General features: G+C 43.8%; 1 protein-coding gene across 1 annotated transcript; it reads left to right on the plus strand.

Moving 5' to 3' along the window:
- The first annotated feature begins 34,914 nt into the window (after positions 1 to 34,914).
- LOC120986988 (START domain-containing protein 10-like) lies at positions 34,915 to 107,833 on the plus strand. Its single transcript, XM_040415661.1, has 6 exons — positions 34,915 to 35,061; positions 99,464 to 99,611; positions 99,804 to 99,907; positions 103,242 to 103,359; positions 105,473 to 105,525; positions 107,057 to 107,833. The coding sequence occupies exons 1-6, from the start codon at positions 34,915 to 34,917 to the stop codon at positions 107,285 to 107,287; spliced, it is 801 nt and encodes a 266-aa protein (XP_040271595.1). The 3' UTR covers positions 107,288 to 107,833.
- The last annotated feature ends 36,346 nt before the right edge of the window (positions 107,834 to 144,179 follow it).

Raw genomic sequence — 144,179 nt, forward strand, 5'->3', positions numbered from 1 at the left:
CTACACTGTTTTTTTGTTTTAAATTTTATTTTTAAAATTAGGGTACACCCCAAAACGTTGGGAAATATAACCTGTGATAAACCCCTCCAGTCATGCTAAACACACGTTCAGACAATACACTGGCTGCAGAGCAGGCCAGCACCTCCAAGGGGTAAAGGGCAAGCTCAGGCCATGTGCCCAATTTGGAGACCCAGAAGTTGCAGGGGCTGACCCCTGTCAGTCAGTTCGTGTAGGCGTGTCTACACTTACTGCCCCACCATGTCGCACGTCCCCATGATGTTCACGATCCAATTTGATATCTGCTCTATCAACTTTCGATGTTCTTTTATGCGCCTACCATGGTGATTACAGGTGGCGGGGAATCAGGGTTCCAGGCCGGAGAGGGAGCGTGACAAAAAGAGACCAAATTTAAGGGAGGATCCATTTTTTAAAATTTCAAATTAGAGTTGAAATATGGGAGACAATTTTGGTACTATACACCCAAAAATTTGTTAATTTCACCCGAAAAAGTAAATGACAAATTTTTTTTTTGTTTAACCTGTCTACTAGGTATAGCAGTGGTACTATACACCCAAAAATTCGTTAATTTCACCATATAATGTAACTGACAATTTTTTTTTTTTTTTTTTACCGGTCCACTAGGTATAGCAGTGGTACTATATACACCAAAATTGGTGAATTTCACCCAAAAATGTAAATGACAATTTTATTTATTTTTTTAACCGGCCTACTAGGTATAGCAGTGGTACTATACACCCAAAAATTGGTTAATTTAACCCGAAAAAGTAAATGACAATTTTCTTTCTTTGTTTAACCTGTCTACTAGGTATAGCAGTGGTACTATACACCCAAATATTTGTTAATTTCACCATAAAATGCAACTGACAATTTTTTTATTTTTTTTATTTATTTTTACCGGTCCACTAGGTATAGCAGTGGTACTATACACACCAAAATTGGTGAATTTCACCCTAAAATGTAAATGACAATTTATTTATTTTTTAACCGGCCTACTAGGTATAGCAGTGGTACTATACACCCAAATATTTGTGAATTTCACCCTAAAATGTAAATTGCAAAGTAGTGAAATGATATAAAATAAAAGACGTACAAATATTTTTTTTTATTTATGAGGTGGAGTTCCATATGGAGTAGGAGTTTGAGGAGGCGGTGGACGCAGCAGAGTAAGTGGAAGCGGCGGTGGAGGAGGACGAGATAGCCAACACAGATTTTTGGTTTTAATTTAATTTTGTAAAATTAAGGTACACTCCAAAAGAGTGTGAAATATCCAAAATACAAACATGAGCAATTGCGCTGCAGTATAACAATGGCTGCTTAGTGCCGGTATACATGTCTATTCTGCACAAGGTACGGACAAGTCATGAGGGATCCATGCCTGGTTCATTTTAATGAACGTGAGCTTGTCCACATTGGCTGTGGACAGGCGGCTGTGCTTGTCTGTGATGACGCCTCTGCCGTGCTAAACACACGTTCAGATAATACACTGGCTGCAGGGCAGGCCAGCACCTCCAAGCTCAGGCCATGTGCCCAATTTGGAGACCCAGAAGTTGAAGGGGGCAGACCCGTCATTCAGTACATGTAGGCGTGTGCACACATACTGCTCCACCATGTTGGTGAAATGCTGCTTCCTGCTAAGACGTTCCATATCAGTTGGTGGTGCTGGTTGTTGTGGCGTGCTGACAAAGCTTTTCCACATTTCGGACATGCTAACCCTGCCTTCTGAGGTGCTGGCGGTGCCCCAGCTGTGTTGGCGACCACTTCCTCATCCTCTGCCTTCGCCTTGTGCTTCCACTGTGCCCCCGCTGTCAGGTGGGAATGCCACCAGCAGCGCGTCTACCAGCGTGCACTTGTCCTCGCGCATCTTACGATCGCGCTCCAGTGACGGAATTAATGACGGAACGTTGTCCTTGTAACGGGGATCCAGCAGCGTGGCCACCCAGTAATCAGCACAAGTTAGAATGTGGGCAACTCGGCGGTCGTTGCAGAGACACTGCAGCATGTAATCGCTCATGTGTGTCAGGCTGCCCAGAGGCAACGAAAAGCTGTCCTCTGTGGGAGGTGTATCGTCGGTGTCCTCTGTATTGTAGTGTCCCACTGGGCAAAGGTGTGCTGCATAAATTGAGTCATGAACAGGATTTACGGAACATTCCTGCGCCATTGCGGATATAAAACTGTGTGCTAAGAAATTGCCTTAAAGTGACAAGCCCTATTGTTTTATTCAAAATTGCTGGGCCAAAGAACTGTCATAATTAGCGGTGTGAAGATAATGTTTTCTGGACTGTTTGCTGCTTATTTGAGCCACCGCTTGCTGTCAGTGAATAGACAGCGTTTTGCTAAAGATGGCCGCTGAGCTTGCTTGAACTTACTGCTGCGTCATCTTCATCCTGAATTGGCGGTAAAAGTTGGCGCCTTTTTGCTGAAAAGAGCGGGAAAGGCTCAATGTCGGCGCCACCGCCCTGTCCGGACATTTGCATGTCTGCAGAAATGGACTCCGCCTCCCCCATACTGGAGTACCTGGGGGGCGGCCTCCCAGTGCAATGGGAGGATCTGTCTGAACTTATTGGCGCCACCCTGTCGCTCTCCAGAGAAGGATCGAGCATGTTGCAGAGTGAAGTCTGCGCCTGATTTGTTAAAAATGGACGATGTTGGTGTAGAGCCAGAGGATGCTCCACCGGCCTACTCTCCGGGACCGGAGAAGCCCGCCTGCCCGCCACTGGGGACGCAACCGGAGGACTGGGAGGCAGATGAGGACTACTCTGGCTGCGAGCGCAAACCAGCGCGCTCTCCAGAACCGGCCCATCACGCATTCCAAGAGCGGGGCTCTTTCATTGGCCCTAACGTATTTTGGCAGCCAACCGTGTTGGAGAAATGGGTGAGTCCCTATCCATCCCCCGAGCTGCCTCGCCGGGAGAAAACGATCGGAGAAATGGAGAATCGGAAAGGACTCCGCGTTACCCTGGATAATATCCGGAAGGGTAAGAGACCTGATGCGCCACCGGAGCCTGCAGCGGCCGCGTCCGATGCACCATCTACTGTACCAGTGCCAGCGGCGATAGCGGAGGACAACGATCCTGAGACCGAGAGCCTCGACGACCAGATCGTCCGTCTGGAGGAGAAGTTGCGGGAGTTACGCAAGATTGCCACCGCCAGGATCCAGACGCCGCCTAAGAATGAAGAGGTAAGGGTGCCTGTCCCTACCCGCCGGCCACCTACAGCAACTACGGCTACGTTGAGGCCCCCAAGAAGGCCCTCTCATACTGTGACTTGCTGCGCAGAGCCCACCGGACCGCTTGCGGCGGCGGTACCTAGGCAAGCACAACCTGCAATTGTTATCCCTGCACCGGTGCGGTCAGCAACTGTCATCACCCCTAGGCCTATGGGGCCAATACCTATTAGGGGTCCCTTCATGCTGCAGCTGCCCCCTAATACCGTGTTGTGGGCACATCCGCCTGTGGAGGATTATTACCGGCCTCATTTGCCAGCAGAGCCAGGTGATTATGATATGCCCCTGTGAATTAGCCTGCTAGGCCCTTGATTTATTTTCTTTGCCAAGGGATTACTTCTGAAAATTTAACCCTTCCAGGACAGGAGTCCTTTGTTTTGGTCCTTTGTTGCTGCTGCCAGATACCCACGGCTCAGTGGTGGTGGTCACCCACTGAAATAAAAATGTCAGCAAAACCATCTTGTTTACAGGACCTCCTGCCTGCTTCTACGATCTCACACCAAGTTGTGCCTATTTTTGTTGCACCTTTAACCCTTTAACCCCCTTTTCAGGTTGATTAAGGGTATTACAGCACTTGTTTTTATATTATGCCATTTGAAAAGTGTGGGCTATCTTTTATGTGCTGTCATTTTATTGTGCAACTGAATTCTAAGGAAACGTGCCCAGTGATAGACTCAAAAGTACCTGAGCCTCTGAGATATTTCTCTTTTAAAGAAATGTGCCCAGAGATGGACTCCACTGTAAGCGAGCCTCTGTGATTTGCTACCTTGCCTGGCTGGTGAAAGACACTCACTCAAAATAAGAAAGGAACCTGGGTACGGACTCATATTTGTTCCTTGAGCCTCCAAGAACTTTTAAATTGTTTACATTTTTCTGCTGTTCTATTAAGGACAATTTGCACTTATGGACTATCCTGGTAATAATGCTACGCTGCACCAGGTCAGCGCCCCTGTTCCCTCACACTATCTTGAGAGAAGAGAACGACGCCCCTTTTCACCGTCACTTGTTCCTAAGCCAGTGGAACTGCCTGATTTATACATATAATGTATTTCTGCAAATGTAGATGTATTTTTCCTGCTTTGCATTATTTTCTCTTTTTTCAGGTGCAGTATCCAGCTGGGCAGGGCCCCTCCATGTTGCGCCGAGGTCGGGCAACGTTATAGCGTGGTGGTATGTAGTGTCCCACTGGGCAAAGGTGGACACTACACAAGAGTCAATTGGTGTGTGCGTTACTCCTACTCACAAGGGACAGTAATGTTATATTTAAGTGTGCATTCAATGTATTTTCTAATGTGTTTTTACATGCAATGTTCCCCTGTATGATGCGATAGCAGGCCTAGTTGGGTGTAGTTAGACATCCCATACAATAGAGGGAGATAGGCAGCCCCTAGTATAAAGGTCCAGGCCCAGACAGGGAGAGGGAGTTCAGAGTCAGGAGTCTGCAGAGACAAGTTAGAAGGCACCAGCCAGTGATATGCTGAGGGCCTCCTCCTGACATGCAGCTAGACAGCCCAGGCTTCTAGTTGTTACCAGGGGGCTAGTAGAGGGATCCTAGCCTACCTGCGGATCAAGTGAGCCTCAGTTAGCTCAGAAGATTACCCCAGTAGTAGGAATGGACCTCCTGGGAGAAACCTGCAGCTTCCCAACCAAGCAAGAATAATACAAGTCAGATAAGTAACCTGATGGGCAGAGGATCTATAAAGTAAAGAGCAAGGGTCAATACTGGAGAGAGAATTTATATACCAAGGATTAAAGCCAGTATTTAGGCATCCGGGCCTTGGGATCCAGCCAGCTAGAATAGCTGAAGGGGATAGAGCAGCATTGCACTGTAAAGCATTAACCGTTGTGTCCTCCAAGTATCTTGCATGATTACTACCTGCCACCATCTAAAGTCTACCTGCTTGTGAAGTATTGTTCAAGGGACTGCATTATCATCACTATCAACTATAACTGTATGTACAAAGTTGGACTGTGTTCACCAAGTAAAGAAACGTTTGGTTTATCCACTGAGTACTCAGTTATTCCTCCTATAAAATCGGTGTGCCACCGTTACCGGCACTGGCGTCACGAATCCAAAAGGGACCTTGCCCCAGGCACTTAAAATACCTGTAACATCCAGGGCACCTCACACAACATCAGGCCTGGTCCCCACATACCGAGGGTGCCCCAGAGGAACTGTGTCTACCTCTCTTTCACTGCTGCATGCCTGCCCAGGGTTCTCCAAATACAGTGAGCAACCCTCGATTGCCCATAACTGTGATCTCACTTCGCTATACCCTGCAGGTCTGGCGTGCTGCAGTATCCCCCCATCCACGCACCAGTGATGGCCATGAGCTGGTCTGGGTGCCACCCTGCTGTGAACATGGTTCCTCCTCCTCCATCTCCTCCTCCTCATCCTCCACCTCCTCATCCTCGAGAACTGTGCCCTGGCTGGACAATTGTGTACCTTGGGTTTGTGGGTGCAGGAACCCACCCTCGGAGCCACTTGGGAATGACTGTCCGGAAACCCTACGAAGTGATCCCTCTTCCTCCTCCTGTGCCACATCCGCTTCCATCATTGCCAGGAGCATTTTTTCAAGGAGGCATAGAAGTGTGATAGTAACGCTGAGAACGGCATTATCGGCACTGGCCATGTTGGTGGAGTACTCGAAACAGCGCAACAAGGAACACAGGTCTCGCATGGAGGCCCAGTCATTGGTGGTGAAGTGGTGCTGTTCAGCAGAGCGACTCACCCGTGCGTGCTGCAGCTGAAACTCCACTATCGCCTGCTGCTCGCACAGTCTGGCCAGCATGTGCAAGGTGGAGTTCCACCTTGTGGGCACGTCGCATATGAGGCGGTGAGCGGGAAGGCCGAAGTTACGCTGCAGCGCTGACAGGCGAGCAGCAGCAGGGTGAGAACGCCGAAAGCGCGCACAGACGGCCCGAACTTTATGCAGCAGCTCTGACATGTCGGGGTAATTTTTAAGGAATCTCTGCACCACCAAATTCAGCACATGTGCCAGGCAAGGGATGTGCGTCAAACCGGCTAGTCCCAGAGCTGCTACGAGATTTCGCCCATTATCGCACACCACCAGGCCGGGCTTGAGGCTGACTGGCACAAACCACTCATCGGTCTGTTGTTTAAGGCCCGTCCACAGCTCCTGCGCGGTGTGGGGTTTGTCCCCCAAACAGATAAGTTTTAAAACTGCCTGCTGTCGTTTACCCCTGACTGTGCTGAAGTTGGTGGTGAAGGTGTTACGCTGACCGGATGAGGAGCTGGTAGAGGATGAGGAAGCAGAGTAGGAGGAGGAAGCAACAGGAGGCAAACTGAAGCGCCCTGCAATCCTCGGTGGTGGAAGAACATGCACCAAACTGCTATCCGCCTCAGGCCCAGCCGCCACTGCATTTACCCAGTGTGCTGTTATGGAGATATAAAGGCCCTGACAGTGCTTACTGGTCCACGTATCCGTAGTCAGGTGCACCTTGCCACAGATAGTGTTGCGCAGTGCACACCTGATTTTGTCCCCTACTTGGTTGTGAAGGGAAGGGATGGCTCGCCTTGAAAAGTAGTCGCGGCTGGGCACAACGTACTGTGGGACAGCCACCGCCATAAGGCCTTTAAAACTATCCGTCTTCACCAGACGGAATGACAGCATTTCAAAGGCAAGTAATTTAGAAATGCTGGCATTCAGGGCTAGGGATCGCGGGTGGGTACGGGGGTACTTCCTCTTCCTCTCCAGTGTTTGGGATATGGAGAGCTGAACGCTTCCGTGGGACATTGTTGAGATGCTTGGTGACCCAGGTGTTGGTGTTGCTGGAAGATCCTCTGTTTGTGGGGTGCCGGGTGGCACTGTCACTCCAGAGGTGGATGAAAAGACCGCGACTTTAGCAGAAGAGGAAGCAGGAGGAGCCAGAGACCTTTCTTGGTTTTTAAGGTGTCTACTCCACTGCAGCTCGTGCTTTGCACTTAAATGCCTGGTCATGCAGGTTGTGCTCAGGTTGAGAACGTTTATGCCTCGCTTCAGGCTCTGATTGCACAGCGTGCACACCACTCGTGTCTTGTCGTCAGCACATTGTCTGAAGAACTGCCACGCCAGGGAACTCCTTGGAGCTGGCTTTGGTGTGCTCGGTCCCTTGCTGCGTTGGGCAGTAGGAGGCGTACTGTCTAGAGGACGGCCGCTCTGCTTTTGCACCCTGCTCCCTCTTCTGCTGTGCTGGTGGCTCTGTGCGACCACCGCCTCGTCCTCCGAACTACATAGGTCACTCGCATGACTTGTCGAGGACCTCATCGTCCTCCACATCATCTTCCACCCTGTCTTCACCCCTGACTTCCTTGTCGGTCTGCACACTTTCAAAAGCCCCAGCAGTTGGCACCTGTGTTTCATCATCATCCGAGACGTGCTGCGATGGTCCTCCTATGTACTTATCTTGAAAAATAAGTGGTTGGGCATCGGTGCACTCATTCTCTTCCACTTCTGGGGCAGGGCTAGGTGGATGGCTCTGGGAAACCCTGCTAACAGAGTCATCAAAAAGCAGAAGAGACTGCTGCATGACTTGGGGTTCAGACTGCTTGGCTGATTTGCAAGGGGGTGAGGTGAAAGACTGATGGACATCAGCTGCAGGTGCCAAATGTGGTCTTTCAGCAGGAGACTGGGTGGGAGACAATGTGAAGGAACTGGATCCACTGTCAGCAACCCAATCTACTATCGCCTGTACTTGTTCAGGCCTCACCATTCGTAGAGCAGCATTACGCCCCGACCAAATACCGCTGCAGGTTTTGTCGCCTACTCGCACCTGAGGAAGGGGTTTCACTTGTGCATGTAGCTGGCACAGATCGACCACATCCTCTCCATGCAACAGGAGCTCCACCAGCAGCACCACGACCTGGGCCACGTCCCTTATTTGACGCTCTCCTCATATTTTTCAAATTTAGGATCTTGCCCTAAATGGGTGTTAAATTAATAGTAGAATTGAACGACAGTATGTAAAGGGTGTATCTCACACGGTCTGAACCAGTGTAGGCCTAAATTAAATATTTCTTTGCCCAAAATGGCTGTATTTCAAATGGCTGTATTTCAAATCCCTGATTCAAACCCCTGTATGTAGAGGGTGTATCTCACAGGGCCTGAACCAGTGTAGGCCTGAATTCAATATTGGTGCACCAAATGGCGGTATCTAAAATCTCTGAATGTAACCCAAATGTATTAGGCTGGGTTCACACTTGAGCGTTTTACAACGCGTTCAAACGCGCTGTAAAACGCTCAACACATGAAAACCAATGCTTCCCTATGGCCCTGGTTCTCACTTGAGAGTTTTACAGCGCGTTTGAACGCGCTGAAAAACTCCCTATGCTCAAACAAGTTCTTGAGCTTCTTTGGGGCGTTTTGTCGCGCGTTTGTCGCGCGTTTGCGGCCATAGGATAGCATAGGAACGCGCATATATGTTATTTTGTGCGTTTGTGACCATCAAAACGCGCGTACGAACGCGCGTTTGGCACATAGCAACAGGCAATAAAAGGACACACCCCTAGTGAGAGGCAAATGTGTAGCCTGACCAAGATGGAGGAAGCAGGCTGTGATAGTGAGACACTGATCAGGCTTGTGCAGTCAAAACGCTGCCTGTATGACATCCAGGATGCAAATTTCAAAAATAGGAGAAGCAGGAAGCAGGCATGGGAGGACATTGGCCAAAACATCTGGCCACAGTGGATGAGCTTATCCAAAACAGGGAAAGAAGGGCAAGGTATTGACATGTGTGTTCTGAGTGTAAAAAGGAACTCTTTGTGTGCACTGGTGTAAAAACTATATGTAATAGTCCAGCCCAGCTCTACCTGCGGCCCTCCAGCTGTTGTCTAACTACAACTCCCAATATGCTGTGCTTTATTTTACTTGCTGTAGCCTGTCCAGCCATGCATGGAGTTGTAGTTTTGCTACAGCTGGAGGGCTGCAGCTTCACCATCCCTGTTCTAGTATATGGGCAGTCAATGTTTCCCGTCATCCACATTCTGGCACAATGTAGGGGGCCTGTATGCTCAATTTGCACTTGTTCCACTGTGTTTCGCCAGATGGCGCTGTTCCAATCAGGAAATGTTTTTTAATTTCAAATGTTGGCCTACATTTGTGGTGCGGATTGGTGTTATAAAGTTGATATGGATATTGTCTACGTTTAAACATTATTGTGCTTGTGGGCTATTGCAGCACTGGCACATTATAGGTGAGTGTATGTGTACAGTACCAGTATTGGCCACATAAATGGGACCCCTAATTCCGCCCACATTGTTTTCCCTTGTTAATGGACGAGTATTGGGCCCATAAATGGGACCCCTGATTCCGCCCACATTGTTTTCCCTTGTTAATGGACGAGTATTGGTGGGCACTATTGGTGCTTCTACAAGGGGCACTATATAGGTGAAAAAAGGGCATTGCACACATTCACTCTTCAAATCTTTTAATGCAGCCATTACACTAATCAAATAAAATGGAATATTAAAAGATAATGAAACAATCTTCGCAGCAGAAAAAGACAAAATAATAGAAATTTATATGGCTTGCATTTGCCAAGGTAACTCCCCCTGTGGTGACATGAAATATGCAGTGAAGTGGTCCCGAATAGCGGCACCATGTGTGGTCCCACGAACACCGCTGCGAATAGTACTCTCCATGGAATGGCTCAAAGAATCCTCAAAATTGAAGCCATCCCTTTGTCTGACAAAATTGTGAAGAGTACATGCTGCCTTCACAGCCGAGATGGCGGTCTCCAATTTAAGATGTATGGGTGAGTGCAGAACTCGCCATTTGTTGGATAATATGCCGAATGCACATTCCACCACCCTGCGTGCTCTTGTTAGACGATAATTAAAAACACGTCGCGCAATGGAGAGACCACGGCTGGAGTATGGCCTCATAAGATGCTGACCTAGAGCAAATGCCTCGTCCCCAACAAAAACAAATGGCATAGACGGATAAGTGGTGCCAGGCAGTGTGGTGTTCCCGGGAAGGTCAAGGGAATTATTAATGAGCATTTGACCAAAGTCAGAATGGCCAAAAACAGCAGAGTCAGAGCTGCTGCCATAGGAACCCACATCGATGTAATGGAAACAATAGTTAGCATCACATACCGCAAAAAGAACTACAGAAAAGTATTTTTTATAATTAAAGAACTGACTGCCACTCCTCATTGGCTTCAGAACGCGGATGTGTTTGCCGTCAATTGCTCCTACACAGTTTGGGAAATTGCATGTTAGCTGAAAAGTATCCGAAATTTTCAGCCACTCCTCCTTGTTTGGTTGGCCCATGACAGCAGCATGTAGGACATGCCAAATGGCGATGCAGGTTTCCTTCACGATCACACTGGCTGTGGATTTCCCGATCAGAAAGGTGTAGTGAAGACTGATCAAAGAGTGGCCAGTAGCTAGATAGCTGCAAAAAAAGAGTGAAAATCTGGATTTAAATTACTGGATGTTGTTTTTTTTTTAATATAGTCAACGTACTTAAAAGCAAGTGGAAGAGCCTGAAAGATGCATTCGTTCGTCATCGGCGCAAGGAGAGGGAACAGAGGAGCGGAGTTTCGCCAAGTGCACGGTCCAGTTATGTCCATGCCGAGCAAATGGCCTTTCTTATACCATGCACTGAAATGCGGAGGTGAGTCCAGTGCATACACATGCAGGAGAGGGTGTGGTATGACATGCATTCAGTTTTCATATCTTGCACATACTTATGTATATTTTCATGTTCACAGCACCGATAGTAGCTGGTCGCAACCTCAACAGCAGGAGGAGGAAGAGGGGGAGGTCAACAGAGACAGTGAGGCCTGTGCGTCTACGGGGCCACTAAGTCCTCCTCCACCCGATCCCACCCCTACATTCTAAACCCCCACACAGCCTGCCCCACCTGTCGTGGAAACCGCAAACCTTCGGACTCACCGACCAAAAAGGAGAAGGCCAGAACGCCATGAGGACCGGCTAATTGCATGCCTGGATGCACTTGCCCATCCAGCACCCAAACTCTCTTGTGATGGCCTTTTCCTGTTGAGTTTGGAGGAAAAAATGCAGCAAGTGCCCAGAGGTAGAATAACACAAGCGAGGGATACCTTAACAAGGGTCCTAGACAGCTTCATTCCATGTTATGACATCACACAGGCCAACAATGCACCACAACATCCACCACAACATCCACCACAACATCCACCACAACATCCATCAACCACTCACACATACACATCACAAACATACCCACAAACTAACATACCACACCCTCACGACACATGGCACACACAACCACAATCATCATACACCTATCCCTCCACCAGCATGGGCAACAACCCCTCCACCACCGCTCAAATGCAATCTGGCCATCAATCAGGCGGACTGAGAGAGGCCATGCGGGATCCCGAGCCACATTTTACCTTTCCACACTACCAAAATCTGTGAAAAATAACAGACATAATTTGGTGTGTCAGGGGTGTTCTACATTCATTGTTTTTTGCGGAAAATTTCCGAAAAATTTAACGTTATAAAGTAACATAGTTATGTTGATTTGGTAAAACACACTTTGCGCATTTTTGGAGGAACTGGAACATGTTCTGTAACTTTTCCCCAAATTAAAATCATTTGCAAAGTTTGTGTGACTCTTATTTGGAAGTGAGTGGTTCCGTATGGAAAAATGTGGGTAAACTATGTAAGTATGGTATCTATATGCCAAATTTAAAAAGCATACACATCAAATCCCCCCCCCCCCCCCGCAAAAACACTCAAACGTCACAACCACCAGTAGAAAATAACAAAGGCCACACTAATATCCAGTCACCACACAATGCAAATGCTTTATAAGGCCACAATTAGAGTCTACTTACCGCAAAGTAATAATCAGTCTTTCCGCTGGTGGTATACTGTCCCGCATGAAGGTGTCCTGACGTTCTAAACGGGTGCCCAACAACCCCAGGAGCTTATCAAAGCTGTTCCAAATGAAAATGGGGAGGGTTAACATTCCCAAAATACTTCAACTGGTACCTTCACAATTGCAACACCACTACTATAACTATTGAATATGTACAAACCTGGTGATGGACATCCGCGTGTATGAAAAAAAATTGTCTTTATGGGCCCGGAGGGCCACGTACAATGCCCAGAACTGTCCCCTTTCATTTCGATTGGCAATGACAGGATGGACCCAGAAGCGTCGCCTGCTCTCTCTCCTTCGCCGCAAACGTCTGAGATGGATTGCTGCAACAATTGCCGCAATTGGTCGCCTTCTGGAGAATTCCATGACTGCAAACAATCCACTCTCCCAAAACACATGAAATTGCCCACCTGCATTTCTCTCTCATTAGACACCTTTCATATAGACAGGGCTGTATTTTCATAGGACAACACTGCTGTCCATCACACAAACGCGCGTAATACGCGCGTTGGCTATGGATAAAAACGCGCACAAAAACGCGCATAAAACGTGCGACAAAAACGTGCGTTAAACGCGCATATCAAATACGCTCAGGTCGGAACCCAGCCTTAAGGGTGTATCTCACAATGACATCTGCATCAAAGGCTGCCAACTAAATTTTTTGTGCCCAAACGAGTGTTTAACAACTGAATTTGACAGCAGTATATAGGCCTGTAATTTCACACGTGCTGATGCTGCAAGGCCTGAAATTGTGTTTTTTGTCAAAAAAGTGTGTTTTTTAAACCCCAAAAAATGATGGGTGTATTTCTAGCTTAAATTGCACACTGACTAATCAAGATGTTGTAGATTGCCAAAATTGTGTTTTTTTGGTAACAGAAATATGAAAGCTGTATATATTAAACTTGAATTTAACACTTGCAGATCTGGAAAATACATTTTTTTTTTTTTTAAAAGTGTGTTTTTCAAACCCCAGAAAATGATGGGTGTATTTCTACCTTAAATTGCACACTGACTAATACAGATGTTGTAGATTGCCAAAAAAGTATTTTTTTGCTAACAGAATATGAAAGCTGTATATATTAAACTTGAATTTAACACTTGCAGATCTGGAAAATACAGTTTTTTGAAAAAAAAAGTGTGTTTTTCAAACCCCAGAAAACGATGGGTGTATTTCTACCTTAAATTGCACACTGACTAATCCAGATGTTGTAGTTTGCCCCAAAAAAATTGTGATTTGTAACAGCAGAGTGACGTGCAGCGCTACGTGACTCAAGCTTATATAGAGCCTGGGTCACATGCTGCTCTGACCAATCACAGCCATGCCATTAGTAGGCATGGCTGTGATGGCCTCTTGGGGCAAGTAGTATGACGCTTGTTTATTGGCTGCTGTGCAGCCTTTCAAAAAGCGCCAAGAAAGCACCGAACACCGAACCTGAACCCGAACTTTTACGGAAATGTTCGGGTTCGGGTCCGGGGTCCAAAAATCCAAAAGTTCGGTACAAACCCGAACTTTACAGTTTGGGTTCGCTCAACCCTATTCATTACTAAAGTGGTTAAAATGTTCACTGTGATACAGACTACGATCTGTGCCTGATGTAACCCACAAGGGCTATGTATAGGTAGGAAACAGTTAACTGCCAGTTTTTTTTGTATTAGTTGCTGGATTAGTTATGGGCTGGTCCCATTTCCCCTGGTCAGTAGAGAGTCTGCTGCTGAACAAGCAAGAGAGAGGATGTACAGTGGATATAAAAAGTCTACACACCCCTGTTAAAATGTCAGGTTTCTGTGATGTAAAAAAAAATTGACAAAGATGTGACCTATAAACTGTACCACTCAATTGAAAAAAAAACTGAAATATTTTAGGTAAAAAAAAAATTGACAAAGATGTGACCTATAAACTGTACCACTCAATTGAAAAAAAAACTGAAATATTTTAGGTGGAGGGAAGAAAACTAAAAAAAACTAAAATAATGTGGTTGCATAAGTGTGCACACCCTTTTATAACTGGGGATGTAGCTGTGTTCATAATTATGCAATCACATTCAAAATCATGTTAAATAGGAGTCAGCATGGGCGTAGCTATAGGGGGTGCAGAGGTAGCAGTCACTACCGGGCCCAGGAGCCTGAGGGGGCCCAAAGACCCTTGTGCCACATAAGAAGACACACAACGCACTGAGGGAAGGGGGGCCCAAGCTGAACTCTTGCACCAGGGCCCATAAGCCGTTAGCTACGCCCCTGGGAGTCAGCATACACCTGCCATCATTTTAAGTGCCTCTGATTAACCCCAAATAAAGTTCAGCTGCTCTAGTTGGTCTTTCCTGAAATTTTTTTTTCTTTCATCCCACAGCAAAAGCCATGGTCCACAGAGAGCTTCCAAAGCATCAGAGGAATCTCATTGTTAAAAGGTATCAGTCAGGAGAAGGGTACAAAAGAATTTCCACGGCATTAGATATACCATGGAACACAGTGAAGTCATCATCAAGTGGAGAAAACAGTCACAACAGTGACATTACCAAGAACTGGACGTCCCTCTAAAATTGATAAAAAGACCAGAAGAAAACTGGTCTGGGAGGCTACCAAGAGGTCTACAGCAACATTAAAGGAACTGCAGGAATATCTGGCAAGTACGGGCTGTGTGGTACATGTGACAACAATCTCCCGTATTCTTCATATGTCTGGGCTATGGGGTAGAGTGGCAAGACGAAAGCCTTTTCTTTTGAAGAAAAACATCCAAGCCAGGCTACATTTTGCAAAAACACATCTGAAGTCTCCCAAAAGCATGTGGGAAAAGGTGTTATGGTCTGATGAAGCCAAGGTTGAACTTTTTGGCCATAATTCCAAAAGAAATGTTTGGCGCAAAAACAACACTGCACATCACCAAAAGAACACCATACCCACAGTGAAGCATGGTGGTGGCAGCATTATGTTTTGGGGCTGTTTTTCGTCAGCTGGAACTGGGGCCTTAGTTAAACTAGAGGGAATTATGAACAGTTCTAAATACCAGTCATTATTGGCGCAAAACCTTCAGGCTTCTGCTAGAAAGCTGAACATGAAGAGGAACTTCATCTTTCAGCGTGACAACGACCCAAAGCTTACATCCAAATCAACAAAGGAATGGCTTCACCAGAAGAAGATTAAAGTTTTGGAATGGCCCAGCCAGAGCCCAGACCAAATTCCGATTGAAAATCTGTGGGGTGATCTGAAGAGGGCTGTGCACAGGAGATGCCCTCGCGATCTGACAGATTTGGAATGTTATTGCAAAGAAGAGTGGGCAATTGCCAAGTCAAAATGTGCCATGCTGATAGACTCATACCCAAAAAGACTGAGTGCTGTAATAAAATCAAAAGGTGCTTCAACAAAGTATCAGTTTAAGGGTGTGCAAACTTATGTACCATATTATTTAATTTTTATATTTTTTCTTCCCTCTACCTAAAAGATTTCAGTGAGGGCCTCTTTTTGAAATCACTTACCTGGACTATGCCATGTACCTTACTAAAATAATTTGTTGAACAAACCCAACTTACTCTATGCATTTTTCAACTTAAAAAGTTTGTCTGAGGTTTTGATATTGTTATCCTATCCTCAGGATAGGTCCTCAATATCAGTTAAGTGAGGGTCTAACTCCTCTTCCTAGGCCAGTGATGTCACGTTTATCAGTCATGTGGCCTAGACAATACTCAGTCCCATTGAAGTAAATAGGGCTGAGCTGCCGTTATCAAATGGATGACACTGTGCTTGGTAAGCTGTGAGGAGGCCGCGGTACACACAAGATTCTGATTTATGGGCATCCTGGTGTCGAACTCCTGTTGATCAGATATTGATGAGGATAGGTCATCAATATCTAAAATTTCGAAAATCCCTTTAAGACTGGATGTATACATGGAAATGAGATAGTACCCTCAATAAATTCACCCTCATCACATACTAATGTGTCTCATGTCATTTAATATTAGTTTGTAGCATTTTCTACATATGCAAAAAATTGACATATTCGTACACGGTCTTAATTGCAGGTTATCTATGCAGAGCTGAAACTCAGATCATGATAGGGTTAAAAATAACTTTAAAGAGTGTTAAGGTGTTCTTTATGCTTTAAAAACTTTCAAACTCATTTTCTGAATATGTACATAAAAAGTTATAATAAATTCTGAAATCTAAAGTAAGATATCTTAGTCAAACTACAGGCTCATTAAGCCCCAAATCTATGAATAGTAATGAGTGAAGACGAAGGGTCCTGTGCCAAGCCTTAATTACATTTTAATGTAATAATCCGGCCTTCCAGGTACCATCATGGAAGAGGGGTCCAAAGGAAACTGCTGGGGTTTCAGATTCCAAACTTATCTTAGATTCTACATCATCTAAGCAGGAAAAACATATTCATGCTTAATGATAAAAGGGGAGTTTTATTTTTAAAGAATAATTAAATATGACAATGTATTGGTGGACTTGACCATATAACTTTAAACACAGAATGTCCTTGTTCTATGAAGTAAAAAAAGTTCTACTGCAAACGTCCTGCACAACATAGTCAATTTCAATTACCTAAGAGCAATACCAGGCTCAGACCACATGAAACAATATCACCTGACCCAAGAGAGAGTCACAAGAACCACCCCATATATGCACATCCAACAATAAGTCAATATAAAAATATATATAAAGTTTATTAGACACACCAACAGATATACATTAAAAAGTGTATACAATTAGAACAAAGTGCGGTATGCAATATAATATATGTAACCGACACATGCAGGTCCACTGGGTTGCCACAGAATGGGCATATACATTATAAACCAGCATATAAAAATCCAATACAAAACATATAGCAAATATGAAATGAGGTGAGACCACTAGAAATGCAGACAGACCATGATGAGGTCTAAATTTGAGAGTCAAACCTACATAAACCTGCTGGTGCAGTGGACCTGGAAGAGTGAGAGAACGCCCATGGGCGAAGTTTAATTCCATCTGTTCAGCGTGGATGGGCAGAAGAGGAGGAGGAGGATGAGGAGATGGAGAGTCATCCTGATGTTGACATCAACGTCTTGCCTGTTGGTACTCTGCACAAATGGCTGACTTCATGTTAGGCTGCCTTTCCTGCGACCCTCTCATTATACGCATTTTAGATACAACGGATTACTGAGTGTTCACCCTTCTCGACCCCCGCTACAAAGAGAACTTCTCATCTCTAATTCCTGTGGTGGAGAGGACGAGTAAAATGGTGTAATACCAGAAGGTACTTGTTGAGAGATTGCTCCAAAATTTTCCATCTGACAACTCGGCCGGCAGAGTCCGTACTTCCTTAGGCAACTGAGGAAGGGAGACAAGGGGAACACACAGCAGTTGCAACAAAGGCAGGGAAACTCTCTCCAAGGCATGGGACACTTTCATGACACCCCGCCAGCACCCTCACCCTGAAGTGGTACAAGGAGGGGAAAGTTTTGGAAGATGGTGAAGGAATATATAGCAGACCGTGTCAGTGTTCTAAATGATCCCTCAGTGCCTTACTATTGGGTGTCCAAGCTGGACACGTGGCACGAACTTGCGCTCTACGCCTTGGAGGTGCTGGCCTGCCCTGCTGCCAGCGTTTTGTCTGAGGGTGTATTTAGTGCTGCTGGTGGCATTATAACAGATAAGCGTATCCGCTTGTCCACTGGCAATGCTGACAGGTTGACTCAGATAAAAATGAACAAGGCCTGGATTGCCCCTGACTTCTCAACTCCACCAGAGGAAAGCTGAGCTGATGATGAACATAAAGGCAATTTTAATCTATCACTTATAATGTACTCATTACACTGTAGTGTATTCTCATGCACCTTTTCCACCACAAAAAAAAAAGAGTATATGGTTAAATCTTGTTTTCTCCTCCTCCTCCTCATCCAGATTGTATATATTCCCTCCACTCAAATTTTTTTAATAGGGTCTGCTCAACTGCAGGCCCTCAACTACAATTTTTTTATAGGGTCAGCTGAACAGCATGCACTCGCATATAATGTTTTCGAGCGTCAGCTCACCTGCAGGCACTCACATATAATGTTTTACAGCCCCTCCTCACCAGCAGACACTTGCATATAATGTTTTACAGGGTCAGCTCACCAGCAGGCCCTCGCCCCTAATGTTTTAGAGCGTCAGCTCACTAGCAGGCACTCGCATATAATGTTTTAGAGCGTCAGCTCACCAGCAGGCCCTCGCCCCTAATGTTTTAGAGGGTCAGCTCAGCAGCAGGCCCTCGCATACAATGTTTTACAGGGTCAGCTCAACTGCAGGCCCTGCCATATAATGTTTTACAGGGTCAGCTCACCTGCAGGCCATCGCATATAATGTTTTAGAGCGTCAGCTCACCAGCAGGCCCTCGCCCCTAATGTTTTAAAGGGTCAGCTCAGCAGCAGGCCCTCGCATATAATGTTTTACAGGGTCAGCTCAACTGCAGGCCCTCGCATATAATGTTTTACAGGGTCAGCTCACCTTCTGATGATGACAGCGAAGTCTTGCCTGTTGGTACTCTGGCACACATGGCTGATTTCATGTTAAGCTGCCTTTTTCACGACCCGCGCGTTATATGCATTTTAGACAACACGGATTACTGGTTGTTCACCCTTCTCAACCCCCGCTACAAAGAGAACTTCTCATCTCTCATTCCTCTGGTGGAGAGGACAAGCAAAACGGTGCTATACCAGAAGGTCCCTGTTAAAAAATTGCTCCAAAGTTGATAGGGCAGACATCGAAATTGATCAACGCCGTCACAGGGACGTGCGATCGCCTAGAAGTTATCTAGAATCAACAAAGCGGCAGCAGGCCCTCCCCTACAAGTCCAGTCTCAGTAGCCAAGAATCTGGTCAACACAATCCTCACCATGATGGCACACTGGGTGAACGTTTTGGAGGTCGGGAGCAAGTTGGCTGCTGGCACCAGATTTGCTCTCCAATAGATCCTCGTTAACGGAAAGTGTACTTATTCCAAAAACAGGGCAGCTTAGGAGTGCTGTATTGTTATTTATCGTCACTACCTTCCCGAGTCGGAAGTGGGTAATTGCCGCGCACCTGCTGCCTTCCTTGGAATCTTGTGCTTTAATAACTTGACCCACCCTCTCTGGGTGGTTCACAATTTGGAAAAAAAAGTGGCCAGGCAACAACAGCCAATCAGATTTCAGCCATTGACCTCCCTTGGATGTGGTATCCCTTTCTCAAGCTCCCTCTCTGACATGGAACCCTGATTCCCCGTTACCCATGATCACCATGGTAGGCGCAGAAAAGAACGTCGAAAGTTGATAGGGCAGACATCCAAATGGATCGTCGCCGTCACGGGGACGTGCAATCGCCGAAAGGTTATCTAGAGTCACCAATGCGGCAGCAGACCCTCTCCCCTAAGGTTTCAGATGGTCAGATCAGCCGGCCCTTGCTCCAAATGTTTTTGAAAGTCACCAGCAGGCCATCAATCATAATTTTTTTAGGGTGTGTATGATGCCCTCCTTTATGTGTAACAAAGGGTGTTTTGGAGTGCCCATTCCTTGTAATTTTTGGCAGCCCTTTCATTTAGTGCTTAGGCTTTGTGAGTGTAGGAGTCCCACTACCTGAACAATTGTACCACAATGTGAATGAGGCCCTCGTTTATGTGATATACAGGCTGTTTCGTAGTGCCTCTTGCATGTAATTTTTTGCAGCACTTGCACTTTATATACAATTGAATATACAGGAAAGAATGTTTCCTAACAATTTTTCATGTAAAATAGATTTTTCGGGGGGGTTTTGTACGCATTTTTGTCAGTCTGTAAAAGTGGCAGCAACCTGGGAGTCCAAGATGCATCCAGACATCGTCCCCATGGTGTTCAAATCCATTTTGGTGGTGTTTCTGTCACTTTCTGACCTTTTCCAATGGTCCAGGCACCCTCCCCTCTTCAGAGCAGGGGGTGCCTGGTTGTCGTCGGCTGAGCACACGAATATAGCAATGTGTTCGGGCCGAACACCCAAATACTTTGGTGCTCGATCATCACTACTCTTCACCACTGTAGCAGCACTCAGGTCCCTTGCTCAGGTCCCCGGCTGTTAACATACGATATGACCACAGTGGTGACCTACCTCACTTGTGTCACATCAGTTGATCACATGATGCAAGGGGGGCAGGTCACCGCTGAAGCCAGTAATTGGCTGAAGCTTTGTCAAATCAGATGTTGATAGTGGGGAACCTGAGCACTGCAGGGGCAGGGAAGTGAAGGAGCCAGGGCAGTTAAGCATGCTCTCCTCCGCGGGTCCAGCCACGAGGACGGAGGGTTGCCAAAAGACCTCCAGAAGATGAACAACACCTTTAAGGAGATCAGCTATATAAACAAAGAGGGGAAAAAAATCATCCACTTTTAAGGCCTCATGCACACAACTGTATTTTTGGTCCACGTCCAATCCACATTTTTTGCAGATCGCACGCGGACCCATTTGTTTCTATGGGGCCGCCAAACTGCGGACAGCACATAAATGTCATCCTTCTGCCATCCGCAACCAAAACACACCAAAAAAGCCAAAAGGGACACATATATAATATCAAATCTTTATTGGGTAGTAAATAATTACAACAATGTTTAACTATAGATATGTTTGATCCAGGCAATGTTTAACTATAGATATGTTTGATCCAGCAGCCTGTACTTACGATCATAGCAGGCTGGAGGCAGGAGGCTGGGCGGGCGGGCACTGGGAGCGTAACTTCCTATGTCAATAGAATACAATGACTGCACTGGGCCCGCGCTGCCATTTAAAAAAATAGTGTAGATGCCAGCCCCCACCCCCTGTATTGAGGGTCATTCACAGTGGCTGACACTGTTATGGGGGGATCTGTGGATGTCAAATAGCATAAGATGCTATTTTTCTGTCATCCACAGATGCCCCCATAACAGTGTCAGCCACAGACCACCATAACAGGGTAAGCCACAGACCCCCATAACAGTGTCAGCCACAAACCCCCATAACAGTGCCATCCACAGACCCCCATAACAGTGCCATCCACAGACGCTCATAACAGTGTCAGCCACAGACCCCCATAACAGTGCCATCCACAGACCCCCATAACAGTGCCATCCACAGACCCCCATAACATTGCCATCCACAGACGCTCATAACAGTGCCATCCACAGACCCCCATAATAGTGTCATTCACAGGCTACCATTAGTTCAAAGCCCACCAAAAGCACACCTTTTGGTTCAAAATATTTTTTTTCTTATTTTCCTCCTCAAAAACCTAGCGAAAAATACGGTATATATCTGCACTCCTGGTCCTTTAGATAAAGGAGACATTATATCTTCAACAGAATAAAGGGATATATAGAGGAGTGGGGGGAAGGGACCGAGAGCTGCCAGGGAAGAGTTGATTGGTGATGATGTCATTCTACGAGTAGATTGTGATTCTTCAGTTTTTCTTTGCGCACGCAATGAAAAAACTATCCAGGATCACACACACATTGAATGCAATTGCAAACTGACTGAACGTGCATGCAAAACCATCAGTTTTTTTCTGAACAGATCCTGACACAATTAGTTTTGTTCATGTGAATGAGACCTTAAACTTGTAACGTGCATGTAACCACCTCAGGGTGGTGGATGGAGAAATAAGAAAAAGAACAAACAGCAGGTGGTGCTATACAGATTCACTTTATTGGATAGCTCACTGCCTATACTACTTTTTTATTTACATACGATTACAAAAGTATTCAAATCCAGGTGCTGGATTGAAAAATGTACAATATTTTTCATGGCACACCCCTTTAAGAAACATTTTGGAATTTTCAAAAAATTTGAAAAACAGTTATATGATAAAAATGATAAAGGATTAAAAATAATAATAATCCTTCTGCCAAATGCATTTCTCCTAAGGCATGCTAATATGTCAAAATATACGACACACAATAGCAGACACAAATATCATTTTTCAATATATACATTTTAGGGTCTATTTATGTGGTTAAATAAAAATTGTCTTGAAATGTTTAAAAAAATCTCTTTTTTATTGCAGTTTCTAATGGTCCAGCTATTAAGATTTCTTATCATAGAGGATATACATTGTGAATATTACACATCTACCACTAGAGGGAGCAATGTTCCCAAAATATAACTACTGTATATCAGCGTAAGTTGTCTACTTTCCTAATAAGGTTGTTATCATACAACTTTATTTTTTTAAGTTACTGTCAAACATATGCTTAGCACAGTTTCAAATTTGTTAGGGCTGTTAGCATGTGAAGTAAAAAAAAAAAAAAATAAAGACCCAAAGACACAATGATTAAGGCATGTTGCTGTGTTGATGTGAAATGAACTATTAAAGTTTCTGCTTGTGCCATCAAAAATGTAATGCCAATTAAAGCCACACAGATAGTGTGCATGTGTAATGGCACATAGACTACTGGTTCTCCATTCAAGAACCCTCACCCTAAACACACACGAGACCACACAAACACAAAAATGCATCACTTTCCTAAACGCTACTTTTTACTACCACCTGACCCATCACGTGACCTCAACTCTGGGGAGCCCATACACTCCAGTCTTTACTGCAGACTCATAGAGGAACATGGAGAAGATAAGTGAACTACAGTTGTGATAAAGGAGGGCCACTATTGCAGGCTGCCTTGATTATATGCTCATGTATCATTGCTTTTGATTGACTCTGTTCTGCTCATTCTGAACATTATATTTCTCAATGTGTTTACACCAGACAACTGGCGTAAATGCATTGATAAATCTCCTGCTTCTCTTCTATTACAAAGCTGGCTGCCTGCAGCCACCACTAGGTGGAGCTCAGATCATAGAAACTTATACAGTTACTATGGAATAATCTCTTTGCATTGTGCTACCCCTAGTGGCGGCTGCATGAAAATGCAATGTTTTCATGTCAGACAGAAGAAGCTCAGTGTGGGCCTCATAGCAGTTGCATGGTCTGCCTACAATGAAGGTATGCCTCTGTCTCCAAAAATACAGAGTAGGACCTTTCCCTTTCCAGTCCCAGCACTGACATGGCTAAGCCATCAGATGGACAGATTATGGCCACCTTGTTCCCCAGACTTAACCACATGTGATTTTTATCAACGGGGAAATTGAAATACGGTAACCATTCACATACCCAAGATTAACTCAAGGAAAACATCACAAATACTATCCGCAGCGTCACTTTGGAAGAGCTGCAAGCAGTATCAGCCAACATAATGCAACGTGCCCAAATATGCCCTAAAGACCGGAATGGGGACCATTTTCACCATCTTTTGTGACTTGTGGGTAAAAAACAATCCACTTACTCGTTCATCTTGTCATACTTTTTTGTGGGTGAGTGCAGGAGTAGGTCAGGTCCCCGGCTTTCAATTTATTACCGCTTCTGCCTTCTCCAGTGAGTGCTGTGCAGTAAATAGAGAAAGCTGGGTGTTTCGAGGGCACAGCGGAGCTGCAGGGTCTTAGAGGTGATACCATGTCTTTTTACTGAAATTAAGTGCTAAGTTATGCATATCTTTGTTTCTTTATGTGTTTGAAATTGATAATATCTGTTGGTGCAGATACTACAGCCATACAAAGGGTTAACAGGGTGTTGCAACAGTTAGGCCTCATGCACAGGACCGTATGGTCACCATGCCCGTATTGCAGATCAAAACCGTGGGTCTACAAAACGCACGCACTGACTGTGTACACTCCGCATCGCAGTGCGGACTCATTGAGCCAGACACAGGCAAAAGTACGGACCCAGAAGCCCAGGGAAACATACGGAAATCCTTCCATGGGCTTTTGAGTCCATACCTCCGCACCACAACAGATAGAACATGTCCTATCTTTCGCAGCATCTTGTAGATTGCAGACCCATTGAAGTCAGGTTTGCGGTCCTCAACACTGGCACGGCAACCCCATAGTGGTGTGTATGAGGCCTTATGTGGAAAGGTTCGGCCCACATTACTGCATGTGACTTGGGCTTGAGTGTTTTCAAACTAATCACGTATCGCTCTTGTCTATGCCATGAATAAATATGTCAAGAGACTGTCTTAACGTGTTTTAATTGTTTGTATCTGTTGCTTTTACTATGACCAAATAAAACTTCTAAGGATTTTAGGCCGAGATGCTGGAATTTTTTTATATTTAGGGTCTTTAGGGCCAACCGATACTGTCACCATTATCGTTCTGATTCATGTGAAACTATACATATTATACATAGATCAACCCAACCCAACAAAATACAGTAGGTAACTCACGTTAGTCATTTATTTTGGTGTCAATTTGCATATTTAAAGAATAAGCAGCAATATTTTACAAAAACTTTTAAGAGCATTATTATTATTTTTTTTCCGTTTTCCCCAATTAAAACTTAAAAAATGAAAAAAAAAATGCTAAAAGACATATTAAAAGCCTTATGTGTCACGTAAAAAAAGTTGCAAAAATTATTCTGGTAGTCAAAATATTTAAAGTTAGAACCGTAAAACCACCATATGCGTCAAATCGCAAAAAAAGTGTCTGGTCATTAAGGCCTTTTCAGGCCTGGACATTAAAGGGTTAACCAATGAGCACTTTCTCCGCTAGTAAGGGAAATTGCTTACTGGTTATTGCTGGGCACCGGTCACATAAACATAACCTATAATTGTGGGACAGGAGGCGGTAATAACCAATGACCGTCATCCTCAAAAGTGAAGAAATGCGCTCATGTATGAATAGGAGGCAGGATGCAAAGAGATGTCTCTACTTTAACCCCTAATACACTGCACGATTTTCAGGCCAATGACTGGGAACAAGTGTTCATAGAAACACTCATTCCTAACTAACTGGACCATATAATCGTGACGCCGATCAGCCAATAAACAAGCAATCATTCGTTTGTTGGTTGATTTGTATCTTTTATGAGGATAGGATCATCAGTTTACGTCTGTCTGTAATGACGATGTCAGTGACAGCAGGGGAGCCGAGGAGAAGACAGAAGCAGTTTATCAGCGCTTCTGCCTTCTCCTCAGATAGATGAGCACTGTGCAGTTTGGACCCGGCTTGGGGGCAGATGAGCGCAGAGCTGCAGGGTCAGGAGACCCTGATCAGCTCTGCCTTGTACAAAGCCCCTACAGCAGGCCGGTTTCCCCTGTAACTTGGGCTTCTTTGGATGCCCCAGTTACAGTGGAAATAGTGCAAAAAAAAAAAAAAGTCTCCCAAAGGTCTTTCAGTGACCTCTTGGGGACGAATTATGTGAAAAAATATATAAAAGTTATAAAATCTAAAATAAAAATTGAAAACAAAATAAAATATATAATAAAACACAACTAAAAGAAAAAAATCTATATGATGGAAAAAGGAAAAACTGCAAAATAAAAGAGTGTTCATTGTCCCCCAACTGTCTTTTTATGACCTCTTGGGGCACATACTGTATGTGGCAAAAATATATAAAAAAAAATAAACCAATTTAAAAACAATTATAATACAATAAAATATTAATAAAGTAAAAGAAAACAAAAAAAGAAAAAATGCAAAATTAAACTTTTTATCACCTCTTGGGGGACATATTATGTAGCAGAAATATATTTAAAAAAATGAAGTTAAAAAAAGATGACTCAGTGATAAAATCTGACACTGGGAAAGCTGGGTAATAACTCGTGATCTACACTGAGTTATTACCCAGCTTTCCCAGTGCCAGATGTTATCACTGAGTTATTAACCAGCTTTTCCAGTGTCAGACTGCTATTGTAAGGTATGCTGGCTATCTGTCTCATGGATAGCTGGATGGCTTGTACATACCTGGCTTTTGGCATACAGCCTTTGTGTGGTTGTCTATTGTATGTCATAGATAATAGGAGTCCAAGAGGCATCCAGCTATCGTCTTAATGCTTTTGCCAAACCATTTTGATGGGGTTTCCATCAATTTCTAACCTTTTTTTTATGAACCAGACACCATCTTCTCTTCCGAGCAGGGGTGCCTGGTTGTCTCACATTGATTTCCATTGTATTAAATTGTATTCGAGCACCCGAATTCTTTGGCCAAACACTCGGATCTGCCGAGCATAGCGATGCTCAAGCCAAACAGGTATTCGGCCGATCATGCTCGCTCATCACTAGAGGCAGGATGTAAGGAAATGTCGGCACTTTTGCGGTAAAAATTATTTTTATCCAAGTTCCTGCAGCACTTCTGTGAAATCAAACTGTCCACTTAGGAAGCAACACTGAGTGACAATCAATTTCACATGCTGTTGTGCAAATGGGATAGACAACAGGTGGAAATTATAGGCAATTAGCAAGACACCCCCAATAAAGGAGTGGTTCTGCAGGTGGTGATCACAGACCACTTCTCAGTTCCTATGCTTCCTGGCTGATGTTTTGGTCACTTTTGAATGCTGGCGGTGCTTTCACTCTAGTGGTAGCATGAGACGGAGTCTACAACCCACACAAATGGCTCAGGTAGTGCAGCTTATCCAGGATGGCACATCAATGCGAGCTGTGACAAGGTTTTCTGTGTCTGTCAGCGTAGTGTCCAGAGCATGGAGCCGCTACCAGGAGACAGGCCAGTACATCGGGAGACGTGGAGGAGGCCGGAGGAGGGCAACAACCCAGCAGCAGGACCGCTACCTCCGCCTTTGTACAAGGAGGAACAGGAGGAGCACTGCCAGAGCCCTGCAAAATGACCTCCAGCAGGCCACAAATGTGCATGTGTCTGCTCAAACGGTCAGAAACAGACTCCATGAGGGTGATATGAGGGCCCGACGTCCACAGGTAGGGGTTGTGCTTACAGCCCAACACCGTGCAGGACGTTTGGCATTTGCCAGAGAACACCAAGATTGGCAAATTCGCCACTGGCGCCCTGTGCTCTTCACAGATGAAAGCAGGTTCACACTGAGCACATGTGACAGACGTGACAGAGTCTTGAGACGCCGTGGAGAACGTTCTGCTGCCTGCAACATCCTCCAGCATGACCGGTTTGGCATTGGGTCAGTAATGGTGTGGTGTGGCATTTCTTTGGAGGGCCGCACAGCCCTCCATGTGCTCGCCAGAGGTAGCCTGACTGCCATTAGGTACCGAGATGAGATCCTCAGACCCCTTGTGAGACCATATGCTGGTGCTGTTGGCCCTGGGTTCCTCCTAATGCAAGACAATGCTAGACCTCATGTGGCTGGAGTGTGTCAGCAGTTCCTGCAAGACGAAGGCATTGATGCTATGGACTGGCCCACCCATTCCCCAGACCTGAATCCAATTGAGCACATCTGGGACATCATGTCTCGCTCTATCCACCAACGTCACGTTGCACCACAGACTGTCCAGGAGTTGGCAGATGCTTTAGTCCAGGTCTGGGAGGAGATCCCTCAGGAGACCGTCCGCCACCTCATCAGGAGCATGCACAGGCTTTGTAGGGAGGTGATACAGGCACGTGGAGGCCACACACACTACTGAGCCTCATTTTGACTTGTTTTAAGGACATTACATCAAAGTTGGATCAGCCTGTAGTGTGTTTTTCCACTTTACTTTTGAGGGTGACTCCAAATCCAGACCTCCATGGGTTGAAAAATTTGATTTCCATTTTTTTATTTTTGTGTGATTTTGTTGTCAGCACATTCAACTATGTAAAGAACAAAGTATTTCAGAAGAATATTTAATTAATTCAGATCTAGGATGTGTTATTTTTGTGTTCCCTTTATTTTTTTGGGCAGTGTAGAAGATTCATACTTACCTGATCACCACCGTTCTGGTTCTCCACACTGCTCCTGCTGCCTCCATCTTAGGGTACCTGGCAGTGCTTTGGCTTGGTCACATATACCACTCCAGTCAATAATTGGCTTCAGCAGTGACATGATGCTTGTGGCCGCATTACTGCAGAAGCCAGTCATTGGCAGGAGAGGTGCATGTAACTATGCTGATGCACTGCCAACAGTGACTGGAAGATGGAGGCAGCAGGGCAGCGATGGGCAGGTAAGTATAACTCTTTGGTTTCAGGAGCCATGCTGCAGGAACTTGTTAAAAAATAATTTTTACCGGGCAGTCCCTGTAAGCCCCTATTACTCTGCACGATATTCAGGTCAATTACTCGAAAGAAGTCTTCATTCCTGATAACTGGCCGGTATAATTGTGGTGCCGATCAGAACAAGGAATCACTCGTTTGTCGGCTGATTCGCATATTTTGTCAGGATGACAGATGTACAATTATCATCAGCACATCTCTCTGTGTAATCAGGAATGTGCTTCCGATAATCAATAGAACTGAATGAGGGAGGAATGACTGTGATATCGTCCATTCCTCCCCAGTCAATTTGCACTGGCTTGTGTAATAGTCCGATGCAAATAAGCGCCGATCAACAATTTTTTTTATTTGCAGCCCCTTGAATTTAAGCAATGTGACAATGCGGCCCCCAGACCAAAAAAAGGTTGTGCACCCCTGCATTAGAGCCATAATTTTATCTCCCCATTCCCTTTGCATCGGACTGTCTAATATACCGGTGCAAACGGGCACCGATTGACAGCATCTGAGCAGGATATGATAAGAGAGAGGGAAGCTGAGCTCTGTGAAATATAGGCTTAGGCCTCATGCACACGACCATATGTATTTTGCGGTCCACAAAAAAACAGATCCGCAAAAATACGGATGAGGTCCGTGTGCATTTCGTATTTTGCGGAACAGAACAGCTGATCCATAATAGAACAGTACTATCCTTGTCGGTAATGCGGACAATAATAGGACATGTTCTATTTTTTGGAGGAACGAAAATACAGACATACAAAAACAGAATGCACACAGAGTAACTTCTGTTTTTTTGGGGGGACCCATTGAAATGAATGGTTCCGTATACGGTCCGCAAAAAAAAAACGGAACGGACATGGAAAGAAAATACGTTTGTGTGCATGAGGCCTTATGCGTATGATTTGGAGCCGGATTTCTGTCTACAATGCAGAGTAAGGCCTCATGCACACAAACATATTTTCTTTCCGTGTCCGTTCCGTTTTTTTTTGTAGACCGTTTATTTCAATAGGTCCGCAAAAAAAACAAAAGTTACTCCATGTGCATTCAGTTTCTGTATGTCCGTATTTCCGTTCCGCAAAAAAATAGAACATGTCCTATTGTCCGCATTACAGACAAGGATTGAACTGTTCTATTAGAAGCCAGCTGTTCCGTTCCGCAAAATACGGAAAGCAGACAGACGTCATCTGTATTTTTTGCGGATCAGTTTTTTGCGGACCGCAAAATGCATATGGTCGTGTGCTGGAGGCCTAATTCACATGTCAGTGTCCATGCTTAAATGCGAGAAAAGGTGGTCAGTGATGCCTCCGTGAAGCAGTCCGTGAAGGATCCGTGTGTGGTCCGTGTATCCGTTTTTTGCATGTTTCACTGACACTGAACAGCTGAAAAATAATTTTCAAAGCATCTCTTCCTAATCATCCGTGAAACACGGATGGCATTCGTGTTGTAGCCATGGTTTTTACGGACCCATAGACTATAACGGCATGATGGATCCTTGAACATGTGCAACGGGCGGGTCACTCCAGGGCCCCCTATAACGCGCGTCCCAGGTGTAGGAAATGCTGAGTGGTATAATGGTGTGGCCCAAATGTCTCTTTATGTGTGTCACGGTGCTCCTACATGGATAACGCTGGAACCCAGGCTTTGGCTCCGAAGCAATAAATAGGGGGAATAATTGAGGGATAATAGAATAACTTGAATCCAGATCTTGTATGTAGTTGAACAGCAGCTGTACTTGAATAAATGTTTCTCCAAACAGTTTCAGGCTTTGTCTTGGTTCCAGCAGGCTTTAGCATTAAACTGGCAGGCTTCTTCAATAACTCTGCTTGCTTTCTCTCTCTCTCTACAGTACTGATAAGCTGAATAGGTAACTTGGTTTCCTCTGTAAGCTGCACTTTCTCTCTGTAGTCTGACTCTAAGTTATGCCAGGGAACTTTCCTCCTGGCTCCTGAGGCTTTAAGCTTTGGCCTCATGGCCAGCAGAGCTTAAGGTGCTCTGGCTGGCGTGGGCATATCCAGTAGAGATGTGCCCCGACACACCTGTCCCCTAGCAGGGTGGTAAGGTCGACTAACTAGAACTGGTCCCCACCCTTCCTGCAGGAAGTAGGACTCACCCACTTCTCTCCAGAGGGGCTTAGAATGGAATGGAAAGTTCCATTCTATCTAACTGCAGCTCTGCCATGTTTGCTGCTACCTGCTGGTGAACCAGGCACATTACATGTAATAAACAGTTGCAAACATTAGAAATGCACAGTGTGGTGAACCTGGAACAGAATGCATAGATGACATTAATGTTAGCAGACACAGATAGAAGTCGGGTGCAGGAGTAGTAACACCACTCTGGGGTGTTACACATGGACAAAACAGAGCATTCGTGCTAAGAAAAACGTACCTACGGACCGTGCTAAAACACTAATGTGAGAATACACACATTAAAGTGAATGGGGACATGTGCGGTCCGTGAAGAAGACATACAGCACACGTCCGTGGAACAGTACATGTGAATGAGGCTTTAATCCTGACAGAACTCCTAGGAGAGACAGGAGTAAAGGAAATCAAAAGTAAAGGAAAACTGGTTCAGTCACCCATAGCAACCAATCAGATCCCACCTTTCATTTTCCAAAGGAGCTCTGAAAAATAAAAGGTGGAATTTAATTGGTTGCTATGGGCAACTAAGCCAGTTCTGCTTTACACGAGTTTGATAAATCGTGTGTCTTGATAACCCCAACCACACAGGGTGATTGACAGCTCTTTCTGTATGAGGCCTCATACAAACAAACGTATTTTCTTTCCGTGTCCGTTCCGTTTTTTTTTTGTGGACTGTATACGGAAGCATTCTTTTCAATGGGTCCGCAAAAAAAACGGAAGTTACTCCATGTGCATTCCGTTTCTGTATGTCCGTATTTTCGTTCCACAAAAAATTAGAACATGTCCTATTATTGTCAGTATTACAGGCAAGGATAGTACTGTTCTATTATGGGGCCAGCTGTTCCGTTCTGCAAAATACAGAATGCACACGGACATCATCTGTATTTTTTGCGGATCCGTTTTTTGCGGACCACAAAATGCATACGATTGTGTGCATGAGGCCTTATGGAAAGTGATGGCAAAAAAACTGAAAACACACCAAGATCTCCATCCTGAAGCGAAGAGAATCCAGAAAGACAAAAAATGACACCTAATTGAGAGACCAGCCTGTTTTGTGCCTTAAAGTGTCACCTTTGTTTCGGTTTATTTTTAATATAGTGTAGGGACAGGGATGTTACCATTTTTTTTATTGTACTTTATTAGGGAAAGAGGTTTCTTTCTAGTAGAAAACAGGATATAAAGAGTCTTCTTGTCAAACCCCTAACAGCGTTGCTAATGAGAGAAGACACCTGTGTGTGACATACAGAAGCTTTCAGCCAGTCCCTGACTATGGACATGTGGCCTATCACTGCCCATGACCCTGCCTATCGGACTTGTTACAGACTCTCCTTGGTTACACTCAGTGACAGCTTTGATAGAAGACTCTTTAAACCAAAAGAAAAGTTACACTTTTTAATGACCAAACCTTTGACATGTCACTATGACATATGAGAAGTTTTTTCAAGGTACAGGGACTAGTTAAAGGGAATCTGTCACTAGAAACCTCCCGATCAAGTTTTCCATAGACACATAGCTGTGGTTTACCTGATTGAAATCCTCTTTTTCTTTTGTTGATCCGAGGCTCCGTTCCCAAGTTATGATAATTTTTCTTTATATGTAAATGATGCCTTTGGTGCAATGAGGGCGTTATCGTTGCTCTCACTGCAACCAAGCTCCACTCATTTCTGTGGCCGTAGAGTTGAGCGAAGCGAGCTTCGGATGCTTCATCCAAAGTCGCTTCTTTCAAAACTTCGGAATAATACTGTAGGGAGATTCGTTTCCGTACAGTATTAGAATGTATGGGCTCCGATGAGCCGACGTTAGTTATTCACGAAGTCAAGCGTGACTTTGTTGAATAACTTCGGTAGTTGATTTTTAAAGTGGAAAAGTTTATCACGTTTTAAAGTGGTATTCCACTTTAAAAATCAACTACAGATTTCGTGAATAACTAACTTCGGCTCATCAGAGCCCATACATTCTAATACTGTACAGAGACGAATCTCCGTACAGTATTTTTCCAAAGTTTTGAACGGAGCGACTATGGATAAAGCATCCGAAGGTTGCTTCACTCAACTCTAGTGGCCATCACCTCCCTCAGTGTTTTGCCATTGCTGGCCCTGTCAATCAAAGCAGCTAGTGAGGGGCTGGCCACAGAAATGAGCGGCGCTTGGGTGAAACAAGGGCAACTGAGACAACCGAATTGGCTCCTCTGGGCCGTGGAGCCCAAGAGAGAGCTGAGAGGAGGGGGTTCTCTCCTTCCCCATGCTCCTCACTCCAGCTCCTTCCACTCAACAATCCCCACTAACTAGGCCTGAACTGTGGTATATATAGACTATGGTGCTATCCCCATCTAGTGGTGGAATAAGTGTAATGCACCTGACAGCCTGTTAACAGGGATTTTACATAAGGTTTCAATACAGCATGATATAACATATAATATGACAAAATTTGCAGTGCCCACGTATACGAGTGGGACGCTGCAGAATCTGATAGGTTGCTATGGACAACTAAGCCAGATCTACTTTACACCAATTTAATAAATGACCCCACTAATTTCCATCCAAAGAAAAGATACCATGACTTGGAAACTGAGCCTTGGATCAACAAAAAAAACTGCATTTTAATCAGGTGAACCACAGCTTTGTGTCTATGCAAACAGTTTATTAGGGAGGTCGCTGGTGACAGATTTCATTTAAAGTTATAGCACTCCAGAAGGTCCAATGAAAAACTCATGTTCAGTCATATTACTCATACTTTGCTCTCAGAAATCACCATACAGGTTCACCTTAAGGGCTCATGCACACGAACGTGTGCCGGCCGGGCCTGTGCTGCGGACTGCAATTTGCGGTCTGCAATGCACAGGCACTGGCCGTGGGGCCGCCACATGCGGAACACGGACCTATTCACTTGAATAGAGTCAGTGATCCACATCTGTCTGTCCGCACCGCAAAAAAGTAGTGCATGCACTACTTTTTTGCGGGGCAGAGGCACGGAGAGAAAACCTACGGAAGCACTCCGTAGTGCTTCCGTGGGCTTCCGATCCGTGCCTCCGTTTCGCATCTGAATGGGTGATGCGGGGTGCACACGGCCAGTGTGCATGAGCCCTTAGAGTATATTCACATACAGCAGATTTGTTGTAGATACTTTAGGGCAGGGATGGCCAACAGTGATGGCCAGTTCGCAGAGTTTGCCGGTGACCGCATTTGTTTCAGACCGGCTCGCGGCACAGGTAAGGGCTTACCTGTGCATCGCTGGACTGGTGAGTCAAGATGGCAGCCCGCATGTGTTTGCTGGCCATCACTGATGGCCAACCTGCAGCTCTCCAGCTGTTGCAAAACTACAATTTCCACCATGACCTGCTGTAGGCAGTCTGGGAGTTGTAGTTTTGCAACAGCTTTAGGGACTAAAAATAAGCTCCTTTCATATGCCTAAATTCAGGAGACAAAGGCCAAAAGATCTGTCTGTTTTTTGTTTTATTATAAGTAGGGATAACTTTTGTTGCCATTGGTAATATGATATAAAGTACAGATGAGTATACACATAAAGTATATAGAGTACACGGGTAAAATGAACAGCTGAGCCTGTGAGGATGACTAAACCTTTGTAAAAAAAAATAAAAAAAATCCACAAAAGGGCAGAAGTGCCACCCTGAGCATGTGAAGTATGGATCTGTTCTCCAAATGCTTGGCCAGCTGAACAGGGGTGATGAAGGCTGAAGGTGCAGAGCGCTCTGAACAATGCTGGTTCCCGTTTGTTTTTTTTTTTGTTTTTTTTTGGGGGGGGGGGGGGTTGTATTTTTTTTTTTACATTTTAACTCTGGCTTATGACTGCGTGTAAAGAAACCGAAGAATGAATAGTTTCAGCTCTACTTTACTACCAGCATGTACATAACATTCTGTTCCTTGCTGGAATCATCTAGTGCTCTCAGCTATCACAGGCTCTCTGCACCACTTGTATGCAGTGCACTGCAGAACGGATGATATAGTGGCTACATGCCAGATGGATAATGCACAGCTCCTAGAGGCTAAAACTGCATTATCCTTTTTCATGGATCATGTCTTTTCCGACTCTGCCCATTCCCAAATCTCTAGCTCTGGCTCCATCCTCTGCAGTGTTAGTGCAGTAGAAGGCCACTTTGGAGATTGCTGCATTGCTCACATTTCTCATTGACTCAAGCCCTTTGTCATACCTAGACCTATTTTGCAGGCCTGTTTAATGGACTTGATGATGAAGCTGTCTGGAGATATCAGCTGAAACCGTAACTGCAGTCAAACAGATGGAGATTAGGCTCTCAGAGAGGGGAGGACGCTTGGGAATGAAGAGGAGGGAGCAATGGGCTGGGTGAGGAATCCAAGACACCTGTATGATGTTACCTGCTAAATAATATAGGACTTTAGGAGCTTAGGTATAGGAAACCAGAGACAAGTAGCAGAGCTTATTGGATTTGGAGGTGTGCAGTTCAGTTTTGGGATCACTGAGCCTTGGAAAAAACACAGAGATACTGACGTTAACCTAAGAAATCCATTGCAAGACAGATAATAGGAGCAAGCGGTGAATAAATACACATAAGCGGTACCGGAATATGGAAATACAGAGAATTATCTTCTACAAAGCTTAACACAAGACAAGTCTTCTCCACCCAACTGCAACTTCAAGGGAAGTCAATAGTTTAATGTGCAGTGAACTGAGAGGTTAACCCCCTGCTTGGAGTACAGCTGCTGGGAACAGTGAAAAGATGGTGCATATTCCGGACGATGCAGATTTTAACTCCTTCCGGGAGCAGTGCGAGAGCGCTGAAGGCTGGCAGTGCCAGTACAACAAAGGGGGAGTGACGGTTTGGAGCCAGGAGCAAGACAGCAGCAAGGCAGTAAAGAAACTCAAGGTAAAGTAACTAGGACCCTCTACTACCGTAATTTGCACTTTTGTCATATTATTCCTCCATGGTTTCTATGTGCATGATAAATGGCATCCTGAATACAAGGGGTTAAAGGGATTGTAATAGAGAAACTATAGTCACACACTTTGTAATACTCTGTTAGGCTAGTTTCACACTAGCGGCAGGGGAGTCCGGAAGGCTGTTCCGGCGGGTGAACAGCCTGTCCGATCCGTCCTGCTGCTAGTTTACACGTGCCCCCGGACTGCCGCTCCGTCCATTATAGTCAATGGGGACGGAGCGGCAGTCCGGGGGCACACGTGAACTAGCGGCAGGACGGATCCGACAGGCGGTTCACCCGCCGGAACAGCCTTCCGGACTCCCCTGCCGCTAATGTGAAAGTACCCTTAGCGAGTGCTGCTAATCTTTGGAGTCGAAAACTGCAGGGGAGGTGATTATTTACTGAAGCTTGCACGTGCATAAAGATGAGACTAGTTAGGCTACTTTCACACTGGCGTTTTGGCTTTCCATTTATGAGATCCGTTCAGGGCTCTCACAAGCGGTCCAAAACGGATCAGTTTGCATTCTGAATGGAAAAGGATCCGCTCAGAATGCATCAGTTTGCCTCCGTTCCATCTCCATTCCGCTTTGGAGACGGACACCAAAACGCTGCTTGCAGTGTTTTGGTGTCCGTCTGATGAAACTGAGCCAAATGGATCCGTTCTGACACACAATGTAAGTCAATGGGGACGGATCAGTTTTCACTGACACAATCTGGCACAATAGAAAACGGATCCGTCCTCCATTGACTTTCAATGGTGTTCAAGATGGATCCGTCTTGGCTATGTTACAGATAATACAAACAGATCCGTTATGAACGGATGCAGACGGTTGTATTATCTGAACGGATCCGTCCATGACCGATCCGCACAAAACGCGAGTCTGAAAGTATCCAGTCGGAAACTACATACCGATGGAGTAGAGCTGGACTGGTCATTTAATAGTTTCGTTTGTACCTTGTGATAAGACATTGGGGGAGACTTATCAACGTTAGTGTAAAGGAAAACTGGTTTAGTTGCACATAGCAACCAATCAGATTCCACCTTTCATTTTCCAAAGGAGCTCTGAAAAGTGAAAGGAGGAATCTGACTGGTTGCTATGGGTAACTAAGCCAGTTGTACTTTACACCAGTTTTGAAAATGTTTCCCATTGAGTGATGTTAACTCTGGGCATCTGTCATACATGGAATAAAACCCCCACACAACAAAATATTGTCGCATGACCTTTTAAAATAGTTGTGACAATGCCGTTTGCGACTATTTTTAGGCCAGATGATCTTTAATAAATGACCGCTAGTATTTTTACCTTACCCCTGTGGAAAACTGCAGAGAATGCATCATTACATTAAGAAGTTGTGGAGAAAGACAATCTGAGCTCTGCTACATCTTTACATGGCCTACCCTCATGGATAGGTACATATTAACCTATACCTGCCAGAACAAGTTGGAGAAAACAACTACCCTACAACTGCCCTTCTTGGCACCATGAACATATCGTAATACAAGTTATGTTTATGATGTGCTTGGTGCAGGTCTGTTCCCGAATATAATTCCCATCCCCATTACCTGAATTGCTCCTACTTGCATAAATTGGGGAAGTTGCTGATAATTCCATGCTAAAAAAGGGGTTGAGAAAGACCTGTAAAGGAAGGATCACCTACGCGTGCCTCCCAGCGATGGCTCCCTGCTAGTTTGCTGTAGCAGAGACTGGATCCCCTTGGATCATGTGCCATTTGTCATGATGTAAAGAGAGCTGGTCACTGCCGTGGCGATGTCAAACTGGAGGTTTACAATGAAGTAGCCCAGTGGACCATCACAGGCCTGGGGGAGAAGAAGTGGGGAGCCAATGCCGGGAAAGCTTCCCTTTACAGACCCAGTAGAGGGGGAGGGGGGGGGGGGGGGTTTGCCAAAAACCTACCATTCTTGCACAACCCCTTTTAGGCCCCTTTCACACAGGTGAGTTTTCCGCGCGGATGCGATGCGTGAGGTGAACGCATTGCACCCGCACTGAATCCGGACCCATTCATTTCTATGGGGCTGTTCACATGAGCGGTGATTTTCAGGCATCACTTGTGCGTTGCTTGAAAATCGCAGTATGCTCTATTTTGTGCATTTTTCACGCAACGCAAACCCCATAAAAGTGACTGGGACTGCATGAAAATGGCAAGCATCCGCAAGCAAGTGCAGATGCGGTGCGATTTTCACGCACTGTTGCTAGGAGACTATCTGGATGAGGACGCAATCATTAATATTTTCCCTTATAACATGGTTATAAGGGAAAAAATATAGCATTCTTAATACAGAATGCATAGTACAATAAGGCTGGAGGGGTTAAAAAAATAATAATAATAATTTAACTCTCCTTAATCCACTTGATCGCGCAGCCCGGCTTCTCTTCTGTCTTCTTCTTTGCTGTGTACAGGAAAAGGACCTTTGATGATGTCACTGCGGTCATCACATGGTCTGTCACATGAGCCATCACCATGGTAAAAGATCATGTGATGGACCATGTGATGAGTGCATTGATGTCATCAAAGGTCCTATTTCTCAAAGAAGAAGACAGAAGAGATGCCGGCTGCACGAACAAGTGAGTTAATTATTATTATTTTTTTTTATTTAACCCCTCCAGCCCTATTGTACTATGCATTCTGTATTCAGAATGCTATTATTTTCCCTTATAACCATGTTTATAAGGGGAAAAAATACAATCTACACAACCTTGAACCCAAACTGAACTTCTGTGAAGAAGTTCGGGTCTGGGTACCACATTCTGTTTTTGATCACGCGCGTGCAAAACGCATTGCACCCGATAAAAACTGAACAACGGGATGCAATCGCAGTCAAAACTGACTGCAACTGGGTACCTACTCGCGCGGTTTTGCCGCAACGCATCCGGACCTTATCCGGACACGCTCGCGTGAAAGAGGCCTTAAAGGGTTTCCAGATATTAAAGGGGGTTATCTAGAAATTTGATATTTATGTCCTATCCTCAGGATAATATCAGATCGGTGGGGTGCTGGAATCAGCTATTTGAAGAAGCTGCTGGGCTCACTGGTCTCTTCACAGTTTACGAAGTACAGGGCTGTGCACTGTATACTGGCTGTGCTTGGCATTGCAGCTCGGCCCTCTAAACTTGAATGGGACAGAACTGTGTCTAGGTCACGTGACCAATGTTGGGTGACGTCTCTGGCCTAAAAACTCATGCAGTGCCTCAGCCCCTTCAAACTTCCTGGATAACCCCTTTTCTCAGAATAGGTCATCAATATCAGATTGTGGAGGTCAAACAGCCATCACCTGCACCAATCTGCTAATACTAGAGTCCCAGATATAGCCTTCTATTTCAGTGATCCATATGGCTTAACAGAAATGATCTGTTGTCTTAGAACTTGTCCATATATAGGTATATGTGTATCTGCATAGGAGAATACTGCAAAGCAGGCGCCACTACATCTTTTGGTCCACAATGGACATAACATAGGACTTTTCTGTGGTTTTACAGCCATATCACTGCCTTAAATAGTCGAATCATAGTCAAGTTGCAGACAATGATTTGTGGCCTGACGGTGCAGCTGGCCATGTGGCCAAACCGTGGCAACCAATGGCCACACAATTTTGTAGTAAAATCATGCAGCCGTCAGGTGGGTGTGGCCAGGGGTGCACCTAGCCTTTTTGCTGCCTGAGGTGAAAATTGAAACTGCGCAATAGTCCCCCATCTCCATGCCAAATTATCACCCTAACCTCTTCCCTCCTAACATTATATACAGCACTACAAACATAGAGGGTAACACAGCCCCACATACCTCTTACATCCAGTGAGGTCTCCTCTGATGTAGACATTCTCTTTCCTCATTTTCTCCTTCAGACCAAATTGCCATGATGATTTCTTTCAGCCATGTCTCGTCTCTGCAGAGGTTAGCAAACTGATATATTTTCCTAATTTTCCATCCTCCTGCCACCCCCAATACTGTGCCTGCTGTGCTCCCCAATACTATATTGCAGAAACAGATAATCCCCCTTAAAATACGAGTACCACACATGTAGTGCCCCCTTCAAGAATTATTGGCACACATCACCGTAAAAAAATAAAACTGAGCCCAGCAAATAGTGCCCCTGACACTAATAGTGTAAACATAATGTCCCCCAAATATAATTGTGCTAAGCTGATACTGTGCCAGGGTGCCCCCCACAGCAATAGTGCCCCCCAAAGTCCCACCAATAGTAATAATTCTCTGCCAGAGTGCACTTACTAGTAATAGTGCCCCTACCAGTACTAAAGTCCCCACTGTGCTCAGAATTAATAATGCTCTTGTGGTGCCCATACTATAGTAATCCTGTTTCCCATAGGCCCCCAGTAGTAATTCTAATTTATAATGTGTGACAGTAGAAAAATGCCCCCTCTTAGTGCCCCCAGAGCTAATATCCCCATAGTGCTCCTAAAATGTGTGCTAGAATAGAATTCCCTTATATAGTGCCCCCATAATGCTCCCCCCCCCCATTTTGACCAAATAGCATGGTGTCAAAAAAAGAAAAAATCTTCTGGCCTGTGTCCCGGCTCAGGCGGCGCAATGATAATGATGTCACTCATTGTACTAAAGCCTATCAGAAGGAATGGGGCAGGGAGGCGTCGCTCCCATGCCCTGCTGCAGCATTCTGCTGTATCACTGTCCTGAATATAGTGAGATGAGCGCTTACACAGTGGAAACGCTCATCCCCTGCTGCCGCTCCCCACTGCCTTAGGTGGCACGAACCTGAAGATAACTCCCATCACCTTGCCTAATTGGTGGTGCAGCCATGAGTGTGGCCTTGCCACGTGGCCAACCGCACAGCCAGGCCCTAGTAGTGCCTGCAATGAGACCTACTGTAAATTCCCAGGGAACCTACTAATCAACAAAAATAAATTTAAAAAAGTCTTTAAAAAATCAACATTTACTACATGATGACAACATAAAGTAAAGTAATAACTGTTTTGCGAGGTATCAATATCTGCCTTAAAAGCAAAGAAATTCTAATTTTGAAAATTTACAAATTTTTCTGTAAATGTAGGATGTTTTATAAATAAGGGTGGTTTATGTTGACTCAGATTGTACTTCATGTTAGTGGTAAATCTCAGAATGGCCTAGATAAGTAAAAACATTCAAAAATGATTACCACATAAAGTGACACGTCAGATTTCCAAAAATCAGCGTGGTCACGAAGGTGCAAAATAGCCCTGTCATTAAGTGGTTAATCCTTAAATGTCCTTCTTTTTGACCTGGGGAATGAATGCATAAATGTGCATTAATAGATTTGCAAAATTGCTCCTTGACGTGCAATCCTTTGATCCCTACGTGTGTGTGATGTTCCCCTTTTATAAATTAGACAGAGTGCTGCTGTACACTATGGGGGAGGTTTATAAAGAGCTGTATTGATATCCCCTAAACTGCCGGAGAATGTGCCTACCGTATTACAAGGTGCAGGCCTCGTCATAAGGTGCAGTCCATGCGCAAAATAGAAATCTACAGTAGCTCGAAACCTCACCACAGCCCCTTTTCTTCGGAGCGTGCCGAACTTGGGTGCAGCAAGAGCAATGGAGGCCCCCACATTGTGCTAAAGTTCTAAGTTTCAAATTAAGACAACGGGAACGGAGCCTCGGAACAACAAAAGAAAAACGGCATTCAGTTGAACCACAACTATGTGTCTATGCAATTGGTTTCATAGGGAGGTAGCTAGTGACGGGTTCCCTTAAAAAAAGTAAAAAGTATCTAGGGTGCAACATCCCCTAAATCCCAGCATCCGATAATCCACGGCCAGTTGATGGCTGATTGAAGTAAAGCTACTGAATAAGGGCTCATGCACACGACTGTTGTTTTGCGGTTTGTGGTACCGTATCTGAGTTTTTATTTTATTTATTTTTTCCGATTAAGTCCTCTTCCGTACGTTATTCCACAAAGCATATCCGTATGATTTCCGTATGTTTTTTTTGTGGATCGGAAACAGTTACTTATTAATCGCCATACACATGAGCAATATGGGCTGGTCATAGCATTTCTACAGTATGGATCCGCAAAATATAGATGAAATACGGATGACCTATGGATGTGTTCTGTGTGCGTTCCGTATTTTTTGTTGACCCTTTGACTGGAATGGGGCCTTGTGCAGCACGCCAGACCTGCAGGGTATAGCGAAGCGAGGTCACGGTTATAGGCAATCGAGGGTTGCTCACTATATTGGAGAACCCTGGGCAGGCATGCGGCAGTGAAGGAGAGGTAGACACAGTTCCTCTGGGGCACACTCTGTATATAGGGACCAGGCCTGATGGTGGATGAGGTGCCCTGGATGTTACAGGTATTTTTAGTGCCTGGGGCAAGGTCCCTGTTGGATTCGTGACGCCAGTGCCTGTAACGGTGGCACACCGATTTTAGAGGAGGAATAACTGAGTACTCAGTGGGTAAACCAAACGTTGCTTTACTTGGTGAACACAGTCCAACTTTGTACATACAGTTACAGGTGATTGTGATGATAATGCAGTCCCTTGAACAATACTTCACAAGCAGGTAGACTTTAAATAGTGGCAGGTATTAATCATGCAAGATACTTGGAGGGCGCAACAGTTAATGCTTTGCAGTGCAATGCTGCTCTATTCCCTTCAGCTATTCTAGCTGGCTGAATCCCAAGGCCCGGATGCCTGAATGCTGGCTTTAATCCTTGGTATATAAATCCTTCCTCCAGTATTGGCGCTTGCTGTACTTTATAGAACCTCTGCCCATCAGGGTACTTATCTGACCTGGTATTGTCCTTACTCGGCTTGAGGGTAACTGCAGGTTTCTCCCAGGAGGTGCTGTCCTGCAACCGGGGTGTCTCTACTGAGCTAATCCTAGCCTCAGGAGCTTCAGGTGGACGAAGTAACTCCTCTAGTCCCCTGGAATGAACTAACTCTCCCCTGCCTGGGCCTTCCTATTTATATCTAGGGCTCTCTGGCTCCCTCTAACGTCTGGGAGGCTAAACTTTACCCTAACTAGGCCTGACACCAGTTAAACACAGGGAAATGCATACACATAACATTAAATGTAATAAAGACACATTAACCCCTTTTGTGCAGTGCCCACCTTAACCTAGTGGGACACTACACTTGGACCGTGATTAATAGGACATGCACTACTTTTTTGCGGAACGGAAATACGGAAACGGAATGCACACTGAGTACCTTCCATTGTTTTTGCGGCCCCATTAAAGTAAATGGTTCCATATACGGTCCGCAAAAAACCCAGAACGGAAGCGGAAAGAAAATGTTTGTGTGCATGAGCCCTAAGAGTTAAGATATATTCATGGCCCACATTGATGATACAAGCTCTTGTTTACAAGTCAGCTGAATGTCAGCAGCAAGTCCATGACGTTACTTTCATCTGCAACTCTGATACTTGAAACGCGTGGTTTTCAGGGTATTTTTGGGAGATCAAATACCCTTGTTAAGTATCGGTGTCAGTTCACTGGCGGTAAACAGTGCCGAGGAGGCTTAGTGAATACAAGTACTACAACTGTATCGGGAAGGAAATCATGACATTGCTTTTAAACGTACTTCAGGTTTGACAAATCTAGGGCACCCTGTGTCTGGGATATGCATGAGCCAATTCCCATCATTTCCACACAACAGATAAGACTCTTCAAGACGTGTGATGCATGTACGGTACTCCTCCCTAAATCTAATTGCTTCTCTATTACCATGGAGCATACAGGATCTTCCGGGGCTGTCTACATTGCTGCAGTGAGAAGTGCTGGTTTCAAATCTTACCTAGCAAATGATTCATTCTGCACTGAGGTTTGCAAGAATCTTTGGCAGTGAATGGCAGAAAATATAACAAGAGATGTTACAAGATGACTTATTTAATGTTGGGCCACCAGGGTATCTGGAACTTTTGAAGATTTCCTTAAATAAAATAAAAAAAACTGAATATAGCAAATAAAATATCATTTATTTTTTTATCTAAGTTTTGCATTAATATTAATTAAATGAAAATGTGTTATGACGGCCTTACTAGAAAACTTTCCTAAGGGAAAATCTACAGCGAGATAAGAAAATACCAGACGCAGTTCTCTGGGAATATAAACCTGGTGAAATGTCTCAGAACATCACTAGGTTAAGATCTATAGACATCTGTCTTATAGATCTATTTCAATCTATGCATCTTCATCAGCACCAAGAAGAATATTTCTCACCTTAAGGCTACATTCACACGTCAGTATTTTTCTATATAACGATTTTCGGTCCGTTTTTTGCGGATCCGCTGTTCCTGAAAATGTTTCCGTATGTCATCCGTTTTTTGCGGATCCGCAAAAAACGGAAACATGTATAAATTTCAATAAGCAAATAAAGTTGTTTGGATTTCTTTGAAAAAAAATTGAAAAAAATAAAGTGAATAAAAGTCTAGTTATGTGTTACCTCAGGTGCCATTTAATTTCCAGGAACGGTATCCGCATAAAACGGATGACATACGAATGTCTTCTGTTTTTTGCGGATCCATTGACTTTGTATTGGTCCAGGATCCAATTTTTGCGGAAAAGAATAGGACAAGTTTTATATTTTTTCGGACATGCGGAACGGAACAACTAAAACGGACAGCACACATTGTGCTGTCCGATTTTTTTTTTTCCAGGACCCATTGAAAATTAATGGGTACAGAACTGGTCCAGATCTGTTCCGCATAAAACGGAACAGATCAGGAAAGAAAAAACGGACGTGTGAATGGACCCTAAAGAGGCACCTAGGTTTTAGAGGAGGAACATGAGAAGAAACCTTTTTCCTCAGATCAGACCCCCAATATTAATTAGACATCAGATCAGACTACCAATGTTAATAAGAAACTCAATTATGCCTCTCCTATTCTGGATGCTACTGCTCCGGAGATCCAGCACTCGTCCATCGCACAGCGTGAGGTCACAGAGCGCGCCTACGCCCTCATGCTATTCGCAGGTCACAGCAAAGCTTGCAGCACTGGCGGACAAAGACCAGGAAACCGTGAGTCAGCACAGGGAGCGCTGCGTTCACTGCTCCCCGATTCTACTGTACTAATAAGTGCTTCCATAATATTCACCCTATAAGACGCAACAACATTTTTACCTGACTTTTGAGGAGGGAAATGGGGCATCATATAGGGTGAAAAATATGGTAGTTCTTTAAAATGCCTCACTTTCACTGTAATATTTTCTTTTCAAATTACACTGCCAAAGTGTCCATGCGTTTAAGGCCATAGAATACTACATTATAGTATCTAAAATTACTTGCATAGTATTTCCATAATGCCACCATACAGTGCACATTGTAAGCATCAAATAAAGCACCGCTACAGGTTTCACGTAGTATTCCATATAGTGCTATAAGTGTAACTACCATACACAACCCAAATAGCACAGTTTGCCAGTACATGATACTGGGTGTTTTTAAGATTATTATTTTTTATATTTATTTTTAAAATCTTCCAGTACAGTAACTCTTAAACCAGTATAAACTGTTCTTGGATTCATTAAATGCACATCACACTGAAATAAATAATGGCTTATGGATGCGACTGGTAAACTATTATTACTATTTTTTAAAGAGGACCTTTCACCGATTCTTACCCTATGAACTAAGTATACTGCCATGTAGAGCGGCGCCCGGGGATCTCACTGCACTTACTATTATCCCCGGGCGCCGCTCCGTTCTCCTGCTATGCCCTCCGGTATCTCCGTTCCCTAAGTTATGGTAGGCGGAGTCTGCCCTAGCGCTGGCCAATCGCATTGCAGAGCTCACAGCCTGGGAGAAAATAACCTCCCAGGCTGTGAGCTCTGCGCTGCGATTGGCCAGCTCTAGGGCAGACTCCGCCTACCATAACTTAGGGACTGGTATCTCCGCCTACTATAACTTAGTGAGCGGAGATACCGGAGGGCATAGCAGGAGAACGGAGCGGCGCCCGGGGATAATAGTAAGTGCAGTGAGATCCCCGGGCGCCGCTCTACATGTCGGTATAGTTAGTTCATAGGGTAAGAATCGGTGAAAGGTCCTCTTTAAGGAAGTATTTACCCACTATAGCACTTCCCAACACAGCCAGTTTTTTTGTTTCTTCATACCTGCCTTACAAGATATATGTTTTATGTATTTTTATAATTTAAAAAAGTGTGTGTGTATATAATATAATATAATAAAAATAATATATGTGTGTGTCAGGTCCATAAATATTGGGACATCAACACAATTCTAATGTTTTTGGCTCTATATATATAACCCCAAAATGGATTTGGAATGAAACGAACAAGATGTGCTTTAACTGCAGACTGTCAGCTTTAATTTGAGGGTATTTACATCCAAATCAGGTGAACGGTGTAGGAATTACAACAGTTTGCATATGTGCCTCCCACTTGTTAAGGGACCAAAAGTAATGGGACATAATAATAATCATAAATCAAACTTTCATTTTTTAATACTCGGTTGCAAATCCTTTGCAGTCAATTACAGCCTGAAGTCTGGAACGCATAGACATCACCAGACGCTGGGTTTCATCCCTGGCGATGCTCTGCCAGTCCTTTACTGCAACTGTCTCAGTTCCTGCTTGTTCTTGGGGCATTTTCCCTTCAGTTTTGTCTTCAGCAAGTGAAATGCATGCTCAATCGGATTCTGGTCATTGCATAACATTCCACTTTGGTTGCTTTTGCAGTATGCTTTGGGTCATTGTCCATCTGCACTGTGAAGCGCCGTCCAATGAGTTCTGAAGCATTTGGCTGAATATGAGCAGATATTGCCCAAAACACTTCAGAATTCATCCTGCTGCTTTTGTCAGCAGTCACATCATCAATAAATACAAGAGAACCAGTTCCATTGGCAGCCATACATGCCCACGCCATGACACTACCACCACCATGCTTCACTGATGAGGTGGTATGCTTGGAATCATGAGCAGTTCCTTTCCTTCTCCATACTATTCTCTTCTCATCACTCTGGTACAAGTTGATCTTAGTCTCATCTGTCCATAGGATGTTGTTCCAGAACTGTGAAGGCTTTTTTAGATGTCGCTTGGCAAACTCTAATCTGGCCTTCTTGTTTTTGAGGCTCACCAATGGTTTACATCTTGTGGTGATCCCTCTGTATTCACTCTGTTGAAGCCTTCTCTTGATTGTTGACTTTGACACACATACACCTACCTCCTGGAGAGTGTTCTTGATCTGGCCAACTGTTGTGAAGGGTGTTTTCTTCACCAGGGAAATAATTCTTCGGTCATCCATCACAGTTGTTTTCCATGGTCTTTCTGGTCTTTTGGTGTTGCTGAGCTCACCGGGGCGTTCCTTATTTTTAAGAATGTTCCAAACAGTTGTTTTGGCCACGCCTAATGTTTTTGCTATCTCTCTGATGGGGTTGTTTTTGTTTTTTCAGCCTAATGATGTATTGCTTCACTGATAGTGACGGCTCTTTGGATCTCATCTTGAGAGTTGACAGCAACAGATTCCAAATGCAAATAGCACACTTGAAATGAACTCTGGACCTTTTTATCTGCTCATTGTAATTGGGATAATGAGGGAATAACACACACCTGGCCATGGAACAGCTGAGAAGCCAATTGTCCCATTACTTTTGGTCCCTTAACAAGTGGGAGGCACATATGCAAACTGTTGTAATTCCTACGCCGTTCACCTGATTTGGATGTAAATACCCTCAAATTAAAGCCGACAGTCTGCAGTTAAAGCACATCTTGTTCGTTTCATTTCAAATCCATTGTGGTGGTGTATAGAGCCAAAAATGGTAGCATTATGTCGTCCTAATATTTATGGACCTGACTGTATATAGATATTTATTTATTTTTCTCCAGTCAATGTAGCTGGGTTATGTTTGTGAATAGCACCATTCAATGTACCATATTATGTTTTGGAAACTTAAAAAAATTATATATATTTGTGGGGCAGAGTGGGGAAGAAAAACACAACTTCTCCTTCGTTTTTGGGTTTTCTGTTTTGTGACAGTAACTGTGCGGTAGAAATTACATATTAACTTTATCTCTCGCTCACCGTCTCTCCATAAGCTCTATGCTGCACCTTGGTATGTATGTATATATGTATGTCAGTGAAGCTCCTTGAGAATTTGTCTTTTGCAGGATAAGCTGTGTTTTTACTTGTACCAACAGTGGCGTACATAGAGAAGTAAGGTCCCCATAGCAAGGGTCAAACCAGACCCCCACACACAGGACAGAAGGGTTTTCACCTAAACCCCTTTCAATGATCCTTGGGCCATTTTTCCATTGCCTCGTTTGCTAAAAGTTGTTTCTTTAGAGGGCAGAGTCCTGACTAAGTTTTCACTCCCAGTAGAATAGCAAATGATCCCAACTGGGCCCCATAGCAGTCACATGGTCTGCAGCTATGGTAGTTATGCCCCTGGATACCAATTTTTGTAACAAACAAAGGACTGGTAATATTGCAGGACTGGAGGTACCCTTAAGAGGCACTCTGTATCCCTAAATTGTGTTCTGGGAGAGGGGAAGGAGATCAGTTGACAGAGGGAGCCACTTCCACTATAGAGTTTGCACCATGCAGTCCTCTGGTAGGGGAACTGGTGTAAATGATATAACATATGTACACCAGCTCATAGCTGGTGTAGATTTGTACTACTGCAGCAGAGACTCCCTATGGAGATGCCTGCAGTTCTTCATAACTTTTGTTACTTAAGCACGTTTCTGATTATGGCCTCTTTCACCCGATCAGTATTCAGTATTTTTGCATCAGCATTTGTGAGCCAAAAAATAGAGGCACAAATATTTCTATTCTACCTTTTTTTGTTTCTGTAGGTTCCACTTTGGGTTTTAGCTTACTGACTGTGTGAAAGAGGCCTAAGAATAGTGTGTATGAAATGCCAGTCTTATACACGTCTTTGTTTTTAAACTATTGAACCTACATTTTGAAATTCCTGTGTGGTAACATAAACTGAATTGGTATACTATGATGTGTAATCGTTTCTTCTGCTTATACAGGACCTAGCTATTTTCCTACAAACAGTAATTCCTGGTCTCCGTAAAATGACCAGTTACAACAGTGCCGTGTCTGTGTTATAGGTATGGGTTCCTTTAATGATACATTGTGTGGAACTGGTTATTATTGTGTTTTGCATGTTTATTAAACATTCACTGGCTCGTGGCGGATTGTAATGGCGCATTTCTGGAGATGGCATGTGACCGTGCAGTGGGAGGCCGAGACAGACTCAAGATACTTTTTGGGAAGCATGACAGGATAGGGAGTTGAAACTTTATAGGTTGTCATCACTTGGAACAATTCCTTTTCATTTGGAAAATTGCTAATCTTATAGACGGTGTAAACATAGACAGACTGTCTCGACATGCACCAAACTATCACAGTGGCTGGGTGGTAAAGTTATTTCATAGATCCTCTGATTTGCACCACACTTCGGTGCAATTTACATTAATATCTAGGTGCACTCACGTTAGTAAGTGTGGGGCAATGTTTCCTGCAGCTGGGACCAGTTTCAGAAAAGTGTGTTTGATCTGTCTGACGACTTCATTTCCTTGCCCAAACGTGGCTTGTGTGGCCCATACTCAATATATCATAGTGACACATTATGCTGTGAATTCCTGCCCAACTCTGGGTCTACTGACCCATACTTGCAGCATCATGTAAGTACAGTACAGTAGACCTGTGGACAGGCAGGAACTCGGAGCATCATCAATCACTATGATGCAGTGAGTTCGAGTCGGATGAGCTGCAGATGGTCTAGGAAATAAGGCTATCGCATGGACCTGGTTTCACTGGCTGTCTGAAACCGGCCTCAGTTGTAATCCTTAGTGGAACCCATCAGCAATTGTTCCCTTAACACCCACACAGGAGAAATAAAGCATTATGTATTCTCACTGAAATCAATGAACTCTTCATGTAATGCATGCGCTTGTTGAATCCTCCAGAGCAAAAGATACTCTTTTTGGATTTGCTCTGCTAATAGAATCCTGAAGAAGAGCTCCATTTTTATTAGATCTCTAAATTCCCAAATATTTGACAATGGATTTTCTAACCCAGAAAATCCCTCTAAGTTTAAAACAGAATCCATAACATTTGCTTTCCGAGCAACAGTATATGCAGTAAAGTCTTGTCATTGGAGAGCTGTCCTGGACTTGCCGTAATTCTAAAGGTATATTCGTGCTGATTTGTAGCCAAAAGTTCTTCTGTGGAGTACAATGTGACCATACAGGTCTATATTAAAGGTTCAAAGCAGGGTTGCCAACCAGAATGTTCCTTTTTCTGGAGAACTTATCCCAAAATCGTGGACAGCCGACATTTCTACAGACAAATTGGAAAACCATAATAAAAAAGATTGTTATACATGTCTGTAACTCAATATACTGATAAGAATTCCTTACCAGAATTTGCAGAGTTGTAAAATGATGATATTAATTACCTCCAAAAAAATCTAGTCAAACCTCCAAAAGGATCGCGGACATATCTATATATTTAATTTTTTTACGGACACAGGAAAAAGTCTCCTATTTTTACGTACTGTCTGGAAATTTCAGGCCAGTTAGAAAACCTGTTCAAAGAGTATGCTGTCTTTATAAACGGCCCCATTCTTCCCTAGAAGCAGAGTTGGAACTACTGTTGTAGCTGCTGCTATGGAGCCCAGGCGTCCCCTGCCAGATTGTGTGTGCAAGAGCTGAAGCACCTCTGACATCACCGTTCTCTTATCCTTGCAGGAGGAGGCAGAGCGCATCGGAGAAGGGGACAAGTGGTGGTCATGTGACATGGGGGGGCAGAGTTTTGTCTGAAGCACTTTGGGGATGTAATGGATTCAGTGTGAGAGCCAGGGAAATGCTAGGAGTGGTATTTCTCTCCTCATACCTGCTCTCTTTTTAATGTCAAATAGCAAACTCTTAATATAAATGATGGTTTTTCATTTTGTGTGCTATTACCCATGGTCTTCCTTTTTTGAGTTTTATAAAAGTGGTCACCCTACTGCCAGTGTGCTCGCACACAGTAATCATTACTGTGTGTGTCCAGGCGAGACCCAGGTTGTAATGGATCTCTGTCAACTATTACAACCCAGGCCTCATTCCCCAGCAGGCATAATGCCGTGACACGATCACTCCTGCTGGACCGAGTAGAAGAGCGTACTGTCTGAGAATTGTCCCCCGGCCTGTCCTCATGTGCAGGGGAGAGTGAAAGATGCTCTGTTCGGGGGGAGTGAGGCTAGGTGAGTATGGTGCCATATTCAACAATAACCTTTAAAGGCATATACCCTTACCAACATAAGGCTGTAATAATAATTAATAAAAACACAGGAACTTCAAATGGATGAAAAAGGCCGCGGTCTTTATTAAATTATTGGGGGTTACATAACTCAACCATTTTAAACCAGTATAAAACCATATTAATAAAATTAAAGTCCATTTACTGAATTAATTTAAATCCACCCAGAATTCTGAGCGACTAACCCCCCCTTTAAAGAAACAAAGACCGCGACAATAATCAAGGGAGGGCGGGCGGGACAAGCCTCTTCTCTGTTCTTGACACGGCGACTGATCTTCACAGGTACGACACCTTCTTAAATAGGTAGAATTCCCGCCGAACCGCTCCACAAACCAATCCAGGACCTAGATAAAAATAGAACAAGGCCCAGCAACCGGACAGCAACTGATTTAACCAATAGTAAACAATGACCCTTCAGCCACACTGACCAATCCAGAAGCTGCCCGGTATCCAGCTGGCTTACTTCACCTGAGGGAAATAAACAGAAACACAAGGGAACAGACAAGGGGAGAAAAGGCAGAAAACCCAGTCCATAGCAACCTATGTTTCAATGGCACCATGAGGTGCAAAGCCTATTCAGGCCAAGCCCCTATCATGGTGCCATATTCAACAATAACCTTTAAAGGCATATACCCTTACCAACATAAGGCTGTAATAATAATTAATAAAAACACAGGAACTTCAAATGGATGAAAAAGGCTGCGGTCTTTATTAAATTATTGGGGGTTACATAACTCAACCATTTTAAACCAGTATAAAACCATATTAATAAAATTAAAGTCCATTTACTGAATTAATTTAAATCCACCCAGAATTCTGAGCGACTAACCCCAACAGGCAAGTGAGGATTCATCCGCACTTGCCCCCCCACCAATAAAACCGCAGCCCTTTCAATCATTACCTGTAATCCATTGATAAAAATATCTAAACCAATATCCGAGAGGTGAACCAAATCCTCTCGATATAACCCCCGAATTGACCCATCCAGCTCCAAATGACGATGAGACCAGCCATTTACAACTGGCATAAATTTCTCTAAACCTCTATTTATCCTCTTACGAATCTTTTCTAAAAATCTGAGTTGAGGATTATTCCATACAAAACGAGGGATAATCTCTGAAAATATCAATACCACCCCCGGGATAAGCTCACTAATATACACTAAATCTTTTTTTATTTCCGCTAATAAATCTAATGTTTTCTTTCTACCTAAATCATTCCCACCTACATGAAAAATAATTACCTGAGGAGGAAGGTGAGACTGTAATTCCCCTTTTAGGATCGGGACTACCTGCCTCCATTTCATACCTCTAAAACCAAACCAATATAAACACACAGATGGAATATTAAAAAATACTTGTTGGGAATAATTACGAACCGAAGATCTCCTTTCGGCCCAGAAAATGAACGAATGTCCCATAATCCAAACTCTAATCTCCTCAGAATCTGAAAAAGAATTATAATCATCACACTAAATTAGGTCTAACATATGATCTATAACAGTCAGACTCCCACCTACCAATTCTTTTTATCAGAGCTTTATCTAAACCCAACCTAGAAGCTTCTGTAGCTGCCCCAATACGAAAGGAATGGGAAGAATAACGCTCTGAACCTAAACCCAACCAACATAAACATTTCTTAAAGACTGCATTGAACTGAAATTTAGATAAAGAAGAACCATTCTCATGCACCAAAAAAGAACAACTGCCAACTGGGCGAACCATTAGAAATTCTTTAACTGCCTGGACGGGACAAACTTCAGCATTTCCCAACTTATTCAAAGAAATAACAAAACCCTTCCCTAACTGGTCTGTTTTTGACTTAACAACTGAGATTAAAACCGAATCAACACTTAACCTAACATCCGACAAACATAACTGAGATACAGACCTAGTATTTGCTGCAACTAACTCACTCAACCTAAAAGCACCAAAAAATGCTAACACAAACGCCACCTTAAACAACCGAAACTCAAAAAACGAAGACGCCACTTGATTTAAAACAGACACTAACCTCCCTAACAACTCAAAAGTAACTGGCCTACGTGTATCAGCTACAAACTTATCTTTCCGAATACCCTTCAACAGCTGCTTCACAATAAATGAACTATTAATTGGAGCAAGACCTGCTAACTTAAAGAAAAACGATATACCAGCCAAAGTCTTCTGAATAGCAGAAAAACCCAAACCCAGCCTAACTAAACTACAACTAAAATCTAACACTGAACCTATATCCCCTTCAAAAACCCCTATATTCCTATCATTACAAAAAACCAACCATTTATTCCAGGCTAAATCATACCCACTCCATGTATTGGGTGCCAACGAATTCCGAATAAGTTCACTCATCAATGCCAAATTATTTCCCACAAGTAGGCCGGACAAGGGATGCCTTCTTTCCTCGCGTCTGGAACCAGCGCTTGAAATTCCTTCCACTGTGCACGAGAGAGAGAATCTGCTATAACATTTTCTTTACTTGGTAAATACTTAGCCTTCAACCAGATATTTCTGGCAAGGCAACATCTAACCAAAACTTGTAACAACTTAACTACTAATTTATTATTAGAAGAAAGACAATTTACAGCAAACAACACACCCTTATTATCAGTATGTAATAAAACCCTCTTGTTAGCCAACTCACAACCCCAAATTATTAAGGACACAACCACTGGAAATAACTCCAATAAAACTAAATTTTTTGTAAGCCCAGCAGATCTCCATGACTCAGGCCACGACCCCGCTGACCACTGACCATCTAGAAAAGCCCCATAACCCCAAGAACCTGATGCGTCAGTAAACAGCCTCAAATCCGCTGCCTCCACGAAATCACCCTGCCAGATACTAGCTCCATTAAAATTAACCAAAAATTCCTCCCAAACTCTAAGGTCATCTTTAAGTTCTTTATTCAAACGAACATGAGCTCCTGGAGACTTCAGGCCACTCGTAGCCATATACAATCTCCTAGAAAAAATCCTACCAACAGGGATTACTCTAGACGCAAAAGCAAACAATCCCAATAAACTTTGCAAATCCTTTAACGTCGTCTTTTTTGCAAACAACATTTTCTTAATTAATAACAATAACCTATCAATTTTCTCCCCTGGTAACCTAAACTCCATTCTAACAGTGTCAATAGCTATGCCTAAAAACTCAATATAACAGCAGGGTAAAACAGTCTTCTCTTCTGCTAATGGAACACCAAAACACCTACAAACATCATAAAAACGACTTAACAAACCAGAACAAACTTCAGAACCTGCCGGACCAATAAACAAAAAATCGTCTAAATAATGTAACAAACCACCAACTTTAACATTATACATGCACACCCAATGAATAAATGAAGAAAATGATCAAAATAAGAACATGACAATGAAAAACCCATGGGCAAACACATATCATAGTAAAATCTCTCATCAAATTTAAAACCTAAAGAATTAAAACCCTCAGGGCATACTGGTAATAAGCGAAAAGCAGATTTAATGTCAGCCTTTGCTACTAAACAATTCTTCCCAAATGAATTTAATAATTTTATAGCATCATCAAAAGAACTGTAGGAGACTGAACACAAATTATCATCAACTTCATCATTCAATGAAAATTTTTCAGGAAAAGATAAATGATGAATGATTCTAAACTCATTACTGGCTTTCTTAGGCACTAAACCTAGAGGGGAAACACGAAAATCTTCAAAAGGGGGATCAACAAAAGGGCCTGCCACTCTGCCTGCTAACACTTCTTTCTCAATTTTCTCTCTAACAATACCCATATTTGCAGAAACTGAATTCAAATTCTCACTTAACAAACAACCTGGCCCTTTAAAACTAGGAACGAAAAAACCAACTGAAAAACCTTTAATTAGCAGCTCGGCCTTCTCCTTGTTTGGGTACATTTCTAGCCATGGCAGCATGTTTTGCAAGCTCACTGGAGTCCGCGCCTTTTGAATACTCCCGGCTATTGCTAACCTGCTGAGATCCAAAGGGCCTTTTAAAACATCTAAACATTGGATGTGGGCCCGCACAAATGGAACATTCATGTCTATACCTGCATGAACTTAACCATTTGCACGCCGACTCATTAAAAGCAAAACATAAGCCCTTCCTAAAAGAATTCTGTGAACTTACCACCTGCTGCCTATTAATTGCAACCGACCTTTGAGGTAGCATCAAACTTAACCATAACCCCACATCCTTGTTACCCCATTTTAGACTTGGATGTACCGCTAGCTTTTGCCTGAAAGTTTCATCATAAAGAAACCATGAAAGCCCACCGAAATTACGATAAGCTTCCAAAATAGTATCAATATGCTGAAACAAACCTACTCCCAGCTGCGGATATTTAGAAACTAAAATAGAAGCGTAAATTGAAAAAGCCTGTAACCAATTGTTAAAGGATTTAACAATACCTCTTCGCCTATCCTCATCTGATTTTTCATCTGTCTTTTTCTCTGCTTTAAAAACCTCTTTGGCTGACGGCAGTAAAGATAAAATATCTACATACTCCCGACGCCAAATTTTTTCTTTTACAACATTTGACAAATGAAACCCCAGAGGAGAAGCCTCACACGACAGTGCTTCTTTTAAGCAAGCTTCGTTAACCCCAATTGCATTTTCAAAAACCGGACCCCCTCCGCCAGAAGCAAAACTAGCCGCTGGCAAAGGGGGATCCGTCCAAGCCACCGATGGCGACTCCACTGGCTGCACTGCTCTAACTCTATTACCCTTAGCTAGATCTGAAAACATTGCAGCCAAATCCTGTAAAAAAGACATGTTAGGGTTAACAGCGATGACTGCCTGTCTGACATCTCACCCCTGGGAGGCTGGATCGGGTCTTCAGGCGGCAACACAGCTATCCCCTCTAAACCAGGCTGCGAGACCGCCGGCCTGGGAGGAGACTGCTGGTGCCTGCCCTGGTTGCTTGTCCTCTGCGGCGAATAGGTCCTCCTGGGTCTCTTCTTCCTGCTTGAGCTCCTTGTTGCGGTGGCCACCGGCAGCTCTCCAGCAGAAGCATCCACTTCCTGGTTGGCAACTGGTGATGACGATCTTCCGGCCGCTTCTTCGTGATGAAAACTTGGCTCCGCCTCTTCCGGCGCATGCCCAGACCCGATTCTTTCACTCCGCTGAACGCCGGCACCCTGAGACATCAGCACCTCCCCGGCCAACAACCTGCGCAGCCACTCGTCGCCGCCACAGGTAAGAGCTCTATTGCGAATGTGGCCGAGGAGAGCTTCAGTACTGCTAGGGTCCATTGTCAGCCGACGGTTCCCCTTCACAAGCCGGACTTCTTTGCTTCAGGCGCCGCTGCTAAGGCCGACAACCCCGCACGCTGCTCCGCTTCAGGCGCCGCTTCACTGCCGCTTTACTTCCAGATGCCGACCCACCGAAGCTCCTTCTTCACCGCCGACCCCGAACTCCGCTGCCGCTGGACCTCTTCAACCGACGTGGACAAGCCTCTTCTCTGTTCTTGACACGGCGACTGATCTTCACAGGTACGACACCTTCTTAAATAGGTAGAATTCCCGCCGAACCGCTCCACAAACCAATCCAGGACCTAGATAAAAATAGAACAAGGCCCAGCAACCGGACAGCAACTGATTTAACCAATAGTAAACAATGACCCTTCAGCCACACTGACCAATCCAGAAGCTGCCCGGTATCCAGCTGGCTTACTTCACCTGAGGGAAATAAACAGAAACACAAGGGAACAGACAAGGGGAGAAAAGGCAGAAAACCCAGTCCATAGCAACCTATGTTTCAATGGCACCATGAGGTGCAAAGCCTATTCAGGCCAAGCCCCTATCATTACTGTTTGTTTACACCACAGCAGGCCTTCACTTGTATAAGAATGAGCACTTTTCATCGGACTTGTATTCATTGGGCAGCATGCCATGTCAGTGCTATAAAAATACTGATTGGCTCAAAAGTGACAGACCATACGTGAGGGCAGCATAGTACTGGTGACAAGTTCCCTGAGGAATTGGAGAAAAATAAATTGCATAACTTTTCATTATCCATTAAATTTGTTAAAACTGTACTTCTCAACATTAAAGGGGCTTTCTTTGAGTTTTCTATCATAAAAGACCTACTTCACTGATCTCTCCACTAGAGTTGAGATGCTTAATCCAAAGTCGCTTCATTCAAAACTTCAGAATAATACTGTACGGAGATTCGTCTCCGTACATATTAAAATGTATGGGGTCCGATGAGCGACTATTTTTAAAGTGGAAAACCACTTTAAAACTTGAAACTGAACAGTGGCTGCTGATGAATCAATGCTGACTCCTGAATCTAAACGGTTTACAGAGGAGGAGGGCTCCCTCTATCAGCTCCCGTGATGAGACCATGGGGAGCTGATGGTTGCTATGGCAGCTGTAAACCTTACAAAGTTCTCCTGGTCTGCCAGCTACAGAATCCCATCAGGCAGGGTCTGATAGCCATAGTGTCAGTTAGAGATGGCCTTGCGGTTTGCCCGGCGGTCATTTTGTGTCAAACTTTGCTTGTTCGCGATTCGTCGAACATATGGCGATATTCGCACACACCATTTTTTTGCATAGCACCGAACTTTGACCCATGACACATCCATCAGGTGGGACACAGCCAATTGAGATTTTTCAGCACATGGACACCCCCCCCCCCCCAACCCTATAACAGAACCTGATCTGGCAGCCATTTTACATTGTGTTTTGCCAGTGTAGGGAGAGGTTGCATTTTGGAGCAGGGACATTTAGGGACACCAAACACTAGCTAATAGGGCCACAAAAGTCTTTTTTTAAGGACTGGTATAGGTGTGATATACTTACACTATATCTTAGAAAGTATATTATATTTGTATTGTGCAGCAGTTGTACCGCAGCTAGATAGAGGGAAAAACTCTATTGGAGTAACTAATTGCAACGGGTGTGATATATACCTGTTGCCCCCCCCCCCCCAAAAAAAAAAACCTAAAAACTGAGGGCTGTGATTTACCTTTTTCCACAAAATCCTGATTGAGGGGTGCTATATACCTGTTTCCGCCAAATACTAATTGAGGGGTGCTATTGCTATATACCTTCTTCTACCAAATACTGATTGAGGGCTGTTATATACTTTCTGTAACATTCCAGAGTTGTTACTAAACTCTCTTTTTTTCCCCCGCTACTATTTGTTGGTAACATGTGCCTTGTCATCTAATGTGATTTTACATAATATTCCTCACAAATGTGCATTTTCTAAGCCTGTTACATGTATTTGCTGTAATTTTCATGTACACCAGCAGTTGGCAGCAACGTGTCAGCAGGGCCTTTAGTTCAGTTTAGCATATCTAGACTGGAATAGTATATTCCAGTTTAGCTCCCCCCTCTTTGAGGAGGTGTGGAATGTTCCCACCTCCTGCCTCATGGGTGGGGAAGGAAGTTCAGTTAGTGTGCCAGTCACCCTGGCTAGGGGAAGGCTGTGCTGGGAGGAGCTCCCAGTTCTAGGGATCCCAAACCAGGATCTTGTCTCGGTTGAGACCAAAGATCTTCATTCCCAGTCTGAGCCCTTCAGCCTCAACTGGTGACAAGCAAGCAGCCATCTCCGGAACTCCAGGACGAACCATTCCCTGTGAGCATAACTGTGAGTACTATCCAGAGACCAGGAGAAGCCAAATTTCTCCTCGGCTAGTCAGTCCCATACACAGCAGAAGATAGACAGAGCAGAAGATATAGATTCCTGCCCTATTCCCCAGGCACATGATAGAAGCAGAAGAGATATTGATCCCTGCCATACATTGCCAATACCTGCTGGGACCCAAGACTATTGCTGTACCTCATATGGATTAATGCTGCCTCCAGTAAAGACAAGTTGAATTATATTCCAAGTCTGGATCTCATTCATTGCTACCAAAACCCTCAATTACTCCTACTAGCAACACACTCATTTATTGCAAGTGAGCCAGGATCCAGGAGTCCAGCCGTACCAAGGTAGGAGACACCGTTGACACTATACCTACTACTACACAGAGGCATTACCCCACTCTGGCATTCCTAACCTGGTACGTGAGTTGCAACACCTTAAAGGGCCCTGAGACTGTACCCTGCGCATGCTGCAATTGGCGTCACTAACAAAAACAGTAGACTTCTATATCCATATCCGGACCCACTGCATAATTTTGGTGTCCGCCTAACCGTACCACGGTCCTGCTCATTGCACTTCTTCCACAAATACTGCTCTTCTCTAAGGACTTAAGCAGAGGGTCATTTAGAAAATGACAGACAGAGGAAGAGGCAGACCATTCTGCAGGGATGGTAGGGGTCGGGCAGGTGCACTAGACTGGAGCTTAAGTGGGAAGTTGTAGAAGGCACGTGTGATAACTTCAAAGGGCGCACTAGAGTTGGTTGAGTGGCTGACTCAGCCTTCCGCTTCTGCACCCTCCTCACTCTCTGCTGTGTGCACCCCCAAAGACACCACCACCATAGCCCCTCCACCCGAGTCAGAGGAATTATTTTCCCATCCATTCCCAGACCTTACCGATGCGCAGCCATTCTTGGCAATCTGAAGAGGAGGGAGTAATGGCCGCCACCTGACGACAGTACCCAGATCAGCCCAAGGAGGCTGGTCCCCGCTATTGCTGCCTACTCCGAGATCTCTAATGTCAGTGGTGGTGAAGGTGATGATGATGACGTGTCGATGGACGTCACATGGGTGCCCACAAGAGAGGAAAAGGAGGGGAGTTCAAAGGGAGAGACAGAGCAGCAGATAGGGAGGCAAAGCAGGCAGAACTCGCAGTGCACAGGAGGCAAAAAGCAGACTGCAAATGTATCTGGAGTGAGCCATCCACCACGCACGGTCACATCTTGCGCACCCAGGACGCTGGCACATGGCTCCGCAGTGTGGGCTTTTTTCTTTTTACGTGTCAGCTGCTGATAATAGTGTTGCCATCTGCAGCCTGTGCTGTCAATACATAAGTCGCAGTAAGCCCAAAACTCTCCTAGGGATGACCGCCTTAAGAAGGCACCTGGCCTCCCATCACCGAGCCCAGTGGGAGCAACGCCGTGAGAAACCCACAAAGCCACACTCCTGGCGCTCCACGTCCTGCCTCTTCTCCTCTCTCCTCCCATTTGTCCTCCACTCTACTTTCCACCATGCTGTCATCGCGTTCATCTAGCACAAGGCAGGCTTCCGTAGCCCAAATGTTCGAGCGTAAAAAAATGACGCCGGATAATCCTCTTGCCCAACAGCTGACCGCTGGCTTGTCGGAACTGCTAGCACGCCAACTACTGCCATATAAATTGGTGGACTTTGAGGCCTTTAGAACATTTGGGGCCATTGGCACACCGCATTGGAAGGTCCCCGGAAGGAAATATTTCTCCCAGAAGGGCATCCCTGAACTATATGGGCATGTTCAGCAGAAAGTTAATATATCTCTGGCACAGTGTCGGTGCCAAGATACTTCGGACCACATACACGTTGTCTAGCAAACACGGACAGGGAAGGTACATAACTTTTACTGGGTGAACCTTCTGACGGCCGTCAAGCATGTAACCCGTGGCACCCGTGTGGATTTGGTGTAATCTCCATGGATTGCATGCAGACCTGCCTCTTCTCCTCCTACTCCATCCTCCGTCTCCTCCTCAGCTGACTCCTCCTTTTCCACTGCTACCGCCTCTTCCGCTCCCCCCCCCCCCCCCCCCAAAGCTCCCCAGAACCTATTCGACATGCCAGGTGAGACATTGCCATGCTGTGCTGCGGCTGTTGTGCCTGGAAGCCAAGAGCCACACTGGTCCTGCACTCCTTTCAGCTCTGTGGTCACAGGCGGATCAGTGGCTAACCCCGCTCAATTTGACAATTGGTAAAGTGGTGTGCCACCACTGTGCAAAATTACACACGTGCCATGCATGGCACTTGTCCTGGACTTCTTGCAGCAGGCCAGGAAAATCTCTGGCCATTTTAGAAGATCTTACACTGCCATGGCTCGCCTTGCTGACGTTTAGCGGCGACGCCACTTGCCCGTCAGATGTCAGATTTGTGACTGCCCGACGCGCTGGAACTCCACCTTTTGTATATGCTTGATCGGCTATTCCAGCAGAAACATGCTGTTAACGACTACCTGTAGGAACTCTGAGGCAGGACAGGTTCAGGTGAGCTTGTGTGTTTTTTTTTTTTTGTTGTTTTTGTTTGTTTTTTCACCGCTCCAGTGGCTGCTCATGCGCGACTTCTGCGGCCATTTGATGAGATCACCAAAATGGTCGCATGCCAGCACGACATCACTGACATCATACCTTGCTCTGCCATTGATCAAACAAGTAGAAAGTACTGCGGCACTCCAAATCTTCAAATGATTTCCATATTTATTTTCAACAGACGAGCCGCAACGTTTTGACTCTAAGGCTGGGTTCAGACCTGAGCGTCTTTGATATGCGCGTTTAACGCGCGTTTTTGACGAGCGTTTTTTGCAATAGTAAACGCGCGTTTGACGCGCGTTTGTGTGATTGACTGCAATGTCCTATGGCCACAAACGCGTGTCAAAACGCCCCAAAGAAGCTCAAGTACTTGTTTGAGCGTAGGGCGTTTTACAGCGCGTTTTTCAGCGCTGTAAAACGCTCAAGTGAGAACCAGGGCCATAGGGAAGCATTGGTTTTCATGTGTTGAGCGTTTTACAGCGCGTTTGAACGCGCTGTAAAACGCTCAAGTGTGAACCCAGCCTGAGGCTTTCTCATTAATCTTGAGAGACTTGCAGGGTAGAAACGTTGCTGCTTGTCTGGTAAAAATAAATATGGAAATCATTTGAAGGCTTGGAGTGCCGCGGTACCTTCTACTGGTTTGCTACTTTGGGGGTCCAACAGGCCGTGACCCAACACTGCAGGCACCGCCACAGAATGGACATACTGATTATTTTTCAGTAAGTAGTGCTGAGGACGACATTCTCCTGGGCAATGAGCAGGAGCCAGAGCGCTCCACCGCTTCCAATTTACTGCATAAAAAGCATAAAGGTCAAGGACCTGGGTGGCAACGTACTTAGACCCCTGGTACAAACATAAAATGGCGGACATGTTACCAGCATCACAGAGGGCTGTCAGAATGCAGCATTTCCAGGCCTTGCTGCGAGAGATGCTGCACTCTGCTGTTGCGGGTGCTGGCAGAGGAATTTCCACCCACATCGAAACAGGTGCGCGTACCAATCATACTGTGCCTGCAAAAAGAGGGTGGTTTGAAAATGTGTTGGGCACTTCGGATATGAGATTCTTGCAGCCAACCCATCAGCAGCTGCCCTCCAGATCCAGCCTCGGGGATTGCCTACACCGACAGGTGTCCAACTACATCGGGTTAACGGCCGATGTGGACGCTCTGAGAAGCGAGGAACCCCCTGACTACTGGATGTGCAGGCTTTACCTGTGGCCAGAGCTGACACAATTTGCCATGGAACTCCTTGGCTTGGCCGTCGTCGAGTTTATTTTTATGTCCGGTGAATGCCTAATTTTTGGGGCCTGTACTGGCCTACAGTTCCTTTTTTTTTTTTTTTTTTTTTTTTTTTTTATTTATTTATTTATTATCTCTAGCCACATAATCGCACCCCTGTCTCGCTCCTCTCCCTCTCATTATGGTGGTGTATGAACCGCATTCACCATAAGGACCTTCTAATGTCACAGGGTCATGTGACTGTGCCCCCTTATACCCTGCATTGTACCCTTTTACCACACCCTGTGCAGTGCCCCTAGTCATTCCCTGTACTGTGCCCGTTCACCATACAGTTCCATGGTAGAAAAAAAAATTACGTTAACGTATGGATTTTTTTTTATGGACTCTGCAGGATACCAAAACGTGTAGTGCTGCACATTTGTATACATCAAACCGATAGGAAACAAAACCCCTCACATTTTTGAGAGTTTCCCTTTAAGATGCATTAAAATGGCCCCTGACTTAAAATATTTTTTTGTGTGAGGTTTTTGCCAATGATCCCCCTCTGGTATATCACTGTCCATGTTGTGGGACTATTTGTGCACTAAGTTTGTATTTGGTGGCTGCAAATATGACCTGAAGGTTTTTCAAGTTCGCCTGCTATTAAAGTCAATGGGAGCGATGCGAACGCGCGGTTCGCAATCAAATGTTCGCGAACGTGTGTTCGTGAATCGTCCCGGCTGATCGTCCATCACTAGTGTCGGTGTGATGCTACCAGTGAGACTTGGATGGCACAAGCTGAGCACAGCATACCTGGCACTGAAATGCCATATCTGTGTGAGAAACTCACTCAAAACTTTCATTTTACATAGGACCCTGCTCATTAATTTCTGCAAAATACCTGTTGTCAAGATGCTCACTCTACCCATTAATAAATGACATGACGGATGTTGTTTCCAAAATCGGTTCACTTATACAGGTACCTCGGGATCTATGCAAATGTGATGTATCAACAAAAAACATCACTCCTTCCCTTTTGAGCCCTGCTGTGCACCCATACATAAGTTTATGACCACATATTGGGGAGAAAATGGGTAGAAAATTGTGAGTGATTTTTCTCCTGTTACCCCTTGTGAAAATGCTGCAAGTATTTCTAAATTCTATTATATGCTTGTGGAAGTCAAAGCGCTCAATACACCCCTCAATAAACTCTTTGAGGGGTGTGTTAACAAAATGAGGTTACACATGGAGGTTTCCACTGTAGGAATATCTCAAGAGCTCTTACAAATGAGACATAGTGCCCCTGAAAACCATACAAACACAATAAAAGCACTCCACACATAAAGGGACAAAAGTCCCATTTGTAAAGTTAGGAAGGTGAAAACTGACTGTGTCTGGAAGTGGTTAAAGGATATTGATGCTAAACAGAAAACACCCTTTAAACACATACAGTATATTTTTACAATGGCAATATTCATCCTAAAATACGATTTATCTTTTACAGTTCCTTAACTGCCTGATCAGGCATTAAATATTAATGTTTCCTGTATATTATGATCTCAAGTATTGGTGTGGAGAGCTCATGATCTAGTCAGCTTGGAGTGTTTTACAAGCAGCAGTCATGGCTCCTATGTCCAAGTGACGTCTATTTGTAATATTTAACAATGGTGCAGGAGTATCTTGTTGCTGATGAGACATCACGTATCTCATCTGTCCATAGAGCTCCTGGAGAGGCTTATCACACATGCGCATGGCCGCTCCATTAATTTCTAAGGGAGTTCCAGAGATGGCAGAGTAGAGCACGCCCTGTGTCTAAGTACCGGGACATCAGGACGTTTATTGTCAGACCATGAACTTAAAGTTCTAGGTCGAGGTTTAACTTTTGCGCCGTCATGTCATTTTGATTTGTATAAGACCATATTGGATGTGAACAGAATAGCCCGCAGTCTAACTCTGCAGCAGCATTTCCAATCAACAGACTCACAGGTGTGTAGTCCAGGAGATGCTGCAGCTTGTGCGTTCACCTCCAATGTGGATCTTGATCCAGCCATGAATACAACTTTGATTCCAGACCATACATATGATTCAGCCAGTATGTCCTTTAATGAAATGCTACATGTGTATGATCTATTGGAATTGGGAAACACTTGCCCACCGTCTAATCCTGTTTATTGTTTGCCAGATTTCAATCCTTCTAATCGTGATTTCTATCCCGTGCAATCCAGATCTCATGCACTGGATAGATTTCAGGAATTAGTTGAAAAGGACTTAGTCTCTTTGTACAATTCTGTTGTTTCACAACAAAAGGATTTAAATACCAATAATCTATCCAAAAAAGAATCCCAAGCATTGCGCAATCTTAGTAATAGAGATGATATTGTTGTGAAGCAGGGTGACAAGGGGGGAGCAGTGGTCATCCTTGATAGTGAACTCTATAGATCCCTTATCCATCAGATGTTACATAATGACAAGATCTATGATGTTTTACCTGGTGACCCGCTCCCCTCTTTTCAGAAAGAATTGAAAGACTTGTTACTACATGGATCCAATATAGGTGTTCTTAACCAAAAAGAATGTGATTATATCTTTGTTGCATTCCCAGTTATTCCGATCTTACATGCTCTACCAAAAGTGCACAAATCAATCTTTTCACCCTCCGCTGAGACCAATCGTCTCAGGCATAGGGTCGTATTCTGAACGCCTATGCCAGTGGGTCAACTCACTACTGCAACCCTTGATTCCAAATATCCCCGGTTTTTTGAGAGATACTAAATCGGTTTTGCAGGCTGTACAAAGCCTGGAATGGTCCCAAGAATATTCATGGGTGACAGCGGATGTAGTCGCACTTTACCCCAGTATCCCTCATAAATTGGTGAATATTTCCCTGGTATGGTTTTTGGAGAATTTTGGAAATTTTTCTGTGGTGCTATTGGAGTATGTGGTGGCTGTGGTGGACTTCCTACTGAGGCGGAATTATTTTATGTTTGATGGAAAGTTTTTCCTGCAGACATCGGGTGTGTCAATGGGGGCTAAGTTCTCTCCCTCCATAGCCAATATTTTTATGGCATGGTGGGAGAGGGGCTTCCTCCTCATCGACACTAACCCATTTTCGGATAGCATAAGATGGTATGGCCGTTACATCGATGAGCTGATCTTTATCTGGTCTGGTGATGTGGCGGCCATACCATCTTTTGCAGATTATCTGAACGCATGCGTGAACGGTATCCAATTTACCGTTCAACACAGCGCCAGGGACATTGAGTTCCTGGATCTCCGCCTCAGGGGAGACTCCACCACGGCCTCCATATACACCAGCACCTACAGAAAACCAACATCAGGCAATACAATATTACATGCACAGTCATGCCATCCCATGCATACCATCAGAAATATACCAAAAGGAGAACTAATTAGGGCTAGAAGAAATTGCAGTGATGAGTCGACCTATGAAACAGAGGCGCAAAACATAAGTAGATTAACACACAGAGCATATTCAGAAAAAAAGTGGAAGAAATGCAGCAGAGATATTCGACATATGAATAGGAATATACTATTGAACACACCTGTAGAAACAAAGAGACCAAAAATCAGAGAGATATCTAACCAGGAAAGAAAAAATATTTTTGTCACACAATATAGTAAGGAATACACCCAAATTTGTAACCTCGTCAGAAAGCACTTCCCAGTGCTAGCGTGTGACAAAATATGGGCATCCATGGTACACCATGGCATCAAATGCGCAGCCTGAAAGGCACCCACCATAGCCAGTTCCATGAGCCCTTCTCTCTTTAAAAATGTCCCGAACAACACAAAACACATGGTTGTCAACAACAGGAAATTATAAATGCGGTCACTCCATTTGCATTTGCTGTAGATACACGAAGATCTGTCAAAATTTTGAATCCAGTATTAATGGCCAGGTTTTCAAAATAAAATCCTTTTTAAATTGCAATACTACCTATGCGATTTATTGCATAACATGCACAAGTTGAAAGCTACAATATGTGGGATGTACCACAAATGCAATAAAAACACGCATTAGAAAACATATATCAGACATACCGCACCATGAGAACCGCAATATATCTGCGGCAAGTCTCCATTTTGCCATGCTACATGGTGGTGATGTCTCCTATATGTCAGTACAAGGCATTGAAAAGGTTAAAAAACCAATAAGAGGTGGCAACAGAGAATCATATTGGATTTTCCGACTTGAAAGTCGCCAGCCTCAAGGTTTAAATAAGAGACTGGATCTAATTTTGCAGTATTAACCAACGGTTTATTTCTTTTCTTCTCTTCCTTTTATTTTCCCATTCTCTTCAATCTATTGTTTTATGGACCATATGAATTGTCTTTTGGCATGTTTTTACCTATGTACACATTTGTGGAAGGGAGGGGTTGAATTTCAGCCTGATTACTTCAGGTGAGGGATCCTCCCCCTCCTTTCTACAAAAGTAACTCGGTGTATTTGAAACAGTTATGAGTAAGGGCTAAGATTGCATTGTGCCCGAAACATGTAGACTCTGCTTTCTGTACCTGGATTTTATACTGAATATTCAATAAAGAAGCCTTTGGATTACCACAACCACAAGCTGGACAAAACCTCTTTTTCTCTATCAGGACGTACCTGTACGCACTGTGTCCGTAAGAGGTTAAGGCCTTATTCACACAGTTTTTGGTAAGTGATTGTTAGACAAAACCAGGTGCGACACTAAACACAGAACAGCTGCAGACCTTTCCCTTATACCTTATGTCTGTGGAGGCTCCACTCCTGGTTTTGGCTCACAATCACTGATGGAAATTACTGACCTTAATAGAGTTTCAGATGATTAAGGAAATTAGCACTAATAACTGCAAGCTATTTGAAAGTGTCCGGATTCGTTCAGTGCAAACTGCGTGATTTCGCAAGCAAGTCCATTCAGTTTTGTTTGCGATTGCGTTCAGTTTTTATCGCGCGGGTGCAATGCGATTTAATGCGTTTTGCACGTGTGTGATAAAAAAACTGAATGTTTACAAACAACCTCTCTTAGCAACCATATGTGAAAAATGCATCGCATCCGCACTTTCTTGCGGTTTCAATGCGATTTTCACGCAGCCCAATTCACTTCTATGGGGCCAGCGCTGCATGAAAATCGCAGAATATTGAACATGCTGCGTTTTTCATGCAATGCACAAGTGATGCGCGAAAACCAACGCTCATGTACACAGAGCCATTGAAATGAATGGGTCCGGATTCCGTGCGGGGCAATGTGTTCGCATCACGCATTGCACCTGCGTGGAATACTCGCTAGTGGTAAAGGGGCCTTATTTGATCAATATTCGTTTTCAAATATCTCATTGACATTCTTTATACTGTGCTTCAGAATATATTTAACTCCTGAAATATGCTTAAAACACTGCATACTCCTATTTGAAATTATCCAAACGGCATAGAAGTTGTATGTTCTCTAATGTAGATCTCCAGTGTGTAGTTTTGCACTGTATAATCCCAAGTGGTTGTCTATAGGCAGCGAATAGTTAACATCTGGTGGATCTTTAGCATGATTGTATGGAGACAGGCCTGCCCTGCCCCCTCTGGCTTGTTGCAACAGATTTTTACAGATCAGTCTTTCTCGTCATGTGTGAAGCTACAGCTTGTGGGCCTAGCAGAAGCTGATAGCAAGAATAGATAATTTTTCTCCAAATAAAACACCATTCCTGTGGAGTAAAAAGCTGCCAGAGCAAAAGCATTTGTGTTAGAGCTCATGCACATGGCCGTAAGTGTTTTGTGGTCTGCAAAGCGCATATCCACAAAACATGGATTCCGGCCATATGCATGCTGCCTTTTTTTTTTTTTTTTTTTTTTTTTCTGGGGCACAATGTTCTATCTATTGTTCTGGACAAACTACGGTCATGTGCATGAGCCCTTAGGAGAACCCCCTGAGAGAGAATGAACATCTGCAGACTGTTTAGAATCACAAGAGACTGTGCATGATGGCGAAGATGACACTCATTTATGGCTATGGACTTTGCTACTTGTAGACAGGGTTGTACAGCCCACATAGTATTTCTTACAGTCAGAGCATACTGCCAGATAAATGACCTATTTGGTACTAAAATTAATGTAACTATACTGTACATATTTTTTTGCCCTATAAGACGCACTTTTCCCTCAAAAAAAAGTGTGGGCAAAATGTTGGTGTGTCTTTTTATAGGGTGAATACGAATAAGCACTTCCATTATGGAAGCTATTTTTATTACAGTCGGACCGGAGAGCGGTGAATACAATGCTCCTTGTGCTGGCAGTACTCGTCTTATGGCAGTGCCGTGCTGTGCTGAGACGTATGCATAACTTGAGGACGTAGGGATGCCCTTTGATGTCACACTGTGCAATAGCAGGTCACAGCGCGGCAGGAAGAGCACTGGATCTCGAGAGCCCTGACACTGTCTGGAACAGGAGAGGGGAGTTTTGCTTGATCTGGGGTCTAATTAACATTGGTGGTCTGAGCTGAGGTCTGATTAATGTTGGGGTTCTGATATGCAGTCTAATGAAAAAGATTTTATTTATTTTTCCTTGCCTAAAATTTAGGTGTCTTATGGGAAGGTGTATCTTATAGGTAAAAAAAAATACAGTGCATACTATCTACAGCTGAATGAAAACTTTTTGGAACCTTCATATGTGTCCAGGTCCCACATCAAGCTTGAACGCAATTTATAGCTCCCATGAGTAGAACCACGTCTGTTCTCAGAACTCCATAGAAATGAATGGAGTGTGCTGGGAGTTGTAGTTCCACCACAGCTGGAGTGTCGGAGGTTAGCCATCCCTGGTATAGGCTTTTATTTCAATAAACTTGGAGACCATAATAGTCCTAAGGTGGATGCTTTTCTAGCTACCATTCTCACTCCAGGGGCGGACACATTAGGCAACATAGGGTCCTGCAGTTATAGTTGAATGTATTTTCTAATGATTTGTTTAAAGGGCTTCTGTCACCCCACTAAACTCCTTTTTTTTTTTTTTTTTTTTTTTTTTTTTTTTGGGGTACTTATAATCCCTATACTGCGATTATATCTATACATTATGTTATTAATCCTTTTTGTTCTGTAGATAAGGCAAAAAACGTACTTTTATAAAATGCTATTACCTGTCTACCAGCAAGTAGGGCGTCTACTTGCTGGTAGCAGCCGCAAAAAACCGCCCCCTCCTCCTGTTGCTTGACAGGGCCAGCCGCGATCTCCTCCTCCGGCCGATCCTGTCTGCATTTCAAAAATCGCGCGCCTGTCTTGATTCGGCGCAGGCGCTCAGAGAAGGAGGCTCGCCTCCTCAGCACTCCCTCAGTGCGCCTGCACCGATGACGTCACCGAAAGAGATTATTATATATATTTTTTTTATTAATCATGGGATAACCCCTTTTAAAGAGAATCAGTACTTCAGAAGCTGACTGTCAGGAATCACCCTGCTATGTCTGTTTTAGTTCAGACTGTCTTGCCCTTAAGTTTTCCTTCAATAAAGATGGCGGATTGTCTTTTAGCTGGGTGCCATCTTACTTCCTGTTTCATATATAAACCTCTCAAGCCTGGTATTCATTGCTTGAGTATTGTGTTTTAGCTCATGCTTGTGCAATCCTCTCGTCTGGAACTTGCTCTCTGGTTTGTTCCTCCTCCTTGCGGTTTACCCTGATGCTCCAGGACACCTGCCGACCGCTCGCTGGGTTTCCCTCTGACCTCTCGTCTGGATCCCTGCATTCCTGCTACCTCCTGTTCAAGACTCCGGTGCCTCCTGTGTTAGGGCCTTGTCCCTGCCATTGGATTCCAACAGTATTCCACTAGTATCGTGACACTGACATTCGTGGGAGTCCAGGGAACTGTGCCTTCTCCTCTGAGAGGTCTCTCACATTTTTCTGTCTGCTCTCGAATAATTTTAAACACCCCGTGGTGCTTTTGTTTTGTATCGTATGTGTTTGTCCACACTTACTGTCTGTGCATGTTTAGAAGTTCTTTTCATATACTGTAGTAGGGAATCTTCTGATGGCTACTAGACCAGATCATGGAACGTTTGACCAGTCACTCTAGGAAAACAACCTCTTTAGCATATAAAAGGGGTTAATGTCTGATTTCTTGTTAGACCAACAGCCAGTGCATTGCAGCAGCCTGATTGTGGAGGGGGTTGGTGAGGATGGGAGTAGTGGTGTGGCAGTGGCCATGGGGGTGGTTGTAGTGCTTCTTGTAGGGGTGGAACCCTTCTTCCCCTCAGGGGGGAAAACCTTGGACTTTGGGGTCTCTTTCTTGGTGGTGGATGGGTTAGATGTGGGGAAAAATGACCAGGCCAGCTAGATTATAGTAAAATATAGTATCTTTTACTGAATAGATGATGGATGTCACAATGCAAATACAAGCAGTAGGCACAGTTCTTAAGCGTTTCACAGAGTAGACTTTTCCCAAAGGCTGTGTGTAACGGATCTCCTGGCACCCCGACCGGGTACCTCCGTCGATGGATGCTCCTAGTGCTCCCCGAGGACTCCAAGCACTCCGCTCTACACCAAAACCACCACAGGAACCAGGAACAGGAACAGCTCTTACAAGAGCTAATAGTATAGCCAGGGGAGTATAGCAATCCCCAGTGTCTATCAGTAACCCAAACACCAGCCTCAACATGATGAAGGGTAAAACAGGAACTCTTTATTGAACACACAAGCATTGACTTATACACATTTTCCAACAAGGTTACCACCCACAGGGTTTTGTAAAAACAACCAATAAACACGTACAATACAGTAAAACACTCCCACACAAAATCCTCCCCTCTGCCTGTAATACAATTACCTTACACAATGGGTTAATGTAATCACAGGCAGGAGAATACACTGTCTTCTGTCCTGGAGACAACCGAGGAGTAATTCAATTATCTCTCGGGACAAAGGGAAATCGCCAATACAAACGTGGAGACAATAGGACAGACATCACTACTCAAATATGCAATGTCCCACCCTTTACAGTACACATAGAGATTTTACATATCCCAAAATGGCACGAATTAGACCAGGGGTTTCAAAGTTTAGCATGGGCTGATGAGAGGGCCCATAATCCTGAGGCAAGAGGCTGGCAAACAGGCCCCTCCAAAGCCCAGTGGCGAGGTTGGTTTCGCCACACTGTGTATAGGGGATGGCTATTATGGTCCGCACTAAGTCTCTTTGCACAGATACAAGCAATCTTTCCAATCGACCAAAGCTGTGCAATTTCTCTAATGCCTCTCGGCAATGCCCAATTGCAGGGTGCAGTACTTGATTGAATGGCCAGTGCAGTGGCCGGGGTTGGGGTGGCCACAATGCTACGCTGGGTCCCCTGGACACTGTTGAGGTGTTGCCATATGTTGCTGCTTTATGGAAGGGATGGTAAGGCGTAGTGCACCCCAATGGGAAATAAGACCAGAGTCAGGGTCTGCAGTAAATCAGTGAGCTTCTTTCCTGGAGTAATTCAGGTGCAAAATACAGGCAAGGCATAGGGCTGGCTTCTCCATTCTCCTCCCTGGCAGAAGAAGGGTTTGATGCACAGGAAATGCCTGATATCTCTCTATCTCTCTCCCTCTCCCTCTCTAGATCTCCATCTCCCTCTCCCTCTCTAGATCTCCCTCTCCCTCTCTAGATCTCCCTCTCCCTCTCCCTCTCTAGATCTAGATCTCCATCTCCCTCTCCCTCTCTAGATCTCCATCTCCCTCTCCCTCTCTAGATCTCCATCTCCCTCTCCCTCTCTAGATCTCCATCTCCCTCTCCCTCTCTAGATCTCCATCTCCCTCTCCCTCTCTAGATCTCCATCTCCCTCTCTAGATCTCCATCTCCCTCTCCCTCTCTAGATGTCCATGTCCCTCTCCCTCTCTAGATGTCCATGTCCCTCTCCCTCTCTAGATGTCCATCTCCCTCTCCCTCTCTAGATGTCCCTCTCCCTCTCTAGATGTCCATGTCCCTCTCCCTCTCTAGATGTCCATGTCCCTCTCCCTCTCTAGATGTCCATGTCCCTCTCCCTCTCTAGATGTCCATCTCCCTCTCCCTCTCTAGATCTCCCTCTCCCTCTCTAGATCTCCCTCTCCCTCTCTAGATCCCCCTCTCCCTCTCTAGATCCCCCTCTCCCTCTCTAGATCCCCCTCTCCCTCTCTAGATCCCCCTCTGTAGATCTCCCTCTCCCTCTGTAGATCTCCCTCTCCCTCTCTAGATCTCTCTCTCCCTCTCTAGATCTCTCTAGATCTCTCTCTCCAGCTTGGTCACCGGGTTGGTGACCCATGGTCTGTGGCTCAGAGTCCTCATCTCTGCATCTTCTGGTCACTCATGCAGACTGGCAGAGTCTTCCCCCTCCAAGCACTGATCACTGACTGCTCTCCTTTTATATACAATTTCTAGCTAAACTAGAACCTTCTAGTGGAGTGGAGAAACTCTGCACAAACAGATACATTGTTACACTTTCCGTCACTCATAGACTTGCATTAGAGTTTCAATGACACAACAGTTTTTCCAGATGAAAACAGGTTTTCAGACATGCCAATAGAGCTAAACCAGACGTTCAAATGGTCAGTCTGTCTGGTTTTGGTGGTAAACAAGTCTGGCTTTTTCCCTCCAAAACATGCACTCTGGTAGCTGTGGAATATTACTATCTCATGAAAGTCTCAGTATTCATTTAAGCCCGTCATGCGCCACTGACTGGCTATGCTCTAGAGGGACGTGACTAAGCAACTAGCTGGTCTCCACTAGAGCCTCTGATGGTAAGGATAGGCTTGTGCCATTGGGGTAGTTGCCAGGTGCCACTCCAGAGCAGTCCCTGAGATACCGGTGCAAGCACCAAGGGGACATATGTGGTCAGGAAGTCCGAGGTCAGGGCAGGCAGCAATCAAGCAAGGTCCGTAAACTAAGTCCAAGGTCAGGGCAGGCGGTAAACAAACAAAATCCGATTAAATCCAAAAGCAGGGTCCGGTACACAGCAAAGCAGAATTTCAAAAACACCTTCACACAACGAACTAGACAAGCTAGTGACCATGAGTAGTGTTGATCACGAATATTCGAATTTGTTGCGAATATAGGTACTTTGAAAATTCGCAAATATTTCGAATATAGTGATATATATTCGTAATTTCGAATATTCAAATTTTTTTTTTTTTAATCGGTACACATGATCCCTCCCTGCTTCTAGCTTGTGGGCCAATGAGAAGGCTGCAGTATATTTGACTTTAGGAGTAGTGTTTGCAAATTTTTATTGCGATTTATTATTATTATTTTTTTCAACTTACAACTATTAGACAAAGAAGATTATAGCACTATATTAGCTAAATTGCTCTATATTCGTTTTTTTTTTTCGAATATTCACTATATTGTTATATATTCTTGTTTTAGAATATTATGAATATTCGAAAAAACAGTTATAGCAAATATTCGAAAAAAAAACGAATATAGAGCAATTTAGTGCTAAAATCTTCTTTGTCTAATAGTTGTAAGTTGAAAAAAATTCGCATGACGAAAATTCGCATATTACATGATCATTACCTTGCCGATTTTTCGATTAAAAAAATCGTAGAGTATAATGAATATTCGAATTTGCGAATATTCGACGAATATTCTACGAAATATTGCGAATTCGAATATGACCCCTGCCGCTCATCACTAACCATGAGTTGCTCAGGCATCTTCCTGGGGCAGGAAGCACCTTTTAAATGCTTCCTGCAATCCAGCCATAGGCTGGTAAGACAGAGGGTAGGTACATGCTGCCTCACAAGAGAGTAGAGACACACCCATGCAAGTAATAACAAACAGTACAGGTCTCCAGCAGAAAGTAAACTCTGGCATGAAGCACAGATGCAACAGTTAAGCTATCTGCTGCCTGCACTTGTTAGCACGGCGCATGGCAGCAGAAGGGGAAAGAGGGAGCCTGGCACCCATGCCCGCAGGTAGGGGCAGCAGCTCCGACACAGACTGCTGGGCTAACAAAGCCTTTTCCACAGAGCCTTGAAAATACAATGCAAATGAACAGGATATATATCGCAACATACCGTATTTTTCGCTTTATAAGATGCACTTTTTTCCCCAAAAGTGGGAGGAAAATGGCTGCATGTCTTATAAAGCGAATATTAGTGAGCGCTTCCATTAAGGAAGCGCTCACTAGTATGCCTTAGGCGCCGGGAATAGGGACTGAAGCGCTGCAAGCGCTTGTAATACTCACCCTCCCGGTCTTCCTTCCTGGATGCACACTATGACCTGACGCTGCACGCAGTCAGGTGACAGAGCAGTGCCAGCAGGGAAGACAGTGGAGCGCGACTTCTGCCGAAGGTGGGGATGAGCCGCGGCTCAGGACAGGTAAGAGATGGTTTTTATTTTAATCTGATCTGCGGTATGATGAGGGTCTCACTATGTGGGCTGATATAAGGTCTGATGGGGTTCTGACATGAAGGGCTGATCTGATGTCCTGATATTTATGGGGGTATGATCTGAGATCTGATATGAGGTCTTATTTTCCTCCTCTTAAAACTGGGGTGCGTCTCATCATTGGGTGCGTCTTATAAAGCAAAAATGCGGGCATAATAAATGCGGTTACACAGTGCAAATTAACCCTTTCAAGTGAAATAAAGTAAGATGTTTATAAATTTGCATAGGAATAATAGGCAAATGTCCAGACTTCAAAATACCCCTGCACGTGCAGTTAAGTCTACAGCCATATTTGTGCATTACCTTTACTGTCTTTCTCCAAGCACTGTCCCTTTATGGTCCCCCTGCAAAAATCAATGCTTCTTTCCCTCATTGTTATTTAGCAAAGTCTGCTTTTCCTACAGCTTTTCTCACATGACTGGTTTTTCTTTGGAGAAGATTTCTTTTCTACTGCTTTTGCTTGTCTAGTTTAGGTTACCTGCACACGTTGTGGATTATGTGCATTTTGTTTTTTCCCCCCACATGGATTCTCATGCAGAAACACTGCAGCTTTACAGCACAAGTAAAGCATATGAGATTAAACAAATCTTGTTTACACATTCCTTATTTTTTTTTCTCCATGCTGAAATTAACCTGCTGTGTGGCCTTAAAAATCTGTAGCAATTTAGGTTTGCGATTTTTGGTGCGGATTTCACAATTTTCAGTGGGTGAGATCTGCGGCAAAACCACATCAAATACTGCAAGTGGTGTTTTTGGTGAAGAAATCCACATGAAAAGTATGCGGATCATCTGCAGGTTTAATAACACCTCGGGTTGCCTTACACACCAGCAACATGCATGCCCTCACTCTAGGCTAACTTGCCAGTAGCTCTCTAGCCAGGGGAAAGTGGGGCACTATTCAACATTTACCCACCACGGACACCATACTCTTAACCCCTTCAGGACCAGACCATTTTTTGCAAATCTGACATGTGTCACTTTGTGGTGATAACTTTAAAACTCTTTTAGGCTGGTTTCACACGAGCGTTGTGGATTGGGGCCAGATGCGTTCAGAGTGCGTTCAGTGAAACTCGCACTTAGTTGTTCAGTTTTTTCCAAGCGAGTGCAATGCGTTTTGATGCGTTTTTCACGCGCGTGATAAAAAACTATGTTTACAAACCACATCTCTTAGCAACCATCAGTGAAAAACGCATCGCACCCGCACTTGCTTGCGGATGCAATGCGTTTTTCACGCAGCCCCATTCACTTCTATGGGGCCAGGGCTGCGTGAAAAACGCTGAATATAGAACATGCTGCGATTTTCACGCAACGCAGAACTGATACGTGTAAAACAACGCTCATGTACACAGACCCATTGAAATGAATGGGTCAGGATTCAGTGCGGGTGCTATGCGTTCACGTCACGCATTGCACCCGTGGGGGAAACTCGCTCGTGTGAAAGGGACCTTACTTAGGCTTCGTTCACATCACCGTTCTGGCTTTCCGTTCTCCTGCTCCGTCTAGGAGCAGGAGAACGGAAAGGACGGAAAAGGCACATAACTGACGCCAAACTAGTCAAACGGAGCCCTTTGGACCCCATACATTATAATGGGGTCCGTTATGTTTCCGCTCAGAAGATGATTTTTAAGCGGAGACAAAACTCCTGCATGCAGGACTTTTGTCTCCGCTTAAAAATCATCTTCTGAGCGGAAACATAACGGACCCCATTATAATGTATGGGGTCCAAAGGGCTCCGTTTGACTCAGTTTGGCGTCAGCTATGTGCCTTTTCCGTCCTTTCCGTTCTCCTGCTCCGAGAACGGAAAGCCAGAACGGTGATGTGAACGAAGCCTAATCCAGGCCATTCTGAGATTTTCTTGTCACATATTTTACTTCATGACCATGGTAAATTTGAGTCAAAATATTTCATTTTTATTTATAATTTTATTTTTTCAAAATTTCAATTTCTCTGCTTTTTAAAACAGATGGTGATACCTCCTAAAATAGTTATTACTTTACATTTCCCAAATCTCTACTTCATGTTTGGATCATTTAGTAAAAAAAATTGGGACATTAGAAGGCTTAGACGTTTAGAAGCAAATCTTAAAATTAAGACCATTTCCAAAACCCAGTTTTTAAGGACCAGTTCAGGTCTGTAGTCACTTTGTGGGGCTTACATAATAGAAACTGTGACAGACTGAACCGTCACTGAGGCTGCTGGAAAAGTCAGAGGGCCAGCCTCCTTCCTACGGACTATGGACCCAGAACTATGGAGACCCCCTCAGACCTCTTGGGGTTACAAGGAACTATTAACTCCACACAAATCAGGGTTATAGGCCACATCTTTTCTATTGGCCATTAAAGGTGCAGGGTGTGAATCCAGCAACACAAAAAGGGTTAACTCTGCACTGAGACTCCCAATGAATGTGTTAGTTTATTTGTCCCTTGGTTCTATTCCGTTCGTGATGGGAGATAGCTGACTCTAGGCGTAGCCGACTCCAGTGTAGAGGAGTAGATCACCCTATGATACACTGAGGAGATAATCCCATCACATATCTTCTCTCTCCCTATTCTTTCATTAAGACACTGGGGAGAGGATGTTAAACTTCTTGAACTGTATAATAAAGACCAACTCAGTATATAAAGTCAGTTCTTGATTTACTCTTTAGAATTGCCTGATGATTGAGGAGTTTAGCGTTATGCCCTCATATATCGGCTCTGTCCAATTATTAGACAGGTTTGGGCTGAGGACACTGGAATTCGGGTTTCAGCGGAGGGGAAGCTGTTTTCTGACTGAGGTACCCAGTCAAGGTACCAGGTGGTCCATCACAGAAACCACCCATACACGGCCCCATTTTAGAAACTACATTCTCAAGGTATTCAAAACTGATTTGACAAACCTTAACCCTTTAGGTGTTCCACAAGAATTAAAGGAAAATGTAGATTAAATTTCAGAATGTAATTTTATTTTTGGCAGATTTTCCATTTTAACCCCATATGTGGTCGTAAGCTGTACGGACACACGGCAGGGCGCAGAACAAATGGAGCGCCATAAGGTTTTTGAAGGGCAGATTTCACTGGGATAATTTTAAGTTGCCATGTCCCATTTGAAGCCTAGAGTAGAAACTCCAAAAAAGTGACCCCATTTTGGAAACTACAGGATAAGGTGGCAGTTTTGTTGGTACTATTTTAGGGTACATATGAGTTTTGGTTGCTCTATATTACACTTTTTGTGAGGTAAGGTAAAAAAAAAAGCTGTTTTGGCACTTTTTTTTTACAATGTTCATCTAACCTGCTAGATGTGCTATTTTTATAGAGCATGTATTTACGGATGCGAAAATGCCAAATATTACAACTTCTTTTTGGTTGTTTGTTTTACATAAAGCATTTTTGAGAAATTTATTTTTATTTTCTCCATATTCTGAAAGTGTGTGTGTGTGTGTTCTTTTTTTTTTTTTTGGGGGGGGGGGGGCAACTGGTCTTATGTAGGGGCTCGTTTTTTTCTTTATGAGAACTGTTTAATTGGTACTATTTTGGGGGGCATACACCTTTTTAATCGCTTGGTGTTAAACTTTTTATGATGTAAAGTGACCAAAAAATGGTTGCACAGCTTTAAAAAAAAATTCTACGGTGTTCAGGTGAGAGGGTGGATCATGTGATATTTTTATACAGCCGGTCGTTACGGACGCGGCAATTCTAGGGGTCTGATCCCCCCCCTCTGCAATGCATTACAATACATCCTATATTGTAATGCATTGGCTGTCAGCTTTTTATGCTGACAGCATGCCTGAGACCCAGCCTAAGGCACTGGGTTTGCCTTCTCTGCCATCAGGTCCCCGCCACTGCAGCGCAGGGACCAGTTGGAGATGCGGAGGGCACGCATACCCTCAACAAATTCTCTGCATGCCGCGATCAGCTTTGACCGTGGCATACAAGGGGTTAATACGCCAGCATCGGTATCTTCACTGACGTCGGCGTATGCAGCAGGGGCCTTGCTGTCAGTGACTGCCGGGTCTGTGCCACTGATCAGGCGGGCGCAGCTCCTGCACCCGCCCAATCGGCCCGCTGTACATATACAGCGCTGGTCCTTAAGTCGCGTCCACCGGGTCCTTAAGAGGTTAAAGGAGTGTAGGTGTCTGTCAACACATTACATCCAGCAGCTATCACTATGGACTGCCAGTTAACCATTTCCTACCCATATACAGGCTTTTGTAATACATGGTGCATAATAGTCACATTAGCCATTTGTGCTTCTGAAAAGGCATATGAAGCATCTCTATAAACATTTTATCCACTATAAAGTGAACCATAGTGCATTATAATGTTAACTCTTCTTTAGCAGTGAACCGATAACTTTAGGAGTGAACCATAGCATTTACCCTTTTAGCAAGAACCAATGCAAGAGCAACAAATGGCAGTATTTAGCTTGCTCACAGGAAAACCATAGTTAATGTTAGGCAATCTAATGTTTTTCCTAAATATTTTTATTTTATTTTATTACTTTTCATTATTTTGGTGATTTCAATAAATTAAAAGAAAACTGTAATATTTACAGAAAGTCTTTTACCAGGAAATTCACTGTTAAACCTGGCCAGGGGTGCACCTAGCCTTTCTGCTGCCTGAGGCAAAAATGACATACATCCCTACAGAACATACAGGGTAATACAGCACCACATACCTCTTACATCCAGTGATGTCTCCTTTGATGTAGATGTTCTCTTTCCTCATATTCTTCCTTCAGACCAGACCACCATTTTTCAGCCACTTCTAGTTTCTGCCGTTTGACAAAAAAAATCTTAGCTTACTACTTTTCTATCATTCTCCCATCTTCGGAACAAAACATCCTATCTCCCCCAAGATTGTGCTGTTTTGGTCCCTAATATTATACTGCAGAAACAGATAACCTTCAATATTGGCACGCAGTGTCCTAAAATAACTGCGCCCAGCAAATAGTGCCCCTGACACTAATAGTGTAAACCTAACATCCCCCAAAAATAATTGTGGTAAGCTGATACTGTGTCAAGTTGCCCCCACAGTAATAGTGCTCCCCAAAGACCCACTAATAGTAATAATTCTCTTCTAGAGCACACATGGTAGTAATAGTGCTCCTACAGTGCCTCCAACATGTCCCCACTGTGCCCCAGAAGTAATAATGTTCCCATAGTGCCCATACTAGTAATCATGTTCCCCATAGACCCCCAGTAGCAGTTAAGGCTACTTTCACACTAGCGTTCGGGGCTCCGCTTGTGAGTTCCGTTTGAAGGGGCTCACAAGCGGCCCCGAACGGATCCGTCCAGCCCTAATGCATTCTGAATGGATGCGGATCCGCTCAGAATGCATCAGTCTGGCAGCGTTCAGCCTCCGCTCCGCTCAGCAGGCGGACACCTGAACGCAGCTTGCAGCGTTCGGGTGTCCGCCTGGCCGTGCGGAGGCAAACGGATCCGTCCAGACTTACAATGTAAGTCAATGGGGATGGATCCGTTTGAAGTTGACACAGTATGGCTCAATTTTCAAACTGATCCGTCTCCCATTGACTTTCAATGTAAAGTCAAAACGGATCCGTTTGCATTATCATGAACAAAAAAAAATAATTTTTATTATTTTTTTTTGTTCATGGTAATGCAAACGGATCCGTTCTGAACGGATCTAAACGTTTGCATTATAGGAGCGGATCCGTCTGGGCACATACCAGACGGATCCGACCTAAACGCAGGTGTGAAAGTAGCCTAAGCTGACCATAATTCCCTCCCAGTAGTAGTAATTCTCCATATAATGTGCCAGTGCAAAAAATACCCCCTTTTAAAGCCCCCAGTTGACTAATGTCCCCATAGTGCTCCTCTCCCCTTCCCATAGTACCCACCATAAAGTGTCCCAGTATAAAATGCCCCTATACAGAGCCCCCATATAAAATACCCCTTTATTTGTGGCCTCAGTAGATGCCCCCATAGTACACTCCAATAATGTGCCAGCAACAAGTGCCCCCATAGCGCTCCTCTCCTGTATTGTACCATATAAAATAAAAAAAACACATACTTGCCCGTCATCGCGCCGCTTGCACCGGCCTCTGATAGGCTGCAGGCACTAAGCCTGCAGCTTATTAGAGGAACAAGGAAGGGAGACTCCTCTCCCTCCTCTGCCGCGCCGCAGCACATCCATCTGTATCGCTGTCCTGAGGACGGCTATACAGATGACTATGGAGATGAGCGCTTCCACAATGGAAGCGCTCATCTCCCTGTGCCCTGCAACTGCCGCTCCCCACTTGTCACCAGGGCCACCTCGCCTAATTGGCGGTGCGGCCCTGAACCTGGCACAATGCCCTGTATAGCTAGCTTAGCTGAATGTAATGATACCTTTCACTTACCGATCCTTTGCCTTTTTGAATCCATATGCTTCCTCTGCCAACCCCACAATTTCCATCTTGATTGACAGGGCCAAGTTTCTGTATAGTCATCTTGCCTGGTCCTGGCAATCAAGAATGAGAGGTAATGGCTGGCAGAGGAAGCAGGAGGGACAAGGGTGCACAGTGTAGCTTAGAACCACCCCCAGTGAACTTTAAAAGCTTTCTCCAGGAATACTGATTTTTCATTAAAGGGGTTATCCGAGTTAATAAAAAAAAAAAACACTTAAAATCCATCAGGATATACATATAATTTGGTTAAGCTTGATTTCATCAAGTTAAAACCCATATTTGCACCTTTTCATGGTCCTGTCATTGCTTTGTTTACATGCTGAAGTACATGCTGAGGGGGCGTGTACCAACAAAGCCTGAGCTCTGCCTCATGAATATTTCTGGGCGTGAACAACCTGACCTTCCCCTCACCCTGCTCTGCACTTTGCATAAAAATAAATACACACACAGGGCAGAAGATCTCCTTGTCACATTGCAGCTGCACAGTGTAAGGCTACTTTCACACTAGCGTTCGGAGCGGGTCCGTCTGATGTTTCATCAGACGGATCCGCTCCGATAATGCAGACGTTTGCATCCGTTCAGAACGGATCCGTCTGCATTATAATTTAGAAAATTTTCTAAGTCTGAAAGTAGCCTGAGCGGATCCGTTCAGACTTTACATTGAAAGTCAATGGGGGACGGATCCGCTTGAAGATTGAGCCATATAGTGTCATCTTCAAGCGGATCCGTCCCCATTGACTTACATTGTAAGTCTGGACGCTGCAAGCAGCGTTCAGGTGTCCGCTCACTGAGCGGAGCGGAGGCTGAGCGCTGGCAGGCGGATGCATTCTCAGTGGATCCGCCTCCACTGAGAATGCATTAGGGCCAGACGGATGCGTTCGGGGCCGCTCGTGAGCCCCTTCAAACGGAGCTCATGAGCGGACACCCGAACGCAGGTGTGAAAGTAGCCTAAGTTATGTTATTTTACATACATTTCTTTCATGTTTGGTTTTGTTTTTAGTCTAAAAATTTTCTTTCTGTTATTACAGTATATCAAGGAGGACGTATTTGCACTAATTCCAAATTCCGTCACCATAGAAAATGAATGGGTCCGCACCCTTTCCGCAAAATTGCAGAACAAATGCGGACCCATTTGTGGGTGTGTGAATGGAGCCTAAGGCTACTTTCACACTAGAGGCAGGATCGATCCAACAGGCTGTTCACCCTGTCGGATCCGCCCTGCCGCTATTTTGCCGTGCCGCTGGACTGCCGCTCTGTCCCCATTGACTATAAAGGGGACGGTGGTGGAGCTATGGCGCAGCACGGCAGTGCACAGCGAGCGGCCACTTGACTAAAAGTCCTGGATTTTTATGGTACTTTCACACTAGCGTTAGTGTGATCCGCAAGGCAGCTCCATCGTCGGAGCTGCGTGCCTGCCGGATCCGCCAATCAGTGTGACAACTGACAGCATTTGTAGACGGATCCAGGTGCGGATCCGTCTAGAAATGCATTGCAAAAACGGATCCATCTATCTGCTTGCCATGTCGATGGACGGATCCCTCTTGCAGTCTTTTTCACAGTTTTCATGTTCTGCGCATGCGCAGACCGGAAGGGCGGATCCGTCCTTCAGTTGTTTTGCAATGCCGGATCCGCAAGGCAGCTCCGTCGTCGGAGCTGCGTGCCTGCTGGATCCGCCGATCAGTGTGACAACTGACAGCATTTGTAGACGGATCCAGGTGCGGATCCGTCTAGAAATGAATTGCAATAACGGATCCGTCCAGCGGCACCGTCAAAGAGCGGCAGGGCGGATCCGACAGGGTGAACAGCCTGTCGGATATGTTCTGCCGCTAGTGTGAAAATATCATTAGCATTATCTGTATCTAAGCGATATCTATATTATTCAAATATATATTCAATATGGATATTGCTTAGATAAATCCATATATTGGTGGCAGATAAGGATTTTATATAGCTGAATAATGATGATGATGATGATAATAATGATGGCCAATAATTTATTTATATTTCCCAGGGGGTGCTGAATGTGTACTAGTGGGGGGGGGGGACCAGGGCTGTAATAATGATCCCCAGATGCAGAGGGGAACGTTTACAAACTGCCACCTCTAGCCCCAGTGAATGCAGGAGGGACAAACTTAGGCCTCTTTCACACGGCCGTTTTTTTTTCCCGTTTACTGGCCGTTTTTTGCGGTCCGTATACGGTCCGTATACGGAACCATTGATTTCAATGGGTCCGCAAAAAAAACGGAATGTGTTCCGTATGCATTCCGTTTCCGTTTTTCCGTTCCGTTTTAACATAGAACATGTCCTATATTTGGCCGCAAATCACGTTCCGTGGCTCCATTAAAGTCTATGGGTCCGCAAAAAAACGGAATGCATACGGAAGTGCATCCGTATGTCTTCCGTATCCGTTCCGTTTTTTGCGGATCCATCTATTGAAAATGTTATGCCCAGCCCAATTTTTGCTATGAAATTACTGTATACTGTATTTGCCATACGGAAAAACGGAACGGAAAAACGGAACGGAAACGGAAACAAAAAACGGAACAACGGATCCGTTTAAAACGGACCGCAAAACACTGAAAAAGCCATACGGTCGTGTGCAATAGGCCTTACCCTGTGCTGCTGGAGAAGGGATCGCATAGCAGAGCTGAGGCAGTGACATGAGCTGGAGGGGCGAGGAGGGAGGGCACCAGAGGCTCTGACGTCTCGTTTACACAACCTGGACACTCCCTCAAGCAGAGAGAAGCTTGTAAACAAGACATCAGCAGCAGAGCAGAGCCGGGCAGTGTGAGGAGAGCTGGAGGGGGGAGGGCACCAGAGGCTCTGGTCTCGTTTACACAGCCTGGACACTCCCTCAAGCAGAGAGAAGCTTGTAAACGAGACATCAGCAGCAGAGCAGAGCCGGGCAGTGTGAGGAGAGCTGGAGGGGGGAGGGCACCAGAGGCTCTGACGTTCCGTTTACACAACCTGGACACTCCCTCAAGCAGAGAGAAGCTTGTAAACGAGACGTCACCAGCAGAGCAGGGTTACTGACGTCAGGTGTAACATGACCCTGAACTGAACTGGCCAAACTGTGATAGATAGGTGATGAAAGTGATTTTAAGAATCTTTCACTGGTCTACAATAAATGCAATTTAGAATAGATTTATTTAAGTCGGATAACCCCTTTAAGTGCCCACAGCTTGTCTCTGTAAACAGAAGATTCATACTTGCCTGCTCTCTGATGCTCCGGTCCTCCACAGTTTTCTTCCAGGGCTGCATGGTTACATGCTCCACTGCAGCCAATGACTGGCTCCAGGTGATGTGCTGCTTCAGGCTGTGGACACTTGCTGAAAAATCTGTATTGCCGAGGAACCCTTTAAACTCATTTGCATATGGATTTAAAGTGACAGAAATCATTACATTCAGCTGAGCTAGCTCCCGCATTGTGCCTGGGTTAACACTGAATTTCCTGGTGACAGATTCCTGTCAATGGGCAGAAGTAATCAGCAGATCTTTTACCCGTGTTTTTTTTTTTCTGATGTCTGCCCCCATCCCTCAGATCTAGAGCCTCAAGCTCTACATCCCCGAAACCATAACAGCAGTTCTCCAACCGCTATCATTATGCCATTGGTGGTTCAGCAAACAGCGGGGTAGCACCCATGGTATTCTGTGAGTACAGTAGACCTGAGGTTAGGTGGAAATTCACAGCATCATGAATCAATATGATGCTGTGAGTTTGGTTAGAGGAGATTATTTGGTCTGGCAAAATGCAGCCATCACACAAAGCATGTTTCCTGGACAGAACACTCTTGTGTCAAACTGGCTTCAAGGTGAATTATAATTGTAACATTTTCAGTATACATTCCTCAACATTGAAATTGCAACACCAAGAATTACAAGCCATAAGGATATGCATATTGAGGAAGTAGCAGGCGTCACTAAGATCTGCAGATGATTACATTTTCAAGCACCTAGCTCCAACCTGTGGTATGTGGAAGGGGCATAGAAGCCAGATTGAAAGCAAAAATTTGTTGCCACGTGAAAACTCAAATCGGATCAAGTCATGTGGGACGATCGTGCGATACCTCATGGTAACGTTCGAGTTATCGCCACTTAGTTCAAGGATTCTGTCGTTTTGCAACGAGAGACCCTGGCTTAACATGTTGCTAATTTGCTACTTTCCTAGGCTGAGATTTCAGCATTGTTCGAAGTTGTGCTTCCCGGTGGTTGTGAGAATGATGAACTGGAATGACAGCAAAGCAAACTCCTGCATGGATGGATTGTCTGATTATTAGAATGGCATGTAGTCGTCCATTCTGTACTACAAATGAAATTGGACGTCGCATCCCAAGTCTAGAGATGTAAACCGTGTCTACACAAACCAACAGAAGGCATTTGCACAACATTGTTCCTGGAGCAAGACAACCAGTTCCAGGTGTTCCATTGCTCTCAATGGCTATCATGGTGCACAGCAAAGCTGGAATAGAGGTCTATCCTTCTCAGCGAGGCGTTCTGCTTTTGTCCCTGATGCAGTGATAGCTGGAGATTGATCTGGAGACCACATGGGCAATGCCATGAAGAGGCCTTCACAAGGGAACATAACGCTAGTCATATTCTGGAGATTATGGTGTGGGGTGGCATAAAGTATGGTAGCCAGACCCCTCTAGCCTTCATTAAAGGTACACTAATAGCTCGGAGTTAAACTTATCTGTTTGTAGAACCAGTGGTACGGTCATATCTCCAAAGTGTCACAGCAGCCATTTTTCAACTGGACAATGCTAGGCCGCATGTTGCTTGTGCTATTGTAAACAGCCAGTGTGGCCTAAGGGCTCTTTCATACGAGTGGATGCCATGCGGGTAATCTGCTGTGAAAGAGTGCCTAGCCCCACTCCGGACAGCAGAGACACAGAGCATTGACATAATTGATAATGCTCTGATCTTTTTACTACAAAGTCAATAGTGCCAAGAAATTGCAAATTCACTAATTTTGGAGAGTGATTAGCTGGTGGTGATATGCAGAAAATGCATTGTTCTAGAAGATTTTATGAAGGGTATAACCGTATTAATAACTTCTTGGATTATACAGAAGTTCTGAACTGTTTTAGCACCAAACTCCAATATTTATTCTGTACACTTCTGCATGTTTCACATAGCTTCATATTACCATTTAGCATATCCTTGAGAACAGAATGTAAATAGTCATTAGAGTCCTGAATTTAAACTATTTTTCTATGTTATTTCTTGTCCTGAGAGTAAAGAGGATTAAGCATTAGACCTGGCAGAATCTGTATCCGCCACCTAGAGCAGATTGAGAACATGTTGACAATGTCTAATACTTTTGCTTATGGGTAAGAGCTTAGAAAGCAAGAGAAAAATCCTAATTAGAAATGTTTCCTATGTTTTCATTGCGCTGGTGCTTGTGAATATGAAAATTATTATAAGCATTTGTCATAAGTCCTAGGATTATACATTTAGTAACTATGCGTACCATGATCTAATGATGCCTGCTGATATGTAGGTGTGAGACACTTTAGTATGTACACTGCTCAAAAAAATAAAGGGAACACTTAAACAACACAATGTAACTCCAAGTCAATCACACTTCTGTGAAATCAAACTGTCCACTTAGGAAGCAACACTGAGGGACAATCAATTTCACATGCTGTTGTGCAAATGGGATAGACAACAGGTGGAAATTATAGGCAATTAGCAAGACACCCCCAATAAAGGAGTGGTTCTGTAGGTGGTGACAACAGACCACTTCTCAGTTCCTATGCTTCCTGGCTGATGTTTTGGTCACTTTTGAATGCTGGCGGTGCTTTCACTCTAGTGGTAGCATGAGACTGAGTCTACAACCCACACAAGTGGCTCAGTTAGTGCAGCTTATCCAGGATGGCACACCAATGCGAGCTGTGGCAAGAAGGTTTGCTGTGTCTGTCAGCGTAGTGTCCAGAGCATGGAGGCGCTACCAGGAGACAGGCCAGTACATCAGGAGACGTGGAGGAGGCCGTAGGAGGGCAACAACCCAGTAGCAGGACCGCTACCTCCGCCTTTGTGCAAGGAGGAACAGGAGGAGTACTGCCAGAGCCCTGCAAAATGACCTCCAGCAGGCCACAAATGTGCATGTGTCTGCTCAAACGGTCAGAAACAGACTCCATGAGGGTGATATGAGGGCCCGACGTCCACAGGTGGGGGTTGTGCTTACAGCCCAACACCGTGCAGGACGTTTGGCATTTGCCAGAGAACACCAAGATTGGCAAATTCGCCACTGGTGCCCTGTGCTCTTCACAGATGAAAGCAGGTTCACACTGAGCACATGTGACAGACGTGACAGAGTCTGGAGACGCCGTGGAGAACGTTCTGCTGCTTGCAACATCCTCCAGCATGACCGGTTTGGCATTGGGTCAGTATTGGTGTGGGGTGGCATTTCTTTGGAGGGCCGCACAGCCCTCCATGTGCTCGCCAGAGGTAGCCTGACTGCCATTAGGTACCGAGATGAGATCCTCAGACCCCTTGTGAGACCATATGCTGGTGCGGTTGGCCCTAGGTTCCTCCTAATGCAAGACAATGCTAGACCTCATGTGGCTGGAGTGTGTCAGCAGTTCCTGCAAGATGAAGGCATTGATGCTATGGACTGGCCCGCCCGTGCCCCAGACCTGAATCCAATTGAGCACATCTGGGACATCATGTCTCGCTCTATCCACCAACGTCACGTTGCACCACAGACTGTCCAGGAGTTGGCAGATGCTTTTAGTCCAGGTCTGGGAGGAGATCCCTCAGGAGACCGTCCGCCACCTCATCAGGAGCATGCACAGGCGTTACATCAAAAGGACATTACATCAAAGTTGGATTAGCCTGTAGTGTGTTTTTCCACTTTAATTTTGAGTGTGACTCCAAATCCAGACCTCCATGGGTTGAAAAATTTGATTTCCATTTTTTTTATTTTTGTGTGATTTTGTTGTCAGCACATTTAACTATGTAAAGAACAAAGTATTTCAGAAGAATATTTAATTAACTCAGATCTAGGATGTGTTATTTTTGTGTTCCCTTTATTTTTTTGAGCAGTGTATATTTATACATATCTCCTTGTGTTTTCATAGATTTATTTTCCCCTATTTTTATCCACCAGGTTTTGGTGATGGCCTCAAAGTGTTCAATCACTGCTTTTTGATAATATAATTTTTTTTAATCTATTGCTGTCCTTTTGTCCCAAAATAATGCTTCTCTAGAAAAGAGACATGCAAGCTAGTCTTTCCAAAAAAAAAAAAAAACAGAGTGTCTCATACCAGGAACCCAGTTCTTTATGGGTAACTACCCTTTAACAGAGCTGAACGAAGAAGGTTTCCTTGGCTGCCTGAGAGGCCTTGGTTGGGGTACTACATCTCCCTTATGAAGGGTCCGAGTATGTATGAGGAGTCTTGTAAGCCAGTCAATGCTCCTCTGAGTTTCTGGGGAAAAACATATGACAATTGGCACATCTTTTTACATCTGCTGGCATCAGATAAATTTAGTTTCTCATTTCCAGCTTTCTTAGAAACCGAGAGGATCGTTGCCTGACCTACAATACTTCTCTCTGTCTCTGTCTCTGTCTCTCTGTGTCTCTCTCTCTGTGTCTCTCACCCTTCTTCCGCTTTGCATTTTTTTTTCCTCTCTCAAACATGTATTTAAATCTGTGTGTCTTTTACTTGACTGCTAATACCTGATAAAAGTGCCAGTTCAGGGCCATGTGGGATACAATGAAGGACTCAATACTTCACCTCCATGTGCCTGCCTGTGTGTTCCTATCCATTTATTCCAATGGAACATCATTCATATTTTTTTTTCTTGCATTATTCTTTAGGCACCGTAGGATTTTCTGCACAACAGCCAAATGACCATATAAAATCCATTTCACATAATGCAATAGAGAATGTGAGTTTTTTTTTCAATATGATGTCTATCGATTCTGGCACATGCATTTCAGGCAGCCCATTCGGTGACCACCACTTATTAAAATTTGTCTTTCTTGGTCAGAGATGCAGAATTGTAGTTGGCCAGGTATCGGGGGGGAAAAAATCATTATGATTTTTACTTAATAAAGTTCCTTTGACAAATGTTGGTAGTGATGATCTTAAGGAGTCTCGGCACTAACCCTTCTTAAAGTCACAGCAAAAGCTAAATGTGATTCTGTTGCAGCTGCCATTGTATAATAACATATATATTGCTATTTATGGTCTTTATGCCAATTTTTTTCATTATAGTCCATAAGGGTTAAATTGTTAAAAAAAAACTATTGTGCTCTATTTACGGAGTGGAATCCAGTGCTCAACTTGGTCAGTTTCAAGTAAGCGACCTAGAGTTTTGCTGAAGGTCTCTATCACCAGCCTATGCTGTTCTCAGATAGGGAGGCATAAAACTGTTCACCGATCATCAAAAATGATGCAAAGAACAAATTGTTGTCATAAAATATTACATTTCTTCAGAATTTCTACATGGAAACTGTCTAGGAGCCAACTGCTTTTCCAGCTGCAACGCTTGATCTGGGAGGTTTTAGGAGCTGGACCTAATTTCCAGGTCTAAATGTGAACCAGGTTTTTCCCCCTCCAATAATCCTCCATACCAGTGGTGGCGAAGCTATGGCACGGGTGCCAGAGGCGGCACTCTGAGTCCTCTCTGTGGGCACCCGCACCCTGGAAAAAGTCTATGGCATACTAATATGCCTTAGACTATTCCTGCCATTCATCAGCGCAGGGCGCACTATGAACAGCACAGGCAGCCCACTGAATGTAGGCAGGCTATTATAGCTAAAGGATAAAGTACATGGAAGATATACTGTATTGGACTGTAGTATTCAGGGTAAATTGCCGTGTTGGCACTTTGCGATAAATAAGTGAGTTTTGGGTTGCAGTTTGGGCAGTCAGTCTGTAAAAGGTTCGCCATCACTGCTCTATAGCTACAATACATAATTTCTGAAGCAGTTTTTTATGCCTGTAAGAACATACCCTATATAGAGCATGTCGTTATCAACAAATGTATTTTTTTTCTTTTTTTCGCTTTGGGCACTTAGAAGATTATTCCAGATTAGAAGAAAACCTTTTCCCTAAAGGCTAATTCTGTATGTGTTGAGGAGAGAGATTCCAAGGTTTGCACTTGCCAGCAAAATAACTGCAGCACTGGCAGAAAATCTTCAAACCTTCTAATTAAAAGAAGGTTTAATTTTTTTTTCTTTCTATTTTTATATAAAAAGTGGCTGCTCAGCCAAGAACATTATTGAAGTGTAAAATGAAAGGAGCAATATTGTAATATTATGCATTTGCCTTTTACTGATCCCGACTTGGTGTGTATTTTAGTGTGGAGATGCATTCACTATTCTGCAGGCTTCAGAGCTCAAGTAGATTAGTTCCCTTGCTGTCTCTACCCCCATAGTTTGTGTTGGTGATTTTTGTTTTCTGAGAACCGCAGATCTAACCCCAAGTAATTAAAATGGGGAAAGCAAAAGCGGACTATACGTAGAAGTCGGTTACAGTATGTGAAATAAACGTGGCTGGTTGGATGATCAGAACGTGTGTGCTTACTGCCCGGACCAGTGTTTCCCTGCCAGCGACTGCCTCACATCCTCCATCTGTAGCAGGGCAGCCATTGGAATGAATGGGTTTGCAGTGTCGGCATCAGGACCCCAGATTCTGTGAGTTGCACTGCGCCTCCATTCAGTTCAATGGCTGCACTGCCATATAGCAATCTTTAGATCACTGTGTAGCCCCAGCCTTAAACATGACAATCAATCATTTACAATAATTTCCCTCTTGTTCCAATGGGCATCTGTCAGCAGATTTGTACCTATGACACTGGCTGACCTGTTATGCTGAAGGCATTTGTATTGGTCATTGCTGAGAAACATTGTTTTAATATATGCAAATGAGCCTCGAGGAGCAGTGGGCTCAGCTCTCTCTGCAATGGCAATGCCCCGTTGCTCTGAGAGGCTAATTTGCATACATTGTAACTTCATTTTTCTCAGCAATGCGGGCACATATGGACATGGGACCAACACAGATGTCTTCAGCTGCCAAGTGCTCATGTAACAGGTCAGCCAGTGTCATAGCTACAAATCTGCTGACAGATGCTCTTTAATTGCATTTTTGGTGCATAGATTGTGCCCCACAGTCACCTATTCGACCAACCCTTTATCAGATTACCTGACCAGTTGTGGATAGAGACTAAGAGGTGATATGAGCCCCTCATCACTCAATATAGACATGATCCACATTTTAATAAATTGTATTTGGTGAACACTTGCATTCTTAGGCCTGCAAAAAAGGGCACTAACGGATGAAAAGGCTGTGCCCCTCTCTGGCTATGAGCCTGTCTGTGATATTGCTCAAATAATTAGTTTGCCCCTGTTTCAGCACTGGCAAACAGTACCATGGTTGTCAGTTTTTGAGCTATTTGTTTAGCAAATCACGCCAACCATTTATTATGTTGTCACATTATACTTTTGTAGGGACTGCCGTGCTTGGCCAGTAAGGGGTTAATGGTTTTCTAGTGAACACCTAGTCGCTGTATCTCTGTAAAGCTCCGGTTTGATTTCTCTTGGCTGTGAATAGCCTCTCAAGATGCTGCCAGCGGTTTCAAAGGACTCGTTTCCTGTTCCTATTAATTATAAATGAAAGATAATGAGATGACAAGACTTGGTTCCCCCATTGATGTAACAACAAAGGGGTTTCTCTCAAGGAGATGGAAAATTGTAATTAACCTGTTCATTTCTAAAACTTTACTACTATTCTAATGGTCAAAATGTATATTTAGGTTGAGATAGTATTAACATTCTCTTTTTTTATGTATTGTACCTATCATGAGGTGCAGATTAAAGCAATACCATACACTGGTATTTTATATTCTAGAATTTTGTTATCTCTTCCATGTTCAGGTCTGTGCTCTGGCAGTTGTGTGCACACAGTCCCTACTCCTATAAGCCAAGCAGTGGTAACTTCCAACCATCACAGATATAGCGGACAGTCCTGGAATGTGGGCACCACTTCAGGATGCAAACAGGCACTACTACTGTGCAGGGCACTAATGGGGTACCATTACTGTGTGTTATACAAAGGAGGGGGCACAAAGGGAACTGGCAGGATTGGGCAGATTAGAGGTATGGCCTAAAGGGCTTTTTCAGCTACACCAAAAATAAGTAACAAGTATTCAACCTTACTGCACTATGTAAGTCAGATGATGACGTTCTTCATGCATTTTGAGCCCTCCAGCTTAATTGTGATCTGTGACCCGACTCTGTGTTCACATCCTGGCGCAAGACTCACAGGGAGTGTCCGTAACATTAGGTCTCTGCTTCTCCCTCTACTCCCAGCTTGAATGTCACAGATCCAAGCCTACTTGAAACCGTGCTGGAAAAAAAACCTAAGGGCTCAATCAGACGACCATGTATTTGTGTCCGAATCTGTTCCTTTTTTGTGGACAAGAAAAGGCATTTCTATCATAGGGCTTGCCGTTCCATTGCGCAAAATGTGGAAGGCACAATGCTGGTATCCATTTTTTTGCGGATTCACAATTTGCGGACAGCAAAACGGATATGGTCGTCTAAATGAGTCCTAAAACATAACCTCAAACAATTCTGGAGTCTAAATAATTTGTTTAACTGGCCTCCCAAAAATGGAATGTAAAACGATCAAAAGGTCATATGTATCCCAAAATGGTACGAGTAAAAATGGCAACTCATTATGCAAAAAAGTCATGACATTGATCTATTGCTGCAAAGCAAAATTTATAAGGGGGTTATAATATACAGGGTGGGCCATTTATATGGATACACCTTAATAAAATGGGAATGGTTGGTGATATTAACTTCCTGTTTGTGGCACATTAGTATATGTGAGGGGGGAAACTTTTCAAGATGGGTGGTGACCATGGCGGCCATTTTGAAGTCGGCCATTTTGAATCCAACTTTTGTTTTTTCAATAGGAAGAGGGTCATGTGACACATCAAACTTATTGGGAATTTCACACGAAAAACAATGGTGTGTTTGGTTTTAACGTAACTTTATTCTTTCATGAGTTTCTGACCACTTATAAAATGTGTTCAATGTGCTGCCCATTGTTTTGGATTGTCAATGCATCCCTCTTCTCCCACTCTTCACACACTGATAGCAACACCGCAGGAGAAATACTAGCACAGGCTTCCAGTATCCGTACTGTTGGAACAAAAAAATTGATAGTATGGTGTGGTATATGGGGTACAAAGATAGTGGGGCCATTCTTCATCAATGGAAACCTCAAGGCCACTGGATATGCGAAATTGCTACATGATGATGTGTTTCCCTCTTTATGCACTGAAGCTGGCACGTTCCCTGAGTTTTTCCAGCAAGATGGTGCACCACCAGATTATGAGTGTCGGGTCCGAGCATTCCTAGATGAACAGTTTCCTGGAAAGTGGATCTGTCGTCGTGGGCCAGTTGACTGGCCCCCATGGTCTCCCGATCTGACCCCCTTAGACTTTTATCTTTTGGGGTCATCTGAAGGCAATTGTCTATGCTGTGAAGATACGAGATGTGCAGCACCTGAAACTACGGATACTGGAAGCCTGTGCTAGCATTTCTTCTGCGGTGTTGCTATCAGTGTGTGAAGAGTGGGAGAAGAGGGTTGCATTGACAATCCAACACAATGAGCAGCACATTGAACACATTTTATAAGTGGTCAAAAACTTGTAAATAACTCATGAAAGAATAAAGTTACGTTAAAACCAAGCACACCATTGTTTTTCTTGTGAAATTCCCAATAAGTTTGATGTGTCACATGACCCTCTTCCTATTGAAAAAACAAAAGTTGGATTCAAAATGTCAAGATGGTCACCACCCATCTTGAAAAGTTTCCCCCCTCACATATACTAATGTGCCACAAACAGGAAGTTAATATCACCAACCATTCCCATTTTATTAAGGTGTATCCATATAAATGGCCCACCCTGTACAATCGGATATATATGCAATTTTTTGGCGTATATCTGGCTCAGATTATATGCAACTTTTCACCGCTCTCGCCAAGTCTAAAGATTTCGGCAGATCCACCGCCAGTGCAGGGTTTATTAAGACCGGTGTCTAAAATGCCAGTCTTAATAAATGACCCCCTAAGTTTTTAGCAAATGGGCTAGTACATTTTGATCAGAACGTATGCTAACTTCACAGCAACTTGTTTTATTAGTCGCCGTATGTAAAGTGTTGTAGCAAAAAAAGCTAAACCTAAAAAAATAAAAAATAAACTTATTTGGTAAGTCTATTTGTTTTTGCATAATCCTATCAATCCATAGAATAAAGATCTGTTTTTATGTTGCACTGTGAATGGCATAACATTTACAATTTAAAAAACAGTGGCAGAATTATTATTTATAAAAAAAATTCTATCCTGCTAAAAAGAGTTAACAAAAGTTAATAAATTATATGTACCTCAAAATGTGGCCAGTAAACAATTCAACTCCTACCACAAAAAACCTTCATGCAGCTTTATATTGATGGAAAAATTAAAAAGTTCTGGCACTTATTATGTGACAATGAAAAAATACATGGTTTCTTTTAAGGCTCAGATAAGCTTGCAAACAAACAGATTTCTTAACCCTTGAATCTCTTCCTGCCGCTACCCCTACTACAGTGCCTGTTATTCTGGGGTCACAGCAAACGTGTGCGTTGCACTGCTGTGCATGAAAACTGTACACCAATATAATTTGTCAACTGAAGCTCTTTAGGGATCTCAAAGAATTATGCCTTGGGAAATATAAGAACACATTTCCATTAATAATCCTTCTTTTAGATTTTTATTAAATCCTTTCATTAGTTACCTGCAAAGTACATTCCACTGAGAAGCGTCATAATGATTATATTGTAGAGATGTTGTGCAAAAGTCCCAAACCAACTGAGCTAAGTGAATAATTGAGATATTGGATTAGGCCTTTATATCTGGCAGCCTTGAGTAGGATGTTCCTTCCAACTAGCTTCACTGGAAGCTCATTAGACCTTGCTGGATTACATACATTTACAATGCTGTCCATCTGGCCAAAGAAAACGTGCTTGGGACAGAAATTAATCTCCCACTTTAAGGCCCCTTTCACACGGGCGAGTATTCCGTGCGGATGCGATGCGTGAGTTGAACGCATTGCACCCGCACTGAATCCCGACCCATTCATTTCTATAGGGCTGTTCACATGAGCGGTGATTTTCACGCATCACTTGTGCGTTGCGTGAAAATCACAGCGTGCTCTATTTTGTGCGTTTTTCACGTAACGCAGGCCCCATAGAAATGAATGGGGTTGCGTGAAAATCGCAAGCAAGTGCGGATGCGGTGAGATTTTCACGCACAGTTGCTAGGAGACTATCGGGATGGAGACCCGATCATTATTATTTTCCCTTATAACATGGTTATAAGGGAAAATAATAGCATTCTGGTATCTTTTACCATTGTGATGAATCATGTGATGGACCATGTGATGACCGGAGTGACGTCACCACAGGTCCTGTTGCACACAGCAAAGAAATAAGTCAGAAGAGATGCCGGCTGCGCGATCAAGTGGATTAAGGGGAGTTAAATAATTTTTATATTTTTTTTTTAACCCCTCCAGCCCTATTGTACTATGCATTCTGTATTCAGAATGCTATTATTTTCCCTTATAACCATTACAAAATAATACAATAAACAGAACACCGATCCCAAGCCCGAACTTGTGTGAAGAGGTTTGGGTACCAAACACGCGCGATTTTTCTCACACGAGTGCAAAACGCATTACAATGTTTTGCACTCACGCGGAAAAATCCTGCATGTTCCCGCAACGCACCCACACCTTTTCCCGCAACGCCCGTCTTAAAGAGGCCTAAAAGTTCTTGAACAACTCTGCAACATCCAGCAAAGAAACTATTCATAACGAGGAAGGAAATGGCAAAAATGTCTATATAAAGGGAACAAAAGATGAAAAATCGGTGAGAATAATGTCCCTAACTGCATATGTAACTTTATATGTTGATGTTGTCTACTAAAGTTTCATATGCCACGAGCCTGTTAGATTATGGGTCATCTTATTCTTAAATGCAAATGTAGAGCATAAAAAAAAGTCCATTGTGTAACATACTAATGGTTCTGTTAGTGATGTGTACAAGTCTAAGCCACCAGTAATAATATAGTATTTGCTGCCTTATCTACCCATCAGTCTATAATGTTATGCTGTGTCAAATTGCATCACCTTGGGCCCAGTAGATAAAATTATTCTCTTGGCTAAATCTACCTCTAAACTCTAGAATTGAATTTTAGGTCCACCAGATTATTTTATGGTGGTACAGTCTAATAAGCGTGTAAGGGGTGTCAGCCCTTACAGAAGGGATCTTTTTGTCACTGAGTGGTATGCATGGTTCTCCACTCTAAGTTAATCAATGCGGTCTTTACATTTACATTAGGTACCTAGTTTAGGGTTACAACAGCCCTTGACAGGCAATAGACTTAGTGGGGACACAAGCATAATTCAGTACACTGTCTCTTTAAGTGGCAACAAATATTATACATTCCCTTGAAGAGGCGACAACTCACTCTTCCTTGCGTTACACCTAGCTCACTGAGCGTCAACACTCTGCCTCTGGTCTTCTTATAGTAGCAGCAATGAAGACCGTATCTGCATTTATCACCACGTCATCCTTTCTACATGGTGAGGAACCACACAATCTGCACTGGAGCACTGACGTTGTGGTATCTCTGACTTCACAAGCTCAACGTGCACTCAAGTGCCCAATATGTCGATAATCATCAACCATATGTGCCCTCTGTGTTTGAGAGACTGTATAGCAATGTGCCCCTGCTGGAGAAAATGGAAAGCTTGTTTAAAAGTGTCTCTCTGCCTATCTTTTTAAGCACCATTAAAACAACCTTCATTCCCCAGCCTCTTCATTGTGTGTATTAGGTTATCTAGGCTGGCTATATTTATAGGGTCTGTACTAGTTGAGGGTGTCTCTATTTAGGGGGTCCTGTCTGGAGTCTAGTTTAGGCTGATGGTCTGAAGTCTGTATTTGTTACCGGATTATCTATGAGGCGAACAAAGGTAGTTGAAATCAAACATACCAAACCTTCTTTCTTCTATCATCTGCTGTTGGGGGAGAGACAATAGACCTTAATTTACATTTGTCATCCTATCTCAACAAACTCATGCATGTTAGATAAATGTCAGTCAATCACACTGGACAGTGTTAGAGCCATGTGCTGACATTCTTCCTACATCTGTGTAGTCACTATATCCAACCTATGAAGGCTTTCGGCCAAAATAAATAAATGCTACACACAGCTTTTTTTTTTTTTTTTGGTCTAGCAGAAAGCGGCATATATGCCGGAAAGTGGCCGGATCCCTGTTGAATCCCATTACAGTGAACGGGGATCTGGCGATGCATGGTGGTATCCGGCTATGGCGGATACAGTGAACTCCAGCAGTCTGTTCCTCCTCCACAGCTCATATGTGAATGTGGCCTAAGATAAGGCTAGGTTCAGACAAATATGCAACAACTCTGACTCAAAATCAAAGTGTAACCCAGATTGCAAAAGATGAAGTCTGAGGGGAAAATCAACAGCTTTTCTGCATAAGAATGAGCAGATAAAAATTTTTGAATGGTCTGATTTCTGTGTGGACTTTTTCCGCTACATATGGATAGGCCAGCCATGAGCCTCAGGAATGATGTTCTTTGAGCACTCCACAGGCACCTGTTTATTCCAAGCATTTCCTCAGCTGCTCACCCACTGAGATTAAACTGCTGCATTAATATGAGTGAGAAATGATCAAAACAAAGTGGGTGCAGGCAAAATAAAGGGCAGCTCTCTAATTACTCAACATCAGAGACGGGGGCTCATTAAATATTCAGGTGACCCTAATGACGGCCACTGACATTCCATTCATTGTGCAAACAGTCACTTCCTGCTCCGAGGGATACAGAGACACAGTGGAGGAGGTCTTCATGAATTATTTACATCCTCTCTGAAGACTTGATATCATGGATCAGTTTGGGTTACTAGGTAATGGTTTCTCATTACCTCAGAGCTCAAGTCTTGCTGTGATGACTACTTCATGAAAAGCAGCCCCGGAAAAGCAAATGACCGGAGTATGACCCACCCAATGAGTTCTTCTAGAAGATCTGACAGGCCTTTTATTTTTGTTGACTTCTATATATCCCAGTGCTATAGTCATTATGTTTTTCATGTTAGTTTAAATTGGACGTTTGCCAATCATAGTAGGTACAAGAAGCTCTGATATGCCTGATTTTAATAGACCACTAAATGTTTAAATGGACTTAACATCACGCAGCCACAGAAAGCAAGTTTTAACAAGACATTTATGAAGTTGTAACCCAAAGTGCCACCTAAGAAAGCATGTTATAAATGTCACATCGTAGATGGAGGGCCTGGTTATAAAATTAACGCTGGAGCCCAGGAGATGAAGTGAATGTAGGGGACATCAAATTGTGCTGCTAATGTAGATGTGGATCTATAGGACTGAGGGTGGTCAGGGTAACCAGCCAATGTTGTTCATGGGCTCCTTTCCAACCAGCACAGATATAATGCACTTGAGCCACGTTAATATTTTGAAAACAAGTGCAAAACTGTTTCCATGTCTTTCTCAGAAGACCTTTTTAAAGACACGTGGTTGGTCTTTGTAGAACTTCGAATTGGTCGTGAAAATCAAGCTATAGCTGCAGTCCGAAGGCATACACTGAATTGTATACAATCCTGTGGACTGCAGCTATCATTTAATGTCATTGCAGTCTTAACGGAAGCCACAAAACACTACTGCAGATCCCAATGTCACCTGATGGACCTCACTGACCTACAATAGATAAAATATGCAACATTTTAAGGGGTAAATTTTATTATTTTTCTAACTTCCTGCTGGAATGCGGGCATAGTTTCTAAAGAACATATACTTTAGGAGAGATTTATTATAGCAAGAGTAGATATTCTCTCCTGGTTGTCAGACAGGTAGAGGTATGCAACTTTTAATACTTTCGGGGAAAATCACTCCAACTGCCTTCTTATGTTTTTGACCTGTTCATCAACCAAAAACTATGTCCTTGCCTGTTTAGTAACTGTTTTCAGACCATCCAACAATAATTAGACCACTTAGCTAACAGTTCTTCAATTATTCTAATATATGTTTTCATAACTTCATCAGAGATATTTAAGAGCCTGAACATTGACTTGCCACATTCTACATTGACTGGAACCTTTGTGGCTCCAGAGACACAGCTTTATTTTTGGAAAAAGAGCTAACTTGCAAATCAGCTAAACCTGTGGGCGCGCACACACTACTCTGACTCACATAAAGAAACAACAGATTTCCTCCTTAGTCTTCCCATCTTTCTTGGTTTTCTAGTGTTCTTCACTGTATTGCTTGATGTGGTAAAAGGTTTACTTTTGTCTTCCTAGAAGTGTGAGGGCTAAATTGACAATTCCACCTTTCATTTTCCAAAGGAGCTGTGAAAAATGAAAGGTGGAATATGATTAATTGCTATGGGCAACGGATAACTAAGCCAGTTCTACTTTTCACCAGTTTGATAAATCTCCCCCTATGTGCTTACCTTGCATACTCTTTTGTCGAATACTTTTCTTCAATAAAATTGTGCTTAAAGGTAAATCCAGTAAAATAAATTCCTTAGAAAGGTATTTTCCATCTCAGACATTAATGACCTATCACTAGGACTTGCACCTATCTCCAGATCCGCCCATCTCCCAGTAAAGGAGCGAGTACTGCGCAAGCAAGGTCACCCGCAATGGGTGTTCCAAAAATAGTTGAAAGCACCATAGCAGTGAATGGAGAGCACCCAAGCATGTGCCGTCTGTTCTCCTTCACTTTGGTGACTCCATTCTAGAGAGAGGCATGTTTCCCACCTCTAAGACCTACTCCTATCTGATTTTGATGGAATATCCTAGCAAAAGGCAAAGTCTGAGATGTGCAAAACCATTTAATTCTATACAACGCATAACTGGTTTCTTTTTTTGTCTTGTGTGCTTTGACAGATGCGTATTATTTGCAAAGATGTCTCTGCGGAGGTTCTGTATGATGTGCTCCATGATACCAGCTACCGCAAAAAGTGGGATTCTAACATGATCGATACCTACGATATTGGAAGACTCACTGTCAATGTCGATGTTGGGTACTACTCATGTAAGGATTTATTATGGCCATTGATGTCTATGTTCCCCATCTTTCTATCTGTCTGTGCCTGTACAAATGAGTTTCTATAGTATACATATAAAAGTAGTGTATAATATTAAGGTTTTGGCTTTTACCATAGAAGCTTTGAGTCACAATTTATCATACTCTTTTGTTCTGTCAACTTATTTTCCTTCATTACAGGGAAATGTCCAAGTCCACTGAAGAACAGAGATTTTGTGACGCTGAGGTCCTGGCTGCCACTTGGGAATGATTATATGATCATCAATTACTCGGTGAAGCACCCGGTAAGCTTTAATTTCTTGCAATAATGAATAAAAATATTTCTGTAGGGTCCAAACAAAACTCATTATCAAATCATAAGAAGATATCATATTGCTTCAAATGGTAACTATTCAGGCTCCTTTCTAGTATAGTTTAAATTTTAGTTTGTTATTAGTGTTGGGCGCGAATATTCGAATCGCGAATATTAATCGCGAATATCGGCACTTCGAGAATTCGCGAATATTTAGAATATAGTGATATATATTCGTATTTTCAGATATTCTAGATTTTAATTTTTTTTTCCCATCTGAACCCATGATCCCTCCCTGTTTTTTGCTTGTGGGCCAATGAGAAGGCAGAAATGTCTGTCTGAGCTTAGCAACATCCCTAGCAACCAATAAGAAAGTTTCCTACCCCTTACTATATAAGAACCTCCCCAGCAGCCATTTTCTGTAGTTTTTATCGAGTTCTGAGAGAGACAGCCGTGTCATTGCTGTGCTCTGTGCTTTGCTGTGTCATTACATTAGATGGATATATATATATATATATCCAATACTAATTACAGATAGTTAGGGGGGGTAGTCAGTGTAGGTTAGATCCTGATAGTGTGGTTCCAGTGCAGGGTGTTAGGTAGTGTGATAGGTTCTGCTGTCCATACATACATGCTACAGACATAGTGCTGTGATGTCACAACAATACTTAGTGCACCGATCAGTAATATGTAGTCAGACCTGCTAAAATGTGAAGTATCACGTATTGCGCCAAAATATTTGCATCATTAGTGCCGATTTGCGTAATCGCAAATATAATGTTCTGCCATGCCAACCTCCAGTCTCAGGAAACTTCTAGCAGCTTGGAAAATGTAGCAAAAGTGACCCACGCCTGTATTGCGCACGCATTACGCGAATATTACTCTGCAGATTTTCGCAATCAAGAAAATAAAATTCGCAAATATATGATGAATATTCTACAAAGTATTCGCAAAATCCAGCTCAGTCTCGCAGAGGTAAAATCTATACTTTATTAACGCGGTATAAAAATACATCCAGGAAAAACAATCTTAGTCTACATGTTTCGGGCTACTTAGAATGCGAGCCCTTACTCATGACAAAGTATTCGCGAAATAACGTGAATTCGAATATTACCCCTGCCGCTCATCACTATTTGTTATAAATGCTATAGCCAAAACAATATACATAGACCCTGTCAGGGGAGGGCAAAACTCATTAGAGACGTTGCTTGCCATTTGGCTACCTTGCCCAACTTGCCCCCAACCTTTACAGTAATTTTTAAAAAATCAACCTTTATTACAATAATAAAACGTGGTTATACTGAAAGTGCGTTCAGAAAAATCGCCAAGCTAAATGCATTTCCTACATTGGGTGCAGCTAGGAATAGCAGGTGTATAATCCCTATTCTGCTGCATATAATGCTTGTTTGACTCGCAAATCGGTTTACTTCACTGACTAGATAAATATGTAGCTAGCATCAGCATGGCACCCAAAACCTAACCACTGCCCCCAACATTTTTTGCCAGCTACACTGGCTTCATCAGGGGTAACGGGCAGAAATGGTAAGGGCGCCGTGAAACTAACTTATAAACCCCACTATTCTCCTCCCTATTAACTGAGTAACCTATAGGAATGGAGCAACGTCGCCTGATTGGCAAAGAATACGACGTCCCTTGTGTTGTGCTTGTCCAATGATGGACCCACCTGAGCTAATGATGCTGCGGGGAGGTACCGAGTGACGGCGTGCGCGGAGAATGCCTGCTCTTCAGCTTAGAATAGTGAGCAAGGCTCTTCTACAGTGCGACTGGAGGGGGAGGGGGTGCTTTTGATGCATCGATACATGTGGCGCAGATCAAATATGGTCCATTAACACTTTCTATGCTGCAGTGCAATGAGTGGAGCATTTCTGGGCCCTTGTATCAAGTGATGGTGAATGTGAAACAACCACACAGAGTCTTGTTAACACAATATGGCTGTAGTTTCCACAGATTTTCTTCCAGAAAGGCAATAATGTCTCCTTTAGGGTCCACACACAATTAGGCCAACGATGGGCACGGAGGCAAATCCTGTTTATGATGCCAAAATTAATGCAGAAAGCCCCTGAGGAGTTAATGTAGAGAATGGGAGTGGTAGTGGCCCTGATGAAGTGTTGTCAGTGTATTCCCTCAGTCCCTGGGGATTGGTGTAGTGGAAATGTAGTACCAGAATCAAACGTAACCAAGTCCTTTTTACTAAGTGCAATGAAGTATTTCAAATGCATTCAGTATCAGCAGGCTTTAAATCTTCTCTGGCACCAGTAAAGATATGGAGACAGGTTGGATGGTGGCAGGTACGCACTTAGGTGATATTTGGCTGTAATCCCTCACCTTGCAGCAGTGTCTTCAATGCTGGTGGTGGTAGCATTTCACTCTACTGTCTTGCTTCTCAGGACTTTGCTTGAGAGAGGTTTGAGTAGGTCTCTCTGAAGAATCTGTAACAGGTCAGGAGCACTGTAATGTGCTGCCTCTCCCTTCTGTCTCTGGACATAAATGCCCCCTCTTGGCAGGAAGCGGGACTAGCCTACTCCTACTAAGAGGGGAGAAACAGGGTGGGTAACCATTGCCATCCATTCCTTGCTGGGAAGTATGACCAGAAACAAACAAAGTACATAATGCAAACTATATACAAATTGGAGTACACCCAGCTCTGGGGAACTACTGTCCATATACACACTGGCAGGTGTTTGCCACCAAAAAGCTAAACTTTTTTTGGACCATTTAAGAGAAAAAAAATCGGAGGTTTGTCACCACAAGCAGTCATGTATTTACCCTGCAGTCCTAGGGAAGCCCAGAGTATCATCCACAGCTATTCAGGGCAATTGAAGCACTTCCGATTCGACTCAAGTTTATTCAGATCTAAATTGAATTGACAATTCAGCCAAAACGACTCCAAATCCAATTTCAAGAAATTCACTCCTCACTACTGATGGCTTTTACCAAAGTCAGTATATTACGTGTTCAATGACAGCCTAGGAGTTAGAACTAAAGTGGTCAATTGCTTCACCCCCCAAAAAGCTGGACATTATGGCCACATCCCTGAGCCCCTCGTTGCCAGCAAAAGAAAAAATAAAAAGCATGTGAAGACCTGATGGTGAGCTGTGAGCAGGGCCTGGAGTGCTTCTCTCACCCTTAGTCAGTCAGAGTGACATGTCCGCCAGGGAAGCCTGTCAGGGAGTGCCAAACGGAGGACAGGGTGCCAGGAAACCCAACTGTCTGGCCACCCTAGTTAGGGTTCATATTGTGCGTATGTGTACACACTGACTGTCTTAGGATCTGCTCTTTTCACAATGTCTTCTGTTGTATTTCAGAAACATCCTCCTAGAAAGGATTTTGTTAGAGCAGTTTCCTTGCAGACTGGATACCTAATTAAAGCCAATGGAGACAAAAGCTGTATTCTCTACTACCTTACACAAGTCGACCCGAAAGGTAATAAGACCATACGTCCGTTTCACTTGTTTAGTGCTCCCTACTAGTTCTTGGAAAGAATAAAAATTCTCGAAATCTTGCATTTTATTGTAATGTTGGCAAATAACCTGTAGGTTCTAAATCACATATTCTATTAAAATGTACCTAAACCTTTCTATATACTTTATTAAAGGGTTTCTACCACTTCGTTTCACATATTTAGCTGTCAGACACTAGCGATCCGCTAGTGTCTGCTCTACCAAACCATCCTAATATAATTGCTTTTGGGGCAGCCGTTTCGCTAAAAAAAGAACTTTTATTAATATGCTAATGAGCCTCTAGGTGCTATGGGGGCGTCATTAGCACCTAGAGGCTCGGTCTACCTTCACAAACTGCCGCCGCCCAGTGCGTCCCTCCAGCCCGCCCATCTCCTCCTGAATGCGATCCTCCCTGTGAGCGTATGTATTCGGCGCATGCGCAGTGAATGTCTGACCGCTTCCCTGCTCAGACATCTCCACTGCGCCTGTTCCTCGGAGCACTATGACGTCATCGCGCAGGCGCAGTGGAGATGTCTGAGCAGGGAAGCGGTCAGACATTCACTGCGCATGCGCCGAATACATACGCTCACAGGGAGGATCGCATTCAGGAGGAGATGGGCGGGCTGGAGGGACGCACTGGGCGGCGGCAGTTTGTGAAGGTAGACGGAGCCTCTAGGTGCTAATGACTCCCCCATAGCACCTAGAGGCTCATTAGCATATCAATAAAAGTTCTTTTTTTTGCGAAACGGCTGCCCCAAAAGCAATTATATTAGGATGGTTTGGTAGAGCAGACACTAGCGGATCGCTAGTGTCTGAAGGCTAATTATGTGAAACGAAGTGGTAGAAACCCTTTAAAGGGCATCTGTCAGCAAATTTGTAGCTATGACACTGGCTGACCTGTTACATGAGCACTTGGCAGCTGAAGACATCTGTGTTGGTCCCATGTTCATATGTGCCTACATTGCTGAAAAAAATTACTTTCAATATATGCAAATTAGCCTCTAGCAGCAACGGGGGCGTTGCCATTACACTTAGAGGTTCTACTCTCTATGCAACTGCCACATCGCCATGCCAGCCCCTGTCAATTAAAGTGCAGAGGAAGCAGCGGTTACAGAGAGTGCAGAGCCTCTAGGTGTGACGACAACACCCCTGTTGCAACACCCCAATTTGCATATAATAAAATATCATTTTTCTCAGTAATCCAGGCACATATGATCATGGGACCAACACAGATGTCTTCAGCTACCAAGTGCACATGTAGCGGGTCAGCCAGTTTCATGGGTACAAATCTGCTGACAGATGAACTTATTGTAAGTGCCTTAAAATTACATTATTTTTTTTTTATTATTATTTTTTTTACACTCTCCCAGCAAAATAGGCACCTGAAGTTCAGGTGCCTATTGAGCTTTAGAGTCTGTTCTCCTATACAAAGCTGTGTAAGGGAGTATGGATTCCCCTGCATTCCCAGTGAGCGCTGTACAGGCAGGAGCGTCGCTGCTCTTACCTGTACCAAAGTTGCTCTCCTAAAGTCTGGCAAAGATTGGTTATGTCAGACTTTAGCAAACAGGCACAGGTAGAGGAGCAATGTCTTATGTGAGCCCCTGCACTGAACTTGCTCCGCTCTGCTAATGGCCTGCTTACCACATCGGTACTTGAACGTCAGGTGACTATTTTGCCTACGCTGAGGATAGGTCAACAATATTAAATCCTGGAATACCCCTTTAAATGCATCTAGAAACTGTCAATGCATAAACTGTTACAAATAACTTATCTGCCAACCTACATCAGTAGAAATGTTATCATTCCTTTAGAAAAAGAACTCAAGATAAATGTATACAGTTCTGTTACAAAACATTTAATAGAACTTGAAAATCATGAACAAGTAGCCATCACTATGCATAGTTTATTACGAGGGTGCAGCTTGTCTACTTGACCATTAGATGGCGCTGTTGACTTTGTGGAAATAAATATCCCTTGGAAACGCAGTGCAGTAAGTTTTCATGCTTGGGTAACCCAGTAGTTGGACTGGCCTCTGACTCTTACAAATATGCACCTAACATTGTGTTTTTTTTTGTTGTTTGTTTTTTACACTGAAGGCTCATTACCAAAGTGGGTGGTAAATAAAGTTTCTCAATTTGTGGCTCCAAAGGTAAGAACATTCATTATTAACTATATACCTACAGCAGTAGATGGAACTTTACACAGAACCTACAGTAAAAAATCAACATAAACTCAAACTCGGTCCAGGGTAGCAATGAACAACGTTAAGAGAAGGCTATAGTGAAGTAGGACTATGTAGGAACTACAACCACTCCACAAAGGAGGAACTGCTGAAGCAACCTGAAAACTTGGGGGGGGGGGAGGACTTGTATTGCAGACAGTCCTTAGAACTGTTGTCCAGCTGATTGGATTTGGCAGGGGTCCAACGCCCAGCATCCTTGGTGATCAGCTCTGCTGTGTAGCTCCATTGCCAAAAGTTCCCACTGAAGTCATCTAGGACACCCATACCTTAAAGGCTGGGCAACCATAATATCAGAAAACCCACTTTATAGCAAAAAGCCACTATATTGTTATTCCCTGCAAAAAGAACAATGTTCTTGCAATGTTCCCACCCTCAAGTGCTATGGCTATAGTTACACCCATGAGTAACAATATGTATACAAAAGGTAATGGCTGTATAGAATGCTCATGTAAATATGGCTCACCCCATTAGATGCTCAGTGTTTTACAGTGAGGGCCACACTACTTGCAGCAAGTATCTCCAGATCTTTCAGTGCTGAAAGTTACAGCATAATGGATTTGAGTTACAAAAACCTTACTAAAAAGAGTAACCAGCTAGGAAACCTGTTACAACATTGAATCTCATCCTTGGGTGTCTGCTGCTTGCTAATAAAGGCAGATTTTGTACATGATAATAGTAAAATGACAGCCACTATTATATTATATAAACCTTAGATTTTGTACGTCACTGCAAGTTATTCCTACTTCTATACACCAAATACAACCAATAAAATATTCCAAATATGAATAGATTATAATCTAATTGTTCATATTTACATAGTACTGCCATAGTTCCCAAATAGTGCTGTACAGTATGGTGTGCAAGTAAAGGGGTTGTTTTGTGAACCTCATCTATATGCCAAAATAGATGGGGTCACGAGTGGCTCGTATGCTGGATGTAGCGCGTCTGTGTATTACCGTACACGGAATACTGAATGACATGGCTATAAGGCAGTGATGGCTAACCTCCGGCACTCCAGCTATGGTGAAACTATGACTCCCCGCATGCTCCATTCATTTGTGGAGTTCTCAGAACAGCCAAACAAGTGTGCATCTTGGGAGTTGTAGTTTAACCACAGCTGGAGTGGCGGAGGTTAGCCATCACAACTATAGGGGGTGCAGAGGTAGCAGTTGTTCCCGAGCCTGTGTACCTGGAGGTGTCCAAAAGACATCTGCTGTATAAAAAAAAATCACTAGTATTATAAATGGCACATGTTAGGTGGGGTCTTCTTACAGATTTTGCATTACGACAAGAAGGTTTAAGTTACCTGAACTTTCATATCCAATCCAAAGAGTCAGCAGGTCTCTGCCGCACCATGTGAATACCCCCTAAATCTGCGCTAGAGTATGATTACAAGACACTGTAACCTATTCATATTGATATAACTGATTCTGTACAGGCAATGAAGAAGATTTACAAAGCGGGTTTAAAGTATCCAGAATGGAAGAAAAAGCATGACCCTCATTTCAAGCCTTGGGTTTATCCAGAGCAGAACACACTACCTACTGTGAACCTGGAAGATCTGGCAATCCAGCGAGCAGATGAGCTGGAAAACATCGATGAAAGTGGAGTGGCGGAAGACAGGATGCACATCAGTGATGATGAGGAAGGGCTCGCCAAGGATTCTTAGACAATTTTACAATTATCTAAACATTAGGATGGTTTTCTAATTCTTGTGTTCAGCTACCAGATATAGTTCAGTATGTATAATTAACCCTTGATGACTTCTGGTCCTGCTCTAACCTTTTTCACTTTACTTTTCACATACTGCTAATGAAAATAGGACCAGAATGAACACCACACATATATACTCAATTTTGGGAAACAATTATGTGTTTCATTTGATATTCTTGTCAATAGTCCAATTTTGACCTTGATTGACCCTAAAGGGGTTTTCTCATCTTGCCATTTCCACAAGATGGAACTAAATGCCAGCCCACTCAGCAGTTTCCATAAGCCTGGCCACCTGGGGCTGGTGCATAGTCTCATCTCATTGTGGGAAAGGCAAGATGGGACAACCCCTAGGAGTCTACTAGAAGCTGTAACTAGTAGGACATGAGGAGATTGCAAATGTTGAAAGCTTCTTCCCTTCATCCCTGGCATGAAAGAGTACATTGTTTAAGGTGTCCCTAAACTAGGAGACTTTCTAAGAAAACTTTTTATTTTAAGAAAAACTGTGATCACTAACACAAGATATAATGGAGAGTTGCATTGCGGTTCCTTTCAACAGAATGCAAGTTCAACTTTGATCAACTGAGTCCCATTTAGGCCATGTATCCATAATAATGACCAAACTGTTTCAACAGCTACAATCTATAACACAGGGTTGTCAAGCAGCAAGTCCCTAAAGCCTCATGCAGACGTCCGTGGAACACAGTCCGTGAGATACCGGACTGGCATTGCAGGAGCGCACGGCGTCACAGCAACCAATGACACCGTGCGCTCCTGCAATACCAGTCCGGTATCTCAAAAAGTCTGTGGGACATTTACATCCGTGAAAAACATTTTTTATTTTCCAAATAGCTCGAAAATGCTGTGCTGAATAATTTCTTAATATCTCTTTACATGGGTTGGAAGTTTATTTTCTTTATACACAGATGTATAGTTATAGCATACCTCTAATTATACAAAACCTAGAGACTCATCTAATTTTTTTCAATGGTGGAGGTTTGGGCTGGAGGCAATCTCCTATCAGGCCTCATGCACACAGATGACCGTTCCTCTTTAGCTCATGGAAACAGTGTTTTAAAAAAGTGCTTGTATATTGTTCCAAAGTTATTAAAGTTTATAAATATCAATATTTTTCCAAAAATTAAATGAGTTGAGGTTGAGGCGCTGTTGCATTGGTTTTCAAATATTAATAGGCAAGAGTAACTTTCCACCACCCTGCTGCTTACAGAACGTAAGCAGCAGGGTGGTGGAAAGTTACTCTTGCCTATTAATATTTTTATAGAACTGAAAAGCCATAATGTGAAAGGGCGTCTGTCAGCAACTTTACATGTGTTAAACTTCTCACGCCGCAAACACACAGAAAACAGATGCTACTTTTTTCTTGTCTTTTCAGTCTGTAGAGCTCCAAAAACAAACTTTGATGTATATGTAAATGAGGATCACAAGTGCCCAGGGGTGGAGCCTGTACTGAAAGTGCCCAGTCCCCCTGGCGTTACTAGTGTATAACTCCTCTCCCGTTTAGCGGTGATGTGTGCGGGATTTCAGACGTAAAAACAGTGACATCAAAAGGATACAGGGCTGGCTGAGTGCTAAATAGGGGAGACACCACCCCTGGGCACTTGCGATCCTCATTTGTATATACTTTAAAGTCTGTTTTTGGAGCATTAGAGACTCGTAAAAGCCAAGTAAAGGTATCATCTGTTTTCTGTATATTTCTCCCACCTAGCGGTGTGAGCAGTTTAAAACATAGAAAGTTGCTGACAGACTCTTTTTAAAGGGGCAGGTCCTATTAAATACAGTAATACATGTATAGAATAACTGATTCCAGATCTGTAACTTGTAGGTCTATATTTACCCCATCTTCCCACTATGTGCTCACAAACCAGCCATGGAATTCATAGAGGAGACTTCTCCTATAGTCTTCTATGTTTTCTGCGCATGCACAGGAGTCCTCTCTCCATGGCTGGTTTGTGGACACACTGCAGGGTATGAATACTGACATACAAATTGCTGATCTGGAGTCGGTGAAAGGTCTTCTATACATGTATTATTGTACTTATTAGGGCGACCGGTTCCCTTCTAATAAAGTAAAGCAATGTTTCAGCATCCAGCTATGTTTTTAAGGTGCTGATACTTCCCCTTTAAAAAAGTAGGTTTACGGAGCTGAGTTTTTAAAATTTAAATCCAATTTACAAATGCAGGAATGTTTCTTTTAATAAATTGCATTTAGCATTTGTTAAATCATCTGAATGATCTCTTCTGTAAAATCTCGTTGTGATCTGATAGACGGTGTGCTTATATATATATATTTTCTTGATCAATAAAACTGTGTGAAACCATGATTTGTGTTTCTCATTTAGCTTGTGATCGCCACCGGCATTCTGGTGTCAGATCGATCATGTGAGTTTGGGGCAGTAGAATCAAGGAGGGTCTGACTTTTGCAATTTGAAACCACACTGTTGTCTGGAAATGTTCTGTACCCACATCATAAAATAACCCAGATATGGCTAGGGCCCTATGGTGTTGTCACGTTAAAATTGCAAGATCACCATGAAATCAGTGTTTTTAGAATGGAAACAAAACCTTGCAATTAGGGCAAAAAATCCTAGACAAACATGCCGAGAGGCGGCCGGAATAAAACTGAAACATGTCATCGTTTCATTCCGGCCGCCTCTCGTCATGTTTGCCGTGCTTTGGCCGGATCTCCGGCCCACCCCCATTATAGTGAATGGGGCCAGAGCGGACCTATGGCGGCATGGTGCACTAGCAGCAACACGGATCCAGCAGGCTGTTCCTCCGCTGGAGAAGGCTGTCGCTAATGTGAAAGTAGCCTAAGGATCTTGGATCCGAACAACGATTTGCTCGACCCTAGTCATCAATATCAGGTCGGTGGGGTTCCAGCTCTCGCCATTCTGCATTTTGGTGAATGGCCGGCCTCTATCGTTGTCTGTAAAACGGACAAGAATAGGACATGTTCTATTTTTGGGGGGCAGCAGAACAGACATACGGGTGTGCTGTCCGCATCTTTTGCCGCCCCATTGAAGTGGATGGGTCCACATCTGACCCACAAAAAATGTGGATCAGGTGCGGACTAAAAATACATTTGTCTGCATGAGCCCTTAGGACATTTTTACATGGTCAGTATTTATAAGCCAAAACCAATAGTGGATCCTACTGAAGAACATATAGTGGGAATATATGTGCCTCTTCTGTGTTTTTGTCTACAAATACTAATGCAAAATACTGACCAAATACTGACTTTGAACAGGCATGCTCAACCTGCGGCCCTCCAGCTGTTGCAAAACTACAGCCCCCAGCATGCCCGAACAGCCTACAGCAGTGATGGCGAACCTTTTAGAGTGCCCAAACTGCAACCCAAAACCCACTTTTTTATCGCAAAGTGCCAACACAGCAATTTAACCTGAATGCAAATATAGTATATCTTCCATGTACTTTATTATTTAGCTATAATATCCTCCCTACATTCAGTGCGCTGCCTGTGCTGTTCATAGTGTGCCCTGGGCTGAAGAATGGCAGGAAAGCTCTAAGGCTTATTAGTACACCATAGACCTTTTCCTGGGTGCTGGTGCCCACAGAGAGGGCTCTGAGTGCCGCCTCTGGCACCCGTGCCAGAGGTTCGCCACCACTGGCCTACAGCTTTTAGCCTACAGCAGGGCATAGTGACCTCAGCCGTGTTAGCCCCCCCATATCAAAATTTTTGAACAAAACATATGCAATTGGTTAGATCTTTGTTAGATCAGGTTAGATCAATTGTTGTTTGCGTTAGATCTCATACAAAAGTAGAGATATTAACAGTTATTTGCAGGGGGGGCTAACCCGTCATCAGCCCCCCCTTATCAAAAAATTGACCAAAAAATTAGCTATTTTGGAAGATATTTGTTAGATCAGGTATGATCAACTAGTTGTTTTGTTAGATCTCATATAATTACAGACTTATTAAGTGATTAATGAGGGGGGGCTAGCCCCCCCACATGCAATTTTCAGGTAAAATTTGATGCAGAGTAATAGGCCTTCGTTAGATCCGGTAAGATCAAGTGGTTTCAACGTTAGATCTCATTTAATTACAGAGATATTTCACATAAAAACACAGATATTAGGTAGTATTAAATAGGGGGGTTAGCCCCCCCACATGCAATTCTCTGGTAAAATTTGATTCAGGCTAATAGGCCTTCATTAGATCCGGTAAGATCAAGTGGCTTCAACGTTAGATCTCATATAATCACAGAGATATTATGGATATTTGGTATTACGTCAGGGGGGGGCTAGAACCCCCACATGCAATTTTCTGGTAAAATTTGAGGCAGACTAATAGGCCTTTGTTAGATCCGGTAAGATCAAGTGGTTACAACGTTAGATCTCATATAATTACAGAGATATTTCACATAAAAATACAGATATTAGGTAGTATTAAATAGGGGGCTAACCCCCCCACATGCAATGTTCTGGTAAAATTTGATGCAGACTAATAGGCCTTTGTTAGATCCGGTAAGATCAAGTGGTTTCAACGTTAGATCTCATTTAATTACAGAGATATTATGGATATTTGGTATTGCGTCAGGGGGGGCTATCGGGGGGGCTATCCCCCCAACATGCAAATTTCTGGTAAAATTTGATGCAGACTAAGGCTACATTCACACGTCAGTATTTTTCTATAATCCGATTTTCTGTCCGTTTTTTGCGGATCCGTTGTTCCTGAAAATGTTTCTGTATGTCATCCGTATGTCATCCGTTTTTTGCGGATCCGCAAAAAACGGAAACATGTATAAATTTCAATAAGCAAATAAAGTTGTTTGGATTTCTTTAACCACCTCAGCCCCCAGTGCTTAAACACCCTGAAAAACCAGGCCACTTTTTACACTTCTGACCTACACTACTTTCACCGTTTATTGCTCGGTCATGCAACTTACCACCCAAATGAATTTTACCTCCTTTTCTTCTCACTAATAGAGCTTTCATTTGGTGGTATTTCATTGCTGCTGACATTTTTACTTTTTTTGTTATTAATCAAAATTTAACGATTTTTTTGCAACAAAATGACATTTTTCACTTTCAGTTGTAAAATTTTGCAAAAAAAAACGAGATCCATATATAAATTTTGCTCTAAATTTATTGTTCTACATGTCTTTGATAAAAAAAAAAATGTTTGGGTAAAAAAAAAAATGGTTTGGGTAAAAGTTATAGCGTTTACAAACTATGGTACAAAAATGTGAATTTCCGCTTTTTGAAGCAGCTCTGACCTTCTGAGCACCTGTCATGTTTCCTGAGGTTCTACAATGCCCAGACAGTACAAACACCCCACAAATGACCCCATTTCTGAAAGTAGACACCCTAAGGTATTCGCTGATGGGCATAGTGAGTTCATAGAACTTTTTATTTTTTGTCACAAGTTAGCGGAAAATGATGTTTTTGTTTTTTGTTTTTTTTTCTTACAAAGTCTCATATTCCACTAACTTGTGACAAAAAATAAAAACTTCCATGAACTCACTATGCCCATCAGCGAATACCTTGGGGTGTCTTCTTTCCAAAATGGGGTCACTTGTGGGGTAGTTATACTGCCCTGGCATTCTAGGGGCCCAAATGTGTGGTAAGGAGTTTGAAATCAAATTCTGTAAAAAATGACAGGTGAAATCCGAAAGGTGCTCTTTGGAATATGGGCCCCTTTGCCCACCTAGGCTGCAAAAAAGTGCCACACATGTGGTATCTCCGTATTCAGGAGAAGTTGGGGAATGTGTTTTGGGGTGTCATTTTACATATACCCATGCTGGGTGAGAGAAATATCTTGGCAAAAGACAACTTTTCCCATTTTTTTATACAAAGTTGGCATTTGACCAAGATATTTATCTCACCCAGCATGGGTATATGTAAAATGACACCCCAAAACACATTCCCCAACTTCTCCTGAATACGGAGATACCAGATGTGTGACACTTTTCTGCAGCCTAGGTGGGCAAAGGGGCCCATATTCCAAAGAGCACCTTTCGGATTTCACTGGTCATTTTTTACAGAATTTGATTTCAAACTCCTTACCACACATTTGGGCCCCTAGAATGCCAGGGCAGTATAACTACCCCACAAGTGACCCCATTTTGGAAAGAAGACACCCTAAGGTATTCGCTGATGGGCATAGTGAGTTCATGGAAGTTTTTATTTTTTGTCACAAGTTAGTGGAATATGAGACTTTGTAAGGAAAAAAAATAAAATAAAAAAAATCATCATTTTCCACTAACTTGTGACAAAAAAAAAAAAATTCTAGGAACTTGCCATGCCCCTCACGGAGTACCTTGGGGTGTCTTCTTTCCAAAATGGGGTCACTTGTGGGGTAGTTATACTGCCCTGGCATTTTCCAGGGGCCCTAATGTGTTGTAAGTAGGTAAATGACCTGTGAAATCCGAAAGGTGCTCTTTGGAATGTGGCCCCCTTTGCCCACCTAGGCTGCAAAAAAGTGCCACACATGTGGTATCGCCGTATTCAGGAGAAGTTGGGGAATGTGTTTTGGGGTGTCATTTTACATATACCCATGCTGGGTGAGAGAAATATCTTGGTCAAATGCCAACTTTGTATAAAAAAATGGGAAAAGTTGTCTTTTGCCAAGATATTTCTCTCACCCAGCATGGGTATATGTAAAATGACACCCCAAAACACATTCCCCAACTTCTCCTGAATACGGAGATACCACATGTGTGGCACTTTTTTGCAGCCTAGATGCGCAAAGGGGCCCACATTCCTTTTATGAGGGCATTTTTAGACATTTGGATCCCAGACTTCTTCTCACGCTTTAGGGCCCCTAGAATGCCAGGGCAGTATAAATACCCCACATGTGACCCCATTTTGGAAAGAAGACACCCCAAGGTATTCAATGAGGGGCATGGCGAGTTCATAGAAATTTTTTTTTTTTGGCACAAGTTAGCGGAATTTGATTTTATTTATTTTTTTCTCACAAAGTCTCCCTTTCCGCTAACTTGGGACAAAAATTTCAATCTTTCATGGACTCAATATGCCCCTCACGGAATACCTTGGGGTGTCTTCTTTCCGAAATGGGGTCACATGTGGGGTATTTATACTGCCCTGGCATTCTAGGGGCCCTAAAGCGTGAGAAGAAGTCTGGAATATAAATGTCTAAAAATTTTTACGCATTTGGATTCCGTGAGGGGTAGGGTGAGTTCATGTGAGATTTAATTTTTTGACACAAGTTAGTGGAATATGAGACTTTGTAAGAAAAAAAATATATAATTTCCGCTAACTTGGGCCAAAAATATGTCTGAATGGAGCCTTACAGAGGGGTGATCAATGACAGGGGGGTGATCAATGACAGGGGGGTGATCAGGGAGTCTATATGGGGTGATCACCCCCCTGTCATTGATCACCCCCCTATAAGGCTCCATTCAGATGTCCGTATGTGTTTTGCGGATCCGATCCATGTATCCGTGGATCCGTAAAAATCATACGGACATCTGAATGCAGCCTGACAGGGGGGGTGATCAATGACAGGGGGGGTAATCAATGACAGGGGGGTGATCAGGGAGTCTATATGGGGTGATCACCACAGTCATTGATCATGCCCCTGTAAGGCTCCATTCAGACGTCCGTGTGCGTTTTGCGGATCCGATCCATCTATCAGTGGATCCGTAAAAATCATGCGGACGTCTAAATGGAGCTTTACAGGGGGGTGATCAATGACAGGGGGGTAATCAATGACAGGGGGGTGATCAGGGAGTCTATATGGGGTGATCACCACAGTCATTGATCACGCCCCTGTAAGGCTCCATTCAGACGTCCGTGTGCGTTTTGCGGATCCGATCCATCTATCAGTGGATCCGTAAAAATCATGCGGACGTCTAAATGGAGCTTTACAGGGGGGTGATCAATGACAGGGGGGTAATCAATGACAGGGGGGTGATCAGGGAGTCTATATGGGGTGATCAGGAGTGATCAAGGGTGAATAAGGGGTTAATAAGTGACGGGGGGGGGGGGTGTAGTGTAGTGTGGTGCTTGGTGCAACATAATACTGAGCTACCTGTGTCCTCTGGTGGTCGATCCAAACAAAGGGGACCACCAGAGGACCAGGTAGCAGGTATATTAGACGCTGTTATTAAAACAGCGTCTAATATACCTGTTAGGGGTTAAAAAAATCACATCTCCAGCCTGCCAGCGAACGATCGCCGCTGGCAGGCTGGAGATCCACTTTCTTACCTTCCGTTCCTGTGAGCGCGCGCGCCTGTGTGCGCGCGTTCACAGGATATCTCGGCCATCGCGAGAGGACGCGCCGGCGCGTCCACTCGGAATGAATCAACCACCTCCAGGACGCGTCTGTGCGTACAGCGGTCCGGAGGTGGTTAAAAAAATAATAATAATTAAAATGTAATTTCCAGGAACGGATTCCGTATAAAACGGATGACATACGTAATGACATCCGAATGTCTTCCGTTTTTTGCGGATCCATTGACTTTGCATTGTACCAGGATCCGATTTTTCAGGAAAAGAATAGGACATGTTTTATATTTAAACGGACATGCGGAACGGAACAACGGAAACGAACAGCACACATTGTGCTGTCCGTTTTTTTCCAGGACCCATTGAAAATGAATGGGTCCAGATCTGGTCCAGATCTGTTCCTGAAAAAACGGAACAGATCAGGAAAGAAAAAACGGACGTGTGAATGGACCCTAATAGGCCTTCGTTAGATCCGGTAAGATCAAGTGGTTTCAACGTTAGATCTCATATAATTACAGAGATATTTCACATAAAAATACAGATATTAGGTAGTATTAAATAGGGGGGCTAGCCCCCCCACATGCAATTTTCTGGTAAACTTTGATGCAGACTAATAGGCCTTCATTAGATCCGGTAAGATCAAGTGGTTTCAACGTTAGATCTTATTTAATTACAGAGATATTTCACATAAAAATACAGATATTAGGTAGTATTAAATAGGGGGGCTAGCCCCCCCACATGCAATTTTCTGGTAAAATTTGATGCAGACTAAAAGGCCTTCGTTAGATCCGGTAAGATCAAGTGGTTTCAACGTTAGATCTCATATAATTATAGAGATAAAAATATTTGGTATTACGTCAGGGGGGCTAGCCCCCCACATGCAATTTTCTGGTAAAATTTGATGCAGACTAATAGATCTGCATAAGATCCGGTAAGATCAAGTGGTTTCAACGTTAGATCTCATATAATTACAGAGATATTATGGATATTTGGTATTACGTCAGGGGGGGCTAGCCCCCCCACATGAAATTTTCTGGTAAAATTTGATGCAGACTAATAGGCCTTCGTTAGATCCGGTAAGATCAAGTGGTTTCAACGTTAGATCTCATTTAATTAAAGAGATATTTCACATAAAAATACAGATATTAGGTAGTATTAAATAGGGGGGCTAGCCCCCCCACATGCAATTTTCTGGTAAAATTTGATGCAGACTAACCGGATCTAACGAAGGCCTATTAGTCTGCATCAAATTTTACCAGAAAATTGCATGTGGGGGGGGGCTAGCCCCCCTATTTAATACTACCTAATATCTGTATTTTTATGTAAAATATCTCTGTAATTAAATGAGATCTAACGTTGAAACCACTTGATCTTACCGGATCTAACAAAGGCCTAAAAGATCAAGTGGTTTCAACGTTAGATCTCATATAATTATAGAGATAAAAATATTTGGTATTACGTCAGGGGGGGCTAGCCCCCCACATGCAATTTTCTGGTAAAATTTGATGCAGACTAATAGGCCTTCGTTAGATCCGGTAAGATCAAGTGGTTTCAACGTTAGATCTCATATAATTACAGAGATATTTCACATAAAAATACAGATATTAGGTAGTATTAAATAGGGGGGCTAGCCCCCCCACATGCAATTTTCTGGTAAAATTTGATGCAGACTAATAGGCCTTCGTTAGATCCGGTAAGATCAAGTAGTTACAACATTAGATCTCATATAATTACAGAGATATTATGGATATTTGGTATTACGTCAGGGGGGGCTAGCCCCACAACATGCAATTTTCTGGTAAAATTTGATGCAGACTAATAGGCCTTCGTTAGATCCGGTAAGATCAAGTGGTTTCAACGTTAGATCTCATTTAATTACAGAGATATTTCACATAAAAATACAGATATTAGGTAGTATTAAATAGGGGGGCTAGCCCCCCCACATGCAATTTCCTGGTAAAATTTGATGCAGACTAATAGGCCTTCGTTAGATCCGGTAAGATCAAGTGGTTTCAACGTTAGATCTCATTTAATTACAGAGATATTTCACATAAAAATACAGATATTAGGTAGTATTAAATAGGGGGGCTAGCCCCCCCACATGCAATTTCCTGGTAAAATTTGATGCAGACTAATAGGCCTTCGTTAGATCCGGTAAGATCAAGTGGTTTCAACGTTAGATCTCATTTAATTACAGAGATATTTCACATAAAAATACAGATATTAGGTAGTATTAAATAGGGGGGCTAGCCCCCCCACATGTAATTTCCTGGTAAAATTTGATGCAGACTAATAGGCCTTCGTTAGATCCGGTAAGATCAAGTGGTTTCAACGTTAGATCTCATTTAATTACAGAGATATTTAACATAAAAATACAGATATTAGGTAGTATTAAATAGGGGGGCTAGCCTCCCCACATGCAATTTTCTAGTAAAATTTGATGCAGACTAATAGGCCTTCGTTAGATCCGGTAAGATCAAGTGGTTTCAACGTTAGATCTCATTTAATTACAGAGATATTTCACATAAAGACGCAGATATTAGGTAGTATTAAATAGGGGGGCTAGCCCCCCCACATGTAATTTCCTGGTAAAATTTGATGCAGACTAATAGGCCTTTGTTAGATCCGGTAAGATCAAGTGGTTTCAACGTTAGATCTCATAGAAATACAGAGATATTATGGATATTTGGTATTACGTTAGGGGGGGCTAGCCCCCCTATTTAATACTTCCTAATATCTGTGTTTTCATTTGAAAAATCTCTGTAATTATATGAGATCTAACGTTGAAACCACTTGATCTTACCGGATCTAATGCAGATCTATTAGTCTGAATCAAATTTTACCAGAAAATTGCATGTGGGGGGCTAGCCCCCCCTGACGTAATACCAAATATTTTTATCTCTATAATTATATGAGATCTAACGTTGAAACCACTTGATCTTAGCGGACCTAATGCAGATCTATTAGTCTGAATCAAATTTTACCAGAAAATTGCATGTGGGGGGGCTAGCCCCCCTATTTAATACTACCTAATATCTGTATTTTTATGTGAAATATCTCTGTAATTATATGAGATCTAACGTTGAAACCACTTGATCTTACTGGATCTAACAAAGGCCTATTAGCCTGAATGAAATTTTACCAGAAAATTGCATGGGGGGGGGGGGGCTAGCCCCCCCTGATGTAATTCCAAATATCCATAATATCTCTGTAATTATATGAGATCTAACGTTGAAACCACTTTTCTTACCCGATTTAACAAAGGCCTATTAGTTTGCATCAAATTTTACCTGAAAATCGCATGTGGGGGGGCTAGCCCCCCCTGACGTAATACCAAATATCCATAATATCTCTGTAATTATATGAGATCTAACGTTGAAACCACTTGATCTTACCGGATCTAACGAAGACCTATTAGTCTGCATCAAATTTTACCAGAAAATTGCATGTGGGGGGGCTAGCCCCCCTATTTAATACTACCTAATATCTGTATTTTTATGTGAAATATCTCTGTAATTAAATGAGATCTAACGTTGAAACCACTTGATCTTACCGGATCTAACGAAGGCCTATTAGTCTGCATCAAATTTTACCTGAAAATCGCATGTGGGGGGGCTAGCCCCCCCTGACGTAATACCAAATATCCATAATATCTCTGTAATTATATGAGATCTAACGTTGTAACCACTTGATCTTACCGGATCTAACGAAGGCCTGTTAGTCTGCATCAAATTTTATTAGAAAATTGCATTTGGGGGGCTATCTCCCCCCTGACGTAATACCAAATATCCATAATATCTCTGTAATTATATGAGATCTAACGTTGAAACCACTTGATCTCACCGGATCTAACGAAGGCCTATTAGTCTGCATCAAATTTTACCTGAAAATTGCCCTACTTTACACATTTCAGCCATATCCAGCTGCATTATTTCACACCCCTTGTTTTAAAAGTTGGTAAAAATAGAAAATTGTGCATTAAAATAGACAGGAAATTGGTCTCCTGCCCACACCCACTTCCCTAAACAATGTACTACTGTGTGTGTGTGTATGTATGTGTATATATAATTTATATATTTATATTGTGGCTGCTGTCCTTCACCCTGTTAAACTACTAAACCTAAGTATCTGGTTATAGTACATCTAAAATGTATTAGCAAACATTCAGACTGCAGATTCTGCACAAAAAAATCTAAATTTACAATACAATGTAACTGAATGGAGTTTCACAGAACCCCATTTGCATACAGCAGATTTTAATGATGCAGATTTGAGGACGTTCCAATAAACCGCATGCCTAGTAACACATTTTTACTGCAATTATCCCCTTTGAAATGGGTGGAAACTGCATACAAATTTGCCACAAACCAGTTGTTTGGGCTTCAAGGAAAGATCAACGAGCAGTATACGTCCCAATATTACACAGGGATGGCAATGTGACAGTCATATTACATTCTGCCATAGAGTACATTATGGTTGGAAAAAAATAGCTTCTTAATGGGATTAACAAATTTACGTTTTTCACTCCCAGCCTTTCTAGGGCCATACCTTTTTTATATTTTTTATTATTCCATTCACATGGCCATATGAGGGCTTGTTTTTTGCGTGACAAGTTGCACTTTCTAATTCCACCATTTAATATTGCATACGATATAGTGGAGAGATGGAAAATAATTAGAAAAAAATGCCATCCTGAAACTGTTATATGGGTTTTGTTTTTATGGCGTTCCCTATATGGTAAAATTGACCAGTTACTTTTATTCGAAAGGTCAGTACGACTGTGGTGATGCCACATATAGTTTTTCTTGCGTTTTTATACTGAGGAAAAAAAAAAAAAAAGCTTGAAGAAATTTTTTTTCTTTTCGTCACCATAGTCTGACCAATTTTTTTTTTTTGTATTTATGTGTATGGAGCTGTGTGGGGGCTAATTTTTTGCTGGGCAATCTGTACTTTTAATTGACACTATCTTGGGGTGTGTATGACTTTCTGATCACTTTTTAGTTATTTTTTTGTTTGAGGAGGAGACCAAAAAAAGGCGAATCAGCCATTTTTGTCGTTTTCCATATGAGAGAAATATTTTAATTGTATGGGTGTTTTCGGACATGGCGATGGCCATAATGTGTTTTTTTTTTCTGTTTTTTTTATTCTGTAACAAGCAGTCATTAGATTGCTTCTCTCATACACTACAATGCATTAGCATTGGAGTGTATGAGAAATACACTGTATTCCTATGGAACCCAGAGGCAGGGGCCCCATAGGAACAAATGTGAGGCAGCTTCAGTTCATTCCAGAGAACTGGAGCTGCCGCATAATGTATCCGGCTCACCCAGTCTCTACCGCCAGGAGCCAGTGCACACCCAGAAGTGCGCGCATTCAGATTCCATGGTCATGTTTGACCACAGCATCTGAAGGATTAAATGTCAGCTGTATGAAACAGCAGGCACCTGGAGGCTATGGTGCCTGCCACGCTCGTGAGCAGGTGCTATCTTTAAAGTCCCGGCCAGCGCCGTACATGTACGCCACTGGTTGGGAAGGGGTTAAAAGTACATCTTCACAGGGCAAAAAACTGTATTTGCCAACAAAGACTTGCTTTGAGTAAATCTGCGGAGTTTTACAGAACCAAAAATCCATGGATAGGGATGAGCGAACTTCTGTTTTCAAGTTTAGCGTCCAAGGTTCAGGTTATTTAAGAATTCCGTTATGGATTCTGCAACCACAAACCATAAGTTATGGTCCGTGGTAACGGAATCCATAACTGAATTCTTGGATAACCCGAACCTTAGATGCCGAACTTGAAAACAGAAGGTCGCTCAACACTATCCATGGAATTTAGATCTGCAGCATGTCAGTTTATGCTGCAGATTTCACACTTTGCAAGTTGTGGTAAATGCCCCCCAAATCTAGACCAGAAAATCTCAGCATTTTGATGTGATGACATTTGCAGTATGGGCAAATACACTACTCCATTGAAATACAGGAGAAAAACAGGGCACATCATTAGGAACAGAATTTTGTGAGCTAAAGGAATGATCTACTGAGAGGCCGGATACAAGACTAGAAACCACGTTTACCTAGGTGTGCAGCAAGCCCCTGAGGAGCTAGTGCTGGGGATGGGAGTGGCAGTGGCTCTGATGAGATATTGTCATGATGTACTCTCTCCTGCTGTTGCTCCCTGGGAGTCGCTGGTGTAGTAGTACAAAGGGCCCCTCCTGGCTGAGTGACAAAGTAGAAGCTCCAGCTGGTGCGAGTCGCAGTGGCAGAACATGTTCTCTGGCTACTCTTAACTCCTCCAGAAGCTCCATCACTTCAGTCCCAGATCATGGAAGACCACTCTGAATGAGGTCACCTCACTTCTATGTTTGCCATCACGTGGCAAACCTCTCTCACTCCACAAGGCTTCCATTCTCCCTTCATGTGAGCTGCAAGGCCAGGCCTTGGGATGCAGAGTCCCTTTTTCCCGCTCTTTTGCTGGGCGGAATAGTCTTCTTTTTTTTCTTTTTTTTTTTCTTCTCTTCACAGGAAGTGGGTCCTCAGTACATGAGGCACAGAAATCAAAGATTCCCACTTTTGCAGCAAAGTCCTTGTTTCACTTGAACACAACAATACAGTCACTTTAGAGGTCTTACACATCAACTTGGCCAATTGTTAGCAAGGCACGGAGATCCATCCTGTTAGTGAAGCCAAATTATGCATCAAGCACCTGAGAGAGCCAGAGCAGAGGATGGGCGTGGTAGTGGCCCCACAATGCGCTCCCTCAGGCCGTCACTCCTTGGGGGATAAGTGCTGTGAAAAAAGGTGCAAGGAATGAGTCCAGAAGTAAAAGTACAAAGGTCTCTCTTTCCTAAATGCAAGAAGAGAGCAATGCTACATCCAGCAGTAGTTTGTACACTGTGCAAAGGTATGGTGGCTGACAATGGCGCTCTGAGTATACAGGGAGTGCAGAATTATTAGGCAAGTTGTATTTTTGAGGATTCATTTTATTATTGAACAACAACCATGTTCTCAATGAACCCAAAAAACTCATTAATATCGAAGCTGAATATTTTTGGAAGTAGTTTTTAGTTTGTTTTTAGTTTTAGCTATTTTAGGGGGATATCTGTGTGTGCAGGTGACTATTACTGTGCATAATTATTAGGCAACTTAACAAAAAACAAATATATACCCATTTCAATTATTTATTTTTACCAGTGAAACCAATATAACATCTCAACATTCACAAATATACATTTCTGACATTCAAAAACAAAACAAAACAAATTAGTGACCAATATAGCCACCTTTCTTTGCAAGGACACTCAAAAGCCTGCCATCCATGGATTCTGTCAGTGTTTTGATCTGTTCACCATCAACATTGCGTGCAGCAGCAACCACAGCCTCCCAGACACTGTTCAGAGAGGTGTACTGTTTTCCCTCCTTGTAAATCTCACATTTGATGATGGACCACAGGTTCTCAATGGGGTTCAGATGAGGTGAACAAGGAGGCCATGTCATTAGATTTTCTTCTTTTATACCCTTTCTTGCCAGCCACGCTGTGGAGTACTTGGACGCGTGTGATGGAGCATTGTCCTGCATGAAAATCATGTTTTTCTTGAAGGATGCAGACTTCTTCCTGTACCACTGCTTGAAGAAGGTGTCTTCCAGAAACTGGCAGTAGGACTGGGAGTTGAGCTTGACTCCATCCTCAACCCGAAAAGGCCCCACAAGCTCATCTTTGATGATACCAGCCCAAACCAGTACTCCACCTCCACCTTGCTGGCGTCTGAGTCGGACTGGAGCTCTCTGCCCTTTACCAATCCAGCCACGGGCCCATCCATCTGGCCCATCAAGACTCACTCTCATTTCATCAGTCCATAAAACCTTAGAAAAATCAGTCTTGAGATATTTCTTGGCCCAGTCTTGTTTCAGCTCGTTTCAGCTTGTGTGTCTTGTTCAGTGGTGGTCGTCTTTCAGCCTTTCTTACCTTGGCCATGTCTCTGAGTATTGCACACCTTGTGCTTTTGGGCACTCCAGTGATGTTGCAGCTCTGAAATATGGCTAAACTGGTGGCAAGTGGCATCTTGGCAGCTGCACGCTTGACTTTTCTCAGTTCATGGGCAGTTATTTTGCGCCTTGGTTTTTCCACACGCTTCTTGCGACCCTGTTGACTATTTTGAATGAAACGCTTGATTGTTCGATGATCACGCTTCAGAAGCTTTGCAATTTTAAGAGTGCTGCATCCCTCTGCAAGATATCTCACTATTTTTGACTTTTCTGAGCCTGTCAAGTCCTTCTTTTGACCCATTTTGCCAAAGGAAAGGAAGTTGCCTAATAATTATGCACACCTAATATAGGGTGTTGATGTCATTAGACCACACCCCTTCTCATTACAGAGATGCACATCACCTAATATGCTTAATTGGTAGTAGGCTTTCGAGCCTATACAGCTTGGAGTAAGACAACATGCATAAAGAGGATGATGTGGTCAAAATACTCATTTGCCTAATAATTCTGCACGCAGTGTATAGCCAGCAAATGTCTCTCGCTATTGATTCTCTTGCTAACAGCAATATGTTGGCACTTGGGGCTCTAGGTGTCCACTTGTGAAATGCAGGCTTTTAAGTGCACATGTCCTGAACTGTGGTGATGGATATCTTCACATGTTTTCCCTCACCTGCAGTAGAGTCTGCATAGCTGTAGTGCTGATCACTCTGCTGACTGTAAATGCTGTAGCTTGCAGAAATTCTTGTGATCTGGCACCCTGCGGTCTCCTGGAGTAGTGGTCCTCAGAGATGAGCTCAACCTCTAGTCCAAAAGTCCCTTGGAGAGGGAAATGATGGACATGCTGCCCCACGCCAGGCTTCCCAAACTTACTCTCCCTCCTGACAGGAAGTCGGACCAACACACACTTATCAAGATGAATGAGTGGTTAGCTCCATTCCCAGTGCCACCCAGGGTTTCTGGGGTACCGCAGGTGTGCCTCAGAAACATTGCTTCTAGGTGTGAATACTGTACTTAAAGGGGTTGTTCGCCTTATATAATCGTCCCAGTACCCCCAAATGTGATAAAATAATAAAAGAACATATACCCACCACCTATTTAACTGCTGTTTCCAGTGCTATTGCTCCAGTCTGTACCTCAGTCGGTGGTGACATAGATGTATGCTGTATGTGACCACTGCAGCCAATCACTGACCTCAGCAGTCCAGTGCTGTATATGGCTGCATCACTACTGCGGGCGTTAAACTGGAGCTGAGGAAAGGAGCAGGAGCAGGAGCACTGGAAGCGGTGGAGACTAAGTTGTAAGTTCATTTTTTTTATTTATTATTTCATCACATTTCAGGTCCCTGATGAGGTTTACATATAAATCGGACAACCCCTTAAAGGCAACATTTCCTACATTGGTTGGTCTGGCCCTGGTAGATTAGTTAGTAGACCCAGTGTGGACAAAATCTTCTCTACACATAACGAAGTACTCTACAGGAGGATGTTGCACTGCATTGAGCAGGCCAGCAGGAGGCGTTGTGTAAGTCAAAGCATTTCATGTACTATGTATCTCTCAGCATATTGTTCCTTGGAGGAGTTCTATTCACCCAGACAAAAATCATATTACAGAAAATTATGGAAGCGACTACTATTCTAATGTGCACACTTCAATGATGAATTCCCTAATTTTTCCAAGTTGCACGACTACATATGATGAATACACAACACAGAGATCATGAATTGTATCACTAGACAAAGAAGCGAGTTCATAAATCATATGGCTGCATTCTGACTCAACAGAGTAGCTCATTGACTTCCTGCCACTGATTGAGTCCTGACGTCTGTCTTCCGGACACTGTATAGTCCAGGAAATGGGAAGTTCTGTTTGACCTGAGATAAGTAGGCAGCTGTGAGCCAGTAGCCAGCATATTAGCTAACAAAGAACCTGCAACCAATTTGATTTTCCATTGTTTAGATGGCGGAGAATATACAGCACAGACTTCAAGGGTGACGGTCTATATACAATGACTAGAGTCAGTGTCAGTTCACAGGTCCACTTTGTATAAAGCTAAATCTCCAGTGAAATGAGGTAGGAACTTGCAAAGTGATGGCTAAGAGTTAGAGGGAGCTCCCGTATCACATAAATAATGGGTCTACATATTCTCATAAGTTTTACTCTATTTCTGTAAATGTTCAGTAGGTGATATTTCTCAAAAATAAAACTGATGAAGGACCTGTCAATTGCAGCATTTTTCCTGCATTTTTTTAACCGGTATTATATGTATTTATATATTACTAGCAGAAGGACCCGGCTTTGCACGGGTATATTTAATCTATTTCTTTTAATGTTTGTGTGTGTTGTTAAAAGATATTGACAGAATCCCCCATAACAGTGTCATCCACAGCGCCCTGCCCCTTCAAAGCTGACCTACAGCAGTGAAGAAAAATGGCTGGGTTGTTATGGAAACCTGGTGTAAAACTGTGTGTATATGGAGACTAAGGGCCTGCGAGCTTCTATTGATAAGGGTCATGTGACCAGGCTTCTATTGGCTAATGCATTTTTGGGGAAAATCTCATGCAGGGATGTCCTTTTGAACAGCTCACTCTCATACAGCAGCACTGTGCTGTCTGAGCGTGAGCTGCAGGGAGAAAGTCACCATCTCCCCGACCCTTGAAGTGGACAGAAGTAGATTTTTATCTTCATTTTTTCAATCCCTGTCGGCTGAGGAGTGGGAAAGGGCATGGCCTAACCAGATTGGGGCGTAACTTAGTGGGTCCTCGGGGTGGGGTTTTTAAGTCAATCTTTTGAGGGTGGCCTGAATGGCCACCCTACCTGCCCCCTGAACTGTCACCTCCACAGCATTCCGCTCCCTTAACAGTGTCATCTACAGCGCCCTGCCCCTTTAAAGCGGACCTGCAGCAGTGAAGAAAAATGGCTGGGTTGCTTTGGAAACCTGGTGTAAAACTGTGTGTATGTGGAGACTAAGAACCTGCGAGCTTCTATTGGCTGATAAGGGACATGTGAGCGTGTGTATGGCAGTTGGGATATGAAGAGAAAGACCTGCAGGCTTCTATTGGCTAATGTAGGTCATGAGATTTGCCATATTTGCATTTTTGGGGAATATCTCAGTAACGGTACATGCTAGAGAGCTGTGACCCCCACAAAATTTATTTCCAGGTATCAAGGGATGTGTATACCAAGTTTAGTTGAAATCAGTGGTTGCGTTTTTGAGTGATCGCAGAACATACATACATATATACGTCCTTCTTTATACACTGCTCAAAAAAATAAAGGGAACATAAAAATAACACATCCTAGATCTGAGTTAATTAAATATTCTTCTGAAATACTTTGTTCTTTACATAGTTGCATGTGCTAACAACAAAATCACACAAAAATTAAAAAATGTAAATCACATTTTTCAATCCATGGAGGTCTGGATTTGGAGTCACACTCAAAATTAAAGTGGAAAAACACACTACAGGCTGATCCAACTTTGATGTAATGTCCTTAAAACAAGTCAAAATGAGGCTCAGTAGTGTGTGTGGCCTCCACGTGCCTGTATGACCTCCCTACAATGCCTAAGCATGCTCCTGATGAGGTGGCCGACGGTCTCCTGAGGGATCTCCTCCCAGACCTGGACTAAAGCATCTGCCAACTCCTGGACAGTCTGTGGTGCAACGTGACGTTGTGGATAGAGCGAGACATGATGTCCCAGATGTGCTCAATTGGATTCAGGTCTGGGGAACGGGCGGGCCAGTCCATAGCATCAATGCCTTCGTCTTGCAGGAACTGCTGACACACTCCAGCCACATGAGGTCTAGCATTGTCTTGCATTAGGAGGAACCCAGGGCCAACCGCACCAGCATATGGTCTCACAAGGGGTCTGAGGATCTCATCTCGGTACCTAATGGCAGTCAGGCTACCTCTGGTGACCAAAGAAATGCCACCCCACACCATTACTGACCCAATGCCAAACCGGTCATGCTGGAGGATGTTGCAGGCAGCAGAACATTCTCCATCGCATCTCCAGACTCTGTCACGTCTGTCACATCTGTCACATGTGCTCAGTGTGAACCTGCTTTCATCTGTGAAGAGCACAGGGCGCCTGCGGCGAATTTGCCAATCTTGGTGTTCTCTGGCAAATGCCAAACGTCCTGCACGGTGTTGGGCTGTAAGCACAACCCCCACCTGTGGACGTCGGGCCCTCATATCACCCTCATGGAGTCTGTTTCTGACCGTTTGAGCAGACACATGCACATTTGTGGCCTGCTGGAGGTCATTTTGCAGGGCTCTGGCAGTGCTCCTCTTGTTCCTCCTTGCACAAAGGCGAAGGTAGCGGTCCTGCTGCTGGGTTGTTGCCCTCCTACGGCCTCCTCCACGTCTCCTGATGTACTGGCCTGTCTCCTGGTAGCGCCTCCATGCTCTGGACACTACACTGACAGACACAGCAAACCTTCTTGCCACAGCTCGCATTGATGTGCCATCCTGGATAAGCTGCACTACCTGAGCCACTTGTGTGGGTTGTAGACTCCGTCTCATGCTACCACTAGAGTGAAAGCACCGCCAGCATTCAAAAGTGAATTTGAGGAGAAAGAGAAATGGGTTATTGGTTGCTCACCTGATCACTGCAATGTATAGGTGCTCTGGTTCTGGACTGATTCACCCAATCAGGAGGGTAGTTAATAACAATAAGCATATATAATGGAGAACCGGCACTCTACATCTATCAAGGTGCTAAAGAAGCAATATACACAGATGATGGTATAAAATATATATTTATTTTTAGAAGGGTAGGTTTGGGGGTGGGGAGTAGGAATAAATATTCTGAAATTATAGAGGTGCTGGGAAAAATAAAGTCCACAAGAAAAAATATTGATTTGCAGTATGCGGCAGTGGGAATGCAGATGCACAGTAAAAAATGTTTGTGGAGGGTATGACAATACTGTGATTGTCCAGTGGTGATTACCCCCTTTCAATTGGTAGCTATGTCCATTAGTTGTATAATCCGTTAAAAAATATACCACGTGGACAAGGTAATGTGAGAAGTATAAAATATATAAAATATGGGTAGAGCAATAAAAAGCAAGGAGTATCCAGTGAACAATATGCGAAAAAATATAAAAAAATATATATATAAAAATATATGCGAAAAAAAGTAAATGGTATATCAGTCGGGTGCTGTGCTTCAGTGTGGCGTCCCACACATTTAGTGAAGACTGCGCCCTGACTGTTTTACCTTCTTTGTGGGGTATGGATCTCCTGGCTATTGGAGCAGCCTTACAGCGCTCAGCGTTGTCTGTTTCCCGGTCTTCTCGGCGTGCCGCGTGTGTGTGACGTCACTTCTCAGGCGACTCGCGTCTCTGCCGGGTGCAGTGTTGGGATCTTCGCTGGTAATGTGTTTTCGATCCAGGGGATTTGGATGTGGTCGGTGGTGTGGAAGCGCTTCCAAAGTGAGGTTCTTGGCAGGTTTCTAGAGGGGAGTCACCAGACGCGTTTCGAAGGACTGAGCTGCCTTCTTCATCAGTGGTAGCCCTCTGACTGCCGTTATCCTGCCTTTTATGCCGCCCGTGGGTCTTTCTAAAGACCTGGACTGGATCTCATTTTCTATGGTACAGACTTTTTGGGTATGAGGGTTCCATCAAAAACCTGGTTGAGTACTATTGTCCTATGTTCTTTTATGTGCAATTGTTTTCTTTTCTTTTCTTTTTCTGCTGCGGTTGACGGTTTGGTGTGTGTGCTGGTTGCGGGTTCTGTAGTGATTTTGCGTTTTTTTCAGTGTTCGTCTTTGCTGCGGTATCGCTGCGTTATCCTCCGATGCTTGTATTACCGCTGTATTTTCCTGGTGGTTAGTTCTTTACTGGTTTCTGTTGGGCTCTGAATGCTGTGTATTTTTTCTGCGGTGTTTTATTTATTTGTTGTTGTGTGTTTGATTTTTTATGGATTTGGGTGCATTTCGAGGTGCTGGTATGTGGTGATCTATTTTGGAGATGTGTGTGTGTGTTCCTCCAGTGCCATTGTGTATCTAAGTGCGTTTTTTGGTGCGGTTTTTTGCTGGTGCGTTTTTGGTGCGGTTTTTTTGCTGGTGCGTTTTTGGTGCGGTTTTAGTGCGTTTATTGGTGTGTCTTTGTATTTGGGGGTATTGGGGATTTGTGGTGTTTTGGGGGTGGAATTAGTGTTAAAGGGGCCTAACGAGATTTTGGTTGCAGTGTTCGGATATGGTGTGTTTGGATGGGGGTGTGTTGTGTAGCATGGGGGTGATGTGTTCAGTGTGGGAATGGATAGTGTTGGCGGTGCTACATGTTTTGTCTAGTGTGATTGTGTTTTTGTGTTCGTTTTGTTTGGATCTGGTTATTATGTATTCTGTAGTGTGTAATTGGGATGTCTGGGAGTGCTTGTTAAGGTCTCTTGTGGTGCTGCTGTGGGGTTGTGTGGTTCAGTTTTGAGTTGTGTGTTTCTGTGTTTGTATTGTTTTTGTTTGGTCATTCCTGCGATGGTTGGTTTTCTGTGGGTTTATTTATTTCTTCTTTTTCTTCTTCTTTTTGCAGTGTCGGTAGGGTGGCGGCCACGTGTCAAGTGTCGGTAAGGGTGCTGGTAGACAGCCGGACGCCTACCGCTGGTCAAGTAGCGGCGGCCACTCTTTGTGGTAGTTTATAGAAATCCGAATAGTTCAAAGTCAGCGTTTAGGCCTCCTGGTATGATTGTGTTGAACTCAAAAATGAATTTTGATTCGATACGGGACATCTTGGCTATGTGGTTTCCTCCTCTCCAGTCTGTTTTTACCTTTTCCAGTGCTGCGAACGATAGTCCTGATGGGTCTTGTTTGTGGTGTGTTTTGAAGTGTTTGGAGAGTGAGTGGGTTTCAAATCCTTTTTTGATGTTGTTTATGTGTTCTGATATTCGTTTTTTTAGAGTTCTTTTTGTTCTGCCGATGTATTGTTTTTTGCAGGGACAGGTGATGATGTAAATTAAATTTGTGCTGCTGCAAGTGAGGAATTCTTTTATTTCGTGTTCTAGTGCCGTGGTTGTGGATTGTACTCTCTCGGTTTTTTTCTTAAATGTGGTGGTTTTACAATTGGAGCACTGATTGCATCTATAGAATCCTTTGAGGTTTTGCCATGTGTTTGTTGTGAGGTTGTGTTTTTTCTGTTGTGTTTTGACAGATGGCGCAATTTTCAGGCCTAGGTTTGGGGCCCTAGTGTATATGATGTGAGGTTTTGTGGAGATGGAAGGGCCTATCGTTTTGTCCTTTTGGATGTGGTGCCAATGGGTGTCGATAATTTTTTCAATATTTTTGTGTTGTGTACTGAAGGGTAATATTAATTTTGGGGTTTCATTTGTTTGTGTTTGTGCTGTCATTTTTTTCTGGGGCTTCTCATTGAAGAAAGAGGTTCTGTTTAGTTTTCTTACTTTGGTGAGGGATGTTTCTATTTTGTTTAGGGGGTACTCTTTTTCAATGAATTGTGTTTTTAGGGTCTCGGCTTCTTTCTCAAATGTGTCATCTTTTGTACAGTTGCGTCTCAGGCGTCTGAATTGGCTTTCAGGTATATTGTTTAGCCATCTTGGGAGGTGACAACTGGAGTAGAGGATGAAGCTATTTTTTGCTGTTGGTTTGTGGAAAGTGCAGCATGTGAGTTTATTGTCTTCTACTTTGATGTTTAGGTCCAGGAATTCTATTTCAGTTTTGTTTATGTTAGCTGTGAATTGTAGATTGATTTGGTTATTGTTTATTTCTTCCAGGAATATTTTTAAATCGGCCTCGCTTCTTTGCCAGATGAAGACCACGTCGTCGATATAACGTTTCCATAGCACCAGATCCGTCCCCAGCCGATGCTGTATATGGACATCCTCCCATTGTGACATGAAGAGGTTTGCATAGCTGGGGGCGAATCTGGTGCCCATGGCTGTGCCCCTGGTTTGTAGGTAGTAGGTGGAGTCAAAGGAGAAATAATTGTGTCCCAGAATTAGCTCAACACCCTCTGCTATGTAATTTATTTGTTCTTTTTTGAATTCCTTGCTTTTTTCTAATTGTGTAGTCAATGCTGCGATCCCATGTTTGTGGTCTATTGTTGTGTATAGTGACTGCACGTCTAGGGTGCCTAAGATCCAGTTGGGGTTGTAGTCTATGTTTTCCATTGTCTTAATTATCTGTGTGCTATCTTTGATGTATGTATCTGTGTTTTTGACAACCGGTTGGAGTAATCTGTCGATGTGTTGTGAAAGGTTTGATGTGAATGATCCTATACCGGAAATTATTGGACGGCCTGGGGGGTTCTCTAAACTTTTATGGACTTTGGGTAAACAGTAGAATATCGGAAGTCTTTGTGGTGTGTTTAAGATGAATTTTGCTTCTTGTTCAAGTAAAAAATTATTGTCTAGTCCTTTTTGACCAAAACATCAGCCAGGAAGCATAGGAACTGAGAAGTGGTCTGTGGTGACCACCTGCAGAACCACTCCTTTATTGGGGGTGTCTTGCAAATTGCCTATAATTTCCACCTGTTGTCTATCCCATTTGCACAACAGCATGTGAAATTCCTAAGTGGACAGTTTGATTTCACAGAAGTGTGATTGACTTGGAGTTACATTGTGTTGTTTAAGTGTTCCCTTTATTTTTTTGAGCAGTGTATATAGATTATTATATGATAGTATCTATGCTTTGTGAATGTGGTGGACACAGCAGAGGGCCCATGTACAAAAATGATATAGGAGCCCCTGCTTTTAAATGGGTTGGCCACCTTTTGGGGGGTGAGGTTGGCAAACCACCCTAGCTCCTAGACAGACATGCAAAAGGAAGCATACTTACCTGCTCCCACTGCTGGGTTCTGGCTAATTTGCTCCCAGGCCTCGGCTGCCATGCTCAGGACCCCTGCTCCTCTTGCATCATGTCAACTGGTCACGTGATGCAAGGAGGAAAGGTAAGCACTGCAGCTAGCAATTGGCTACAGCAGTGTCAAATTGGATGTTGACAGCGGGGAATCCGAGCAAGTTGAGGCCGGGGACCAAAGAAGCCAGGACTCAAGAGCAGGGAGCAGGTAAGTATTCTTCCCTTTGCAGGTCTGCCTATGAGAGGATGTTGCTCAAAACCCCTCAAAAGGTGGCCAACCCCTTTAAGATGGCTGTGGGTCCCCTTATCTACTGAGCCCCTGAGCAGTTCCTCAGATTGCACATACAAGTCCTGATCAAAAGTTTAAGACCACTTGAAAAATGGCAAAAAATCATATTTTACATTGTTGGATCTTAACAAGGTTCCAAGTAGAGCTTCAACATGCAACAAGAAGAAATGTGAGTGAGACAAAACATTTTATGAGCATTCAATTAATTGAAAATAACGATTAAACTGAAACAGGCTGTTTTTCAGCTGATCCAAATTTTAGGACCACATGCCTTTAAAAGGCCAAATCTGTGCAAAGATGTGGATTCATTGTCATTTTCTGCCAGGTAGTCACACGTTGTGATGGCAAAGGCAAAAAAACTCTCCCTTTTTGAACGTGGTCGGGTTGTTGAACTGCATAAGCAGGGTCTCTCACAGCGCGCCATCGCTGCTCAGGTGGGACGCAGTAAGACAGTCATTTGGAATTTCTTAAATGATCCTGAGGGTTATGGAACAAAAAAGTCAAGTGGAAGACCCAAATTTTTTTTATCAGCACTGAGCCGGAGGATCCAATTGGCTGTCTGTCAAGACACTGGACCATCTTCGACCCAAATTAAGGCCCTTACTGGTGCTGACTGGAGCCCCATAACCATCAGACGGCATCTGAGACTGAAGGGCTTCAAAAACAAAAAACGTCTTCAAAGACTTTGTCTCCTTGAACGCCACAGAACTGCTCGTTTGGACTTTGCAAGAGAGCACCAAACATAGGACTTTCAAAGGTGGAAGAAAGTTTTATTCTCTGATGAGAATTTTTTTTACCTTGATGGTCCTGATGGTTTCCAACGTTACTGGCATGACAAGCAGATCCCACCTGAGATGTTTTCTACACGCCACAGTGGAGGGGGCGCCATAATGGTCTGGGGTGCTTTTTCCATCAGTGGAACAATGGAGCTTCAGGAAGTGCAGGGGCGTCAAACGGCCGCTGGCTATGTCCAGATGTTGCAGAGAGCATTCCTCATGACTGAGGGCCCTCGTCTGTGTGGTAACGACTAGGTTTTTCAACAGGACAATGCTACAGTACACAATGCCCGCAGGACAAGGGACTTCTTCCAGGAGAATAACATCACTCTTTTGGCCCATCCTGCGTGTTCCCCTGATCTAAATCCAATTGAGAACCTTTGGGGATGGATGGCAAGGGATGTTTACAAAAATGGACAACAGTTCCAGACAGTAGATGGCCTTCGTGCGGCCGTCTTCACCACTTGGAGAAATGTTCCCACTCACCTCATGGAAACGCTTGCATCAAGCATGCCGAAACGAATTTTGGAAGTGATAAACAATAACGGCAGAGCTACTCATTACTGAGTTCATGTTTGGAAGTTGGATTTCTGTTTTGGGGGGGTTTAGTTTTTTTTTTGAGGTGTGGTCCTAAACTTTTGATCAGCTGAAAAACAGCCTGTTTCAGTTTATTCGTTGTTTTCATTAAATTGAATGCTCAAAAAATGTTTTGTCTCACTCCTATTTCTTCTTGTTGCATGTTGAAGCTCTACTTGGACCCTTGTTAAGATCCAGCCCTGCTAAATATGATTTTTTGCCATTTTTCACGTGGTCTTAAACTTTTGATCAGGACTGAATGTCTGTCCATGAACAGTTTACAGCATTATTGTTATCAATGGCTGCCTGGGGCTCTGTTACTGAGCTCTTGTTCAACTGTTCTCACTGTCTAAGGCCTCATGCATATGGCCGCATAAAAAAAGGGGAACGGCACTTGGATGTCATCCGTGTGTTGTCCACATCCATGAGGCTCTTCCACAAATTATAGAACACATCCCATTCTGTTTTATGAACAAGAATAGGCACTTCTATAACAGGTAACGAGAAAAGTGCTCACTGTAAAATATATATAGTCATGTGCATGCAGCCTAACTTAAATGGGTATTCCCATCACAATGGTCACTTTTAAATCTGTTAATGATTTGAGAGTGATCATTTTTGTAAATACATTTTATTATCCAATTCCCACCCTTTTTGAGAAAATAAGTCCCCTCTTACCTGATCGTTTTCTTTTGTCTCTCCTGGTTAAGGCCACCACTCGCCTGTCGAATCCTGTGGCTGCGCTTGCGCAGAAGACTGAATATTTTCTCCCGGCTGGGCCGCGCAATGTTCAGAACGCGCACGCCGGCGGGCATGCGCCATGATGACTTCTTCCTGGCCTGTATAATACAGAGCCGCGCACACACACGCCAGCTCTGTACTATACAGGCCAGGAATAAGTCACCATGGCGCATGCGTGGCGGCGTGCACGTTCAGAACATTGTGCGGCCCGGCCGGAAGAAAATATTCAGTCTTCTGCGCAAGCGCGGCCCGGCCGGCAGAAGACATCAATCAAGCCCAGCCAAATCCAGGAAGTAAACGTCGCGCTTGCCGCAGGTAAGTATGAAAACTGCTGATGGGAATACCCCTTTAAACAAGATCTGACAGTAGGGTCAAACCTATTAAACCAGACATAAGGCCTAGTAGGGTTGATCCTATTGAGTATTCATGTGGAACAATTTTCAAGATATAGCCATTTTTATTGATAAAGAAATGAGTTCATTGGTGCATCGGGAAGGAGGGGGGCTTATTGAGCCACTCGACACACCACATCTTTACCTCCCTGCAACGCCTGACACTCCCCCATTTCCCTTGATTCACAGGGCCAGTCTCTGTAATCCTGTACATGTACTTTATGGTTCCATTTTTAATTATTTTCAAGAGCTCTACTTGTTAGTCAATGACAATATTTAAAAGGGTTTTCTGAGACTTTTATACTAATGACCTAGCCTTTTGACAGGCCATCAGTATCTGATTGGTTGGGGGACCCCCGCCAATCAGCTGTTTGAGAAGGTACTGGTGCTGTGCTTTTCTCTCAGCTCACCAAGCACAGCGCCGTACATTGACCGCCAGTGCACAGGACGCCATGTGACCAATGAATGCGATGTGATGACCTTAGAACATGCAGATATACACTCACCTAAAGAATTATTAGGAACACCATACTAATATGGTGTTGGACCCCCTTTTGCCTTTAGAACTGCCTTAATTCTACGTGGCATTGATTCAACAAGGTACTGATAGCATTCTTTAGAAATGTTGGCCCATATTGATAGGATAGCATCTTGCAGTTGATGGAGATTTGAGGGATGCACATCCAGGGCACGAAGCTCCCGTTCCACCACATCCCAAAGATGCTCTATTGGGTTGAGATCTGGTGACTGTGGGGGCCATTTTTACTACAGTGAACTCATTGTCATGTTCAAGAAACCAATTTAAAATGATTCGAGCTTTGTGACATGGTGCATTATCCTGCTGGAAGTAGCCATCAGAAGATGGATACATGTTCTCATTCTGTTTACGCCAAATTCGCACTCTACCATTTGAATGTCTCAACAGAAATCGAGACTCACCAGGCAACATTTTTCCAGTCTTCAACAGTCCAATTTTGGTGAGCTCGTGCAAATTCTAGCCTCTTTTTCCTATTTGTAGTGGAGATGAGTGGTACCCGGTGGGGTCTTCTGCTGTTGTAGCCCATCCGCCTCAAGGTTGTGCGTGTTGTGGCTTCACAAATGCTTTGCTGCATACCTCGGTTGTAACGAGTGGTTATTTCAGTCAACGTTGCTCTTCTATCAGCTTGAATCAGTCGGCCCATTCTCCTCTGACCTCTAGCATCCACAAGGCATTTTTGCCCACAGGACTGCCGCATACTGGATGTTTTTCCCTTTTCACACCATTCTTTGTAAACCCTAGAAATGTTTGTGCGTGAACATCCCAGTAACTGAGCAGATTGTGAAATACTCAGACCGGCCGGTCTGGCACCAACAACCATGCCACGCTCAAAATTGCTTAAATCACCTTTCTTTCCCATTCTGACATTCAGTTTGGAGTTCAGGAGATTGTCTTGACCAGGACCACACCCCTAAATGCATTGAAGCAACTGCCATGTGATTGGTTGACTAGATAATTGCATTAATGAGAAATAGAACAGGTGTTCCTAATAATTCTTTAGATGAGTGTAGATATCAACCAAAAGCAGGCATACAGGTTACAGGGTAGCAGGCATACTCATTGCTGTTGTTTCCATATTGATGGTGGAGAAAAACATATTGAGGGGCATTGGAAAATACAATTCAAATTTCTTGGAGCTGAAGGAGATGAGGAAAAAGGGACATCTCGTGCCATTTCCTGTGTGTCAAGCCCAGACACCAACAGGGACCTATGGGAACAGCAGGTCCCTGGGGAATCGGTAAGGATGAGTATTGATTGTTTTATTTTTATTTTTTTTACGTTGTTCTGTGCACTTTGCAAAACATTTGGCCCACTGGCCAACCTCTTGAGGTTGTACCTCCAATTATTTACAAAAATTGCCAAATGTCCATGCTAAATATTATACAGTTTGGAAAGCAGGGGGTGGGTACTATATCCTTGGATCAACATCCAAATACCTGTGGACATATAGTACTTTCTGTGAGTCCTTTTGGAACAATGGAAACAGAGACTAATTGAGAAAAAAACAGACTGCAGGTGAAAGATCGGGGACTGGTGTTCCTTGGTCCCACCAGAAGAAATAATGCCAGTCCACACTCCACAAGAGCACAATGACTTTTAATTGCATTGTATCCTTTGCTATCTTTTAATTGCACATTATTATTGTGTTTCCCCCGATAATAAGCCCTAGCGCTATTTTGCAGGGTTTTTGGAGTAGGCTTAAAATATAAGCCCTACTCCAAAAATGAGCCCTAGATACAGCCGTATTTTATTTTATATAAAGGGAAGGTGGGGGAAATATGCGGGCTGCAGCAGCTTAGGAGCGCTCACTAATGGCTCCTGAACTGCCATGAATCTGTGGGCGGGCGGACGGGCAGAGCAGGCTTCAGGCTTCAGTGAATTAGCCTTCAGTGAAGCCGCCAGCCCGCGCATACATCGCGGCACTAAGCAGCACCTGACGGTGGACTGGCGGCTTCACTAAATGCTAAATTATGCTGGCAGCCTGCGCTTCCCTTCAGTTTCACTTTGGGCGGGCTGGCAGCTTCTCTGTATGCCCTGTACTGCCGCCAGCCCGCACGTTCTTACTTACATGAAGGAGGCAGCAGAAGCATCTCCTTCTCTCTGTTGCCTGGAGGAGCTCCCTAGATTTCTCCCGTGCCGTATCTGCTCTCCCTGGTACCGTAGATGGCTGCCTAGGTCCCTTCGGTAAGGACAGCTTAGGAGCAATATACGGTACCAGAATGAAAAATGTGTGGCAAATATGACTATAACCCCCCTCATCCATAGGAATGCACCCATGTACTGCAGTATATAAGAGCATTCCTATGGATGATGGGGGTTATAGTCATATTTAATATAAACACTGTCCAGGGACTGTTCTGTAATTGGCATGTGTCTATATAAAATATCTTCATGGAGCCAAAATAAGCCCTACCCCAATAATAAGCCCTAACCCTTTTTTCTGAGACAAAAATTATATAAGACCCTGTCTTATTTTCGGAGAAACACGGTATCAATATAGTTGCCATAGCCTTGAAATATAAATATCTTGGCCAGTCAGATGGGCTTGTTGGCACCACCCCATGGCACATGCTTCACTATTTCCATTAGCTGTAGTACCTATATAACTTCACTCAAACTTTTTTTGTACTTCTGAGATCCTACAATAGCTCACAAACAGAGGTTCCTCCAAGGTCATCATGTATCTGGGTCTAATAGTTTATATTTTACTTGAACAAGATAACCCAGGAGTCCGACATGGAGAATAGACTAAAAGGTCATTCAATGTTCAGCATCTTTGATGTCTGTGTTATTTCAGTTTGTACTGGGAATTCCTGACCACAGCGCCTATCTCTTCGGGACTCATTGCAAATTAAAACAAAACTCTGTGGTGGGAGAAGTCATCTTCTGGTTACCATTATCTGTTCTTATCTAGGTTCCTCCACTCCCCCTAGGCAGAGGAAAACACAGACTGCAGGAAGTTCTCTGTGCCTAAACTAAGGTGACATACAGGTGAATGATGTGTGCCTTGTAGTTTCCAAACTAATGTAATTGTATTTATGTAATAAATTTATTTCCTGTTGTTTATTTAGCGCTGATAAATTGGAGATTGATATACAGAGATTGCGATTACTCACATTAGTCCTTATCTTCAGAGGGGTTCCCAATCTGAACTCCCATTTTACACAGGCAAACACACAAGCCAATAATTGGGAACAAACCATTTGTTTGTACTGTACTGCAATCATTAATCCCCATATAGATCCATTGATGGTCGGCAGAACATTCCAGTTTAAACAGGGTAAAGTGCTACTAACAAAAGGTGATTTTAGGTGCCTCATGAAAAATGCAATAGTTTGCTCGTTTGTCTGGCGATTGGTGGCAACTTCCTATGGTCCCAATCCTTGGATCATAAAAAGGGCCCTAATTTTCCTATTGCAGACACATATGCACACTAAGGTCAATTTCACAGAAAGCCAGTTAAGCTTCATATGTATGTTTTGTGGAATATGGAAGGAAACTGGTGGAAATCCATGCAAACATAGAATATTTTTTTTCTATTAAAGGGCTTTTCTGGGCTTGTGTGTTGCGCTGTGGAGGGAAGATACCCTACTTAATACTTACCCCTTCATCACACCGTAGATTCCACCATCTTCTGCTGTGGATTGGCTGCAGGTGTGCCAACTAGCACACGAGGAGTGGAGAAGAGGGTGGTAGTGATAGTGGCTCTAGCTGCAATACCTACTGTGGGGTTTCGCTCTGGTAGACAGGATAAGCTGGCGCAGTATAGAGGCAACAAAAAGTTATTTGGATCAAACAGTTCAGTGTTTTATTCACACTTTAGGCAAGTGACAAAACAAGCAGTCAAAATCAAACAAAAAGTCACCTTGCAGTGTTGGTGATAATTCACACCATGCGGCAATTCTGCCTCAAATTGTCCTTGACCATAGCAGCACCAACCTGTTTTCACGCTAAATAGGTAGCAAGCCTTCATCCAGAAACAAGACTCCCAGATCCCAACACAGAGACACGGCTTCTGAGCCCAGCTGCCTATTTAAGGACAGCCAGGTGCTGCCAAAACCCGGACCGGCACTTAAAATCCAGTCCGGTATTTGACCTCAACTGGCTGTAACTCAGCCCAGCAGCACATGCTAGGAGGAAAATACCTGTTTTCCCAGACAAAACCTCTCACTGTGTCACATTCCCCCCCCCCCCTTCCTTTGTTCAACCCTGAGGGGGTGAACAAACGCCAGACAGTGTACCCGGGACAGGGCATCTGCGTTTCCCTGTAACCGGCCTGCCCTGTGTTCCACTGAAAACTTCAAGTTTTGTAGGGAGAGAAACCATCGGGTGACCCGGGCATTTCTGTCCTTTGCCTGGGTCATCCACTTAAGAGGGGAGTGGTCAGTAACTAGGCGGAATTTCATCCCAATAAATAATAGCGGAGAGATTCGAGTGCCCACTTGATAGCCAAGCACTCTCTCTCCACTGTACTATACCGGGTCCTGGCTGGGGTGAGCTTACGGCTGAGGAAGACAACGGGATGCTCCTCCCTGTTGACTTCCTGAGACAGTACAGCACCGAGGCCCACTTCTGTACTATAAACTCCCTTTTGAAGTCGGGCGTCACCAAAACTGGGGACCCGCACAGAGCCAACTTCAAAGCGGAGAAAGCCTCCTCCACCCAATCATCCCAGCGAACCATCATTGACTTGTGTCCCTTCAAGAGTCCTATCAAGAGTAGCAAAGTGGGGAACAAACCTCATGTAATAGCCCACCATTCCCAGGAATTAATTTATTTGCCTAGTAGTGACAGGTCGGGGCCAATTCCGTATCGTCTCTATTTTGTTCACTTGGAGTTTGATGACTCTGCTCTCAATGACATACCCCAGGTACGGTACTTAGTCTCTTCTAACCCTATCGCACATTTTTTGGGGTTAGCGGTTAGGCCAGCTTTCCGAAGGGAGTCCACTACAGCCTGCACTTTGGGTAGGTGACTTTCCCAGTCGGTACTGTGGATGACAATATCGTTCAGGTAAGCTGAAGCTTACCAACGATGTGGACGAAGCACGATGTACATTAGTCGCTGAAAAGTGGCGGGGGCGCCATGCAGACCAAAGGGTAAGACCTTATATTTATACAGCCCCTCGGGCGTGATGAAGGCAGTTTTCTTTTTGGCAGCCTCCGTTAAGGGCACCTGCCAGTACCCTTTCGTGAGGTCCAAAAAATAACGGGCTTGTCCTAACCTCTCGATGAGCTCATCCACCCGGGGCATGGGATACGCATCGAATTTGGAAACCTTGTTAAGTTTTTAAAAGTCGTTGCAAAACCACAACGTCCCGTCCGGCTTGGGTATCAATACTATAGGACTGGCCCACTCACTTTTTGACTCCTCAATGACATCTAGCTGCAACATTAGCTGCACCTCCTCCGATATGGCCCGTCGCCGAGCCTACCCGGTATGGTTTTAATCAGACTTTTGCCGGAGGCTTAGTGACAATGTCATGCTGGATTATGGAAGTGTGTCCAGGGAGGTCCAGGAACACATCCGTATTCCGACTGACGAACTCCCTGGCCTCCTGAGTCTGTTTAGAGGAGAGGCTGTCAGCAATTTTTACTGTGGCAGCCGCCTCTCTTGCATCAGACAGAGGGACCGGTAACAGTCTTCTCCTAGACAATCCGGCGACGGGCTGTCTTTTGTACAGGTTTCCCTATCTTTCCACGGTTTGAGTAAATTCACTTGGTAAACCTGCTCCGGCTTTCGATGCCCTGGCTGGTGTACATTGTAGTTTACCTCTCCAATTTTCTCGAGTACCTCGTAGGACCACTGCCACCTAGCCAGGAACTTACTGTCCATGGTCGGCACCAGAACCAAAACCCAATCACCCGGGTTAAATATCCAGACCCGAGCCTGCCGATTATATACCCGACTCTGGGCTCGCTGAGCTGCCTCTATATGCTCCCTAACAAGAGGCAACACTGTCTCTATCCGATCTTGCATCTGGGTAACGTACTCAATGACACTTTTATGTGGAGTGGGTTGTTGTTCCCGCGCTTCTTTGGCCACGTCCAAGAGACCGTGAGGGTGTCTGCCATATAGCAGTTCGAAGGGCGAGCAACCAGTAGAGGCCTGGTGTACCACTCGCACTGCGAACATGAGATAGGGCAGAAGGAGGTCCCAGTCCTTCCCATCATTAGCCACCACCCTTTTTAACATATTTTTTAATGTTTGGTTAAATCTTTCTACCAGACCATCCGTTTGCGAATGGTAAACAGACGTCCGTAGCTGTTTTATGTGCAGCAACTTACTGAGTTCCCTTATCACCTTGGACATAAAAGGGGTCCAGTGCACAAGAAAAAGGAAATTGCACTCACCTTCGGATGTAAAAAAAACTTTCTTTATTCTTCCATTGTTAAAAAATGGGTCAGCGGGACAGACAACATAAAATGCACATGTAAAAGATCAGCAACAGCCGTTTCGCGCTTGTATGCGCGTCCTCTGGCCTCAGTCTGTATGTGAGTGCAAAGCAGGTCTTAATACCACACCTGATGCTCAACCCACCCACAGGTGATATCGTCACTCCCTATACTGGGAGGTTACTAACAATAAAGACCGGATTGCACCCCATATACCAATAGACCCTTTACACAAAACAAGGCCAACCTGATATCCAAAAACGACATAGAAAAACAATCTGCAAAAACACTCCCATATCCAGCTCATCATTAAGTCCCAGGGGTCCTGTAGCTCCAGAACAGAGTATCCACCTTCCTTCTCTCCTCAGTAGTTCCCGCTCTCTGTCGCCCCCTTGTGGTAGAGGTGGCACTACCTCCACTCCTGCAAACCTCAGGACTCTACGATCTCCACCGTGGGCCTCATTCACATGTTGACCAAGGCGGGGGACCCCTCTGCCAGTATTTAAGGCATTTAAATGTTTGTGGAACCTCTCAAACATACTGTGGATGGTTTTTCCGATATAGAATCTCCCGCAAATACAGGATATTATATACACCACAAACTTTGTTCGGCAAGTAATCAATGTGTTTACCCTATGCCTCAAACCCCAAAGGACAACACATCCAACTGGGGGTTAAAGGCACAGAACAAACAATTCCCACAGCGTCTATTGCCCCTGAGCTGAAAGCTGTCTAGCCATGTAGTCCTTTGTGTGGCAGGGGAGTATCGGTTGGTGTCCCTGGACGTGGAAAGCCTTTATACTCGGATCCCCCAAGATGAAGGTATAGAAGCCGTAGTTACAATTTTAAAAAATACGGATAAAAGTGAAGCCTTTCTGAATTTTATCAGAGAAGGCTTACGCTTGGTTTTGAAAAATAATGCCTTCGTTTTTGGGGATTCCTGGTATACTCAGAAGTCTAGTACGGCGATGGGGAGCCCCGTCGCATGTACCTTTGCCAATTTATTTTTGGCAAGGTTCGAGGATCGCTACATCTACTCCACAACCAAACCTTTCCTCCCTTATATTAAGTTATACCTGAGGTATGTGGATGACGTGTTCATGGCATGGTCATGGACAGAGGTCCTATTTATGAATTTCATAGAACATTTTAACGCCGTAAATGCCATGAACATGAAGTTCACATACAAATATGGAGGTGACAGGTTAGAGTTCTTGGATGTCCTCATATCTGTACAGGGGGGAGAGTTGGTTGCCGAGGGCTACCATAAGCCCACGGCAACTAACTTTCTGTTACAATTCTCTAGCTACCACCCCATTCATGTTAAGAAGGCTGTCCCCTATGGTCAGTTCGTCAGATTGCGGCGCATCAAAGGGACCGAGGAGGGTTTCAGGAGACAGGCTTTGGACCTTAGGGGCCGCCTGTCTGCTAAGGGCTATCCCTCGGCCCTGTTGAATGAGGCCCTTTCTAGAGTTACTGATGTGGGTTCAGGAAAATCTGCAAAAAAACAACAAGTTAAAAAAGAAGGGCATATTATTTCAAAACCTTTTGTTTTCTCATTTAAGTTCAGTCCGATGGCGGCTCGTATTTAAAAAGTAGTGAGGACCCACTGTGAGTCGCTGAAGGAGGACGAGAGCTTGGAGAGTATAAGGGATATTCCCCCGTTAATTGCATTTAGAAAATGTCATACTCTGAAGGACAGGTTGGTTCAGAGTCGTTTCACTGTACGTGGGGCAACTACGTGGCTAGACAGCTTTCAGCCCAAGGGCAATAGACGCTGTGGGAATTCTTTGTTCTGTGCCTTTAACCCCCAGTGGGACGTGTTGTCCTTTGGGGGTTCGAGGCACAGGGTAAACACATTGATTACTTGCCGAACGAAGTTTGTGGTGTATGTAATATGCTGTATTTGCGGGAGATTCTATATTGGAAAAACCATCCGCAGTATGCTTGAGAGGTTCCGCAAACATTTAAATGCCTTATATACTGGCAGAGGGGTCCCCCGCCTTGTACAACATGTGAATGAGGCCCACGGTGGAGATCGTAGAGTCCTGAGTTTGCAGCAGTGAAGGTAGTGCCACCTCTACCACAAGGGGCGGCAGAGAGCGGGAACTACTGAGGAGAGAAGG

This window comes from Bufo bufo, chromosome 1, assembly GCF_905171765.1.
Source record: "Bufo bufo chromosome 1, aBufBuf1.1, whole genome shotgun sequence".
In the NCBI taxonomy this organism is placed as follows: Eukaryota; Metazoa; Chordata; class Amphibia; order Anura; family Bufonidae; genus Bufo; species Bufo bufo.

Bases quoted from the DNA above. Each gene is read 5' to 3' on its own strand.
- LOC120986988 (XM_040415661.1), top strand. From the start codon at position 34,915: ATGGTGCATATTCCGGACGATGCAGATTTTAACTCCTTCCGGGAGCAG. The intron at 99,612-99,803 runs GTAAGGATTTAT...CCTTCATTACAG, and splicing joins CGATGTTGGGTACTACTCAT to GGAAATGTCCAAGTCCACTG. The intron at 105,526-107,056 runs GTAAGAACATTC...GATTCTGTACAG, and splicing joins CTCAATTTGTGGCTCCAAAG to GCAATGAAGAAGATTTACAA.